This window comes from Triticum aestivum, chromosome 4A (assembly GCF_018294505.1).
Source record: "Triticum aestivum cultivar Chinese Spring chromosome 4A, IWGSC CS RefSeq v2.1, whole genome shotgun sequence".
Taxonomy (NCBI): domain Eukaryota; kingdom Viridiplantae; phylum Streptophyta; class Magnoliopsida; order Poales; family Poaceae; genus Triticum; species Triticum aestivum.
The window spans coordinates 602,533,672-602,677,850 of record NC_057803.1 but is presented as its reverse complement, the minus strand read 5'-3'; the positions used below and the strand labels follow the sequence as shown (position 1 = coordinate 602,677,850).

General features: G+C 45.0%; 8 protein-coding genes and 3 pseudogenes across 11 annotated transcripts; 6 read left to right on the top strand and 5 right to left on the bottom strand.

Annotated features, from left to right (window-relative positions):
- Positions 1-17,349: 17,349 nt before the first annotated feature.
- Positions 17,350-20,391, top strand: LOC123082531 (importin subunit beta-1-like). The gene is made up of 3 exons (XM_044504851.1): positions 17,350-17,497; positions 17,576-20,040; positions 20,122-20,391. Exons 2-3 carry the CDS (start codon positions 17,588-17,590, stop codon positions 20,243-20,245), a joined length of 2,577 nt encoding a protein of 858 aa, XP_044360786.1. The 5' UTR covers positions 17,350-17,497; positions 17,576-17,587; the 3' UTR covers positions 20,246-20,391.
- A 6,221-nt stretch (positions 20,392-26,612) lies between these two features.
- On the top strand, positions 26,613-26,751 carry LOC123088925 (uncharacterized; annotated as a pseudogene).
- Positions 26,752-38,545: 11,794 nt separating this feature from the next.
- LOC123087439 (receptor-like protein EIX2) lies at positions 38,546-41,556 on the top strand. The gene has a single exon (XM_044509446.1). It carries the CDS (start codon positions 38,562-38,564, stop codon positions 41,454-41,456), a length of 2,895 nt encoding a protein of 964 aa, XP_044365381.1. The 5' UTR covers positions 38,546-38,561; the 3' UTR covers positions 41,457-41,556.
- A 16,934-nt stretch (positions 41,557-58,490) lies between these two features.
- Positions 58,491-70,203, bottom strand: LOC123084021 (putative disease resistance protein RGA1; annotated as a pseudogene).
- On the top strand, positions 60,544-62,932 carry LOC123087438 (uncharacterized). 2 transcript variants are annotated; one of them, XM_044509444.1, is made up of 2 exons: positions 60,544-62,393; positions 62,591-62,932. In XM_044509444.1, exons 1-2 carry the CDS (start codon positions 61,196-61,198, stop codon positions 62,632-62,634), a joined length of 1,242 nt encoding a protein of 413 aa, XP_044365379.1. In that variant the 5' UTR covers positions 60,544-61,195; the 3' UTR covers positions 62,635-62,932. The 2 variants fall into 2 exon arrangements, with proteins under 2 accessions (XP_044365379.1, XP_044365380.1); XM_044509445.1 differs by having other exon boundaries at positions 60,551-62,285.
- A 14,108-nt stretch (positions 70,204-84,311) lies between the features above and the next one.
- Positions 84,312-92,892, bottom strand: LOC123087436 (putative disease resistance protein RGA1). 2 transcript variants are annotated; one of them, XM_044509443.1, is made up of 6 exons: positions 92,459-92,892; positions 90,633-91,808; positions 85,340-88,114; positions 85,126-85,194; positions 84,810-85,051; positions 84,312-84,684 (listed from the first exon to the last, which is right to left on the bottom strand). In XM_044509443.1, the coding sequence occupies exons 1-3, from the start codon at positions 92,777-92,779 to the stop codon at positions 85,574-85,576; spliced, it is 4,038 nt and encodes a 1,345-aa protein (XP_044365378.1). In that variant the 5' UTR covers positions 92,780-92,892; the 3' UTR covers positions 84,312-84,684; positions 84,810-85,051; positions 85,126-85,194; positions 85,340-85,573. The 2 variants fall into 2 exon arrangements, with proteins under 2 accessions (XP_044365378.1, XP_044365377.1); XM_044509442.1 differs by lacking the exon at positions 85,126-85,194 and having other exon boundaries at positions 92,459-92,891.
- Positions 92,893-100,019: 7,127 nt separating this feature from the next.
- Positions 100,020-101,231, bottom strand: LOC123082530 (aquaporin PIP2-5-like). The gene has a single exon (XM_044504850.1). The coding sequence runs from the start codon at positions 101,166-101,168 to the stop codon at positions 100,293-100,295; it is 876 nt and encodes a 291-aa protein (XP_044360785.1). The 5' UTR covers positions 101,169-101,231; the 3' UTR covers positions 100,020-100,292.
- Positions 101,232-110,577: 9,346 nt separating this feature from the next.
- On the bottom strand, positions 110,578-114,135 carry LOC123084020 (uncharacterized; annotated as a pseudogene).
- On the top strand, positions 114,134-118,517 carry LOC123084019 (acyl transferase 5-like). The gene is made up of 2 exons (XM_044505834.1): positions 114,134-114,151; positions 117,675-118,517. Exons 1-2 carry the CDS (start codon positions 114,134-114,136, stop codon positions 118,515-118,517), a joined length of 861 nt encoding a protein of 286 aa, XP_044361769.1.
- A 9,889-nt stretch (positions 118,518-128,406) lies between these two features.
- LOC123087435 (peptidyl-prolyl cis-trans isomerase) lies at positions 128,407-129,594 on the bottom strand. 2 transcript variants are annotated; one of them, XM_044509440.1, is made up of 2 exons: positions 129,446-129,594; positions 128,407-129,104 (listed from the first exon to the last, which is right to left on the bottom strand). In XM_044509440.1, the coding sequence occupies exon 2, from the start codon at positions 129,091-129,093 to the stop codon at positions 128,560-128,562; it is 534 nt and encodes a 177-aa protein (XP_044365375.1). In that variant the 5' UTR covers positions 129,094-129,104; positions 129,446-129,594; the 3' UTR covers positions 128,407-128,559. The 2 variants fall into 2 exon arrangements, with proteins under 2 accessions (XP_044365375.1, XP_044365376.1); XM_044509441.1 differs by having other exon boundaries at positions 128,407-129,107; positions 129,446-129,592.
- Positions 129,595-131,100: 1,506 nt separating this feature from the next.
- Positions 131,101-131,880, top strand: LOC123084018 (LOB domain-containing protein 16). The gene is made up of 2 exons (XM_044505833.1): positions 131,101-131,379; positions 131,500-131,880. The coding sequence occupies exons 1-2, from the start codon at positions 131,101-131,103 to the stop codon at positions 131,878-131,880; spliced, it is 660 nt and encodes a 219-aa protein (XP_044361768.1).
- Positions 131,881-144,179: the final 12,299 nt, after the last annotated feature.

Genomic DNA, 144,179 nt, shown 5'->3' with positions numbered 1-144,179 from the left:
TGTCTGGGTATAATAATCACTTGATTCAATTGGGAGTTAATCTTCCAGATGATTGCGTCATTGACAGAATTCTCCAATCACTGCCACCAAGCTACAAGAGCTTCGTGATGAACTATAATATGCAAGGGATGAACAAGACTATTCCCGAGCTCTTCGCAATGCTAAAAGCTGCGGAGGTAGAAATCAAGAAGGAGCATCAAGTGTTGATGGTTAACAAGACCACTAGTTTCAAGAAAAAGGGCAAAGGGAAGAAAAAGGGGAACTTCAAAAAGAACGGCAAGCAAGTTGCTGCTCAAGAGAAGAAACCCAAGTCTAGACCTAAGCCTGAAACTGAGTGCTTCTACTGCAAGCAGACTGGTCACTGGAAGCGGAACTGCCCCAAGTATTTGGCGGATAAGAAGGATGGCAAGGTGAACAAAGGTATATGTGATATACATGTTATTGATGTGTACCTTACCAATGCTCGCAGTAGCACCTGGGTATTTGATACTGGTTCTGTTGCTAATATTTGCAACTCGAAACAGGGACTACAGAATAAGCGGGCACTGGCAAAGGACGAGGTGACGATGCGCGTGGGAAACAGTTCCAAAGTCGATGTGATCGCAGTCGGCACGCTACCTCTACATCTACCTTCGGGATTAATATTAGACCTAAATAATTGTTATTTGGTGCCAGCGTTGAGCATGAACATTATATCTGGATCTTGTTTAATGCGAGACGGTTATTCATTTAAATCAGAGAATAATGGTTGTTCTATTTATATGAGTAATATCTTTTATGGTCATGCACCCTTGAAGAGTGGTCTATTCTTACTAAATCTCGATAGTAGTAATACACATATTCATAATGTTGAAACCAAAAGATACAGAGTTGATAATGAAAGTGCAACTTATTTGTGGCACTGTCGTTTAGGTCATATCGGTGTAAAACGCATGAAGAAACTCCATACTAATGGACTTTTGGAACCACTTGATTATGAATCACTTGGTACTTGCGAACCGTGCCTCATGGGCAAGATGACTAAAACACCGTTCTCCGGTACTATGGAGAGAGCAACAGATTTGTTGGAAATCATACATACCGATGTATGTGGTCCGATGAATATTGAGGCTCGTGGCGGATATCGTTATTTTCTCACCTTCACAGATGATTTGAGCAGATATGGATATATCTACTTAATGAAGCATAAGTCTGAAACATTTGAAAAGTTCAAAGAATTTCAGAGTGAAGTTGAAAATCATCGTAACAAGAAAATAAAGTTTCTACGATCTGATCGTGGAGGAGAATATTTGAGTTACGAGTTTGGTGTACATTTGAAAAACTGTTGAATAGTTTCGCAACTCACGCCCCCCGGAACACCACAGCGTAATGGTGTGTCCGAACGTCGTAATCGTACTTTACTAGATATGGTGCGATCTATGATGTCTCTTACAGATTTACCGCTATCATTTTGGGGATATGCTTTAGAGACGGCCGCATTCACGTTAAATAGGGCACCATCAAAATCCGTTGAGACGACGCCTTATGAACTATGGTTTGGCAAAAAACCAAAGTTGTCGTTTCTTAAAGTTTGGGGCTGCGATGCTTATGTGAAAAAGCTTCAACCTGATAAGCTCGAACCCAAATCGGAGAAATGTGTATTCATAGGATACCCAAAGGAAACTGTTGGGTACACCTTCTATCACAGATCCGAAGGCAAAACATTTGTTGCTAAGAATGGATCATTTCTAGAGAAGGAGTTTCTCTCGAAAGAAGTGAGTGGGAGGAAAGTAGAACTTGACGAGGTAACTGTACCTGCTCCCTTACTGGAAAGTAGTTCATCACAGAAAACTGTTTCAGTGACACCTACACCAGTTAGTGAGGAAGCCAATGATAATGATCATGAAACTTCAGATCAAGATACTACTGAACTTCGTAGATCAACCAGAGTAAGATCCGCACCAGAGTGGTACGGTAATCCTGTTCTGGAGGTCATGCTACTAGATCATGATGAACCTACGAACTATGAAGAAGCGATGGTGAGCCCAGATTCCGCAAAGTGGCTAGAAGCCATGAAATCTGAGATGGGATCCATGTATGAGAACAAAGTATGGACTTTGGTTGACTTGCCCGATGATCGGCAAGCAATTGAGAATAAATGGATTTTTAAGAAGAAGACTGACGCTGATGGTAATGTTACTGTCTACAAAGCTCGACTTGTCGCAAAAGGTTTTCGGCAAGTTCAAGGAATTGACTACGATGAGACCTTCTCACCCGTAGCGATGCTTAAGTCCGTCCGAATCATGTTAGCAATTGCCGCATTTTATGATTATGAAATTTGGCAAATGGATGTCAAAACTGCATTCCTGAATGGATTTCTGGAAGAAGAGTTGTATATGATGCAACCAGAAGGTTTTGTCGATCCAAAGGGAGCTAACAAAGTGTGCAAGCTCCAGCGATCCATCTGTGGACTGGTGCAAGCATCTCAGAGTTGGAATATACACTTTGATGAGTTGATCAAAGCATATAGTTTTATACAGACTTGCGGTGAAGCCTGTATTTACGAGAAAGTGAGTGGGAGCACTACAACATTTCTGACAAGTATATGTGAATGACATATTGTTGATCGGAAATAATGTAGAATTATTCTGTAAAGCATAAAGGAGTGTTTGAAAGGAGTTTTTCAAAGAAAGGCTTCAGTGAAGCTGCTTACATATTGAGCTTCAAGATCTATAGAGATAGATCAAGACGCTTGATAAGTTTTTTCAATGAGTACATACCTTGACAAGATTTTGAAGTAGTTCAAAATGGAGCAGTCAAAGAAAGAGTTCTTGCCTGTATTACAAGGTGTGAAGTTGAGTAAGACTCAAAGCCCGACCACGGCAGAAGATAGAAAGAGAATGAAAGTCATTCCCTATGCCTTGGCCATAGGTTCTATAAAGTATGTCATGCTGTGTACCAGATCTATTGTACACCCTGCACTGATTTGGCAAGGGAGTACAATAGTGATCTAGAAGTAGATCACTGGACAGCGGTCAGAATTATCCTTAGTGAAATAAGGATATGTTTCTCGATTATGGACGTGACAAAAGGTTCGTCGTAAAAGGATTACGTCGATGCAAGTTTTTGACACTGATCCAGATGATTCTAAGTCTCAATCTGGATACATATTGAAAGTGGGAGAAATTAGCTAGAGTAGCTCCGTACAGAGCATTGCAGACATAGAATTTTGCAAAATACATACGGATCTGAATTTGGCAGGCCCGTTGACTAAATTTTTCTCACAAGCAAAACATGATCACTCTTTGGGTGTCAATCACATAGTGATGTGAACTAGATTACTGAATCTAGTAAACCCTTTTGGGTGTTGGTCACATGATGATGTGAACTATCGATGTTAATCACATGGTGATGTGATCTAGATTATTGACTCTAGTGCAAGTGGGAGACTGAAGGAAATATGCCCTAGAGGCAATAATAAAGTTATTATTTATTTCCTTATTTTATGATAAATGTTTATTATTCATGCTAGAATTGTATTAACCGGAAACATAATACATGTGTGAATACATAGACAAACAAAGTGTCACTAGTATGCCTCTACTTGACTAGCTCGTTAATCAAAGATGGTTACGTTTCCTAACCATGAACAATGAGTTGTTATTTGATTAACGAGGTCACATCATTAGTAGAATGATCTGATTGACATGACCCATTCCATTAGCTTAGCACCTGATCGTTTAGTATGTTGCTATTGCTTTCTTCATGACTTATACATGTTCCTATGACTATGAGATTATGCAACTCCCGTTTACTGGAGGAACACTTTGGGTACTACCAAACGTCACAACGTAACTGGGTGATTATAAAGGAGTACTACAGGTGTCTCCAATGGTCGATGTTGGGTTGGCGTATTTCGAGATTAGGATTTGTCACTCCGATTGTCAGAGAGGTATCTCTGGGCCCTCTCGGTAATACACATCACATAAGCCTTGCAAGCATTACAACTAATATGTTAGTTGTGAGATGATGTATTACGGAACGAGTAAAGAGACTTGCCGGTAACGAGATTGAACTAGGTATTGGATACCGACGATCGAATCTCGGGCAAGTAACATACCGATGACAAAGGGAACAACGTATGTTGTTATGCGGTCTGACCGATAAAGATCTTCGTAGAATATGTAGGAGCCAATATGGGCATCCAGGTCCCGCTATTGGTTATTGACCAGAGACGTGTCTCGGTCATGTCTACATTGTTCTTGAACCCGTAGGGTCCGCACGCTTAAGGTTACGATGACAGTTATATTATGAGTTTATGCATTTTGATGTACCGAAGGTTGTTCGGAGTCCCGGATGTGATCACGGACATGACGAGGAGTCTCGAAATGGTCGAGACATAAAGATTGATATATTGGAAGTCTATGTTTGGACATCGGAAGTGTTCCGGGTGAAATCGGGATTTTACCGGGTTACCGGGAGGTTACCGGAACCCCCCGGGAGCCATATGGGCCATCATGGGCCTTAGTGGAAAGGAGAAAGGGGCAGCCCAAGGGGGCTGCGCGCCTCCCCCTTCCCCTAGTCCTATTAGGACTAGGAGAGGTGGCCGGCCACCCCTCTCCCTCTTTCCCCCTTGGGAATCCTAGTTGGAATAGGATTGGAGGGGAGTCCTACTCCCGGTAGGAGTAGGACTCCTCCTGCGCCACCTCCTCCTGGCCGGCGCCTCCTCCCCCCTTGGCTCCTTTATATACGGAGGCAGGGGCACCTCTAAACACACAAGTTGACACAAGTTGATCCACGTGATCGATTCCTTAGCCGTGTGCGGTGCCCCCTGCCACCATATTCCTCGATAATACTGTAGCGGAGTTTAGGCGAAGCCCTGCTGCTGTAGTTCATCAAGATCGTCACCACGCCGTCGTGCTGACGAAACTCTTCCCCGACACTTTGCTGGATCGGAGTCCGGGGATCGTCATCGAGCTGAATGTGTGCTCGAACTCGGAGGTGCCGTAGTTTCGGTGCTTGATCGGTTGGATCGTGAAGACGTACGACTACTTCCTCTACGTCGTGTCATTGCTTCCGCAGTCGGTCTGCGTTGGGTACGTAGACAACACTCTCCTCTCGTTGATATGCATCACATGATCCTGTGTGCGCGTAGGAAAATTTTTGAAATTACTACGAAACCCAACAAGTGGAACATAGCTTCACGGTCGAGTGGATGATGATTTTGCTTCGGCCGCTTCTGGTTCCTTTTGAGATGTCCTTGGGGCTTGGACAGATCCATGACCCTACCGTAGGTACATAGCTTCATCAGAGGTGTCGTGCATTTGGTACTGAGGATCGGTCGATCGTGAAGACGTACGACTACATCAACCGCGTTGTCATAACGCTTCCGCTTAACGGTCTACGAGGGTACGTGGACGACACTCTCCCCTCTCGTTGTTGTGCATCACCATGATCCTGCGTGTGCATAGGAATTTTTTTGAAATGACTATGTTCCCCAACACTTTCCGCTCCCGGGCCACGGCCTGGCCCTTTGAACCAGACAGCTTGGAGATTTTTGAACACTAACTCCGATGGGGGGTGAATCCCATTGCCGCACTCTTTGTACAAGTGCCCTAGCATGCCACAAACGGCGCATCAGTCGGGTAGCCTCTCATATTTCACCCTAAAGATCTCCCTCTTCCTTTTTACTACCAAAGAAACAACATTCTTTAGGGGTTTAGTAACATCCACTTTGATTCTGACCCTGAAGAAATTTCCTTCAAAATCCTGAGACTTGGGTTCAGCAAAGATGAACTCTTCTACGGTAGCAGCCAGGGACTTGATCAGGCCAAAGAAGAGCTCTGGAAGATCGTGGATTTGGATCCACATCTCAATTTTGTTTAGTTCTATCGACGATGGCCTGGTGATTCCATCATACGGCTCTATGACGACTGCGTTGCCCTTGAAAGTCCAAGGTCCATCCTCCATAACTCTTTCCTAGTCACCGAGGCAGGAGAATTGCAGGGTGTATAAGTTTTCTTCGAGCGGCCGAAATTTTACCTCTTTCGCTAGATCCCAGGCGACACGCATGTTGCATAGAACCGGTATTGGCTATACTGTTTGTCCGTGTCCACTCGAGCTATTGTCATGCAGCGGGCAACTTCCTTTGGGATGTCACCATCTTCTACCACAACGTCAACCAGATCATCCTCCTTCAACCCCAGTTCCTTCATCATCGCTTCAATCTCGCTCATCGCCGCATCAGATGCAGACGTCGAGCCCATCATCGGATCTCTTGCCTGAGAGAACACAGATTCCACAGGCGGGGAGGTTCCCTAAGCCGAACCCTTCCGACCACGCTTGTCAGCCGTCCAAAGACGCCGGCAATCGGTGGAGGAGAGGCGGAGGGGATCGCGGTCTTGACATCGATGCCGAGGCGCCGCCGGGAGGAGAACAAAACCCTAACTCGAGGGGAAGACGATCTCCATAATGGTAGGTGACAAAGCAAGGAGTTGCGGTCTTCTCGCTGGACATGTTTGGCCCATGAAATCTAGATAGTGGTGGAGTTTGTAGGCATGGTGGCGAGCACCCAACTCATGCCTTTTTCTTTCACATCCGCCTCCATCTCAGGGTTGTGTATGCCTCCTCATCTGGTGGATGTGTGACGACCATCGGGTCACGGTTGCTTTGACCACTCTCCTACGATAGCATAACCGGATGGATTACTAATTACAGCGCATAAATCCTCTTGCATAAGCATAATCAGGCATGAGTGTCCCTTCATTATGACGTTCTATTCTCTTTGATTATTTTAGCGCTCATGTATCCACATTTTTTTCTAATTTGAGCCAAACAAAATATTCTCTTTTATTGGCACATGCCCACAATTTTTTTAATTTATATCCAACCAGGATAGAACAAACGCACGCTGCTAAGCCATGGCCAGCGCGTAAATTTAATAAAATATGATAGCATCAGATTTGATCTATTTATTTATTTATTGAACATTCTAAGAAATATGAACAGCACAATATTCTTGAAACGTCAAAAAAATTGAAAGCCCGGACAATTTTGTGACAGTTTTTTTTTTTGAAAATCCATATAATGTTGGAAAAACACAAACAAAATTAGAAATGGGAATAGTTATTGAAATTCAAAATTAATTTTTTGAAAACATGAACCTTTTATAAAAAATACAATTTTGAGAACAATTCTTTTAAATGTTTGCTTGGTCGCAAATATTATTTTGTTTTTGTTAACTTTTTACTAAAACAGGAATTTGTTTTTGAATATGGAACATTTTATAAAATATTAATTTACAAAACAATCACGAACAATTTTGAAATAGATTTTTAAAATGGCAATATTTTTTTCAATGTTTAGGAAATTCTGATGCCAGCTTTTTTTAAGGTTCTAATATTTTTAAAAACAGGAATAGAATTTGGTAATGCTGATTTTTGAATATTTAAACAATCTTTGAAATTCTGAATATATTTTGTATATTTTTACTTTATGGAAAATAAAAAAAGAAGGGGAAAACGAAAATGAAACAGATAAACCAAAATTTAGTACAACCTCGAATAGGATTTTTTTTTCTGCAGTGAACTGATGAAAAAAATAGAGAAACGCACCTTGGTTTATTAGTAGGAAAGGAATGGAAAAAGGAAAATAGATACAGAACACTGAAAAAACAAAAACGGGTCGGCCCAGTCTTAGGCGACCTGTGCATACTTTCAACAATTTGTTGCCTTGTGCGACAAATAAGGTATTCCCAACGCGTGGGCAGGATAATTACTGGGTTGGCTTTGTTGGGCTCGAGTGAGCCCAGCCCAATTGCGGAATTCTGTAGAATTTTTTTGTCTTTTCTAGTGGAGAGACGCACAAAAATTTAGTACCACCTCGAATAGAAAAAAATTATTTTCTGCGGTGAATGGATGAAAATATTGAAGAAACGCACCTTGCTTTATTAGTAGGTATAGATTTAGAAAACCATAAAAGCAAAAAATTGTAATTAAATAAAAAGTCAATAAATTCTGAAAATATTTTTGAAATAAACTTTTTTTTGCGGGTAAACTCATGTATTACACAGATCACACTGTCCGTACTATCAGATTTGGCTAGCTTTATCGGGCCAAAACCAATCCAAGTCATCGTCCTACCCTCTAGTCTAGCAAATTTATCTAAGCTATATCAACAACCTTATTTTGATTGTGATTACACGAGTAACATAGGAATCACGAAGAGACATAAGGTGCTTAATCTCTCTAACTATAAAAGAATAAATCGATCTATTAAGATCCGAAGCTTGACAGCGACGATGGAGTCCATTTCAACTATAATTGGCAAGTCACTCCTTTGAATGGCAAAAGACGGTCTTTCCATGCAAGCACAAAGTTCAGATTCATGTGTTTCTCGGCAAGAGAAGAGTTGTGTACATGCTGAGTAAATAATGCGATCTATATCATCTCGCAGCACCATAACAGCTCCAGTCGTGCCATCCTCTGCAAATGAACCATCGGTATTCAGTTTCACCCATCCTGACATTAGCGGACACCACACACGGAGGTGACATTGCATCCTTTATCACATGTGGATTTTTCAAGGTTTTATCATATATGTTACTAGCGACTTCCCTTTAAACGAATCAGAGGTGAGATCCATCTTCAGGCCTACCAAGGAGTCTAAGAAGCTTACCAAAAATATGGTTTTTGTTTTTATTTAGGGTGGGAAGTTTCTTCCCTATGTAGTGCGTCAAAAAGGGTTGTCCACAGAAGCATAACAGATTTTTGTTTTTTGTGATATCGCCGCATGTTGTCCTTGTTTTTTAAGATAAATCAAAGCCACTAGGCCTGGGTAATATTGAAAGCCACACAATATCTTGCACGGATTTTACAGACAGGAACCAATTAAGTTTGGGAGATTAATAACGACTCCAAAGAATTAAGGAAGTGTCATTGCTCATTACTGCGGATATTAAGTGACGACTTACCTTTGTGAAAATTAATCTTGAGAACCTGTCTTACTCAGGGCTGTCCTCAGGCCTAGAGAGTCCTGGTTGAAGATCGTATCTTTGATCGAGCCCTCTTGGTGGCACGGGGAGCTACTAAGTGAAAGCTCCACGCTTTGGCGCCGACGACGGTGACGCTCTCGGGCGCCACTCCCTTTCCGAAGACGTTGTCGAGGTGCTCCTATCCTTATCAGGATTTCGGGTGAAGACCTTTGTCCGCTCTGGACTCGGCAGTGGCAACGTTTTGCGCAGTTATCCCTCTTGAGGGCGTTGTCGCGGAGCTTAGGTGTGTTAGGGCATAGGGTGGCGTTGTACTTAGTTCTTCATATGTTCTTGTTTGGTAGCGTTGTGCGTGATCTAGTTATTCTAGGATCGACGTTGTATGGGGTCGCCTCACCATTTTGTATTGATCGGCCGCGTATTTTGTTTGGATGTTGATTTATATATAAATCGGGCGAAAGACTGTCTCGAGAAGAACCATTTGTTACAAAATTTAAGACTTTCTAGTAATCTCGTGGATGTTGCGGAGCATTAGAGCTGAAGATCTATTAGTGAGGAGAAATTGATTTATAATGAACCGAGCATCATCATCTTTCACCCGGTTCCCAGGCGAAGTTTGTTTTTGAGCTACCTGCATCGCGCCCCACCCATCTATCCAAAATACAAAAAAAAACGAATTTTGGACAAAAATTGGCCTACAGAAACTGATGCGTCCATTTTACTTACATTTTCTCTATGCAACGCAATGTGAGTAAAGAGAGCCACGCATGCTTGTACCCTCTTTTGTGGACAATGTATTTCTCACCACCATATGAAATATAGATTCATTCATACTTCCCGCACACAAATTCTCCCACTTTTATTATCAGATGCAGCTTCGTTGGAGAAATGTTTGTGAAAATAGCTGGAAGCGCTTGCACGATGCAGGGGCGCGTTGCGTGTTAATAAAGGCCAAAGGCCGGCAGCTTACAGGGAGTTAGGATTAGGTTAGGTGTGGATTGATCTCCAAGGTAACTATAGGATCATATCACAACAACCTAACATATCCTAACAGTTTACAACGCACACCACGCCCTAGCTACCATGGTTCATAAACGTGACCGTGACATACAATTACAATGTTTAACACTCCCCCTCAATCACAACTATCTAAGTTGAGATTGCGTCTAAAAACCTCCAGCTGCCGCAGTGATAGTGGTTTAGTAAAACCATCCGCCACTTGATCACCAGTAGGAACAAACCGAATGTTCAGAAGCTTGTTGGCAACCCTCTCACGGACAAAATGATAATCAATTTCAATATGCTTCGTCCTAGCATAAAAAACAAGATTGGCAGACAGATAGGTCGCACCAAGATTGTCACACCAAAGTGATGCTGCAGATAAGTGACGAATGCCCAACTCTGTTAACAGATTCTGTACCCAAATAATCTCAGCAGTGGCATTTGCTAAGGCCTTGTACTCAGCTTCAGTACTCGATCTGGACACAGTAGCTTGCTTACGTGCACTCCAAGAAATCAAGTTACCACCAAAAAACACTACAAAGCCTCCAGTGGATCTTCGGCCATCGGGACAGCCTGCCAGTCTGCATCTGAAAAAGCACTAACAAGCATAGAATCTGACTTGGCAAGTTTGAGACCATGACTCTTGGTCGCCTGAAGATACCTAAGAATTCTTTTTACAGTTGTCCAATGAGTACTAGTAGGAGCATGCAGGAACTAACAAACTTTGTTAACTGAGAAACAAATATCTGGCCTGGTTAAAGTCAAATACTGCAAGGCTCCTACAACACTCCTGTACCTGGTGGAGTCCTCGGCTCCAAGCTTCGCACCATCATAAAGAGACAATTTCTCCGAGGTAGATAAAGGAGTTGGAGAAGGTTTGCAGCCTTTCATGCCCACTCGCTCAAGGATATCATGTACATATTTCTCTTGAGACAGAACAATGCCACTAGTAACATGCTTTACCTCAATCCCAAGGAAAAAAAATGAAGACTGCCCAAATCCTTGAGCACAAAATCCATGCGCAGATCTTTGAGAAGAGCATCAACTGCTTTAGTGGAGGAGCTGGTGACAATAATATCATCAACGTAAATAAGCATAAAAATGGTGATTCCATGTCGATGGTAAAAGAACAATGAAGTGTCTCCCTTGGAAGCAGAAAACCCAAGAGACTGCAACTTGGAGTACATGCAATAGTACTAAGCTCGAGGTGCTTGTTTCAAGCCATAAATTGCTTTATCAAGCTTGCAGACATGGCGTGGCAAAGCTGAACTTTCATACCCAGGAGGCAGCCTCATAAAAACTTCTTCTTCCAGAACACCATGCAAAAACGCGTTCTTAACATCTAGTTGTCGCATGCACCAATTTCGAGATATTGCAACTGAAAGAATTAACCTGATAGTAGCAGCTTTGACCACGGGGTTAAAGGTATCCTCATAATCAATTTCGTACCTTTGCTTGAAACCTTTGGCCACAAGACGTGCCTTGTACCTGTCAATGGTGCCATCAGATTTTCGCTTGACCTTGTACACCCATTTGCAGTCAATGACATTCCTCCCTCTAACTGGGGGCACCAGGCACCACGTGTTGTTCTCAATAAGAGCAGAAAATTCTTCATCCATTGCTTGTTTCCACTTGGGATCTCCCAGGGCATCTTGCAACGTCTTCGGTTCACATGTGGCATAGAAAGAGCCCCAATGGACACACCCATCGTTATAAACCTTGGGTTTAACAATACCACTTTGTGACCGAGTACGGGAATGGGCAGGAGGAGGCGGAGTTGGCCGGGCTTGCTGGATCTGAAGACGGTTGTGCGTAGACGATACGTCGGAGTCGGATGAGGCAGGCACAGGCGCAGAAAATCCTGAATCCGCTGCCTGCAGAGAAGCAGACGGATTTGGTGTGGCAGCCGATGACAAACTGCCACTTGGCAGTTCCGGAGTGGGCGCGGGGTGGGAGGCAATCCACTCCGCACCGATTTCCGGGCTCCCGGCCCCGCTGACGCCATGTGGGCCTCGCCCAGCCGGCCCGCCAGAAGAGCGCGCATCGTCCCACTTGAGGGACAGCACGGGGGTCGGTCCGCCAGGGGACAACGCCTCGGTGCGCCCGCCTGGCCCGCCTGACCGTGCGGATCCCGACGCGGATTCGCCTGCCGCGTCAGAGGACACGGATCCCGCGGGGGATTCGCCTGGGATCGCTGCAGCAACTGATCCCGAGAGATCCTGCGGATCTTCTGTGGAGCTCCCTGTTGGCTGCATAAAATCATACGAGTTTTCACCAAAAATTTCAATATTTTCCATCTCTGTTTCCTGCACACTTTTAGCTGGGTTATTGGCATTAGACATAGGCATATGATCAGCAGCAAAATCAGCTCCCTCTTGACCAAAGCTAGGAGATGGTAAGAGATGAGAGGGCAAAAGTAGTAACTCCTTACGAAGTTGGGCGCCGGCATTGGAGTGGAGTTTGGCGAAGGGGAAAACTTGCTCATCAAAGACAACGTGACGAGAAACATAGACACGGCCAGAAGCAATATCGAGACACTTATTGCCTTTGTGGAGGGTACTGTATCCTAAGAAGGCACATTGCTTGGACCGAAATTCAAGTTTGTGTTTGTTGAAAGGACACAAGTTGGGCCAAACAGCACAGCCGAAAATGCGGAGAAAAGAATAGTTGGGTTTAGTGCCAAATAGCTTTTCTAGTGGGGTTTGGTTCTTGATAACTCTACTAGGAATGCGATTAATGAGATAGACTGCCATGAGGAACGCTTCGTCCCAAAACTTGAGCGGCATGAAGGCATGAGCAAGTAGAGAGAGACCAACTTCCACTATGTGTCTATGTTTCCGCTCTGCGGAGCCGTTCTGTTGATGAGAATGAGGGCAAGAAACGTGGTGTGTGATGCCAATGCGTTCAAAAAAGGAGTTCAACCATTGGTATTCCCCATCCCAATCAATTTGCATGGCAATAATCTTGCGATCAAAGAGACGTTCAACATGAGCTTGGAAGAGACGAAATTTCTCGAAGACATCAGATTTATTTTTGAGCAAATATATCCAGCTAAACTTGCTAAAATCATCGATAAAACTGACATAGTATTTTTGTCTTCCTACAGAAACGGGTCCAGGACCCCAAACATCTGAAAAAACAAGCTCCAAAGGAGCTGTGGACTCACTAGTTGAACGAGAATAAGGTAACTGATGGCTCTTTGGCCATCTGCCATGCATCACACACTAGAACATGATCTTGTTTATTCGAGACAGGAAGGTTGAAGTCGCGAAGAATCTTTTGAACTACCGGAAGAGCCGGATGCCCTAGGCGCTTGTGCCACCGTGAGGTGGATGGCTTGATGGCAGCAAGGACTTGGCGTGGAGGAGCACTTTGCCGTCCGGTCACGGGGAATAAGCCCCATCTACTTTTGTTTTGCAGAATTGTTCTCTGGGGGTAGCGATCCTTAACAAGAAAGAATTCAGGGTGAAGTTCAATAAATATGTCATTATCACGCATAAGATTATAGGCATAAAGGAGGCTTTGGTCGGCACTAGGAGCATGGAGGATATTGTTCAAGTGCAAGGAACCAGAAGGAGTAGATAATACGGAATAACCAATATGCTCTATATCCATACCTTGACCACTAGCCGTGTGGATTTGATCGGTGCCGGTGTAGCGATCACGGACAGCTAGTTTCTCCAGCTCGCCTGTAACGTGGTCCGTGGCGCCGGTATCAAGGTACCAGTTAGTATCCACGCAGTAGGAGTTAGCAGCGCGAGAGTTGCCACCCCCGCCGCCGCCACCACGCCCACCATTGCCGCGTCCACCGCCACCGCCACCTCCAGCGGGATTGCGCACGTTGTTGTTGTAGCTTTTGTCGAACCGTTTCTTGCAGCGCCACGCACCGTGGCCTTCTTCCTTGCAGATTTGGCAGCGTTCGCGGTCACTGCGGTCACCACCCTGTTGGCGCGGCGCACCACCTCCGCCACTGTTGTGTGGGTTGTCGGAGTAGTTGCTGCCGCCATAGCCACCACGTCCGCCACCCTGACCGCCGCGTCCGCCGCCGTAACCGCCCCGACCACCCTTTGCAGTTAGGTTGGCGGAGTGGTGAGCGGTGTAGGCAGCGTGCTAGGCAGCGATCCGGGCCTCCGCAGATAGCAGTAGCGAAAAAAATTCGCTGAGACCAATCGGCCGATCGGTGGCAGCGCGCGTGGCGATGGAGGTGACGAACCCATTGTAATCGGGCTCGTGCATGAGTCCCTCAAGGATGTGCGAGACGATATCATCCTCTTCCAGGGGCTTTCCTGCAGCAGCAAGTTCATCCGCTAGCCCCTTCATCTTTGTGAAGTAAGCGGAAGCAGAGAGATCGCCCTTGTGGGCATTACCGATGGCCGAGCGAAGCTGAATCTGGCGCTCCCTGGACTGCGCGGAAAAGCTTTCTACCAGGGCTTGTCAGACACCCGCGGCCGTGGTGTGATTGGACACCTGCATTAGCACTTCGCGAGACAGAGATGCAAGAAAAAAAGTAAGCACCTGTTGATCTTGGGTAACCCAGATCGCATGCTCTGGATTAGGTATCTCGATGGTCTCCTTCTTCCCGTTGTTGTCCTTCTCGGTGACGATGACAACAGCGGGTTCCCTGATCGAGCCATCAAGGTAGCACATCATCGCCGCGTCCCTGATGCGCGGGAGGACTTGGACCTTCCACACCAGGAAGTTGTCGCGGGTGAGTTTCTCCGTGATGGTGTGGCCGAGGGAGGCAAGCGAGGGCATGGCCATGGTGTGGGAGGAGAAGGAAGATGACATAACCTACATGAGATGGAAGAACTAGGCTCTGTATACCATGTAACAATAGCTGGAAGCGCTTGCACGATGCAGGGGCGCGTTGCGTGTTAATAAAGGCCAGAGGCCGGCGGCTTACAGGGAGTTAGGATTAGGTTAGGTGTGGATTGATCTCCAAGCTAACTATAGGATCATATCACAACAATCTAACCTATCCTAACAGTTTACAACGCACACCACGCCCTAGCTACCACGGTTCATAAACATGACCGTGACATACAATTACATTGTTTAACAATGTTTAGTATAAATCCAGTACTTTGCAAACTACGGTTAGTAGATTAGGGCATCTCCAACAAGGACCCTCAAATGGACATTGTATATGTCCGCGGAAGGTGATAGGGGAGCCGACCATTCAGCCGTGCCCACATGCATTCCAAAGGGATTTGAACAAACCGGATGGATTTTCATGCAAGCTAGACGATTTTTATTTAAACCGGATCAAATTCATTACTTTTTTTTTACATATTTCCACTAAACAAAAGCGGACGGCACTTTATTAACCTGGTCTAAAATCTAAAATCTTGGCCGGCTGTGGAGGTGTCTTTGTTCCATGCCCTGTCTTCCCCTTGTTCTGGAAGCTCAATGGCCGTGAGCCATGAGAAGTAAAGCCGCGGGAGGGGAAGAATATGACACGAGACACGAGACACGAGACAGCGCTGCGTCCATGTCGCAACTCCTCTTCGTCGCTGGAGTCCATCATGTGGACATTGCCGGTCGTGGATGGGATGGCCTTATGGTCGTTGCAGCCGGGTGTGATCCACGTGGGCATGCGTCTCCTCTTCGCGCAACTCCTCAGCGATCTATGCGAACAGTGAATGGCGCTCCTCCGCCATGATGAGTAGCCGCCATCGCCCATGGCAGATGACGCGGGCGTTGCGGATGGATAATAGTAGCGTCCGCTACTCATTCAGGAAGCCCGGATCTTCCGCCATCATGGCCGCGACGACATTGTTGTGCGCGTGCTCGCCATCGGCTGACCCTGCGCGAGCGGTAGGGTCATCGGACTGGTCGTCTTCGCTGACCTTCTCGCCGAAAAAGGGTTTCCCCCCGCTTTATAAATAAAGCACCAACACTTACATCCAAATAACCGATACAAACGCACGCCACACAACCCAAGGCAAGAAACAAGAATGCCGGGCACCGACACACAACTTCAACGACTACCACAAGATGAGAGATCGTCCGGGAAGAAGTGCAACGGACCACGCCGGACCGAGGGTTCCGAGACGATGCCTTCAAGAAGGGCACGACCACGGACCGTCGCCATCGTCCGATCCAAAGATCAGGTTTTCACCCGGAACACGACGGGAGGAGTGAGAGCACCACGACGGAGCCTACAGGGAGGAACACGACATCCGCGGACGCCGCCACCGTCGACCCGTGTACGGACAGGTAAGTGATGAACCCCGGTGCTCCACCCTACCGCTGCATCCCCGGTCGGCCAACCACCTGCAACCATGCCACCCAAGCGGCCGTGGTTGCACGCCCGCATCTGAGTCGCGCAGTCCGCCTACGACCGACGCGACTCCCACCGCCAGGGCCGCCGCCCCGCCACCGGACCACCCCGAGAAGCCCCAAAGGTCACGTCTTGGACAAGATCCATGAGCCCAACCACCTCAGAACCGCCAGCGACCACAGCCTCAAGGGGAACCGAGCCCAGATGGCCGGGGGAAGGGGGAGGAGGAGGAGGAGCCCCCAAGGCCGAATGCCCAGATCCGCAACCGCCCGCTGCCGAGGAGGAGGGCGCACGGAACCGCCGAGCTGCATCCATGAGAGGCCACCGGGGAGGCCTTCCCGCGCCGAGCGCCGCCGTCCAGCCGCAGGGGCCCGGCTGGACAAGGGCCGCCCACCTCCACCGCTGCCGCGCCGCCCCGCCACCTGACATCCACGGCGAGACGGGCCGCCCGCGACCCGCAGCGCCAGACGAGGCGCCGAGGCGCTGCTGCGAAGCAGCCGCCGCCACCACCACCCGCCGGCCTGCACCACCACCATGCCGCCTGTCGCCCGACGCCACGCCGCCGTCGCTGGCCTACTCCAGAGCGCTGCCGCACCGCTACGCCCGGCACGAGCGCAGCATCCCCACCGGCGAGATCCGGCCCGCGCCGCACCCCCCCGCGCAAGGAGACGAGATGGCCCCGCCGCCGCCGGCGACGACCGGGCTTCGCCCGCTCGTGCCCCTTGGCGGCGGCGAGGGAGGAGAGAGAGAAGGGGAGGGTGGCGGCGGCGGCGCTAGGGTTGCCCCCCGGACGCCCGCGGGAGCGTCGCGGGAGGGAGGGGGGGGGGGATTAAACTGTTTTTAGCCAGTCCAATCTCGCTGACCTTCTATGAGTTCACCGGCAAGCTAGCCTCTATCCGACTCGCATGACGGGCCTGCCAGTCGTCCGCAGAGCCGGTCAGGCGAGAGCTTGCTCCATCTCGCGTAAAGTGCGATATAAACGGGCGCTGATTGTTTTTTTAAGATACGCCTGGGCTTTGTTCGTGCGTGCGGCAGGGCCCACTGCGTTATTTTTTAGGCCGGCTCAACCTGACCTGAGCGACACGGAAGGTCTCAACCGACCTCATATTCTCTTCTCACGGCGGTGATCTAATCGCCTCGACCCGGGAACAAGCAGTCGACCTCATATTCTCTCCGGACGCCCGTCGTCGCCGTTCTCAATTCAGTTCACCGTCATTGCTCGTCCCTCATTAGCATCCAAAAAAGTAGGTCGACTTTCTTACTGCTTTTGCTTTTGCTAACCGACGATCGACTTGTGCTTATTTGATCCGTGTTTGCTGCAGATACATACATCCATGGATATCACCAAGGTTCTACTGGACGCTCAGCACCGCGACAACGGCGTACGGTCAGCGGCAGAGGCCGATCTCAAGCGCCTCCAGGAGCTCGACCTCCCCAGCTTCCTCGTGGGCCTGTCGTCGGAGCTCTCCAGCGACGACAGCCCAGCCGAGTCCAGGAGGCTCGCCGGCACAATCCTCAACGACTCGTTGTGCTCCTCTGACATCCATCCGATCGATGATCCACTCGTCCAGCGGTGGTTCAGCGTTGATCCATCCATCGGATCCAAGATCAAGGAGTCGTCGCTCACAACGGTGCTAGCATCTCCGGTTGCCGACGCCAGGCGCGCCTCCTCGCAGATCATCGCAAAGCTCGCGCGTATCGAGGAGTGGCCGGACCTCCTTCACCGGTTGCTGGGCAACGCGGCACAAAGGCAGGGCGTGTCGCCGATAAAGCAGCAGGCGGCCCTTGAGGCGCTGGAGCATGTCTTCAAGAATAACTACACGTACCTCAAGCAGGATCAGGTGGACGACGTCCTCAATGCCCTCATCGTGGAGGCGAGCCGCGTGGAGGACGACCTAACCCGCGATGTCCGCCTCGCAGCAGTTAGAGCTCTACGTAACGTTCTACGGTACGAAGTTTGTAGAATTTTTAAAGACGATGATGAGAGAACCCGTATAATGGCCGCGGTCCTCAATACCGCTAAATCCGAAGAAGCGGAGTTCAGACAGGTGATCTTTGAGTGCCTTGCTGCGATTGCATCCAGACATCACGCCAAGTTAGAGCCCTACATGGAAACCATACTCGGGCTTACAACCCAAGCTTTGAAAGGAGGCGTGAAATCTGTCACGCTCAAATCTATTGAGTTCTGGACCACTGTTTGTCAAGAAGAGATCAGGCGACAAGACGACCTTCGTGATGATGATGATGATGATGATGATGATGATGATGATGATGATGGTGATGATGATGATGATGATGATGATGATGATGATGATGATGTCCTTGCTCCTGATTGTGGCTTTCTTGGCAAGCCCCTCTCTTCACTTGCTCCACTTCTTCTAGAAACTCTTTTAAAGCAAGACAGAGATGATAGCTTCAAAGACCTATCCACAAGTGCTATGGAATGCCTAAGCCTTGCCGCTATAAGTATTGGGGATGCTATTGTCCCTCCCGTGATGCGGTTTTTTGAGGTTAACATCATAGCGCTTGATTGGCAAAGTCGCAAGGCAGCTACGTTTGCATTAGGTTATATCCTAGAAGGTCCCTGTCTTAAGAAACTTGCTCCCGTGATCAACCCGTTGCTTGACATGATGAAAGACCCAAACATGCACGTAAGAGGCACTACCGCGTGGACCCTACAACGGTTGTTTGAGCTTCGGCATTCTCAAGCTAGTCCAAATAGAATCATTACAAATGCAAACCTTCCTCGGATCGTGGCTGTGTTGATAGAGAGTAGCAAAGATGTCCCGGAAGTGTCCGAGAAAGTATCTGGAGCTATATATTTTCTTGCTCGAGGTTATGGAGAAGATACAAAATCAAAGTCAAAGCCAAACTCGCCCGAGCTTTCACCTTATGTTAGGCCTGTTATTGACGCTCTCCTTTCTGCTACGGAACCTACCCCTTTCGGGCTTCTAGCATGTGCATCTGCTTATGAAGCATTGACTGAGATTGTAAGAGTCAGCAACACAAGAGAATTTGAAGCTTCCCTAGCTATTAGAACGTTAATGCCTAGTATCATGAGAAGATTGAATATGGTGCTCAATCATGATGGTGTAGTAATTTCATCAGGTGACAAGATGAATCGTGGCCTTCTTGAGGTTTTGTTGTGTGGTCTAGTTCAACTCATAATCGAGAAGATGGGCAGCTGGGATATAATCGAACGATCTGCACTTAGGGACTCTGCTCAATGTGTATTGCTGCTATTGTGTCGCGCCTTAACAAGCGATAGTTCTAGTGCACGTGATAAAGCAGCCCTTGCCATTGGTGCTCTTGCTCATTCCATCGGTCCAGATTTTGGGGAACACATGCCTATGCTCTTGCAGTATTTTACTGTGAAGCGGCTCTCTCCAACTTATTTAGAGGTGATGTGTGATATTTGCCATGTCTTGGGAGATAAAGTGGCGGTGACATGTTGTGATCAAATTATGGACGTTCTTTACAAAGGCATGTCAGATGTCGCTCTTATACATTCAATTATGGCATGCTTTGGAGAGATTGCCCTTGCTATCGGTCGGAATTTCGAGAGGTACTTAGAGACTGTTATGAAAATGCTTAAAGAAGCTGCCAACGGAAAATATCGTGCTGATGTTTCAGAAGAGGGTAAGGTTGAGTATGACGACCAGCTTAGAGAGGGAATGTTTAAGGCCTACTCTAGCATATTGCGGGGCATAAAGGACCCAAAATCTGGGTTTAAGGTAATGGCGACTCTAATGGAGTTCAGTGAAGCTGTGTGCAAGGAGCAGAGGAGGTGCACATCATTTTCTCAATGCCTTGCTTCGTTTTGGTTGGCTGTTCCTTGTCATTGATCATGTGCGTATTTTTGTTTCAGGAATACAAGTGTGGTGCACGCTGGGGTTGGTGCCTTTTCTGATCTTCAGTCGATTGTTGGGTCATGGATCGAGGACATGATCCAGGTTCAGTCAGCAGTCATGGAGGTTGAGGCCACAAATTAAGGCATGCATTTTATTTGCTCAGCATGCATGTAATCATCCATCCATCCATCAGCTTATGGGTGTATCATGCTGATAATCATTCAGTATGTATAAGCATGGGATCGATTTTCTGCACCTCTTCTTGCAATGATAATCTTGCATGCTTCCATCTTGATCTGCAGGCTTAGTTAGGTGTGTGTCGCTTCCTCGAATCAGTAATCGTTCATTCATTTCCTCCCAACCTTTTTGGGGAAATATAAGCATCTTTTTGTTATATATTGTTAGACTGTACTGCTCTTGTATATCGCATGTGTATACGTATAGCCGCTGGCATACGGTGTAGAGCGTGCGTGTGATCGTGGCGCCCTCCTGCAGTGTTAGTGGCGCACGATCTTTAGTAGTGAAGCACCCATGATCTCCCTGGGCTGCCGTCCTGTAAGTGTATATATGGCACTGCCTAGAGCATAATCGAGTGTGGTGATCAGTTCTCCCTAATCTTCTCAGTTTACATGGTATCAGACTCCCCCGACCAGCTCAATCCTTTTGCGCCGGTCGCAGGTCTTGCTTCCGTCACCATGGACGACAACCCTGTCGTCTCTCCTCGCTCCTCTCAGCACGGCGTCGCCGGCGTCCTTCACGCCGCTCCCCTAGCCGATGCACCACCACCACCTCCCGCCAACGCTACTGCCGTTGCTGCGGTTCCTGCCGCCCCGGTGCTTCCCGCTCCGGTGCGCCCTGCGCCTGCGCCCTCCGTCCCGCCCTCCGTCCCGTCCTCCATCTTGCAGACGGTTGGCATTCGTCCTCATGTTCCCGTCACTCTCGACCTCCTCGCCGGCAACTACACACAGTGGCGCCGCCACTTCGACACCATCGTCGGCATGTTCGGCCTCCGCGACCACGTCGATTCCACGGCTGTCCACCGTCACGGCGATCCAGAGTGGGACATGGCGGACCACGCCGTGGTGCACTGGCTCTACACCACCATTTCGCCAGAGCTCCTCGACGCCGTCATGCAGCCGGACGACACCGCGCTCACCGTCTGGGCGGCCGTCGACGGTATCCTCCGTGACAACCAGCTTGCTCGCGCCGTCTACCTCGACGCCGAGTACCACGCCGTTGTTCAGGGCGACATGACGGTCATGGCGTACTGCACCAAACTCAAGCAGTTCACCGACCAGCTTCGGGACCTCGGCCAGCCGGTGACCGAGCCGCAGCAGGTCTTCTGCCTCCTCCGTGGCCTGAACCGGCAGTACCACTCCGCCATCCCGCACATCACCTCGCAGGTCCCGCTCCCTTCTTTCCCGCAGGTGCGCTCCTTCCTCCTGCTTGAAGAGCACCGCGCCGAGCAGTCCGCTCGCCAGCAGTCCGTGCACGCTCTCGTAGCGGGCCGCGGCAGTTCCTCGACGCCACTTGCGCCCCCGCCCAGCAACACCAACCAGGGGCGCAGACGCCAGCGTCGCCGTGGACGTGGCAACAGCGGCGGCGGGGCTCCTCCACCATCTCCTTCGGCTCCCCGTCCTCCGACGTACCCTGCGCCGGCGCCCGGTGCCAACTCGTGGACTGGCCTAGTTCAGGCCTGGCCGATGGCCTGGCGCGCGCCCGGCGCTGGCGTGCTCGGCCCACGCCCTGGCACACCGCACCAGCAGGCCATGTCCGCGGCTCCGTCGCCATCGCCCCCGTCGTACGGCTACGGGGCCCCTCCTCCTGGGTACGCTGCCGCCCCTCCTGGCTTCGGCAGCCCCGGAGCGAGCTCGTCCACGCCTCCTCAACAGGCCTGGGACATGGCGTCGCTGCAGGCCGCCCTTCACAGCGCCTCGGCCGCCCTTCGTCCTCTGGGAGTGCACCAGAGTGGTACCTCAACTCCGGCGCTGCGTCCCACATGACATCCTCGCCCGGTAATCTTCTCTCTGCTCGCCCGTCCTCTACTGATGCATGCATCATCGTCGGCAGTGGCGAGCGCCTGCCCATCATCCATGTTGGCACTAGCTCGCTGATCACCGGCACATCCCCTATTCCTCTTCGCAATATCCTCGTTTCTCCTTCTCTTGTCAAGAATCTACTTTCAGTTCGCCAGCTTTGCCGTGATTTTCCCCTCTCTGTTGAATTTGACGCGCGTGGCTTTTCTGTAAAGGACCTTCGAACCAGGGTGGTGATTCTCCGATGTGATTCCGACGGCGACCTCTACCCTGTTGTGCGGCCCAAACTCCCCTCCTTGTGCATCTTTGCCGGCGTCGCTGCGACCGACCTGTGGCACCAACGCCTTGGGCATCCCGGTGCTACCTCGCTTCGCGCCCTCGCTGATGATCTGCACCTGGAGTTCAGCCGCGAGCCACCCTTCTGTCATGCATGTCGCTTGGGCAAGCACACTAGACTTCCGTTTCAGTCGTCTAGCACCACTAGCTTTTTTCCTTTCCAGCTTTTACATCTTGATGTATGGACATCTCCCGTTGTAAGCATCTCAGGCTATCAATTTTACTTAGTTGTGATCGATGATTTCAGTCACTACGTCTGGACGTTCCCTATGAAACATAAGTCTGAAACTCTCTCTGTCCTTACTGATTTCTTCGCTTATGTTCAGACCCAGTTCCAGCTTCCTGTTCTTGCGCTTCAGACAGACAACGGGCGTGAGTTCGACAGCGCCGCCGTGCGCACCTTGCTTGCACGCCATGGCACTCATTTCCGCCTCACCTGTCCGTACACGAGCCAGCAGAACGGCAAGGCTGAACGTATCCTTCGCACGCTCAACGACGCGGTGCGCTCGCTCCTCTGTCATGCGTCGATGCCGCCGCGATTCTGGGCCGAGGCCCTGAACACCTCCACATACCTCATCAACCGCCGGTCGTGCCGCGCCTCAGCACCTTGCACTCCGCACGAGCTTCTGCTCGGTGTCGCCCTGGACTACTCCCAGCTTCGCGTCTTTGGATGCTTGTGCTATCCGAACATCACTGCTACTACTCGCCACAAGCTTGAGCCTCGGTCTATCGCCTGCGTCTTTCTTGGATATCCTTCTGATCACCGAGGTTTTCGCTGCTTTGATCCGGTCTCGCGCAGCGTCCTGACTTCACGCCATGTCCTCTTTCATGAAACAGTCTTTCCCTTCTCCACACCACCGCCTGCTCCTTCGCCCATGCAGCCTGCATCGCCCGCTTCGTCCCCTGTCCTGCAGGTCCCGCTCGTGATCAGGAACCGTGGTGTGCCCGCCCTTTTGCATGGTTCAAACTCAGGTGTTGGATCCTCATCGGATGCCTCGGCGTCGCCTGCGCCAAGTGCGCCCTCGACACATTCAAGCTCAACCATCGGATCTCCCACGACCGGCTCGTCTTCACTGACTACTGCCCCGCGCAGCCCCAGCCTCGCCGCGGGCTCTTCGACGGGCGGCTCGGCCACGTCTTCGTGAAGCCCTTCTGCGTCCACTGGGTGCACGGGCGTCTCCATCCCCAGCGCCGTGCCACCAGCGCCGCGCGCACCGCCCGTCGCGCCACCGGCGCCCATGGTCACGCGGGCTCAACGCAGCATCTTCCGCCCCAACCCACGCTACTATGACGCGGCCGCTGCCTCGACATCTACTTCCTCGACGTCCTCGTCGGTCTCAGCGGTTCCCAGCTCCGTCCGCGCTGCCTCCGCGGCCCGCACTGGCTCGCCGCCATGCAAGATGAGTACGACGCTCTCGTCCACAACCGTACGTGGGAGCTGGTGCCGCCCCCCCCCCCCCCCGGTGCTAACTTGATCACTGGGAAATGGATCTTCAAGCACAAAACCGACGCCAGCGGTGCGCTTGCCCGCTACAAAGCACGCTGGGTCATGCGTGGGTTCCGCCAGCGCGCCGGCATCGACTACGGCGAAACATTCTCCCCCATCGTCAAGCCGGCAACGATCCGCACGGTGCTCACCCTGGCTGCGTCGCGTGGCTGGCCCGTGCACCAACTCGACGTGTCCAGCGCGTTTCTTCATGGCACCTTGGAGGAGGAAGTTTGCTGCCTGCCGCCTGCCGGCTTCGTCGACCCGGCCAAGCCAGAACACGTCTGCCGCCTCTCCAAGTCCTTGTACGGGCTGAAGCAGACGCCCCGTGCCTGGTTCCTCCGCTTCGCCGGCTTCGTTCGCTCGATTGGCTTCACAGCCACGCACTCAGACTCTTCCCTCTTCACTTTTCGGCACGGCGACGACACAGCGTTCCTCCTCCTCTACGTTGACGACATCGTGCTCACCGTGTCCTCGCACGTCGTGCTCCACCGTGTCATCACGCGCCTCATTGGCGAGTTTGCGATGAAGGACCTGGGCTCCCTCCACTTCTTCCTCGGGATCCGTATCACGCGCACCTTGGCTGGGTTCTTCCTGTCCCAGCACCAGTACGCTGACGAACTCCTGGATCGTGCCGGCATGGACACCTGCCGTCCCTCGCCGACGCCCATTGACACGAAGAGCAAGCTTCCCTCGGCTGACGGGCCGTGCGTTGCCGACCCGTCCGCGTATCGGAGCATTGCCGGCGCTCTCCAGTACCTCACCATCACGCGGCCCGAGATCTCCTACGCCGTGCAGCAGATATGCCTCCACATGCATGACCCGCGAGAGTGCCATCTCGCGCTTGTCAAGCGCCTGTTGCGGTACGTGCGCAGCTCGTGTGCACTCGGCCTTCATCTCCGCGCCTCGAGCACTCTGGATCTCCGCGCGTTCACCGACACGGACTGGGCCGGCTGCCCCAACACGCGCCGCTCCACGTCCGGCTTCTGTGTTTACCTCGGCGACGCACTCATCTCCTGATCTTCCAAGTGCCAAGCAACCGTCTCGCGATCCAGCGCCGAGGCCGAATACCGCGGCGTCGCCAACGCCGTTGCTGAGTGCATTTGGCTCCGTTAGCTCCTCGGCGAGCTCTTCGCTCCGGTGACCAAGGCGACGCTGGTGTACTGCGACATCGTGTCTGCTGTCTACTTATCGGCCAACCCCGTGCATCATCGACGGACCAAGCACGTGGAGCTCGACATCCTCTTCGTCCGCGAGCGCGTCGCCCTCGGCCAGTTTCGTGTTCTTCACATCCCCACGCGTCAACAACTCGCCGACATCATGACCAAAGGCCTGCCGTCGGACATTTTCTCGGAGTTTGGATCCAGTCTTTGCGTCGCCGGCGACGACGTCACGACTACAGGGGGTGTTAGACTATACTGCTCTTGTATATCGCATATGTATACGTATAGCCGCTGGCATACGGTGTAGAGCGTGCGTGTGATCGTGGCGCCCTCCTGCAGTGTTAGTGGCGCACGATCTCTACTAGTGGAGCACCCATGATCTCCCTGGGCCGCCGTCCTGTAAGTGTATATATGGCACTGCCTAGAGCATAATCGAGTATGGTGATCAGTTCTCCCTAATCTTCTCAGTTTACATATATGATCGGATCCGATTGTTAAAGCAGATTGATTCGTTCAGTTCCTTGCGGCTGCACCATATGTACATATTATATACCCAAGCATCTATTTCCGGGGATGTTTTTGCTTTGAGGTTTCACCACTTGGCTGAAAATGACTGCTTGGTAAACATGTTCAGGGCACGTGTATTTGTTTGGGAGATGACCGTGTACGAATATGTGGTGTCTTTAGGTTTTCGTTTGAATTTTTTTGAACGTGTGTACGTGCTTCGTTGGTTTGCCTGTTAAATGATATGGGTGTAGTTGTAACGTGACATATGTCACGGGGTGTAACTTGTGTGCGTGTGTTGTAACTTGGGCAGGTTGTTGGAGGTTAGAGATCCTTATCTTGTATAGTCTTGGATGAGGGGTCAAGCTAACACAACAACCTGCCAACCGATGTAATCTTGTCTTGCTATTTAACACGCACGCGTCCCTGCCAGGAGGTATACGCTTCACCTTTTTTCTTTCATGGTATCAGAGCCTACCTCAGGTTCATCCATGGCGAGCTCTTCCTCCGCAAGTTCCTTCCCCTCGTCTCCGTTTGCACACAACGCAACCGAGAAGCTGACGAGAGGGAACGAGGCCTTATGGCACGCCACGGTGCTCTCAGCCATCAGGGGAGCGCAGATGGCAAGCTTCCTCGACACCGAGCAGTCGCCTCCGCCCACGACCATTGAGGTCACCGGCGATGACGGCAAAACCAAGACAAAGGCGCCGAACCCAGAGTTCGGTGTGTGGTACGCGCGGGATCAGCAGGTTTTCTCATACCTGCTGACTACGCTACCGCGTGAGATAGCCGTCCAAGTGGCAACCTGCCACACTGCGACCGAGCTATGGAACACGGTGCAAGGGATGCTTGTGTCGCACACTAGGGCGCAGACCGTCAACGTCAGAATTGCCCTAGCCAATCTTCAGAAGGGTAACTCCACGATCACAGAGTATGTTGGTAAGGTCCGAACCCTGTGTGATGAACTAACTGCTTCAGGGAAGGCCTTGGACGAGGAAGAGGTGATCTCCCACATCCTTGCTGGACTGGATGAGGAGTACGACCCAGTGGTGTCGGCCATGTGTTCCAGGGTCGAACCTATCAAGATCCCGGAGCTGTTCTCACAGCTTCTGAGTTTTGAGACTCGCCTGAATCTCCGCGGCGGGTCCTCTCAATCGTCCGCAAATGCGGCGGCGCATGGGCGCGGCTTCAACAAGAACAACAACTCCATCAGCAACGGTGATCGCGGCAGTGGTCGCGGCTTCAACAACAAACCAGGCGGCGATGGTGACCGTGGCCGTGGTGGTGACCACGGCCGTGGTCGAGGCAACTCGGGAGGCAGGGGGGACTACAACAACAACTCCTCTGCCAAGCCGGTGTGCCAGATCTGTGGAAAAGTTGGCCACCCTGCTTGGAAGTGCTGGAAGCGCTACGACTCTTCATATCAGGGAGGAGAGGAGCGCTCTCGGCCAACATGGCTGCTCATCAGTATGGGGTTGACACCAACTGGTACATGGACAGTGGTGCAACCGACCATATTACAAGCGATCTGGAGAAGCTGACCATTCGGGAGAGGTACACGGGCGGTGATCAGATTCATACTGCAAACAGATCAGGTATGTCCATTGATCATATTGGTTATGTAGCTATTTCTACCCCAGATCGCAATCTTCATCTAAAAGATGTTCTTCATGTTCCGGAGGCAACAAAAGATTTGACTTGCTCTTGACAATAATACTATTGTTGAAATTCACCCTCATTTTTTTCTCATCAAGGATCTGGAAACGAGGAAGGTTCTACTTCGAGGCAGGGGTAGAAGAGGGCTCTATCCTGTCAAACACACCGGGGGAAACGTCCAGAAGCATGTGCTCAATGTCACCAAACCACCTCTGGATTGGTGGCATAGACGTTTAGGTCACCCTTATTCCATTGTTGTTAGGAAGATTCTTAGTGAGAATAAGCTCCCGTGTGTCAATAACGATAGCAATAAGCATGTATGTGACGCCTGCCAAAAGGGCAAAAGTCACCAGTTACCTTATCCTCAATCCTTGAGTGAATCTAAATTTCCTTTGGAACTTGTCTTTTCTGGTGTGTGGGGTCTTGCTGTTGAAATAGTAGGCAGAAAAAATACTATGTGAGTTTTATCGATGATTTTAGTAAATTCACATGGATCTATCTCATCAAGCACAAATCTGAAGTTTTTCAGAAATTCCATGACTTCCAAAACCTTGTTGAACGACGTTTTGATCGCAAGATTCTTGCTCTCCAAACAGATTGGGGAGGGGAGTACGAAAAGTTGAACTCTTTCTTCACCAAAATTGGCATTTCACACCATGTATCATGTCCTCATGCTCATCAGCAGAATGGGTCAGCTGAGCGCAAACACCGTCACATTGTTGAGGTCGGCCTCTCCTTGCTCGCTCAAGCCTCTATGCCCTTGAAGTTTTGGGATGAGGCCTTCCTTGCCGCAACCTATCTGATCAATAGGGTTCCAAGCAAAGTCATAAATCATGAAACACCTCTTACTAGGTAATTCGGTGAAACTCCCAACTATTCCTCTCTTAGAATTTTTGGGTGTGCTTGTTGGCCCAATTTACGTCCATATAACACACATAAACTCCAATTTCGATCAAAGCAATGTGCTTTCCTTGGTTATAGTAACATGCACAAAAGCTACAAGTGCCTTGATATCTCCACAAGGTGTGTATACATTTCTAGGGATGTGGTGTTTGATGAAAACATTTTTCCTTTTGCGGCCCTTCATCCTAATACCGGTGCTCGTCTAAGGGCTGAGATTCTTTTACTTCCTCCTGACCTACTTAATCCTACTGATCAAGGGGGAGAAATAGTTGGTGATCAAATGATTAATAGGACTACTAATGGTTCTGATGATGTAGGAAGTCGGAGGGAAAAAATCCAGCAGAAAACATTGGTTTTGGTCATGATTTTATGCTGCAGATACAGCCAAACCGGCCCGGCTCGGAACACGGAGCAGATCCTCCTGCGCACACGGATCCCGAGAGATCTGGTGGTAGGACAGATTCGCCTGCGCGCGTGGATCCCGAGAGATCTGGCGGCGCTGCTGCATCTGCCGCGCGCACAGACTCAGAGGCGGAAACGCGCACTCCGGCTGGCGCGGCCACCCCACCTGATGCGGGCAGCCCATCCACGGGTGACACGCGGCCAGGTTCGCGGTCAGGTGCGCGGGCTGGCGCAGGTGCGTCCAATGCGTCGCCATCACCGATTGATGAGGAGGCGCGGACTCTCGGGCGTGTGTCGCCTGGACGCGTCTCCGCCTCGCCTCCCGACAAGACCAATTCCCAGGTCCGACCGCGTCCAGAACCGGCTGCAGGATCTTCTGCAACATCAGGATCTTATGTGGCCGTTGAACCGGAGCGACCCAATACACGGTCACAAAGAGGCATTTTTAAACCACTTGTTCCTAAAGATGGAACGGTCAGGTATGGTAAAAATTTCATGGTTGTAAACTTTGCTGCTACTGGTGAGCCTCGTGATCTAGCTGAAGCACTAGATGATAAAAACTGGAAACGAGCTATGGAGGTAGAGTATGATGCACTTATGAAAAATCAAACTTGGCATCTAGTCTCACCTAAACAAGGTAGAAACATTATAGATTGCAAATGGGTATACAAAATTAAGAGGAATTCTAATGGTACAATAGATAGATACAAAGCTAGACTAGTAGCAAAGGGGTTTAAACAACGTTATGGAATTGACTATGAAGACACTTTTAGTCCAGTAGTTAAGGCAGCTACTATTAGACTTGTTCTGTCTATTGTTGTTTCCAGGGGATGGACTCTTCGCCAATTAGATGTGCAGAATGCGTTCTTACATGGCATTCTCGAGGAAGAGGTATACATGAAGCAACCACCTGGGTTTGTGGATGGCACCAAACCACAGCATGTGTGTAAATTGGACAAAGCACTGTATGGTCTGAAACAGGCGCCCAGAGCTTGGTACTCAAGACTAAGAACAAAGCTCCAACAACTTGGTTTCCGACCCTCAAGGGGAGATACTTCTCTGTTTTTCTTCAAAAATGAGGAGGTGATCATTTATATGCTTATATATGTAGATGATATAATTGTTGCTAACTCCTCTCCACAAGCCACCTCAGCTTTACTTAAGAACTTGAAGAATGATTCTGCTCTCAAAGACTTGGGAGAATTACATTATTTCCTTGGCATAGAAGTAAAACAGGTACATGATGGTATATTGCTGACTCAGGAAAAATATGCCAAGGATATACTCAAGCGTGTAGGTATGAGAGACTGTAAACCCTCCAGTACACCTTTATCTACAACAGAAAAATTATCATTGCATGAAGGAGAGTTGTTGAGTCCAGCGGAAGGGACTAAATATAGAAGTGTGGTGGGTGCACTACAATATTTAACTTTGACAAGACCTGATATATCCTTCTCTGTTAACAAGGTCTGTCAATTTCTGTACTCCCCTACTTCACTTCATTGGAAAACAATAAAAAGGATATTGAGATATATTCAAGGAAGTGCTGGTATAGGACTGAAAATATGTAAATCACCCTCAACAACTGTTAGTGCCTTTTCTGATGCAGATTGGGCAGGGTGTCCTGATGACAGAAGGTCTACAGGTGGATTTGCTGTTTTCTTTGGTTCTAACCTCATATCCTGAAATGCAAAGAAACAAGCAACAGTCTCTCGCTCTAGTACTGAAGCAGAATATAAATCTCTGGCAAATGCAACAGCTGAGGTAATGTGGATGGAAACTTTACTAGATGAGCTAGGAGTAAGAAGAACAAGCACTTCTTGCCTATGGTGTGATAATCTTGGAGCAACGTATCTCTCAGCTAATCCAGTGTTTCATGCAAAGACTAAACACATAGAGATTGATTTTCACTTTGTCAGAGAGAGGGTTGCTAGGAAACTATTGGAAATCAGGTTCATCCCAACAAGAGACCAAGTGGCGGATGGTTTTACAAAACCATTACAGATTCGACAACTACAAGCCTTCAAGAACAATCTCAACCTTGACACGTTTAGATTGAGGGAGGATGTTAAATGATATGGGTGTAGTTGTAACGTGACATATGTCACGGGGTGTAACTTGTATGCGTGTGTTGTAACTTGGGCAGGTTGTTGGAGGTTAGAGATCCTTATCTTGTATAGTCTTGGATGAGGGGTCAAGCTAACACAACAAGCTGCCAACCGATGTAATCTTGTCTTGCTATTTAACACGCACGCGTCCCTGCAAGGAGGCATACGTTTCACCTCTTTTCTTTCAGAGCCAAAACGACGACTCCCGACCGTGGGCGGACTAACTAACAACTTGGGACTATATGGACGTGTTTGATTGCCTGCACGAGTCCTAACCAGGCCCGCGCGGGAAGGAAACGGACTGTTTGATTGACTGTATAGGCTTGCATAGCATGGAACTTAAAGCACCTCTCGGCCTGGCTCGCTGGAAATGCACATATCGGCAGTTTCTTGCAAGCCATGCCGAGGCGAGCGCAAGCGAGCGGGCCCTTGCATGAGAGGAGACAAGAGGGATGCGAGGTGATTAGGTGAGGTCTTCTTCAACCTCCATTAAGCTTCTATCTAATCTCCTATCCCTTTGATCTACACAACGGTGCTTCGATTCGAGGTAAGCTCTACACGAAAAAGATGCACCTCGATGCTAAGGTTCCATTCAAGCAATCAGTTCGTAGTTTTGTCAGCCGTAAGTTCTTAATTTCGTGCTTCCATTTGGAGCTATTCTGGACGAATTTTGTCAGATTCGTCGCGCACAATCTATTGTTTGAAATTTCCTTTCACAAGATGCCTAATTTCGCAGTTCCGCACAACATTTGTGTTGTAAGTTTTTGGTTTCGACGATCGTAACTTCATCTCTCCATGTCGAGCTCCTTTATCCTCTGCTCAGAGCCCTCCTATTCGTCCTCCAACGCCCTTCCCCTTGATCTCCTTGCCCGCGTCCTACTACACTAGAGTCGTTTCCGGCGTCGCTCATCTCGGCCTACTCTCTGTCGTCCTCCTACTGCACTGACGCTGCAATGGCGCGCACACTGCAGTTTGCCGCGCCACCAACGGGGTTGATCATCTTGGCCTCCTCTCGGCCTCCTCTCTCTCGTCCCATTACACTGGAGTCGCTTCCGACGTCGATCATCTCGGCCTCCTCTCTCGTCCTACTGCACGAACGATCGATACCATGGCGCGAGCACTGCATTCTCCTCCTCTGTCCATTGTCTTTGCACGAGCACCGCAACTAGTTCGTCGATGGTGTCGCTCAGCCACGACTTCATGCTCGTCATGTTGGACACGTACCATTATCCACCGCAATCGTCATGGTCCAGAGCACACTGCATTTCTTCTCCCCCTTCTTCTGCTAGCTCTTAACCCTGTGTGCTAAGTGCAAGTGCTAACTCTTAATCATACCCCGTGCGGGCAACCAAACAGCGTGTAGTTGTATGCGCCGAGACAATGCAGGCAACCAAACAACGTGCCAAAGTTGACCCCCTAATGCAGGAAGTCCATATGCAGGCAACCAAACAATTTGTAGATGTCGCATATGAGGCTGTTTTTCTAGAGCCAGACTGAGTGGAGAAGGGTATGCAACACAGGTACTATAGCCGACGGTAACCAAACACGCCCTATATTGCCGTGCGGAGTGTGCACACTACTGTATGCCTACATTAGATTTTTTTTTTCTTGTGTATAACAATAGTTCATTTTTGCATATTGTCAGAATTTCCTAGTGTTTAGAGTGGGCGCACAAGACAGACTTGTAATGCTCTTGTTGTTCCACGACTGATTATCCTGTAGCATGGCTCGACATGTATTGTAGCCCATAAATTGTACTGCTTTATAAAATGTGCATGTGCATATACATTTCCACATACACATGACAACATGAGGCTATCGCGGCTCATATATAGACATACATGGGAATACTACTTAGTAATTAGCAGAGACATACGTATGGCATGATGCATATTGCATGTTTATATGGACGTACTTGAAGAGATGAAAGAAGAAAGAAGAGAGAAGAAGGCCAGCCTTGATGAAATCAATCAACCAATCATGTATTTGAACTGCAAAAACGTCTTATAATTTAGTAGAGAGGTAGTACGTAGCTACCTAGATCCCCGCTCGCTCGTTCCTCTCGTTTGTTTCCTCTGCGTATGCCCGTATTTCTTTCTGTATTTCTCCAGATTGAGTGAATCAACAGAATCCTCTCGGTTTTTTTTTGTCCACACCTCCACAAACACGATTCCATCTCAAAATTTTGCATGCGCGTAGAAAAAACATCAATGTTTCTCCCAAAAAAACCAGAACTTTTTAATTGTTTTTTTTCAGATTTTTACTCTTCATCCGAGATCGTTGAGCTCGAGCTCTCGACAACACTTTCACAGGAGGCAAAAAAGGAACAGAAAAGGTTTGCAATCAGCTAGCCTACGTTTCTTTTCAATTCCAAACTAATCGGAATTGGTTTGTATGCATGATTCTGTAAAATATTATGGGAAGCATAGAACCCTTTGCTCGGGCCGCATTGCATTATATAGAACATATGCCGTGGCTTACAAAATTGGATCGAGGCTAGATCGATCGGTTACAGAAGGATATTCGGGAGAGGTTGAAACAGAAGAAGAGATAGAATAGGTTTACAATTCAAAGAGAATTCTATCCCTATACAACAACTAATTCTAACACTCCCCCTCAATCTAAACCTCATGAAGCTTTGCCAAGGTTGAGATTGTACTTGAACTCATCTAGCCTTCTCATAGTAAGTGGTTTTGTGAAGCCATCAGCAAGTTGATCTCCTGTAGGTATGAACCGAATGTCAAGTAGCTTTCGAGCTACTCTTTCTCTGACAAAGTGAAAATCAACTTCAATATGTTTGGTACGTGCATGGAAAACAGGATTGGCTGAAAGGTAGGTGGCACCAATGTTATCACACCATAACCTAGCAGCTTGTGGAGCCTTAATACCAAGCTCATAAAGTAAAGTCTGTATCCACATTACTTCAGCTGTTGCATTTGCCAAAGCTTTATACTCAGCCTCAGTGCTTGACCTTGAAACTGTAGCCTGTTTTCTTGCACTCCATGATACAAGGATTTGTTCCCAGAAACACAGCAAAACCACCTGTGGACCTTCTGTCATCAGGACAACCTGCCCAGTCTGCATCAGAATATGCAGTAACAAGCATGGATGAAGACCTGGTAATATGAAGCCCAAGTCCCTTGAAAACTTAAGATACCTCAAAATTCTCTTGACTGCAGTCCAATGAGTAGTTCTAGGTGCATGTAAATATTGACATACTTTGTTCACAGAATAAGAAATGTCAGGACGTGTAAGAGTCAAATATTGTAAAGCACGTACAACACTCCTGTAATTTGTTGCATCCTCTGGTCCAAGTACTTCTCCACTTTCAACTGTAAGTTTTTCTGAGGTTGAGATTGATGTACTCACAGGTTTACAATGTTTCAATCCCACTCTCCTAAGAATATCAGTAGTATATTTGTCTTGTGTGAGAAGTATGCCATCCTTTACCTGTTTAACCTCTATACCAAGAAAGTAGTGAAGATTACCTAGATCCTTAAGAGCAAACTCCAGTTTCAGATCCTTAAGCAAACAAGTGGTGACATCTGAGCTTGAACTAGCAACAATTATATCATCAATATAAACAAGCACAAATATGGTGATATTGCCTTTATTATAAAAGAACAAAGAGGTATCTGCTTTTGATGGTGTAAACCCAAGTTGTTGTAACTGCATGCTCAATCTTGAGTACCAAGCTCTAGGGGCCTGTTTCAAACCATATAAAGCTTTATCCAACTTACAGACATAATGCGGTGTGCTTTGATTCTCATATCCCGGTGGTTGCCGCATGAACACTTCTTCCTCAAGAACACCATGAAGAAACGCGTTCTGAACGTCTAGCTATCGTAGACTCCAACCTCTGGAAATGGCAATAGACAACACAAGCCGAATAGTAGCTACCTTAACAATAGGACTAAAGGTATCTTCATAATCAATGCCAAACCTTTGTTTAAATCCTTTAGCAACTAATCTAGCCTTGTACCTGTCTATACTTCCATCAGATTTTCTCTTGATCTTGTACACCCATTTACAATCTATAACATTATTTCCCTTCCTTGGTGGTACTAAGTGCCAAGTTTTGTTTTTCATGAGTGCATTGTATTCACTATCCATAGCCTCCTTCTATTCTTTATGATTAAGTGCATCATGCAAGTGGGTTGGTTCACCAAAACTACTAAGAAAAGCTCTTTTGACCCTGTCATACCTTACGGTGCTATCAGTATATTCTTTTGCCTTGATAATACCTGACTGAGATCGAGTGTGGCGACGAGGAGCTGCTGCTGGTGAAGTTTGCACAGAAGATCCCGGCATGGCAGTCGCTGTTGGTTGCACCACAGAAGATCCCACGAGACCAGCTGCAGCCGAGACAGCCGCAAGTTCCCGATCCGGCTCCCGATCCGAGGCGGATCGCGACCCAGACGCGCCAGGCGTCCTGCTGTCGGCTCCTGGGTCGGCCCACGGGCTGGTGGCATGGGGTGATTCGCCCCCGTCCGCTCCTGACGAGGTGGGCTCAGCGTCGGGCCCCGCTGCGCGAGGGCTGTCGGCGACCAGCGCGGCTGAAACGGTGGGATCCACGCGGTCGGGCCTGTCAGCCGCCCAACGCGATTGGCTGCACGCGGACGACCGCAATCGTCCTCGGATCGCGCGGCGCTGGAGACAGCAGGACTGGCGCGGGGATCTGCCTCGGATGGAACGCCGCTGCCACCCGAATCTGCATGGGATCCGGCGCCTCCTTTGTCTGTTTCTGCATACATAAAAACATGACCTGAAAATGCACAAATATCACTAGAATCCGAATTTTCTATGGAATTCTCCACAGGATCAGATTTATATAATTCTCCCCCGTGATCTAGAAGAAGTGCTATTTCAGCACGTAGGAGAGCTCCATCATTTGGGTGAAGTTAGGCAAATGGAAAAAGAGTTTCATCAAAGACAACGTCTCTAGAGATATAGATACGGCCAGTTGCAATCTCTAAGCATTTGTACCCTTTGTGGAGATTACTATAGCCAAGAAAAACACATTGGGTGGATTGAAACTCGAGCTTGTGGCGATTATATGGATGTAAATTTGGATAGCAAGCACACCCAAAAATTTTAAGAGAATTATAATCAGGTGTTTGATGATATAATCGCTCTAATGGAGTAGTGTTGCCAATGACCTTACTAGGAAGGCGACTGATAAGATAGGTGGCTGCAATAAATGCTTCATCCCAATATTTGATAGGCATGGAGGCATGTGCAAGTAGGGAAAGGCCAACTTCAACAATGTGGCGATGTTTTCTCTCATCAGAGCCGTTTTGCCGATGAGCATGAGGGCAAGAGACATGATGTTCAATGCCTATGCTACGGAAGAAAGAGTTAAGTTTTTCATACTCCCCTCCCCGGTCACTTTGGACTGCCAAAATTTTCCAGTTAAAGTGCATTTCAACAAGCTTTTGGAATTCTTGAAACACAGAAAAAACTTCAGATTTGTGCTTTAACAAGTAAATCCAAGTAAACTTGCTAAAATCATCAATGAAACTGACATAATATTTTTTTCTTCCAAAAGAATCTCTAGCATGATCCCATACATCACTGAAAATAAGCTCTAAAGGAGCATGAGACACACTGTTTGACCTAGGATAAGGGAGTTGATGACTCTTGGCACACTGACAAGCTTCACAAATGGACTCACTGGATTGACTATATGACAAGGGCAAATTACCTTTATTAACTACTTGTTTGACTATGATTGATGAGGGTGTCCTAATCTTTGATGCCGCCGTGCCAAAGAGGGCTTGATGGCAGAATAAGCATGACGACGCTTGTGGTTGAATACTCTGGATGAGATGGGGTAGAGCCCTCCAATGCATCTACCGTGATGTAGAAGTTCCCTCGTTGCCCGATCCTTTATAAAAAAAGTAACGAGTGTGAGTTTCAAAGAAGACATTATTATCGGTGGCTAAACGAGACATAGAGGCAAGGTTTTTATCAGCTTGTGGAACATGAAGGACATCGTTTAGAACAAGATCATGTTTAAGAGTAGGAGAATTAATAAAAGCTTGACCGATGTGTTGAATATCCATACCTCCACCACTTGCAGTATGAATCTGATCGTTGCCAAGGTATTTCTCCCGGAGAGCGAGTTGCTCTAGTTCACCGGTAACGTGGTTGGTTGCACCAGAATCAACGTACCACACGCCATCGCCCCCTTGCTCATAGCTGCAGCAACAAGGCGTGCATCGGGGACAAAGTCTTCATCATACTGGTGCCAGCAATCCATAACTTCATGGCCTGCCTTTTTGAAGAGTTGGCACCGAGGACGCCCCCGGGAGGAAGAGGAGCGGCGGCCGGAGTTGTTGTTGAAGCCGCCGCCTGCTGGTTTGTTGGTGTAGTTGCTGGAGTTGTTGTAGCCGCCGCCGCCAGAGTTGATGTAGCCGCCATCTCCCTGAAGGTGGCCACGCTCGCGGCCACCGGTGCGGGACTGCCCCTGGTGACCGCGCTCACGGCCGCGACCACGAGAGACAGCGTTAGCAGAATATTGGCGAAGGTTGGTGCCGTGAAGGAGGCTGAGGCGGGCATCAAAGCTCAGGAGCTGGCTGTAGAGCTCCTGAACCGTGATCGGTTCCACCCGAGTAGCGAGCGCCGAGACGATAGGGTTGTATTCCATGTCCAGTCCGGCGATAATTTTGGAGACGATCTCCGGATCAGAGAGCGCGGCGGCAGTGCAGGCAACTTCATCTGTGAGACTTTTAATTTTGCCAAGATACTCGGCCATGGTCATATTACCTTTCTGAAGATTGGTCAGCTCGATGCGGGTATTAATGGCTTGAGCTTGACTCTGAGCGGCAAACATGGCATGAATTGCACGCCAAACTTCGGCCGGTGTCTGTAACGTGGCGACCTGTGCAAGAATATCGCGGGAAAGAGAGCCCATCAAATATCCTTGAAGTTGCTGCTGTTGTGCATACCAAAGGGTTCTTGCAAAGTTGGTGATCTGCTCTTCTTTGCCGTCCTTGGTGATGGTGAGGGTGGGCGGCGGTGCCGGGCTCTTCTCGTCGAGGTGATGCTCCATCTGTGCTCCTTTGATCTGCGGCAGCACGACGGCCTTCCAGAGAAGAAAGTTCCCCCTCGTCAGCTTCTCCTGTGGTGGTGGTCCGAGGGATGTAGTGGTGGTGGTGGATGATGAGGCGAAGGTGGAGGAGGAGGTGGTGGAAAGTGCACCCATGGTGCTGGGCGACATGGGGGCGGAGGTGGTAGATATGCTCTCGATGGAGGAAGGTAGCTAGATGCGTTCTTGTTGAGGAAGAGGCTCTGTTACCATGTAAAATATTATGGGAACCGTAGAACCCTTTGCTCGGGCCGCATTGCATTATATAGAACATATGCCGTGGCTTACAAGATTGGATCGAGGCTAGATTGATCGGTTACAGAAGGATATTTGGGAGAGGTTGAAATAGAAGAAGAGATAGAATAGATTTACAATTCAAAGAGAATTCTATCCCTATACAACAACTAATTCCAACAGATTCCTCCTCGATGCATGCGTTCCCTTTGAAGCATGCAGGCTCATCCATCCAGTCGACGCGTGCACATCCGGGCTATATGAAGAGTAGACTACTGTAGCATACTTGATCTGCTACAACGCCCTCATGCTCAGGGCACTGGCGCTGTCTACCTGGGCGTGGCATGTTGGCCACCACACACCGCTCTTGCCTCCTGCATTACTGTCGCCGTGTCTTGCCGTCGATCACTTCATCATCAGTGAGTGGCTGAGCCAAAACGATGACTCCGGGCCGTGGACCGACCGACTAATTATAATAAATAAACTGGAGCTATATGTGCCGTGCGGAGTGCGCACACTACTGTCTACCCACAATCACCATGCATCCTCCTGCAAAGCTGCTGCTCCTCCTCGCCTTCGTCGGCACCTTATTGCTCGCCGCCTCATCCCATGTGCCGGCCGCCTGCACACCGCAGGTGCGGGACGCGCTGCTGGCCTTCAAGCGAGGCATCACCGGCGAGATTGGCACCGCTGGCCTCCTCGCCTCATGGCGCAAAGACGACGTCGACTGCTGCCAGTGGAGAGGTGTCCGGTGCAGCAACCGGACTGGCCATACCCATGTCGTCGCGCTGAACCTTCGAGGCCAGGGACTGGCCGGTGAGATAAGTCCTTCTTTGCTTTCCCTGCCGCATCTGGAGCATCTTGATCTCAGCAACAACAGCATTACTGGCCGTATCCCCGGCTTTCTGGGTTCTTTGGCAAACTTGAGATATCTTAACCTATCCCATGTAGTATACGTTTCCTCGGTGGAAGTGCCTCCCCACCTTGGCAACCTCTCAAAGCTGCACTATCTTGACCTGTCAGCCTATGAGCCATATAAAGTTTCCTCCAAGGATCTCTCATGGTTAACACGTCTACGGTTTCTAAGGTATCTCAACCTAGATTCAGTAGACCTGAGCACGCTAGCTGACTGGCCTCATGTGGTGAACGCCCTTCCTTCTTTGAGGTCCCTTCATCTTTCTGGTTGTGGCCTAATTAGTGCGAACCAGTCGCTCCCACAATTAAACCTCACTACAACTCTTGAGGAGCTCGACCTTTCTTACAACAACTTTTACAACCCGGTTGCGTCTTGTTGGTTTTGGAACCTAACAAGACTCAAACATCTCTACCTCGAAAATAACAATGGACTATATGGTCAGCTTCCTGATGCATTGGGGGGTATGGTATCCTTGCAAGAATTATCCTTGACACAAGGTAACAACATGATGAGCATGGACTCGGCAGACTTGAAGAACCTATGCAACTTGAGGTTCCTATACCTTGACACTACTTTCTCATATGGAATCAAAGCGCAGAGGCTGCCACAATGTTCGTCAAACAGATTGCACGAGTTACACCTGATGGGAAACCAATTGACAGGAACTCTAGCAGATTGGATGGGACACCGCACCAGCTTAGTCATTCTTCATCTTAGTTTGAACAACATTACTGGGCCTATACCGGAATTTATAGGGCAGTTTACAAATTTGAAGTCTCTACATCTCTCTGGCAACCACCTGACTGGACATGTGCCATCTGAAATTGGCTTTCTCACAAATTTGACTCTGTTGGATCTAACTGACAATCACTTGGATGGTTTGATTACAGAAGAACACTTTCATGGTCTAAAAAGCTTAGAGATCATAATCGTGAATGATCCGATGATTGCAAAAGAACAGTTATCTAGTATTAATCAATTGGAGATTGTGGTAGGTTCAGAATGGGTTCCTCCATTTAGACTGCAAGAAGCGTGTCTTGCATCTTGCCAGATGGGGCCTCTGTTTCCTGCATGGCTTAAGTGGCAAGTGGATCTTACTTACCTTGATATATCAAGCACAGGAATAAACGATACGTTTCCAGATTGGTTCTCTAGTGCCTTTTCAAAGGCCACATTCTTGGATATCTCCAATAACCGAATAAGTGGTACCTTGCCAAAAAATATGGGTAACATGTCACTGGAACTTCTATACTTTGGTTCAAACAATATATCTGGTGGAATACCTCAATTGCCCAGAAACCTAAGCACATTGGACATACCAAGAAACTCTTTATCAGGACCGCTGCCATCAAATTTTGGGGTTCCAGGCCTGTCTAGGATACATCTATCTTCCAATTATTTCACAGGTCAAATTCCAGTGTCTGTATGTGGATTGAACTTATACTCCTTGGTTTTGGCCAACAATCTTCTTGAAGGAGAAATTCCACAATGTTTTGAAACAAGTGACATGTCAATTCTGTCATTAAGTAACAATAGCTTCTCTGGCAAGTTTCCACCATTTCTAGAAAGCTGCACAGAGCTATCTTACTTAGATCTGGCAAGCAACAGATTCTCCGGAACATTGCCAATGTGGATTGGGAACTTGTGGGAACTACAGGTTCTACGTCTGAGCAACAACATGTTCTATGGGCATATTCCAAATAATATCACAAGCCTCAAAAAACTTTATCATTTGAATCTGGCGGCTAATAGGATATCAGGTACCATACCTCATCATCTATCAAATCTAACAGCTATGACAACACCATTCGTACTGGATCCTGGCACAATCATTAAATTTTCCCCACTTTCATCAATTGATATGCCAGTAGTCATCAAGAGGCAAGAACTTAAATACAGAGGTTATGGTGTTTTGGAGATATCGAGCATTGACTTCTCATGCAACTATTTAAATGGTAAAATTCCAGAGGAAATAACGTCTCTTGAAGGATTGATAAATTTGAACTTGTCTTGGAATCAATTGAATGGAGGATTACCTAACAAGATTGGGGACATGCACACATTGGAGTCGCTTGACATCTCGAACAATAATATTTCAGGAGAAATCCCGTCAAGTGTATCAAATCTAACGTACTTGAGCATTCTAGACCTCTCCTATAATCATCTAGCAGGAAGAATACCATCAGGAAGTCAACTTGACACTCTTTACATGGAGAACCCAGCCATGTACAGTGGCAACATTGGCCTTTGTGGGCCTATCCTTCATAAAAATTGCTCAGTCAACAGTAATGCACCGGAGCATTACCATCAACAGAGAAGTGAAGAACTTTCAGAGTCGATGTTGTTCACTTACTTTGGACTTGGGTCAGGGTTTGTGGCTGGCCTTTGGGTTGTTTTCATTGCTCTGCTCTTCAAGAAAGCATGGAGGATTGCTTATTTCCGCTTCTTTGACAAGGTGCATGACAAAGCCTATGTGTTTATAGTTGTCACTTGGGGCAGGTTAGCTAGGACTAGGTAACTACAATTCTAGTGCTGCAATAAATCAGCGTATGACGAGTGTCAGTCTATCATATGAGTTGTATGAATAAATGAAAGTGAATAATTTGTATTTAGAGACTTGTGCTAGTGTATGCATTTTTGTTTTCAGTAAACTTGTAATAATGAATGTTGCATGATGCATGTAACCGTTATTGGTTTGTACTTGTGAGCCATGATGAACCCAGCGTGTTGATGAATCTAAATTCTGAGATCACCTGCACTGATGATATAGAGTGGGCAGACGAAAATATTGTTGTTGTTCACTCTCAATTCGTCCCGACCCTATATTTGGTCTTGGTTGTAGGCAACTGGTTTTTAATATTGTTGTTCACTGGGATTGTTTTTCAAAATCATGAACATCTGTTTTTAAAATTCATGATTTTTTTCAAATCTATTAATGCTTGGGCAGGCCCAACAGGCACCCGACAGGAGAGATGCCATTGTGTAGTTGGGCTAAAGCCTAAGATTTTTTTTTACTTTTATATTTTTAGTTTTTAGTTTTTTTCTTAATTTGTTTTTCTCCATTTTGAAACTTATATAAAAATTTGAAATATTTTTGTAGTGCCAAAAATGTTCATATTTTCAAACATTGTTCACAATTTTTAAAAATATTCTGAAATTAAAAAAATTCGTGTTTACATTTTTTGTTCAAAAATTTAAGAAATGTTTGCAATTTGTGGATAATATCAATTGTTGGGAATTTGTCCACAATTTTAGAAAAAGGGTTCAATTTTTTAAAAGTTTCATACACAATTTGAAATTCCATAATTGTTCACTAATTCAATAGATTGTTAGGATATAGGAGAATGTTCATGTTGATTGGTAATACCAAAAAATGGAAATAACAGAGGCATTCTTAATGAGAAACTACATGCTCACGGATGCACGCGTTTGGCCTAGTCTAGCACACTCTTCTCAATAGGTGTTTTTTTTCTATTGATGAATGACCCCAACTTCTTGCAACAGCCTGACATGGATATATGAAACATCCATGCCATATTTGAACAACTTCCGACACTATTTGCACGTTGTGACACGTCCGCCCATTTATCAGCCCTTCTCATCGAGAAAACTCTAAAAATGCAAAAGTTGTTAAAAATACAAACAATTTGTAACGATGCCTTGAATTTATCATATAAGCTGGTGGAAAAAAAATTGGAGCCATTCGCCAGATGTCGAAACCCAACGTGCTTTCAAAAGGATCCTTCTCACCCTACCCCGAACACCCTTCGTTGCACATGGTCTATTTTTGGACATCCTTAAAATTACCTCAACTTTGCAAACAGGTGGACATACCCACAATAGGCATCCATGCCTGGTTTGAACGACTTTCGACACCGTATGCAAGTTATGACACGTCCAGTTATTTGTCGACCTTTTTCTATCGAGAAAACTTCAAAAATGCAAAATTTGTGGAAACATGAAACAACTTGACATGGTGCCTTGAATTGTTCATATAAGGCCATGCAAAAAATTGGGGCCATTTCAAGCTTGTCAAGAAATAATGTGCTCTCAAACAGAGCCTTCTGGGCTACCCTAACACCCTTCGTTGAACATGATCTAGTTTTAGACATCCTTGAAATGACCCTAAATTTTGTCGGAAGGTGGGAGTCTTCTGGCATAACCCGAACACAATCCATTGAACATGGTCTAGTTTGGACATTCTTAAAACAATACCAAGTTTTCAAGCTGGTGGACATACGCATACCCATGGTAGTCATCAATACCAGGTTTGAACGATTTGCAACACCATTTGAAGAATGTCGGTAGACAATGTGCTCTGAGATGGAGTCTTGTCGCCATCCTGTTGACATGGTCTATGTTTGTACATCTTTCAGTAACCCCAACTTTTGCAATAAGGTGGGCATGCTCATGATAGGCATCCATGCCAGGTTTGAATAAAAATCTATTTAAATCTAGAATTTATACAAGTACTTAAAACGGTTTTTAAAAAAAATTCCCCTGTTTTCGTGCAAGAATGGACCGGCACAGCCGAGAGGCCTCTTGCAAAAAAGTATTTAATTCATGAGCTTTTTGTCAAATTCGTGATTTTTTTTTCAAATCGATGAACTTTTTTCCAATTTCACGATCTTTTTTCTCGAATTTGTGAGCTTTTCCCAATCGATGAACTTTTTTTAGTTTTATGAACTTTTGTTGTCCTTTAAGCTAGGTGTGGGCTTAAAAATCGATAAATCAAAGACCGAAACGATACCGAAAACGAAAAACCTAGATTTTTGGTTTTTTGTGTTGGTGTTGGAAAATTTCTGCCACAAAGTCCACAGGTTGAAAAACGGTTTATCAATTTCAGAAAAGTACACCATTTTCCTTCCAATGTACACTCAAACAAATGTACACCGACAAATCAACACCACCCAATCCCATCTATTTAATTAAATCCTTCACCTAAGATGGATCTAATCTAACGTGAATGTGTTATTAGCAAATAACCAGGAGGACGCCTCGCCCGCGGAACAAAGTTCCGCACGCCGCTCACAAGGACACTAATCACGGCCCCTGAAAATAAGAAACTAATCACGGTGCATCCTATCCTGGTCAACGAAAAATCAGTATCCCATCTCCCATGGCCACGCACGGCTCAAGGTATTCAAATTGTTTGGGTGAAATGTACGTGAAAGGAATATTGATTTATGAAGAATGATATTTCATATTATGTATGCTAAGAATTAGGTACTATACACTTTGTGTGAAATTTGAAATTTTCAATAGGGTTAACCTATTATTTTTAGGGAAGATTATCCTATATATGATTACATGTGTTAGCCGAGACGTGCAACACAAGCTTACTAGTGTGACAAAAGTTTGTGAAATTGAAAAAAAAGTTCATCTGTTTGAAAAAAGGTTAAGAATTTGACAAAAAGTCCACAAATTTGGAAAGAAAGTTTGCAAAATAAAAATTTCATAATTTTGACAAAACAAAGTTCACGAATTTGATAAAAGTTTGTGAAATTCAAAAAATTTCATCGACTTGAAAAAAGGTTAAAGAATTTTTAAAAAAGATAAAAATTTGAATTTTATTTCATGAAATTGATAAAAGTTTGCGATATTGAAAAATATTCATTCATATGAAAAAACATCACAGATTTAAAAGATAAGTTCACAGATTTAAAAAAATGTTCACGAATTTAAGAAAATTAAAAAAGAAAATAGAAAAATAAGAAGAAATAAATAAAAACAAACCGAAGAAAAAAGGCAAAAAGAAAAACAGACAGATAAGATGCACAACAAGATGTATAAAAGAAGAAGCCAGGCACAACAAGGGCGCTGTCCTAGTTGGTTAATGCAGGTGGAGATAAACCAAGAGGTTGGGTGTTCGATACTGCTCATCCACTTATTTTTTGAAGCTTAATAAACAATAAAATAATAAATGGGCCAGGCCCAGGATTGATGGGGGACGTGCGCTAGTTGTCTGATGGGCCGACGGATCTGCTATGTACGTATGCATATAGCTCGTATGCGTTACATACGGAGGTGTCTATACATTATGGTCAAATGACCATACTATCCTTATACGGTTTGTAGAGGGGGAGGGGGGTACCGAAGCATGGCTCTTCGTTGTATCAATTATCTTGGTTAACATAACTTGCAAAACAAAACTAGATTGGTAGGTCCTTAATGTTTAAGGTAATGCGTAGATTGCCATGTGTTATGCTAGCTGGTTTTTGAATACTATGAACTAAGCCTAGGGTGAACATGTTTTCACAAAAAAGAAAGGCCAGGGGTGAACATGAATTCCGACATGATGTTACGAGACTCCTTAATTAAGAGTTCATTCCACCTCCTACACTATGTTTGCAGTTTTTCTTATCTTAATTACTCAGTTTGCATTTTTATGACACAAAATTACCCCATCTAAGGGTTCTGGCCACTTTTGACCCCAAAATTTTTTTGCGGGAAAAACTTCCAATCTATTCATCTTCAATCATGGTAGTACAACGAACACAAGAAATAATAAAAATTACATCCAGATCCATAGACCACCTAGCGGCGACTACAAGCACTGAAGCGAGCCGAAGGCGCGCCGCTGTCATCGCCCCTCCCTCGCCAGAGCAGGGCAAACCTTGTTGTAGTAGACAGTCGGGGAGTAGTCGTGCTAAGGCCCCGTAGAACCAACGCACCAGAACAGCAACCGCCGCGGATGAAGAGTGTAGATCAAAAGGATCCAACCTGAAAACACACGAACGAAGACAAAGGACGAACAGATCCGAGCAAATCCACCAAAGACAGATCCACCGGAGACAAAACTTCACATGCCCACCGACGATGCAAGACGCATCACCAGAACGGGGAGACCTTCATTCCATCTTCAGGGAGCCGCCACCGTCTCGTCTTTCTGAGCAGGACACAAACCCTAACAAAGCTCGAAAAAAGATCTAAAAACGGAGCCCTCCCACCGGCAAGGGCCGAGATCCACTCCGCCTCCATGGCCATAGGGCCACCGGAGACGGGATGGACCGGCATCGGCGCCGGTGGGAGGCAGAAAGCTAGGGTTCTTGGAGGCGGCGGCTAGGTGTGCGTCCTTTTAGGGGAAATATTAATGAGGTTAGAAAGAACAGGGTGCCCACTTTTGACCCCAAAGTTGTTGTACAAAAGGGATCAGCTAATAGATCACGACTACAATAACTAGTCATCAACCCGTGCGTCTGCACGGTCTAGATATTATAGGGATGCATAATTAGGTGCATAATTATAGTAACATTCTATAAATCCTTGATATCATACTAATGGAGAAATGCCTTATTATTCAAATAATGATAACACAAAATATACACATGTATTTTTAGGCTTTAAGATTGTAAAGAGTGCATCCATTTCCCTTTATGTTGCGCACTGACGTTATTTGTGTAAATGAATCCTTCCTATCATTACGGAAAGTACATATCTTTGTGAATTTTATGCCACCTACTAAGTGATGGACGTATGGAGAAAGTATGTATTAGTTTGAACCTTATGGCAAGATACACATGTTCCTGGCCTAGAAAATACTCCTTCCATCTCAAAATAAGTGTCTTACTATAGTACAACTTTGTACTAAAATTAATACAAATTCGAGACACTTATTTTGTGACGGGGTAATAATTTTTATGAATTTGATCCACATTGTAGGTTGCATAAAATAGGTTAAGAAAATTTGGGGCAAACATGTGCGTACACACACTCACTGCTCAACTAAATTGATATAATTATCTGTAGTATCAAATTAGACAATAGAGTGTTTCATACTAATTGAAAAAGCATGTGTATAAATTTAAAATGTAGGCGATTATGAAATATCCCTATTTGGAATACTCAAAAGTCTAGCTTGCCAACCCCTAGCACAAAAACAATGGCAATACTTTAATTTATATTTATTAACATGTTTACAATCATATAAGATTTTTTAGTGTCTAACACATTTTACATAATTTCATAGTTGAGTTATAATAAGGTTATTTCACTTAAAAAATTAATGACCTTTGCAGCGGTGATATTTAGGAGCCGTTACAGAGAGATTTTGTATGTCTGTGTCTTATTTATTTTATCTTGTTTTTTGAAATTTTATTTATCTATTTATCTTGACATGTCTTTGTCTATGATGAGACTGATTTTTTTCAGGTATGTATATTTTATTAACCTGAAGCTTGATGATTCTTTATTTGTACGTTTCAGGGTTTTTTTTCAATACGAAACATGCGTGTTGTTTTTATTTATTTTTGGAACCTGCGACATGAACGTTTTTTAATGGGCCTCGAGCACTTCTTTTTACGTGGCATTTTTTCCTGTCATGAGAGGGGCACAGCCAACAAAAAAAAGAGAAGGCAGGGTGAATTTTGTGTGTGCGTGCTTTTGGGATGTGTATTTTTTATTGAGACATGCCTACGCGTACCTGGGACTTTTTTTTAGGATCGGGACTTCTTTTCTTGTATGTAGATGTGGGTTGTTTTTTTTCATGAAGGCTGTTTTTTCTAAGACGTGGGTGTTGAGGACTTCTTTTCCTTCTCTTTTAACGCGCGAGGACTTCCTTTCTTGTACGTGTGGATTTACGTGGTGTTTCTTTTTTAAAGAAAATAAGATAGCATCTGCTAATAGATCTTTTTTTTTGCGAGTGATCTGTTAATAGATCTTGACCATTAAATTTAAAATCTAATGGCTAAATTAATCTTGCTGATGTGGATTAATATGAAGGGTCGTATGGTGCCTTCAATTAGTAAATATAAGATATAAGATATAAGATACCAGATCTAGACCACAGATTAAACGGCCTGCTGCCCGCAAAAAAGAAAAAGAAAGATAAATGGCATGCTATGAGATTATTATTTTTTTTTATTGTCAAAATGCTACGAGATAAGGGAAAAAAAGAACCAATCATTATTCTTTTGGCTGGGTTTCCTAGCCATTAGAAGACCGATCTGATGCGTCTTTTCTGGTAATCTATTTGACACATAATGCGTCAAATTGTAAGACTTCAGAAAAACGATAGACCGAGCAAGCGACAGATGGGCCGGCCCATTCAGCAGTATCTGTATCAGATTTTAGAATTTTTCTGGTTTTTACTGGTTTAGGGAACCTTCTAGAAGGTTTTTACCCGTTTGGTTTTCTTTTCTTTTTTATAAAAAAATGTTAAGAAAATGAAAAAAGGTTTGAAATTTATGAAAAATGTTCAGGATTACTTAAAATATTTGGATTTTCAGAACATGGTTCTGGTTTAAAAATAGTTACCATTTTTAGGAAAAATTTGCGAATATCCAAAATTATCCGCAATTTTTCAAATATAATAATCAAGAATTTTAGAAAATATTTAGAATTTCAAAGAATATTCTCGTTTTAGTTTTTTCACAATTCAAAACGTTCCTGTTATTTGCAAAAAGAAATTAATGATGAAAAACGTTTGCTAGAATGCCTGACTACAGTGCTTCGATGAACCACAGCGCCAAAATGTTGCTACAGTGTCGTCAAGTTGCTACTGTACGCACAGGAAAAAAGAGAAGAACCGAAGCACGTGGATGTCGCTTAATGGCCCGTCCATTTGCTCGTGCGTTGTGCTGCGATTGTTGTCTATTTGATGCAAAATGCGTCACATAGGATTTCCTGTCTTTTCTTTGTGTCCGTGTCGACTAATGCCCAGCAATGAACAAAGACCTAGTCCCATCGTAAAAGAAAAAAACAAAGCCCAATTTGTGACACTGATAGTCAGATGCACAATGACCTATATAAGCTTAACCCCGCCGTAAATTAAGCTCAATGATTTTGATTAGTTTTTGTAGACAGGATCAATGAACCAGCTGGGCATGTGCGTATATAAAAGCGCTTGCATCTGTATTGTGTTCAATAAAAAAGCTTGCATCCTTTTCAATACAAAATAATGAATCAGCTGGGTATATGCATCAAACAATGCACAGGCCGGGAGTACATGCATCATTTATTTAAATATAAATGATGATTAATATTTTAAAGAGCTAGAAACATTTTAATTAAGTGAACATTATTTGATAATGCTGGAATATATTTTGAAATACATGATAAAGTGAACATTATTTGATAAGTTCTGAATACTTTTTAAATACATGAACATTTTTAACATGGCATTAACATTTAGAGAAAAATGTAATATTTTTCTAGATTTAATGAACATATTATAAAATACGAGAACACTTATTCAAAACTTACATTTTTTTTATTTTAACCAGGTTACGTAAGATTTTAGCATGTATTCCAAAATGCATATACACTTAGAACATTTTGAAATATATATAAAAGGAAAAAAAAGAAAGGGCCTGGCTCATTTATTTGCTACAGGCGAGGCATAGCACCACCCAACTATATGTACGGTTTGGACTGGATTTGGTTTGGATTACAAACCATTCCCCCAACTTCCGTTTCTGCCATCCATCATATCTCTCGGGTCTGCCCGCCGGCACCTAGTAGATAGAAAGCATCCAAAGAAAATACCCGCCGAACAAACAGCTCACAATAAAAAGTAGAAAGCATCCAGAGAAAATACATACTCGAGAAAACAAGGATGTAAAATCATGCATCATCTCACTACGGTAGTTTGCATATCGATAATAATCACTCCATGTATAGCTAACAGTTGGTCCACAGCACAGATGAAACATCTCATGACATAGCAGCGGCATGCACGAACATCCCATGACAGAGCTGCTGATGCACACCCAACAGTATTTTTGCAATTTGCACAGGCAGGCCTCTCCTATCTGGATCTGGAACTGGGAAGACAATATACATATAGCTGTCGCTGCATTTCTGTAGTTTTTCCTCTTTTGGATTTGGTTGGCAAATTAAAGCTTCACAACACCAAACAGGAACTGTAAATAACAATGAAAAACACCAAATTAAAGTTTGGAGAGTGAGCTGTCCAACTCAGTGTGGAATTATTCAACATGTCCGTCCAGAGAGTCACCTCAAGCATCACCAAGCAACTGACCAGAAGGACCGGTGACCCGGACGGTACCTAGTATTTTCCACACGTAGGCCCAAGATGTGTAAAATTTGTTGCTTCGTGATGGCCACATTAACAAGTATACAAAGAAAAGCAGTGATACAATAGACAAGTTACATTCATGAATGAATGAATGAAGCATTGCCAGGAAAAAAAATGGTTGAGTTGAAACTAATAATCTTACTTATGGTGTCAGAGCTGACAGCCGGGGAATATAAAGCAGGGGTTCCTCTCGTCAGGCAGAACAGAAGAGCCATGGCATTTAATTCCTTTCTGAATCACATTAGTTGACAAATACTTTCATGGTACAACGACATTAGTCAGTCTGCTTGAGAGCTCTTGTGCCATCAAAATATATATGCGCTGGAACCTCACTAGGTCCGGGGAATTCACTGTTAAATCAATGTACGTTGCTGTTATTAATTCCAGCTCCATCCCGACCTCCAAGCATGTGTGGGATGTTAAAGTTCCTTTGAAGATTAAGGTGTTTACGTGGTTTCTCCATAAACAAGTTATCTTAACAAAGGATAATTTAACAAAGCGTAATTGGACAGGTCCTACTAGGTGTAGTTTCTGTGATCAGGGTGAAACCATTAAGCATCTATTCTTTGATTGCCCACTAGCTAGAATTCTTTGGACAACTGTTCATGTGGCTTTCAATATTACTCCACCAAATTCGGTGAACATGATGTTTGGAGCTTGGCTTAACAGGGTAGAGCCCGGGTTAGCTAAGCATATTCGCGTGGGGGTGTGCGCCTTAGTGTGGGCGCTTTGGAATTGCAGAAATGATCTTATTTTTAACAGAACAACAAACACTCATGTTTTGCAGGTTATCTTCAGAGCCACGGCACTTATCCGTTCCTGGTCGCTACTCACTCCGACGGAGGCCAGGGAGCGTTTGGTTACTGGTGCTATCCGATGGGAGACGGTAGCACGGGATATCTTCAGCCGGTTTGGATGGCGGTCATGTAATAGGATAGGCAATTAGTTTACCTGTCTTTTGTTCAGCCAACCGGTTGTGGTTTATCCTTTGTTGGTCTAGCTTATGTATCTAGCCTTTGGGCTCTGTGTGAGCCTTGTCGTTTGTTTTTTAGTTTGCTACTACTGAGACTTCGAGACCTTGTGGATGTTTTATTTTCAATAAGATGGCCGTATGCATCGTGCTGATGCAGAGGCCGGGGATCCCCCTTTTCAAAAAAAAAAAAACAGAACGAATCCTAGCGAGATTGGTCTCTTCCTTGAGCTCTGCCTCCTTTTTTCGCATTGTGAAATTGGTTTTGCGTGAGATTCGGAAAGCCCAGAACAGCCTCGATGTAAGCCTACATGCATGATAGACACGATGTCATGTGGATTCCGGCTGCATGTTATATGGCACGATGAAAATTGCCTGTTTGAAGAGATATTTTTCAAGTTAAGCAGTGCAGTAGAAACAGAGGAGAACCAATAAGGAGTGGGAGGCAAAATTGGAAGACACAATCTAAAATCATGCTGCAATCAACTTACTAATTTGTAGTAACAAGTTGCAGTAATTAATGGATCTATACAACAACCAGTCAATGCATACCTGACAAACCATACATCGCAGCACAGCAGAAACATCAGATGTCGTAGCAGCGGCTCGGAGCTGATGGGGAATAGCAGGGGCTCCTCTGCCCGGGCAGAACAGTAATTATTTCACACGCACTAGTAGAGTCGAACAACATTAGTCAGTCGGTACTTCTAGCGCTGTTCCACCATCAAAACATATATGCTCATTGAGAATCCCAGCGATAGCTTGGTCCGAAAGAAACTGCTCCTTGCAGCTAGCCATTTCCTTGAGCTCTGCCTCATCTTTTCGCATCGAAACTGCTACGCAGACGACGGCTGCCGAATGAACTATGCACGATGGAGGATTTGACGATGATGTCCAGGTTTGCAGAACGAATGGACGGCTTGATGTTGTGCGTCGTCCGGGAATCGTTCAAAAATTATCGTGTGTATAGCATCGTTCTTTCGCATTGTGAAATTCATCTTGTGCCAGATTAGGCAAGCCAGGTGCAGTGATGTAAGCCTGCGCGCATGGTTTACTAGTTCATGAGATGGATGTTAAAAGCACCACTAAAATTGCAACTTGAAGTGATATTTTCTTTCAAGTTCAGCAAATAGTAGAAGCAGACAAGAGAGCCAAAAATAAGCTGTATTCAACGATCCAAGTGTTGTGCAGCCAATCATGAAAGGTAAGCCCCTTTAATTAGTTGTTCGATGCAAGTTGAGCTTCTAAAAGCTGAGAAGAAAAACTCTGAGCTACAAATAAGACTGCATCTTCATCTACAAAAAAGACTGCATTTTATAAGAAAAAAATGGCTATGTACGCTTCTTCCATTGAAAAACTGTATAGAAAGAAAATACAAGTGCTAATGCATGGTACAACCATTTGGGCACGGTATGCTTGCAAGTTGCAGCTACGCGCAGGCTCTCGCACGAGCGCGTGGGGCACCAGCATCATTACTAGTGGAAATAGTCATCTCATGAACCATGCAGAACATTATGAATGTCTTTACAAAACCAGATTAATAAGCTACTACTCCCTCTGTAAACTAATATAAGAGCGTTTAGATCACTATTTTAGTAATCTAAACACTCTTATATTAGTTTACGGAGGAAGTAGTATATATATCCTCGATGTACATGCTGCTCCCAGTGAGTTCAGCACGGCAAAATTAGACTGCAAGGGATGCGGGCCCATTGGAGACTCACCTGAAGCAACGTTTACACAGCAACCAATCAGGAAGCACACCGGATATTACTCCCTCCGTCCGGAAATACTCGTCATCAAAATGAATAAAAGGGGATGTATCTAGATGTATTTTAGTTCTAGATACATCTCTTTTTATCCATTTTGATGACGAGTATTTCCGCACGGAGGGAGTAGTATTTTGCAGTTTTCACAGGCAGGCCAAAGATGCGTGCTCCTCTCTGGAAGACGGTAGCCACATTAGCAGGTACAACAAGTAAAAGCAGTAACACAATAGATAAATTACATACATGAATGGATGAAGCATTGCCAAAACATGATTGAGTTGAAATAATAACCTTATGAGGTCGTGGCCGGGAAGCTGACAGGGAATAGCAGGCTCGCAGCTCTCCTCGGGCAGAAGAACCATGGCGTTTAATTCCTTTCTAAATCACACGAGTGATTATTGACAAGCACTAGAGTAGAACAACATTAGTCAGTTACTCGAGAGCTCTTCCACCATCAAAATATGTTCCTTGAGAATCCCAGCGAGCTTTGTCTGAAAGAAACTGCCCCTTATAATTTGCCCTCTTCCTTGAGCTCTGCCTAGTTTCCCGCATTGTGAAATTCATCTTCTGCGAAACTGTGACGTAAGCCTGCATGTATGATTTACGAAGCCATGTAGATGTCAGCTGGATGGTATGGCAAGATGAAATTTGTATGCTGGAAGAGACATTTTTTTCAGGTTAATTATAAGCAGTAGAAACAGAGAAGAGAATCAATAACAAGTTGTACTGATAGTCATTCCAAGTCTGTTGTGCAGCTAACCATGAAAGACAAGTCCCTTACCTCCTCTGCGACGCCCTTGGCGCTGGGATCACCGGCGGAAGATGCTATCGAGCACCTCACGACACCGACATCAGCTTCTTCCCGCTCTTCAGGTCGTCGGGGTGTCATCTTTTCTCCGGCGGTGCGTGCAGATCATGAGTCGGCGTTGGCGACGCTTCGGGCGATGTCTTCAGTACCGCCGTCGCAGATTGAGCAGGCTGCTCCTCCGATCGCTGCCCTGGAGAGCGAGCTGCAGCCTTCATGGTCCCCCTCTGCAGCGCCGGGGCCGGCGCTGTCTCAAGCGTCGCCACCGGGGGACGAGGAGGCTGCTCTTGCTGCCCCTGTTTTGGAGGGCGATCTGCTCTGTTCTTCGATTACCGCTGTGTTGCCGGACCCGTCTACTCCTCCCTTCCGGTCCTCTGGGATGCGGGCTGCTTCGGAGCTGTCTTCAACGCCTAGACGTACCGGCCGCCACGTCGTGGGGGCTGATGGGGCCTCTGCCACCGATGAGGATTCCATGCAGAGGGCCATGAGTAGAACGGCATCGCGGAATCTCGACTTTGATGGTACGTCTTCGTGCAAATCATTTCTATCTTTTGATAAAGCCAAAATGTCTTCAAATATTGCTAGTCTTGGTATATCCTTGGGTAAAAATGATGCTGTAGTTGATTTCTTAGTTAAAGCTCTTAAGCAAATGGAGGTCGACCGGTTTACGGTTGCTCCTAAAACGCTTCTCACGGCGGACCCATTAGTTTCAGATGAGGAGGATGAGGAGTCCGATGCCAACCCTGGAGGCAGACTCCTCTCTCATCTGGTTAATGATTCTACAGAGGTAGACTTTGAAGACACCATGCGTGATACGATGCTTTATGAGCTCGTTGCATCGGTTCGTAAGAACAAGTCTAACTCTGGCAGTAAAAAGGGTCGCCCTAAGAAGAAGACCAAAGTATCCAAACGTAACAAAGTTTCCCCATGAAAGGAATGTTTTGGAATAGCAGAGGTCTTGGGGACTTGGCTAAGTACAAACATATTTCCGATTGCGTTAGAGATCATGCCCTCGACTTCGTGGCAATCTCTGAGTGCAGTAAGCAAGACTTTCCATCGCGTGATTTGGACCATTTTTCATGTGGCAAAGATTACGAATGGCATATCCTGCCGCCTTCAGGGAGGTCCGGAGGTATCCTTTTAGGAATACACTCTACTTACTTGGAACTTCTGTCAACTTCAAAGGGGGAGTATCATATTAAATTCCACCTGAGAAATAAGTCTGATAATTTCATTTGGAGTCTGGTTGCCGTATATGGAGCCGCTCAAGATGAATTTAAAGCGGCTTCCTAAAAGAACTTGTCAACACCTGCAGAGAAAATCCTCACCCTATGTTACTTGGGGGGGACTTCAATATTCTGCGGTATAGGCAGGATAAAAACAATGATAGGTTCAACACTCGATGGCCCTTTCTTTTTAATGCGGTCATTGACAGTCTTGATCTGCGGGAACTCTCCCTCTCGGGGCGTCAATTTACCTGGGCCAACAATAGATCTACCCCGACTTTCGAAAAACTCGATCGGGTCCTAGTCACTACAGACTGGGAATTTAAATATCCATTAGCATCAGTAAGAGCTTTGGAGAGAATTGAGGCCTTATCGGACCATGCTCCTTTGCTCACTGATTTTGGCCAACCTGCTACCACGTCGAGCCGCCATCAGTTTAAATTTGAACTGGGGTGGCTCACTAGAGAGGGCTTCCCGGATTTGGTTAAAAAGGTGTGGTTACGCCCAACACGGGGCGATACACCGATTCAGTGTTGGAACAATCGCATTAGGGCGTTGCGCCAATTCCTCCGTGGCTGGGCTAAACATACCGCCGGGATTTATAAGAAAGAGAAGCTGCGACTATCCGTCTTGATAGACTCCTTAGATAAAACCGTGGAGGTGAGGCCTTTATCTGCGGACGAGATTGAACAAAAAAGTCATCTCAATGAGCAGCTAGCCCGCCTCTTACGCGAAGAGGAGATCAAATGGTACCAACGGTGCAAGACTGACTCGTTGGTACTTGGGGATGATAACACGAAGTACTTCCAAATGTTAGCCAATGGTAGACATAGAAAGAAACGAATTTTCACCCTGGATCAGGATGAGGGCCGCATTGAGGGGGACGGTCCGCTAAAGGACTTTATTACAAAATACTATAAGACTTGTTTGGTCCGTCCTCGGAAACTACGCTGGAGTTGGATGAGTCTCTTTGTCATGACATTCAGCAAGTTTCGGCTGCGGAAAATGAATTCCTAACCTCTGCATTCACTGAGGAGGAAATTCGGACTACGGTTTTCCAAATGGATCATAACAAATCTCCGGGACCGGATGGTTTTCCGGCGGAGTTTTATCAATTTTTTTGGGATATGTTAAAGTCTGATCTAGTTCAATTGTTTAATGAACTGCATGCTCATAGACTAGACATCTCCAGAATAAATTTTGGTGAAATTATTCTTTTACCAAAGACAAAGGATGCCAATCGGATTCAACAGTATAGACCGATTTGCTTATTAAACGTGAGCTTTAAGATTTTCACCAAGGTCGCGACCAACCGTTTGAATGGGGTCGCAGACCATGTAGTGAAACATTCTCAGACGGCTTTCATGCAAGGACGGAACATTTTAGACGGTGTTGCTGTTCTCCATGAAACAGTTCATGAGCTTCACCGTAAAAAGTTGAACGGTGTCATCTTTAAGATTGACTTCGAGAAAGCTTATGATAAGGTGAAGTGGCCTTTTTTGCTCCAAACTCTTCGCATGAAAGGGTTTTCTGACACTTGGTGCCGATGGGTTGAGAGTTTTGTGTCTGGAGGTAGTGTGGCTATCAAGGTCAACGATGACATAGGCAATTATTTCCAGACTAGGAAGGGGCTTCGTCAAGGCGACCCCGCATCTCCTATCCTTTTCAACATCGTGGCTGATATGCTAGTTACTCTCATCGAGAGGGCCAAACTAGCTGGACAAATCACCGGGGTCATTCCTCATCTAGTAGAAGGAGGCCTCTCAATTTTGCAGTACGCGGACGACACAATTCTGTTTTTGAATCACGACCTTGAAAAGGCCAGAAACCTCAGATTGGTATTATGTGCTTTTGAGGAGCTCTCGGGCCTGAAGATAAACTTTCATAAGAGTGAACTATTCTGTTTTGGCGAAGCCGCAGAAAATTCACAAGATTATGCGGAGATATTTGGATGCCATTTAGGCCAATTTCCGATTAGATATCTAGGTATTCCTATTCATTATCGGCGTTTGACAATCGCTGAATGGAAACATGTTGAAGAAAGACTGGAGAAACGGTTGGCGAGCTGGAAGGCCAAACTCCTATCCTATGGGGGCCGACTAGTTCTTATCAACTCGGTACTTACCAACATGGTTCTTTATATGCTATCTTTTTTTCATCTGCCAAAAGGTGTTCTCCAACGCCTTGATTATTTTAGATCAAGGCTTTTTTGGCAGAGTGAAAATGAAAAAAAGAAATATCGCTTGGCTAGGTGGAATATTATATGTCGGCCCAAAAGTCAAGGGGGACTCGGAATCCAGGATCTTGAGATCAAAAACATTTCATTGCTCAGCAAATGGGTATACAGATTACTCACTGAGGATGGTGTTTGGCAGGAGATCATTCGTAATAAATACGTTGGGTCCAAAGCAATCTCCCAGGTTTACTGGAAACCAGGTGACTCTCATTTTTGGAGTGGGGTTATGAAAGCTAAGGAATTCTTCTTCCAATTTGGCACCTTCTCTGTCAGGGATGGCTCCCAGATTCGATTCTGGGAAGACACCTGGCTAGGGACTACTCCTCTAAATGTGCAATACCCAAGCTTATATCGAATAGTTAGACATAAGTTTGTCACGATCAAGCAGGTATTGGGACAAGTAAACCCGGATATTTCTTTTCGCAGAACGATTTCTGGACCTCGTTTGAATGCATGGAACGATCTGCTGACTCGTTTGGAAGCTGTCCAACTGTCGGCTGAATCGGACATCTTTAAATGGAACCTGCATCTGAACGGAAGATTTTCGGTTAAATCCATGTACGATGCACTGGTTCATAACGAGGTTCCATCTGATAATAGAAAATTGTGGAAGCTTAAGATTCCTCTAAGAGTGAAGATTTTCCTTTGGTTTCTCAACAAAGGAGTTATCTTAACTAGGGATAATTTAGCTCGACGAAACTGGCAAGGCAGCAAAAAATGTGTTTTTTGCAATCATAATGAATCCATTAAACACCTATTTTTTGATTGCAAATTCGCTAGATCGGTATGGGCAATAGTCCAAATTGCTTCGAATCTATACCCTCCACGCAGCGTACGGAATATGTTCGGGAATTGGCTGAGGGGAATAGATAAACAATTTTCTAAGCTAATTCTTGCGGGGGCGGCTGCCTTATGTTGGGCGTTGTGGCTAACCAGGAATGATATTGTTTTTAATCATAAAAGTGTTTCATCTCCTATGCAGGTAATTCATATATGCTCGTGATGGCTCCGTATATGGTCTATCCTGCAGAGGCCGGAGGACAGAGACTTTTTTATGATGGCTTCTACCCGGTTGGAGTGCTCGGCCAGGGACATTTTCTACCCCCATGGATGGCGGTGTGACCTTCGGATAGGCCCGGCATCACCTTAGGCCTCTTTTATCTTTTTTCGCTACTGCTGGCGTTCCGCCTTTTTGTTTTGTTTTTTGGGATCTGGTACTTTGGCTGTGTGCATCTAGATATGCAGAGGCCGGGTTATCTTTGATGCGGTTGTATCAACTCGATAGTTCAATTCAATGAAAAGCCCTTTATCGAAAAAATTGTATAGAAAGAAGAAGAAAAAAGTGGTAATGCCGCTTACCTCCTCTGCAGCAGCTGGGACCAACAGGACAGCCTCCAACACAGGTAGGGAGTATGTAGGCACCGGTAGCAATGATATTCAGGTGGCTGGGTGACAATGTCCTCAGAGATTGAGCTCTGCATAAGAGACCACCGATATCGTACAACAGCTCAGCTGAATTCGACTCTAGAGTTGGTACAAATCTTGTGGGCATCCTCCCTTTGGGACCTCGCAGCCAGACTTGACATCCTCAAAGCAGAGAGATTCTGTATACTTTCAGGCAAAGATGTCATTTTGGGGCAATCCTTGATCTCAAGTTCTTCTAGAGAAGTCAGCTGTCCCAACCATTCAGGTAATGTCTCCAGCCCTTTGCACTCTACCAATATCAATATTTTAAGAGCGGTGAGGTTCATCATGCTTTCAGGTAAGGATGTCACGCTGGGGCAATCGCGAACTGAAATTATTTCTAGAGAACCGAGGTGGCCCAACCATACTGGCAGTGTCTCCAGGTCCTTCAACTTAGATAAATGTAGTACAGTGAGAGAACTGAAGCATCGCATGACCTCTGGCAAAGAACTCAAGCCACTGATGGATGTTAACTGAAATAACTCAAGGGTGGGGAAGTGTTGAAGTCTATCCCACTTGTCTTCAGAGAAACTACAACTCTCTAGAACCATCGTACAAGGAAGTATGGAAGACGAGAGCTTTCCAAATCCCCCTTCAGGCAAAACTGTCTCGTTGTTTCTCAGAAACCAATGCATACTTCTTGGGGGATATGGAAGGAACTTCAGCTTTTGGCAGTTCACTACCTGCAAACAGTGCAAATTAGGGATTAGAAACTCTTCATTTTCTTCACTTGACTCTGTTGTCCACCATTCCACCAAATTCTCCATCAATTACAATAGCAGTACTCTTAGTTTTATACATGGTCTGCCCTCTCCATAGAATTCCTTGCCAATTTTGCTAATGTTGGGAATGTTCTTTAGAGAGATTCTTCTCAAATTTGGCAGTGCCCCGAATGGAGGAAGACTATCACATTCTTCCAAACCATAAAGAGTCAGTTCACTGAGAAAAGGCAGGTAGGACGAGATCTCAAACATCCAATCAGGGAATTTATTACTCCTATACCCATATAGCGAATAGTTTTCAAGAGTCCGAGGAGGAAGGAGCAAGTTTGAGACTTCCTTCGCCTCCAGCACAGATTCGCCTCCTTTATTTTCCCAGCAAAGTTTTAGTACTCGAATATCTGATTTATCACGCGGTTTGAGACTATCTGCATCTTTTGGACGCTTGACATTCTGAAGGCCTTGAAGTATCAGCTCTGAACAAGTCGATCCCACAAGATCCACCATTCTGCTGCATTCTCCACTCTTTATCTCATGCACTACTTTTCCCACAAGCTTTAGACGCCTTCGAATTTCTTTAACCTTTTCAAGAAAACCAGGGATTGCATTATAAGTCACAAACTGGGTGAGACTAGTCATGTCACTAATGCTATCAGGGCAGTCATCCATCTCTCTAAGGCAATTCATGTGCAGTATGTGAAGCTTAAGGTCACCAAATGAGGAGGGGAGCTCCCTGAGCTTCAGACAGTATGACAGACAGAGACGCCTCAGCTTAGACAACTTGCATATTGACTCAGGCAATAGTCGAAGCTTAGCACAACTTGTTAGGTTCAAATACTGAAGCTCGCCGAGGTCTCCAAAACAGTCAGGGAGTTTTTTGAGATTATGACAATCCGAAAGATCGAGGTGTTTCAACTGATTAAGTTGGCAAAATGATACAGGTAGCAGTGGAACCTTGTAGCAACCAGAGAGGTCCAGGAACTCAAGCTTCTGAAGGTGGCCGAAATCAATTGGCAGGTTTTCTAGCTCATGACAACTAGATAGGTTCAGATGCTCTAAACACGGAAAGCTTACATTGTCAGGTAGTTTGGTGAGCTTCGAACATCCTGACAAGTTTAAGAATGAGAGTTCAAGAAGGCCACCAAATTTATCAGGCAGCTTTTGAAGCTCATAGATTAATTCAGGTATCTCTTGGAGTATAGAACACCCGGATAGATTAAGGAAAAAGAGTTGAGAGAGCTTCCCTAGTGATGCAGGTAGCTTACTGAGGTTGCTACTGCCAGATAGGTCCAAATAGCAGAGTTTGGTGAGGCGACAAATACTGTCTGTTGATGTGAGTTGTCATTATGTAAGGACAGGAGGACTACATTGTAAAAGAACAAAAATATAAATAAAGAGATGTGAGAAGGGGATCGGTAGAAGACCCCAGAATTTTCCCCAATGTCTCCTCTCCTTCATGAACCCTAGTTCACAAATCCATGAGTAACAAGATGGTGTCAGAGCGGGACGAATCCTGTGTGGTTCTCCTGTGATTCCGATTGAGTTTGGTCGTCGGTGGGGTGCTGTGTCGCTCCTATTGTTGGAGGTGCTTCTGCTGCTGGCTTTGCTGTAAGTGTTGGGAAGCGACCTCGATTCTGTCCGAATCAAGTACAATCGGGGAGGCTCCTGCAGCTACCAGTTGAGTTGAATAGAGCTTGGGCGTCTGGACTCCCTCGCCCGCTACAAGCTAATTTTTCTCTCCTGCCATCCGGCGCCGTGAGCAGGTCTAGTTCGTCCCCAACTTGACTCTCGGACTCCTTGAGCATCTGTGTTTTTTATTGCTTTAGAAGAAGAATCAGTGTTGCCTGGAGCTGCTTTGGTGGTCAGCTGGCCGGATTAAACAATACTATTTGCTAGTGTTGCAATCTGAAGTAATTGCCGTACTCTTTGACACATTGTTGAGCTGTACTAGTTGGTTCCTCTTTGTGCTGCACGTGTTTGAGAAGAAGAACCAAGTACTAGTGTTGGAATATATTCTTGCTCACTGAACCATGGGAGATCCAAGTAAAGAAAAAACAGGGGATTCTAGTGTTGATAAGATGTATGAAATATTTAGCAAACTGCTTGAGCACCAGCACCAATCAAAGGCTGCTGCTGAGCCAGTTAAGCATACACTTGAGCCAAATCCAGTCAGACTATCAGGACCTGGTGACTACATCAGTTGGGCACGCCATGCCAAATTGATTCTGAGCGCCAATGACTATGATTATTTACTTGTTGGCAATGAAGAAAGTTTGGAGAAAGGCGGTGCAGGCAGGAAACAAATCAATGATAAAGTACTAGTATGGCTGTTGGGAAGTATGGAACCAAAAATTAGAGAACAAGTGGAAGGCATGGACACTGTTTGTGAGGTCTGGTCATCTTTGAAGAAACAATTTGCAGGGAAAACAAATAAAATGCAAGCCACCCGTATCATGCATGAGTTAACTAATTTGAAGCAGCGCTCAAGATCTGTAACAGAGTATGCAGGTGAAGTAAAGAAATTATACAGAGACTTACATTATCATCACCCTTTTGAACCTGTTCACAAGGATGACTTGGCAATTCATCATGTGTGGTTTGAGTCGTTTGTGAGCAAGCTCTTTCTTGATGGCCTAGACCAGGAACTAAACCTCCGTCGTCAATTGATATTTGCAATGCCTGAGTGGCCTAGTCTTGATGATATTATTTCTAGCATGATTGAGGAGGAGACTCGTTTGGCACAACCGAAGGAGGATGGTCAGGAGCGTGCAGATGCTCGTGCTGCATTATCCGTACAACCTCGTCGTGCTACAAATTCCTTTGGTAAGGTGGATAAAAGCAAATTGCTTTGTGACCATTGCAAGAGAAAAGGACACACCAAGGGTGAGTGTTTTGAGTTGCATGGTTATCCACCTTGGTGGGATAAAGGGAGATCTCGGCTAGGGGGAGCTCGGGGTTCAAACAAAAGACAAGCTAATTACAATGCATCTGCAAGGGAACTACCTGTGGTAGATATGCAAGCTCTTGAGGATTTCAAATCCAAGCTCAAACTCTCTGAAGGCTCATCTTCGTCCCAAGGTTCCTCCAAACTTGATTCTAGCTTTAATGCCATCACCCAAGGTATGGAATCCCACCAAGCCCAGTCAAGGTCATGGATAATTGATACTGGAGCTACTAACCACATGACAGGAGCCTCAAACTTGTTTACTTCCTACACACCTACCTCTGGTAAGGACAAAGTTCGTGTTGCTGATGGTTCCATGGCACCTATTACAGGGCGTGGAACCGTCCAGTGTACCAAGACATTGTCCTTATCACCAGTTCTGCATGTTCCTAAATTTCCTATCAGCCTATTATCAGTTAGCTCCATCACTAGAGCTCTCAATTGTAGATGTTGGTTTGATCCCACCTGTTGTGTTTTTCAGGAGCTTGGGACAGGGAGAGTTCTCGGGACTGGGACCATGCATGAGGGACTCTACTATCTTGATGAAGGGGGAGATGAAATTGCTCTTGCAACCTGCATGTCTCCTACTCAAGAATTGTTACTTCACCACCGAAGATTGGGACACCTCTCTTTTGCTGCTATGTCACGTATTTATCCCTCTCTCTTTAAATTGTGTTCTAGAGAATCCCTTGTATGCGATGCATGTGAATTAGCAAAACATACAAGGGGTACCTATCCTAGCAAGGGTTTGCGAAGTCATAAACCATTTGAAGTAATACATTCTGATGTTTGGGGGCCCTGTGAGGTTTATTCTATTTCTGGACATAGGTGGTTTGTGACTTTCATTGATGGATTTAGTCGTTACACTTGGCTTTACCTTTTGAAGCGTAAAAGTGATGTGTTCCCTGTTTTCAAAGATTTGTGTGCTCTCATTCAAAACCAATTTGGAACAACTATAAAGACCTTACGTTCTGACAACGGTACTGAATATGTTAACATGGAGTTTGGACAGTTCCTTGCATCACATGGCATTGAACATCAAACTACATGCGTAAATACACCAGAACAGAATGGTGTTGCAGAACGTAAGAATAGGCATTTACTTGAAGTTGCTCGTTCACTCATGTTCACCATGAATGTCCCTAAGTTTCTTTGGGGGGAGGCAATAAAAACAGCAACATATTTAATAAATCGTATGCCTCTACGCACTCTTGAGTTTAAGACTCCAGCTGAGTGTCTTTTGAACACAAATGATTTTGTGGTCCCTCCAAAGGTATTTGGTTGTGTTTCTTTTGTGCATGATTATCGAAATTCTGTTGGGAAATTAGATCCCCGTGCCATCAAATGTGTCTTTATGGGCTATTCTCCTTCTCAAAAGGGCTATAGGTGTTGGTGTCCCTCTGAACGTCGGTTCTTTGTGAGTATGGATGTGACCTTTCGTGAACATGAACCTTATTATCTTGGATCAGCCAATGACACTGGCATTGCTCTATCCCCACCTGAAGTAGGACAAGAGGGGGAGAGCAGTGGTGGAGGCACCCTTATTGGATCAATACTTGTCCCTACTCCAGATGCTTCTGCTCTTGATAATAATATTCCTAGACATGGGGAAGAGATAAATCATGAGGAGAGTAACAATTCTGGTCATGGAGACATGCAAGATGCAACAGGAGATTCATTATCACCTTCACAGAATGTTGATCACTCTGCACATGATGACCCAGGTACTGATGATCACTCTCCTAGTCCTATTGCTCCTACTAGCACCATGGGTGAGAGTGATAACCAATTGTCGACATCTGTTCCGCGAGGTAATTTACCCATTGCCTTGAGAAAACCAACTAGAACCTTAAATCTTCCCCCACACCTAAAAGACTACGACGTTGGTTATAAACACAACATAGCCAATTTCATCTCCTACAAACATTGTAGCCCATCCTTTCAGAGCTTCATTACATCTCTAGATTCCACATCCATACCTAATAATTGGGACACAGCCAAGGAGGATCCAAAGTGGAGGGAAGCAATGCTTGAAGAGATGCGAGCTTTGGAAAAGAACAAAACCTGGGAGCTTGTGGATCTACCACCAGGTAAACAACCTGTAGGTTGCAAGTGGGTTTTCAACATTAAGCATACCCCAGAGGGTAAAGTGGATAGATATAAAGCTCGCCTTGTGGCAAAGGGATATACCCAAACATATGGAATTGATTATGAGGAAACATTTGCACCTGTAGCAAAAATGAATTCTGTTAGAACACTCATATCATGTGCAGCAAACTTGAATTGGAACATTCACCAGATGGATGTAAAAAATGCCTTTCTTCATGGCGACCTTCAAGAAGAAGTGTATATGGAGATCCCACCAGGGTTTGAGTCTGGCTATGTTACTAGAAAGGTACTTCGCTTACGTCGCTCCTTGTACGGGCTCAAACAATCGCCAAGGGCCTGGTTTGATAGGTTTCGGCGTGCTATGTTGAGAATTGGGTACACTCAGAGCAATGCAGACCACACCATGTTTTACAAACGCAGAATGAGCAAGGTTGTCGTCCTCATTGTATATGTGGATGACATTGTTATCACAGGTGATGACCAAGAGGAAATTATTCACTTAAAACATCATCTTGCGCAAGAATTTGAAGTCAAGGATTTGGGACACTTGAGATATTTTCTTGGGATAGAAGTATCTAGAGGACCAAAAGGTATTTTCCTTTCCCAAAGAAAATATGTCCTAGACCTACTACAAGAGGCAGGTATGCTTGGGTGTCGTCCAGCTGCAACCCCAATTGAGCAAAACCATCGCCTGTTGAGTGATTCAGGAAAACCCGTGGACCGTGAATGCTATCAAAGATTAGTCGGTAAGCTCATTTACCTGTCTCATACTCGACCAGATATTGCGTTTGCTGTTAGTGTAGTGAGCCAATTCATGCATGACCCAAGATCATCTCATATGGATGCCGTGACTCGAATCCTACGCTATTTGAAGGGGTGTCCAGGAAAGGGTTTACTGTACAGTCATCAGGGAAACCTCCAGGTTGAGTGTTATACTGATGCAGATTGGGCAGGCTCACTGGATGATCGACGATCAACATCTGGGTACTGTACCTTCGTTGGTGGGAATTTAGTTTCATGGCGCAGCAAGAAGCAAACTGTTGTGGCTAGATCCACGGCAGAAGCTGAGTTTCGATCCATGGCACATGGTGTATGTGAAGTATTATGGTTAAAGATTTTACTGACAGAACTAGGGTTGTTCAAGGAATCACCACTAATGCTATACTGTGATAACAAGGCCGCCATAGATATTGCAAATAACCCAATGCAACATGATAGAACCAAACATGTGGAAATTGATCGTCACTTCATCAAAGAGAAATTGGATAGAGGGATAATATGTATGCCTTATGTAAGTTCATCTAGTCAAGTAGCGGATATACTTACAAAAGGTCTACCTGAGAAATCATTCTCTATTTTCTGTAGCAAGATGGGTATGTATGATATATTCACCCCATCTTGAGGGGGAGTGTTGATGTGAGTTGTCATTATGTAAGGACAGGAGGACTACATTGTAAAAGAACAAAAATATAAATAAAGAGATGTGAGAAGGGGATCGGTAGAAGACCCCAGAATTTTCCCCAATGTCTCCTCTCCTTCATGAACCCTAGTTCACAAATCCATGAGTAACAAGACTGTCAGGCAAGGTTTCAAGCAAGGAATTGGAGAGAATAAGAGTTTCCATGTTTTGAAGTGCATGAAAATTCTTCGGAAGTGATGTTATTGGTAAGCCTGTGGCATCAAGATACCTGATTAGCTTCAATTGATTCATGGAAGATGGCAGCACCACAGTACTAGGAGCAGATTGGCCTTTAGCTGAATGTCCACTTAGGTCCAAGACACGTATGTACTTGGATCGAGAAAATGCCTTTTTCGGGAGTTGCAGTCCCCCCAAATCCCTAAAATGGAGTGATCTAAGCTTGCCTGGAATATATTTGAAAATCTTAGGATCAATGTTGAAGTTGGTTAACTGTGCATGTCGGCAGTAACGAGCTCTGTTCCAGCTAGTGCTTTTGGTAGCATCCAGATCAATGGATTCATCAGCAGCAATTATTGATACAAGATCATGTACCAAATCATGCATGACAAGTTCTTGAGGAGCTTTGAAATGCAATGGATTTGGACTAACCTGCAAAGTGAAATGTAAAGCCCCTTGAGAATACGAAATGTTAAAGTGCTGAATTAGTTAGTTGATGCACTGTTTCTTCAAGAAGTGTGGAGTCCTTACACATATTTCACACATTTTTTACTAGGAACCATGGTTTTTTATTAAAAAAATTACGGCACTCAAATCAGGATAACTAATGGAGCATGTAAAGCTAATAAACATATGGATTTTCATACATATTTGTCTAGAAATGTTTTCGGAATTATATAATTTCTCTGGATATCAAGTTTGACTTCTCCTAACTAATTCAATAAGTTCCAACCAATTTAAAACTATATGCAGCTTGCTTACTAACTACAGATTATGAAGATGATTGATTATTCAAGGGACGGCACTGGGCCACCTAACTCTAGCCTCCAGAAATGGAAGCCAAATCTGGTTGGCCACTAGAGCCTTAGACCAGGTTCAAACTGATACTACCAGATGATGAAATTTTAAGTTCTTCCAGAGATCCAAGTTCTGAAGAAATTCAAGTAGGGATCCCTTCCCCACCCCACACCTGGTTGATTGTTCAAAAAAAAAGTTGCCTGTACTGGCGGACGACCTAGAAGAATCTGGACTAGAGGGCCATGGGAGGAGTGTAAGGACTAGTGCTTAACTGCTTATGATCACCCTCACCCGCCACCGAATGTGCTTTAACTGCAATTTTCTTTACTATGATAATCAGTGCATCAACTTCTAAGTCGATGCAGGTTTGTTCCCTTGAAACCGTTCTGTTGTTATGTTAACCCAATAGCTCTAGCAAATAATATCTTGTGGTTTAATTCTCACTAAGTTAACTATATTTAGAAAGCCTAGTTTCTAGAATTATAACATTAATATACATGTAAGGGGTTGCACCGGGAGAAATGTATCTTCCATTTCCAAAAACAAAGGATGGCACAAACTGCCCCTTAAAAAATTAGCACCTAATTAGGAAGCACATAACTTGGTGTACTCTAACTAGGATTGAATCATATTATTGGAGATATTTATAGCAAATAATCTAAATATATATAACACATTTGATTCAAAATCAATAAAATTTATTTAGATTAATAAATTGATGAAAAAATAGATTTTAGTTCTGTGGCACACAATCTAGACATTAGATCGAAGAATCGAAGGACAAGAAATAATCTGAAACTAGAAGAATTGTAAACCCAACATAATCAAAACAAGTAAAATACAAAATTGAGCTTAGTACTAAGAATAATTTAGATTTAGAAATGGATATATTAAATCATTAACATAAATTAAAATCAAAGTGTAGGGCCTATCTAGAACCACAACAGAGTAAAATCCTTGTCTATAAAGTAAGAAACATAATAGTGAAAATGAACAGCCATACAAGAGAATGATGACTATAGGAACTAACCGAAGTGTATCCTGGAATGCGAAGAAAAGACATCCCCAAAAGGTAGTTAATGCACCTTTGACCATCGTGCCTTGAATTGATGTATCCAAGTGCATTCCATTGCTGGATTATATGATTGTTGTCCATGACAAAGCCCTTGGGGAAGGCTGCCAAGTACGTGAAACACATTTTGAATTCTATCTTCATGTAGTAATAGCTCAGCATTAGCCTCTCTAATGTTTCTTTCTGATATCCTTCTTTCAAACCCAAATCAACCTTGGAGTCTCTTATATCTTCCCATGCCTGAACGGTCCTCAGCTCTGACATTACATGCCCAAGAGCATTTGCCACGAGCGGTAAACCCCCACACTTGGCTGCAATTTGCTTTCCAATTTCTTCCAAGCCACTGTGGTCATCATCAGGCCCAAATGCCCTTTGCTTCATTAATTCCCAACAGTCCTCAGGTTTTAAAACACCCAGATTGATTATTTCAGTCACAGTGACTGGGCAAAATTTCCTTCCATTTGCAAGAGAACCAGTGGTCAGTTTTTGCACCACGCTCAGATTTCGAGTAGTTACTATAATCCTGCTACCCTCGCGCCCATGCTGTAACATCTCCTTCAGCTTTTTAAGATTATTTCCATCTTCTTCCCAGAGATCATCCAGAACAATCAAGTATCTTCTTTTAGCAAGTTCTTCTTTTAAATTCCAGCTGTCAAGCTTGATATTGCTTCTCATCATGCTTTCCAGGATGTCCGTCTCAATTTTGTGCAAATCAAACTGCTTGGACACATGGACCCAGACTAAGACGTCAAAGACGCTGACCCTCTTGTCAGCAAGAACTGATTCAACCAATGTTGTCTTGCCTATGCCACCAAGGCCAACAACTGGAATGATGGAGATATCCTGGATGTCATCACCATTATCTTGTCCTTCACTTGTGAGTAGCAGGCTAATTATATTGTCCTTCTCGACACCCCTCCCCGCAATTCCAGATTTGATGTCATCATCATTCGAGTTGTCTGCAAAAGTATCGTTATTTCTGCTCCCTTGTGCCTTTGCTGCTTGAGGCACATGATTGATTGTCTTCTCGCTCTCGGTATCTCTCCCCACTATTCCAGTTTTTATGTCATCACCATCCGAGTTGGCTGCAGAAGTATCATTATTGTTTCTGCTCCATTCTGCATTTGCTTCTTGAGGCACAGGATTGGTTATCTTCCCCTCCTCGACACCCCTTTCCGCCATTCCATTCCGGTTGGCTGCAAAAGTAACATTGTTCCTGTTCCCTTGTGCCGTTGCTGCTCGAGGCACATCATTGAGCCTCATTTTGCCTTCCTTTTCAATCTCGTCTACTTTTTTCATCACGGTCTGCATCTTGTGGGGCATGGTTATTCGCTGCAGGAATTGATTGTGTCTGGAAAACCATATGCTGACCTGCAAAAATCACATCATTTCAGATAAGTTTCAGATCGACTCTTATCCAAGAAGAAGGCTGCATGTTAGTTAGATACTCCCTCTGTAAGTAACATAAGATGTTTTCTGACACTTTCATAGACTCTAAAAACATGATATAAAAAGTTAGAGAGGTAGTACTAAACAAGGAAGTGATAAACAAAGATGGGCTATGGCATAATAATCAGATATACAAAAGCATTTGCTCCAAACACGAGACGATAATCAAAGAACTGGTCCCTGACTTCTTATTTTATTCGATAGGCCTAAATTCGATTCAGATGTCACCCAGGTAGAACCTAGTGCATGAGAGAGGACAGATATCCCTGAAGTACGGTACATACATAGCAGAAAAATACTACTACTCTACAGATTAGTCTCTGTAGGCCGCTGCCGAGGAGATGTGCGAGATGGCTTCTTCTCCTCAAACCGAGACTCCGGTACCCACATCCGCCCTACTCCGTGCTCCTTCTTGAGAATCGCCTGATCTGGCATCCTAAAGATCAGCAGGTCAAAACTGAAGATCCGCCATGGAACTCCTCTACAACTTCCCGGCCACCAGGTCAAAACTGAAGATCCGCCACGGTTGTCGCCGCCACCACCTGACCGACAGCCCCTAGACCCGCCGCCCACAAGGAACCACATATACCTTGGATTGGGTCTTGCTCATGAGTTCATTGGCGTCCAGCTCATCAAGCACGTCCTCCACGTTGAACTTTGTAAGCCACCGCTCGTACACTCTCCCGTGTACTCCTCCCCGGCGCGACTTGTCGTCGGCGTCGAGCAGCACGGCCTCCAGATCTTTCATCTTGTCCTCCATGTCCAGAATGTCCTCTCTGTACCCCCACTGCAGAGTGATCTCCGACGCCGCCTACTCGCCCAGCTTGCCCACGATGTGTTTCGCCACGCCACCCGCAGTCACACCCCCGAGCCCAACCATGGCTGATGGCTACCCAGCCAAGCCAAAGCTACTGCGCGCTCTCTGTATCTCTTTCTGTGTGTGTGCGTGTGTGTGTGACGAGAATGAACGTATGGAGTAGTGCTCTCTGAATCGTAACAGGGAGTTCAGCCAAGTAGAGCAGTAGTAGGAAACTACACAGACCGATTAAAATATGGTTGGGCAAAGCAGCAACGAAAGATGAATTGAATATGCTGTGTCCCTGACTATCTGTCGCGTGCAACCGCGTCCCCAAAGGCGAAATACTCACCAGCAACGCTCACTTTTTCAGCAAGCATAATGGTCTCCACTAGCTAGCTGCAACAACACCCTGTTCACTAGATGCAATTGTCACAAACTCATGTCCCTCTCCACTCACCTGCCTTATTTACAATTTTATTCTAGTATAGTAGCATCAGTAGTTATGTACTACTCACTTCGTCTCAAAATAAGTGTATTTGATTTACTGCAACTTGTATTATGGTATTTTATTTATACTAGCTATATTGCTCGACTACATGTCTACTAGTCACAACACTCTATCGGTTTTATGAATATGTGATACAAATAGCATACTTTTACACTACTCACCCGTCAAGTTCAGCATTGTTGTTTCCCATAAATATATTATATGTGCCTTAAAATTCTTGAAACATCAATCAATCAAAACTAATAATAAAGGTATGGTCACACGTAGGATGGATACGGTTACGAGAGACACCCAATATAAAGGAATGCACTCTTACTACCAACACTCCTGAAAAGACACAAATACACAAATGGACTCTTGCTCTCATATGAGACCTTCATTTTTGTAATCGTCACAAATAGACAAATGAGGGATGACACTCCAACTCAAAAGCTTGCTATATGTTTCAGCTTCATGCATCCAACCGACTCTCATCGCTTGAATTACAACATACATGATCGAGCAGGTCAAACTACGAAAGACATCACCCTCATACCATATTTATTCTATGACCGCCGCCTTCGTTCCATATCTCCTCACTATTACCAGACGTCCCATTTTCAAAATGCAACTGGCCTCTAGCTTCAAATCTTGCACTCGTCATTTTAGTTGCTCGAGCATCCCTTCTTTCCGAAACCAGACAATGATTGTAGGACACCAACGTTCTTCTGACAATCTCTCATGTTGAGGGCCTAAGTCATTGTGCTCTTTGGTGTTTTTTCCATAGCAAAGCATATGCTCTTGTGCTATTCTTTTTAATCAACGCTAGTAGCAGCTTTACAATATGTTGTGAACTTAGCTGATCAAGGTACTTGGACACTTTGCGGAAAATAACCATGCTCCATCTTGTTGTCTTGCAAACACTAGATTGTCGTAATTCATTAAATATGCTAGATTTTCATGACCCCCCCCCCCCCCCCCCAAATGCATCTTGTGCATGGAAGCTTAATTTACAATTATTTTTACATTGCCTCCGCGTTCTTCGAAAAGGAGGGTCGACCACTGACCTCCGCTTCAGTTCGTGCACATATCCTTATATATTATTGATTACTCAACAATGCCAATCAAATTATATCATCAATACAAAAAATGGCTCAAGGAGAAACTACAAACTGATGCCATCAAAAAGGGATCTGACTGGCGACAATATCCCTACAATTCTACCCTAAACCCATAACACCGAAAAATGAACAAGCACACAACTCCTAGAGAACGCCTTCAGGAAGCATTTTCCGCACATGCACTGATGTTGACAGGTCCAGCCAAAGGTCGAACACGGGATTTTCATCCTCGAAGTCAAGCTTCGAGCCGGCACTTTCAACATGGACAGGACGCAAGCATGTCAACATTCCCTGATGATCTTTGGCAGCTATGAGGGAAGAAGAGAGGGAAGTGGAGGGGTGGTGGCGACTAGGGTTTTGGAGAGGGGACGGGCACCTCTTTGTCTGTCCACTAAGTCCCAGTGGGTCCTTCACCTTGTGTCCTCGTATGGGACAATTTGATACTTGTGATGTCCCACACATGTGAACCCACAATGTTCTATGGTTAATCAAATGCGACTCATAGTTGATGGCATCTTGTAAAGTAAAGTAATCCCGCTATTTGGAATCTTTCCGGGAAAGGACCATGATGGATCCTGATGTTCTGAAGATATTAGGTTATCCTAATCGAAATTAAAATTTAGGTACAGAAACAACATATATATCAAAATTAGAGATGTGAATACTTGACTATTCTTTGGCCGCGCGTCATAAAAAGTAGAGATTTCATTATTTTTTTCGGAAACACTAACGCCCACACGTGTGGCACTTCTCCAACTCGCTCACACGCATGGATCGTCGTCTAGTGCAATTTGCACGCGAAAAGGTGGATTTGGTGTGCCACGTAGGACGGGTCTGGTGTGTGGGCGTTGAAGAGTTTGCCCACACGCCCCGCACCTTGCTGTTTGCCTGCCTGTGTGGACGAACTAGTTTCTGCCCACACAGCCACCATCTAGTCCATGCGCGTGTGGGCAAACTGCTTTTCGCCCACACGACGACTCCTACGTTGTGGATGGCAACTGCAGTTACGCGAACGTGGCAACCAGGCAAACACACATGGCAACTATAATTCATTGCTAGACGGCAACTGCAGTCGCGCGTACGTGGCAACCAGATAAACACACATGACAACTGTGATTAACCATACATGGCAACTATGGTTGGACCACACGTGACAACTAGATAAACACACATGGCAACTACTGGTTGACCATATGTGGCAAGTAGTTAATCACATACGGCAACTACGGTTTGATTACATGCGGCAACTACCATAAATTAGACATGGCAACTATAGTTAACCAAAACAGATAGAGTTGCCATGTTTTTACAACTACACTTGCCATCCCGGATAACTACATCTGTCATCCCGGATGGCAACTAAATCGTTATCCCGAGGGTACCTAACGTAGCTGCGCTAGGACGTGTGGGCATTCTTGCTTCGTGCCACACGCGCGAGGTGAGGTGAGTAGTATTTGTTGGGCGTGTGGCACGAAGTAGCTGCGCCCACACGTGTGGGCAATTCTAATGTCCGCCCACACACAGCCCGTGTGGACTGCCTCATACTCACGCCACACACGGTGTGTGGGCGGATGCCTAAGATACCACACGTGTGGCAGTTATCGACGTCCTATTTTTTTGTTGATGTACTAGTACATCTAGCCAATTAACATAGTACTGGTCAATATCATTTAGTATAACTTGTTGATTTTCGTGTTGAACTGACAGCTTACACATGCTTTCGTGGTTCGTGCATGAACGTGATTAGGGCATAGTTAAAACCTTGAGGCATGACCACTTTAACCCATTCACCTAATCGATGAATTTCTTAACAAATATACGAGTAGGACTGATCACTTTAACCAAGTTGCACGTGATGGCATCTAGAGATTTAAAGAGATCTATCCAACAACTTGGAAATTTTGGAGGAAATAACCATGCTCCATCTTGTTGTCCTGCAAACACTAGCAAATGCTGAATCAGACGAACCAAAGTAATGTATATGATTCTAGGAATATTAATTTGTAATTTATTTCGATTTCATCTCTTGTCTTCGTGAGGTATAACATTAATGCATGTGCTCCACGGAGTGTTCATTAGGTCTGCAGCATCAAAAGTAGAGACTCGTTGATTTTATGTCATTGCAGTCAATAAAGCAAATCAAAAATTTGATCAATGGTGCACAACCTTATTGAATAAAAAAGGGTCCGTGAAGCTTCACATGCTTTTCTGGTTTATGCAAGCTAACTTAGATGTATGAAAACTAAACTCCAGAGTCCTTGTATTTTCTTGTCGATGCCACACAACATTTCCAGGACACCTAAGCTTTCCGTCAATCCCATAGGCATGGCAGTGGCCTCTCTCATTGGCTTTTTAGATGGTTTTGCGTAGAAAAGCATGAGCTCTGTCTCTGCTAGTATTTGTGTAAACTAGGTATCATCTCGGTCACTTGGAATGTTTGGGGACGATAACCAAGTTCAATAGCGATGTCGTTTGAACCCTAGGTTGTCTCTTAAGCCCGCGTCGTGACCAAGCGTTGATCCATGTGCAATTCACGTGGATTCGCAAGTGTTCTTTAGGCATGCAGCGTAAAAAGGAGAGACTTGACTAAATGTATAGGTCACTTCGGCCAACCGATATTTTGACCAATATTGTAGTACAGTAAAGTTTGTTGAACTGACAGTGTTCACATGCTTTTCTGGTCTGCAGAGATATTGAGCTCGATCCAGCCTTGGAGTTGCGCTTCCCGTTCAAACCAAAGAAGAACGTATCATGCTGCCTGCAGCTAATCAACATGGTGGACAGCTATATTGGCTTAAACACAGGGATCAACAAAAGGAAAGCAAAGGAATCATACCACCATTTTGCAGGCCTAACATAATTGTGGTGAAACAAAAAGGATTTAGTAGTTGGAAAGTTAAACTGCTATCTCTGGGTGGAAGGACATGGTACTATATATGACTTCCTTCATCTAGTTACCGAAAGGAGTATTACATACTGATAAAAAGTAAAGCTGCTATCTCTGGGTGGAAGAACATGATTAGAAGGATTACTTCCGATCAAGATTTTTTTTTGGCAAGGAGATAGCGAGAGAAAGAAATATCGGTTGGCTACATGCAGTGTGTTTTGCCATCCCGAGGACCAAGACAGGTTAGGCATTCATGACCTTGAGGTTAAGAATAGGGCCCTCCTCGGTACATGGTTGTTCAAGTTATTGAAAATGGTGTATGGCAAATCCTCCTAAGGAGAAAATATGTGGGTTCAAAGGCGGTATCCAAAGTATACTGGAAGCCCGGGGACTCTCACTTTTGGGCGATACTAATGGCAACGAAGATATATTTCTTCCACTATGGTTCCTTCTTGATTAAGGATGGCTCAAAAATTAGATTCTGGAAGAATAAGTGTCTAGGTAATGCTACACTCCTGGAACATTATCCAGCTTTATACAATATTGTGCGTCACAAGGGTGATACTATCGTCAAGGTTTTGAAATTATTTCCGCCAAATATAACGTTCAGAAGTGATTTAATTGGACCTAGATCCAATCGTGGAACATACTACTCCAGCGGTTAACCACAGTACAGTTGTCACAAGAGTCCGATGTATTTCATTGGAACCTACATGGGAATGGGCAATTCTTAGTGAAGTCTATGTATAGAGCTTTGATCCAGTCTGACGTGCCAGTTGACACTAGTAGAAAAAGGGCCATTTGTCCCGGTTCATAAGGCCCATCTGTCCTGGTTGGGAAACCGGGAGTAAAGGATCGTTACTAATGCCTAGGCCTTTAGTCCCGGTTCTTATACTAACCGGGACAGATGGGCCTCCACGTGGCCGGTGCTGCGAGCCCAGGCAGGAGGCCCTTTAGTCCCGGTTGGTGGCACCAACCGGGACCAATAGGCATCCACGCGTCAGCTGTTCAAGGGCTAGGGTTTTTGTTTTTTTTTTCTAAAAGGGGGGTGGATTTGGGGGTTTTGTATGGTTAATTAAGGTGTTTCATATATTGTGTTAGGTAGCTAATTAATTAATAGAGAGAAGTGTCCTCTCTTATCTCCGTGCTTGGTCGACGCTATGTACTATACATAGAGAGGCCCTCGACACGCTAGCTAGTAAGAAAATGAAGGAAACCATTAAGTACAGAAGTTCGTCCTGCATACCGAGAGAAGTGATCGACCTCTCCTTCTCCGAGAGATTGGTCGAACAACAAGTTTTCGTATTATCTATCTGATGCTACTGGCTACATACATATACAATATGTAAGATCTCTTACAATCCCCTAGCATTTGAACTCAACTTCCACATGGTATTCTCCGGCTTTATTGATGACGTGGTCAAGAAAGTATCCCACCAATTCCTCTTGAATTGCTTTCATGCGATCTTGTGGTAGGAGTTCATTCTGCATCTGCCACGTCTAATTTGAAGAAGTGGGTTAATACATATATATGAATGAAACTCAACAGAAATGATGGTGTAATAAAATGAAATTGTGAATATTATTGCTTAGGCACTTCATATTGTCTTTTAGAGTAGCCTCGCTTATTTTTCGAAGTCGCGTTGTAGATGAACTCGCACACGTAGTATCCACAGTAATCATTCCCTTGTTCCTGCCACAAGCACTTTACGAGAAATAGAGGTCAATCAAACTGATAATGAAGCATTATAAATGGCATTGATGAAAGTAGCTAGAATCAACGGGAGATGCGCGCAACTAGCTAGCTAGTAGTACTTACTTTCGGATATTTATATTGTAGCTCCTTCGGCAGTCTCGGAGCTTCTGCGGTGAACTGTTTCCAAACCCTGCAAGACAAAGAAAATAATTATTACTTGAGATATCAGGAAATGAACAAAAAGTTGTTGATATGGTGCGATAATGATCGATTGAACTTACTTGTTGAGCATTTTAGTCATGTCCGCATAGGTCTCGGGATCTTTTCGTCTCGAGTCTAAGACGGTTACTAGTCCCCACTCAAGCTTAATCTCCAGGAGAATATAGTGGAAGCTACGCACGCATGCATAACTCATCAATTACATTACTATAACCTCGCTCGAGTAATAAGGGAAACCGAATGCACACGACAGTAACACTCACTTGAAGTTGTAAGGAAAGAGTATTAAATCTTTGTTTTGATTTATTAACAATGATTTGAGCAAGTTGGCCTCGGCCTCTTCGACGTTCTTTGTAACCTGAAATTCATCTATGAGATTTGTGTTAATGAACCCAATATCATACATTTCTGCTTTTGCACTCGACGATCTTCAATATGCATAATACAGTGAGGATAATTATAAATGCATGCAATGAGAGAGCTGAGCTATATATAGAGACTTAATGACAAAAGTAGTACTTACAGACAGTAGCAAGTGACCGTTAATTTATCGAGGGCCTTTTGATTGAAGAACTGGAAGAACTCTTCAAATGGAACATGCAATAGATCAGTTCCAACGAGGTCGTGCTCCTCTTTAATTCTCAGATACAAAGTATTCGTCCCCCCAGACTCTCTGCAGGTTTTCATGTACCAATTATGGAATATTCGCATCATCGTTGTTAGAGATTTTTCATCTTTGACGAGAGGCTTCCCGTACTCGTATCTGTGTTCATCCACCTCCAAGAAATCATAATGTACATCATCGAGCAGGTAATCTCCAAGATTGCTATAACCGGCACCATCCCTAGAGCATTAGCGACGATGTCGCTAGACACATTGAGCGGGGGGCACGATTGGTTTGCTTGTTCGCCGAGCTGGGCTATTTTTTTCCCAGCTACTCGTTCTTTTAACCTTTGATCACTGACAGTATTTTCCGACCGCTCCGCTTTGAGATATGCCTTTTCAATAATGCGCTCGTAGTTGGTTTTTGGCGGAGACTTTGGTGGTTTCCTCAGGGCATCGATAGTGCGCTTTGCTTTCACCGGATCTACCTTCTCCTCCGGAGGTGGATGTCTCTTTGCTTTCAACCCTTCAAATAAGTCCTTCACTTCGGTCCGCACGATCTTCGCGTTTTCCTCTGCGGTCCTCTCGTATGGTAACTTCTCTAGAGGCTTGAGAGGTGGACCGTATCTGTATTGCCTCCTGCCTCTGGCTGTACTGCTAGACGCCGGAGCAGACGGAGCGGCTGCGGCTGTCTTCTTTCGTGCTTGCTTATGAGGCGGAGGAGAAGGACTATGACGCGCCGGAGCAGCCGGGGCGGCGGTGGGTCTCTTCCGCCCTTGCTGGCGATGCGGAGAAGGAGGAGGCTAGTGGCTGCTCGGGCATGCCGGCGCAGGCGAAGAAGGAGGCGGAGTGCCGCCATGCGCCGGAGAAGGAGGCTGGGTGCCCTGATCATCACTCGCCGGAGGAGGAGGCGGTGGAGGAGGCGGAGTGCCCTGACTCGCCGGATGAGGAGGAGGAGGCGGAGGCATCCAGTTTGGAAGGTTGATGAGCTCCTTCCGCCATAGGCATGGAGTCTTCAGACAAGAACCCAGCCGAGTCTCCCCTTCACCCATAGGGTGGCTGGAGGTCCTCAAATCCTTCTGTGATTTCATCCACCATCACCCTAGCATATCCTTCTGGAATCGGCCGGCAGTGAAAAGTTGCGCCAGGTTCAGGAGGTGCAACAGAGCCAACAGCCGCCTTGACTTTCAATTCCATCCACTGCATCATAAGGTGGCAATGCTGAGACTCCGTGATAGCATCTACGGGGTAGCTAGCAGGAGCCATGAAGACAGGCTCCTGAAGCAGCTTCGTGGAAGCCACACTGCTTCTCCGCCGAGATGGCGGGGTAGCTTCGGGTGTAGCTTCGGCAGGTCGCGTGCTGCGAACTGCCTCTCATTCCTCTAGCGCTTGTACCCTTGCGTGCAGCGCCTGTAGTTGGGTCAACTCCTTTTTCTTCTTCCTCTCCCGGCGTTTGTAACCGCCTGCGTCAGGAAATCCAGCCTTCCATGAAAGGGAGCCTGGCGTGCCTCGTGTCCGTCCGGGGTGCTCAGGATTCCCGAGGGCCTCTGTGAGCTCATCGTTCTCTCTGTCTGGAACGAACGTCCCTTGCTGCGACTTTTCGATATACTCCTGAAGCTTCTCGATGGGTGTGTTCAGCTGCTCGTTGGTCCAAACGCACTTCCCTGTTATAGGGTCCAATTTTCCCCCAACCCCGAAGAACCAAGTCTTGCAACGGTCTGGCCAACGTCAAGTCTCTAGTTCGATCCCTTTATCAATGACGTCATTCTCAGTCTTGTCCCACAACGGCCGGGCTTTCAGGTAGCCACCTGACCCCGTGCGATGGTGATGCTTCTTCTTTGCAGCATTTTTCTTGTTTGTTGCTCACATCTTCGCTGCTCTCTGAGATTTCTTTTTGGTGACAAATTCGGGCCACTGATCTTTGATCTTCTCAAATCGGCCGATGAATTCAGGAGTCTTGTCTTGGTCGACTAACGATGATTTCAGCTCATTCTTCCACCTCCGGAATAGCTCAGCCATCTTCTTAAGAGCATAAGCCTTGATCATTGGCTTTTTAACTGGATTCTCCGGATCCTCCTCTGGCGAGAAGGTGAAATTTTCCTGCAGGCAGTCCAAAGATCAGCTTTCTGCCTATCGCTGACATAAGACACCTGAGAGTCTTTGTCCTTAGGCTTCAACCATTGCTCGATGCTGATTGGGATCATGTCCCTCACTAGAACCCCGCACTGAGCATTAAATTTTTGCTTGGTCCGGAGGGGTTCAATCGGTTGGCCAGCGCGATCAATTTCGATGATCGTGTACCTTTCATCCGCGCGCAACTTTCTCTTCGGGCCTCGTCTCGTTACCGAAGTGTTACTTGATCCGGAGGGCTAGAAAAGAAGAAAAAGAAGAGAGTTAATATGTGTACATACCAAAAATAATTGATGCATCAATTAGCTATAGTCAGCACATGCTTAATTAATTAATATATATACCTGGCCGGACTCCGTTCGGTCACCGGAGCCTTCTTCTTCATCCTGTCCTTCCCCCTCAATTCGGTCACCGGAGCCGCCATCACGGTGTCCTTCGTCCTCCATTGTTTGATCATCGTCATAGCCTGCTTCTTCATCCTGTCTTTCAAGACCATCGGTGGATGTGTCGTTGAGAAACGACAAGACGGCATCACTTCCGTGTGCGATTATCTCCCCCAACACCGCTTCTTTTGCTTCGTCTCGGGGGTGCGGATCCATAATTTCTGCAAATATTTACAACATGGCAATTATTATTCAAACATGACAGATGGATATATTAGTGGCAAATGTTGAACTAGCTAGCTAAACACGATAAGGAATCATATTAGTGGCATGGCCTCGACGCTTCTCTAGGGTTTGGGGTGGCCTCGACAATGCTTCAAGGGTTTGGGGTGGCCTCAACAATGCTTCAAGGGTTTGGCGGCGTCGATGTCGTCGGGGCGGCAACTGCGAGATGAGAAGTGAAATTTCCACAAGTCCTGCTTATATACCAAGAGCATTGGTCCCGGTTCGTGGCACCAACCGGTACCAATGCCCCCCTTTAGTCCCGGTCGGTGCCACCAACCGTGACCAAAGGTCAGTTTTCGGCAGGCCAAAGGGCGGGAAGCGGCAGCCTTTGGTCCCGGTTGGTGGCACCAACCAGGACTAAAGGGGGGCATTGGTATCGGTTGGTGCCACGAACCGGTACCAATGCACCCCTTTAGTCCCGGTTGGTGCTACCAGCCGGGACCAGAGGTCCTGTGCTGCTGCGCCCGCGTCGAAAGTTTAGTCCCACCTCGCTAGTTGAGAGGGGCGCGCAGTGGTTTATAAGCCCCACTGCCGCACCCCTCTCGAGCTCCTCTCCATTGCAGGCTTACGGGCCTAAATGTCACTTCTATGCCTGATGGGCCTACTGGGCCTTCTGCGGGCATGAATCCTAGCCCATCAATGGGTTTCTAGTCGTATTCAGGCCGTGGCGGCCTAGTAGGTGGCATATTTTTTATTTTTTGACTGTTTTTTTGTTTTCTTTTTTGCTTTATTTATTTTGTTTTGTTTCTACTTATAACAAAAAACTTATTTATTTTATTTTATTTTATTTTATTTTGTTTCTAATTGCTTATTTATTTTATTTTATGATAATTCTTTTTGCTATTAAAGTTTCTAAAAAAAATTCCTTACGAAAATTCTTTTTGCTTTTCATGATTTTGAACAGAAAATACTTTGATAATTTTAGTTTCATCAATTTTATATAATTTTAGTTTCAATAATACTAGAGGTTGCTTATAATGTTTTGAATAGAAAATAATTTGTTAATTTTAATTTCATAAATGTTATTAAAGTTTATTTATTTTGTTTCTACTTATATATTTTATTAAAGTTTATATTAATTTATTTCTAATTACTTATTTATTTTAATTGTTATTTTTCATGCACCATTTTTCATGCATTTACTGATTATTTGAGCTATAAGACCCTCAAATTGAAAAGCACTACAAATAAATTCTGAAAAGGTTGAAAGTTGGCATGGTATCATCATTTCACCCACATAGCATGTGCAAGAAAGTAGAGAGGCTTACGGCAAAAACTGGATGCACTTCGTGTACAAAACGGACAATCTCTTTGGAAGTATCAGGGTTTCATACGGAAACTCGTCTATTACAATGGGATTTCATTTTTCTGAACTTATTTGAACTTCATAGTTTTTTTGTGCTTAAAATGCACAATTCAAAGCCACATCATCAATTTTCAACCCTTTCTGACTTCATTTGTTATTTTTCATGCATTTACTGATTATTTTCAGCTGGATAGTGATAAGTGACCAAATTAATAGTAGTTCATCATCACATTAAAACCAAAGTACATACATAGTTCAAATTGAACAACATATAGCTCTCCAGAGCATCTAGTTAAACCATATATTGAAACTATGTAAAACCTTTCAATGCAACAACAAATGCGATCATAATCACAACTAAGGTAACAATTGATCCAACGTCATAATGATACCAAGCCTCGGTATGAATGGCATATTTTCTAATCTTTCTAATCTTCAATCGCATTGCATCCATCTTGATCTTGTGATCATCGACGACATCCGCAACATGCAACTCCAATATCATCTGCTCCTCCTCAATTTTTTTAATTTTTTCCTTCAAGTAATTGTTTTCTTCTTCGACTAAATTTAACCTCTCAGCAATAGGGTCGGGTGGAATTTCCGGTTCAACCACCTCCTACATAAAAAAAATCTATGTCACGTTGGTCGGCATAATTGTCATAAACAATAAATGAACCAAATAGTTATAAAAAGATAATATATACCACATCCGAATCATAGACAGGACGAGGGCCGACAGGGGCGGATGCCAGAACCATCGCACTATATAATAACAAGGAATAATAAAAGTAAGAAAATTAGACAAGTATCCATCTCAAGTAAGAATTTTTTTTCTTTCAGAAAGAAGATAAGAACAAGAGGCTCACCACGGTGGTGCCGGCGATGAGATCGGCGCGGGCGATCGACGGCGGTGAAGATGGGGAAGGGGCGTGACGGACCGCTAAACCTAGAAAAATCTCGAGGAAAATGGAGCTCCGAGGTCGAGTTTCAAGAGAAGAAATATTAACTAGTGTGGCTCGGACATTTCATCGAACACCTCATGTGCATAGGAGGTGAGCTAGAGCACCCAAATGCCCTCCCCTCGCCGGCCAGCAAAAAACAGAGCACGGTGGAGTGCTCTGCTCGCTGGCGATGGGCTATATATAGGCAAATCATTTGTCCCGGTTCGTGGCTGGAACCGGGACCAATGGTTATGGGCCAGGAGTGAGGCCCATTGGTCCCGGTTCGTTCTTAGAACCGGGACAAATGGGTCCAGACGAACCGGGACCAAAGCCCGCGAGGCCCCGGGCGGCCTCCTGGGCTCACGAACCGAGACGAATGCACCCATTGGTCCCGGTTCGTATAAGAACCGGGACTAATGGGCTGGCCAGGCCCGAATGAAAGCCCATTTTTCTACTAGTGTGATAATAACAAGAAAATCTGGAAGATGAAGATACCTCTTAAGAATAAAATATTTGCATGGTATCTTCGTCGCGGAATTAATGTGTCCCGCGTAGTAAGATGAATTGGCATGGGAGTATTAATGTGTCCCGCGTGATGAGACAATAAAACATTTGTCCAATGTAAATTGGCTCGTTCTATATGGTCAGTCATCCAGGTAGCTAGTCGCTTATATCCTCCTTGTAGTGTCGCTAATATACTGAGCAACTAGTTACATGTGATTTATCATAGGTTTAGAACTCTTCTCAGGGTGGGAGCGCATGCCGTTATTTGGTCGCTTTGGCTATGTAAAAATGAATAAGGTTTTAACGATAAAACTACTTCTCTTATGTAGGTCCTCTATACAACGCTTGGATAATCTAGACCTGTTTACAGAGGTGTTTACACGATTGAAGGCTACGGCGAGGGATACTTTTACCCAACATGGGCGGGGACTGTACATGTTTGTTTGTATTTTGCCGTTTTACTTTTCTTTTGTGTCGGAGGACATTGTTTGGCTCTCTGCATCTTAGTTATGCTGAGACCAGATGTAATGCTTTAACCTGTTAAGTAATAAAGCGCCTCTTTTCAAAAAAGAACTCTATATTAATCAATATAGTGGAGAGTATTTAGCCTCAAAAACTAACATATTATTTAACAATAAAAAGTGCATATGCATTGAAAACTAAAATATTCATGTACTTATAAAAAGTGTTCTCACATTTTGGAAATGTTCATGTATTTTTTAAAGTATTTGCATGTATAAAAAATATTCATCGTGTATTAAAATAAATTCAATATGATTTTAAAAAATGTTCACCACGTCATCATGTACTGAAAAAAAATCAACATTATTTGGAAAAAGTTCATGGTGTATCTAAAAATGAAGAACATGTATTTGTAAAATGTTCAACATGTATTTGGAAAATGTTTGATGTGTGTTTGGGAAAAGTACATATTTATGAAGAAAAATCACTACATTTAAATTTATTTTACATTTCATTTAAAAAATAATGCAAAGTAAAACAAAAAAATAAAACAAAAAAGGGAAAGAATAAAAGATACAAATAAATGAAATCATAAGGAGTAAAAGAAAATAATAATAGGGAAAAAAGAGATAAACAAGAAAAAGAATCAAGAAAAAACTAGAAAAACAGGAAACAAGGATAAAGATAAAGATAAAAAATAAAAGGAAAATTATACAAAAACCAGGTTCCAAATAATACAGTGGAAAACCTAGAAACAAAGATAAAGATAAAAAATAGAAAGAAAAAAGAAAATCAGACAAAAACCAGGTTGCAAATAATACAGTGGAAAACCAATCATTCTGAAGAAATCACAGGAAACCAGCTGTAACGTAAGGAATGTATCAACCAGGTTGCAATATTTTTTGTCAAAAACAAGTAATCATACAAGAATACACAGGGATTTATCTCGGACCAAAAAAGAAACTAACACCTAATGGAATACGACATAAGGCTCAAGCAGTTCCAATATTATTCCATAAAAAGCACTACCATCTGAGAGAATAAGCATACAAGATGGTAAAAACAGAAGTGCACCGTATGTTGGGGAAATACAATTCCATTGTTTTGTTGGCTCAAATACAGGAAGAAAAGCAGGTAAACTAACCTAGTTGGCCCAAATACATCAATAAATAAATAACAAAAGGAGGATTTAACCAAAAACAATGACTTCTACGTTTGTACCTAGGAACGCATTACTGCCGCCACCATTTATAAGCATCAAAAGAAAATACTCCAGGAAACAAGGGAAGGGCTCTCTCAAGAAAATCGGAAGACAGAATCTAAATCATCATCTTCATTTGTATATATGGAAGTTGCAGCCAGTAATGGATCGATAACAACAGAAACATGCCATGCCATGGCAGCAGCATGATCAGCACGCATGCACTGGGATTGATTCTAAATGAGCCATTGAGAACCTTATAAACGACTATACAAAACCTTATAAACGACTATATACACAACCTTATAATTAAATGGCCATCTGCTCACAATCCAGCATGGCAAAAATAGACAACAAGGGACGGCCGTTGGAGAGTAACTTGTGTTGTCTTTCCATTCACTGGGCACATTGATCATGTCCTGAAGCAACTGACCAGGCACACTCGGTACCTAGTGATTTGCGCAGGCAGGCCCAAGATGTATGCTATCTGGAGAGAGTAACCACATTAGCAAGTATAGAAGTAAAAGTAGTAACACGATAGATAAATTGCATACATGAATGAATGAAGCATTGCCACAAAAAAAGTCGCTCTGTTGAAATTAGTAATCTTACATGGTTCCTCTCCTCGAGGCCCTGGAGTCACGTTCAATTCCTTTCTAACTCACAACGGTAACAGTAGAAGTAGTACAACATTAGTCAGTCAGCTACTGGAGAGCTCCTCCGTCATCAAAATACGCTCCTTGAGAATCCCAGCGAGAACTTGGTCTCAAAGAAACTGCTCCTTGGAATTGCCCACTTCCTTAAGCTCTGCCTCATTTTTGCAAGGTTCAGCAACCCGGAACAGCGATGTAAGCCTGCGCGCATGATTGACAAATAATAGTCATGTGGATGTCAGCTGGATGTTATAGCACGATGAAAATTGACTTACCTAAAGAGAAGAAAACCAATAAGAAGTTGCATTCCAGTGACGCATAGTTGTTTGATGCAAGTTCAATTTCTAAAAGTTGACAAGATTAGCTACAACTAATACTGCATCTTATAAAGATAACAACTGCAGTATATATGCTTCTGCCCTTGAACTGTACCGAAAGAAACAAATGTTCTAATGTAACACTTGAAAAAGAAGGCCCCAGGCTGCATACCTTCTCTGCAGCAGGGATAGAACACCGGGAGCAAAAATGGAGAGGTGGGCGGTAACAATGGCCTCAGAGAAGATGCTGAGGAAGCCGGGGTCGTCGGTGCCCACCTCCACCTCCAAAGGGCAGAGGGCGTCCGGCGTCGAGATGGAATTACCCAGCTGTAATATCCCAGTTCCTCTCACTTGGCCAAGGGTTCCCCAGTTCTGCATAAGAGACCAACAATTTTGTACAAACAGCTCAGTTGAATTCGACTTTGGGGATGTGACAAATCTTGTGGGCATCCTCCCCTTGGCACCTCGCAATTAGACTCGGACATCGAACAATTCTCAGTAGCTTCAAAGCAGAGAGATTCTGTATGCTTTCAGGCAAACATGTCAGGCTGGGACAATCTCTGATGAAAAGTTCTTCTAGAGAAGTCAACTGTCCCAACCATTCCGGTAATATCTCCCGGCCTTTGCACTGTAGCAACCTCAGTTTTCTAAGAGCGGTGAGATTCTTCATGCTTTCGGGCAGAGATGTCAGCTTAGGGCAATTGTGGATGTGAAAGAGTTCTAGAGAACTGAGCTGACCCAACCATACCGGGAGTGTCTCCAGGTCATTCAACGACACCAACCATAGTCCAGTGAGAGAAGTGAAGCACCGCATGACCTCTGGCAAAGTCCTCAAGCCACTGATGGAGTATACATAAAAATTCTCCAGGGTGGTAAAGTGTTGAAAACTATCCCACCTGTCTTGAGAGAAACTACAGCTCTTCAGAACGATCTCAGAAGGATGAATATAAGAGGAGAGGTTTCCAAATCCTCGTTCTGGCAAAACTGCGTCGCTGTTGCTCAAACCCCAATTCATACTTCTTGGGGGATATGGTAGGAACTTCAACTTTGGACAGTCCACTACAAACAAAAAATGCAAATTGGGGATTAAGAACTCTTTGTTTTCTTCACCTGTCTCTGTTGTCCACCATTCCACCAAATTCTTCATCAACTTCAGCGTCAGTACTCTTAGTTTCATACAAGGTCTGCCCTCTCCATAGAATTCCTTACCGATTTTCTTAATATTGGGAATGTTTTTCAGACACAACATTCTTAAATTTGGCAGTGCCCCGAATGGAGGAAGAGAATCACATGCTTCCAAACCATTAAGAGTTAGTTCGCTGAGAAAGGGGAGATAGGACGAGATGTGAAACATCCAGTTAGGGAAATCCTTGCTGCTATACCCGAGTAGCTGAAAGTGTTCAAGAGTCCGAGGAGGTACTAGCCTGTCCAGCACTGATTTACCTTCTTGGTTTTCCCAGAGAAGTTTAAGCAATCGAATATCTGATTTATCACGCAGTCTGACTCTGTCTGCATCTTCTGGATGCCTGACATTTTGAAGCCCTGCAAGTATCAGCTCTGAACAAGTCAATCCCACAAGGTCCACTATACTGCTGCATCCTCTGCTCTCTATCTCATGTATGTCATGCCTTACTGTGCCCACGAGATTTAGACGCTTTTGAATGGCTGGAATCTTCTCAAGCAGCTTAGAAGTTGCAGTATCAATCACAAACTGAGTGAGACTGGTCATGTCACCAATGCTATCAGGGCAGTCATACATATATAGAAGGCCATTCATGTGCAGTATTTGAAGCTTAAGGTCACCAAATGAGGAGGGGAGCTCACTGAGCCTCAGACAGTACGACAAATAGAGACACCTCAGCTTAAACAATTTGCATACTGACTCAGGCAATCCTCGGAGTTTAGGACAACTTGTTAGGTTCAAATACTGAAGCTCGACGAGGTCACCAAAACAGTCAGGGAGTTTTTCAAGGTTATGACAATCTGAAAGATCTAGGTACTTCAAATGATTAAGTTGGCAAAATGACCCTGGCAGCATTAAAACCTTGTAGCAACCAGAGAGGTTCAAGAACTCAAGTTTCTGAAGGTGGCCAAAATCAATTGGCAGGTTTTCTAGCTCATGGCAACTCAATAGGTTCAGATGCTCTAAACACGGAAGGCTTATATTGTCAGGTAGTTTGGTGAGCTTTGAACAACTTGACAAGTTTAAGAAGGAGAGTTTAGGAAGGCTACCAAATTTATCAGGGAGCTTTTGAAGAGCACAACAATCTGACATGTTTAGGTGTTGTAAGCATGTAAGCTCACAGATTGATTCAGGCAACTCTTGGAGTATAAAACACCCGGATAGATTGAGAAAAAAGAGTTGAGAGAGCTCCCCTAGTGATGCTGGCAGCTTACTGAGCCTGTTATTGCCAGATAGGTCCAAATAGCAAAGTTTGCCGAGGCGACAAATAATGTCAGGTAAGGTTTCAAGCAAGGAATTTGATAGAATAAGAGTTTCCATGTTTTGTAGTGTATGAAAATTCTTAGGAAGTGATGCTATTGGCAAGCCTGTGGCATCAAGATACCGAATTAGCTTCAATTGACTAATGGAAGATGGCAGCACCACGCTACTTGGAGCTGATTGGCCTTTAGCTGAATGTCCACTTAGGTCCAAGACACGTATGTACTTGCACAGAGAAAATGCCTTTTTCGGGAGTTGCATTCCCCCAAAATCCCTAAAATGGAGGGATCTAAGTTTGCCTGGAATATATTTGAAAACCTTAGGATCATTCTTCAAGTTGGTTAACTGTGCATGCCGGTAGTAATGAGGTGTGTTCCAGCTTGTGCTTTTGGTAGCATCGAGATTAATGAAGTCATCAACAACAATTCTTGACACAAGATCATGCACCAAATCATGCATGACGAGTTCTGGAGGAGTTTTGAAATGCAATGCACTTGGACTAACCTGCAGAGGTAACTACTATCAATATATTATCGTAAGGAGAAACATAAAACAGCGACAATATAGCAAAGTAAGAACATAAAATTGAAACTTCCTGAAACTCTGTGGAGCCTTTTACCAAGAACTTTCCTACACAAAATTTTAACTACAAACTATGGATTTTCATATAAAAATATGAAGTTTGGCTAACTAACAGAGCAAGTAGAGCATATGTTGCATACAAGGAAGGCTAACTAACAGAGCAAGTAGAGCATATGTTGCATACAAGGAATGGTAGTACATACATATCTTTGTAGATATGTTTTTGTAAATTGTTTGAATTTCTTTGGATGTCAAGATTGACTTGTTTACTAACAAGTTCAATAAGTTTCAACTAATTTGAAACTATACATAGCTTGCTTACTAACTAGAAATTATGAATATGAGTGATTATTAAAGGAATCGCTCCTATGCCGCTCCCTGGGTGGCACTGGAGTGCTGAACTCTAGCCGCTGCCAGTTCCTCCACATCGGTGGTGGCCCCTGTCCCAAAGTTGGTCGGGGGGGGGGGGGGAGCGCTCACATTCACACTGCTCAGGAGGAAACGGAAGGCAAACATTAATCTTAGCTAGGGCTACTGTGGTATGTTCTTCAGGAGATGACACTCATGGCTTGGGGTCTGACAGAGTGGAATGCTCCCTTCGTCCCAATTTACATGGCGACCTTGCATTTCATGATTGAAAATTGACCATCAATTTGAAAAATAATATGTGAGTCACATGTCATAAAAATTGTACCACTGGAAACATTTGGAGTATGAATTGAATGATAATTTTTGTGACATATAACTCATGTTTTTATCGACCAAATTGAAGGTCAAAGTTAAACCTTGAAATATGTGGACACCGTGTAAATAGGGAAGGAAGAAATACAATAATTTTGAATAGTGCTACCATATGCACTTGGCCCATGGTTATGTCTTATCTGAGCCAGATTCACGTGAACCACATAAAGGAATATGAATCATCTCTCGTCATTTATTCCTGTCAACTGTCTCTCTCAATACCATCGCCGGGAGGGGCCTGGCATGTGTGACCACCTTTGCAGCCCTAAGGGACTAAACCTAAATCCCTCTCCCGAAGCCTAGCCTCCCTTAGTCCATCATCCCCGCATAGCTGCCCGGTGCCACCCTCTCTCTTCCCCATATTGACCACATGACCCGTCGCCGCCGCCAATTGCCACTTCACCAGCAGCCGTTTGCTAGCCCGATCCTACTGGCCCGCCCTATATCTCTCCTATTCGGCTATTCCCCATGGTCGCTCGCTGCCCCGCTCCTCCGGGCCGTGCACACTAGAACGCTGGCACTGTCCCGACCTCGCCTCTGGTTGGTACTAGTAGTCATTGGTCACAACACCTCCCTAAGCTACCTATCCCTGTGTCGTGGCGCCTTCCCAATCTCTCCTGTCATCCAGTGACCACGCAACCACCGTCGTACAATGTTGTTGCATCAACAACTCAGAAAGGGCAGGAATCCTCTGCGGGTATCGCGGACGAGGAAAAGCTTGCCCTGTGAGTGGGGATAGGGACGAGTAGTGGGCGGGGGCGGGGAATACACGACAATACCTGGTCGGGTTTCTCACTGTTAGTTTGAAGTCAATTAAATTTTATGAGTTTGTCGCCATTCCCAAGATCACTGTAGTCATGGTCCATGGAATCACAATAATGATGTGGGCTGCCTAGAGGACAACCCAGAAGATTCTAGACTACCGGAGGGCCATGGGCAGAGTGTAAGGATTAGTGCTCATGGTCACGCTCACACACACCACCTAGTGCGCTTGCACTGTAATTTCTTTGTTTCTATAACCAGCTTGTGAACTTTTATATCGATCCAGGTTTGTTCCCGCAAAACTATTGTGTTGTAATGTTAACCTGGTAGCTCTAGCAAATGACATCTTGTAGTTTGATACTCCACTAAGTTAAGATATCGTTCGAAAGCCTTATTGCTAAACTTATTAAATTAATATACATGTAGGGGGGATGTATCTTCCATTGCAAAAAAAGTGGCGGGTTGCCAAAGTAATGCCACAAATTCTCACTAGAAAAGAATAGTACCATCCACATAATTTGGTGGACTCTAACTAGGATTGAATCACCATCATATATATGTTCTAATTTTGTGGCACACAATCGAGACATTAAATCCAGGAATCGAAGGATAAGAAAGAATGTAAAACTAAAAAAATATAAAAGGACAAGGAAGAATCTAAAATTAAAAATATATAAACCCAACGTAGTCAAAATAAATGACCTAGTAAAGTATAAAAATGAAGTTATCAATGCTAATAATAAATGAAAAATTTGGAGATGGATATATGAAATCATTAACATAAATGAAAAGTCAAAGTGTAGGGACTAATCTAAACCATACCAGAGTACAATTTATGAAAGCGTGTTCTTGTCTATAAATAGAGTAAAAAAACATAATGGTAAAAATGAACCAGCTATACAACGGTACAAGAGAAATGGTGTCTATAGGTACTAACCAAAGCGGATCCTGGAATCCGAAGAAAGGACATCCCCAAAAGGTAGTTGATGCACCTTTGACCATCGTGCCTTGAATTAATGTATCCAAGTGCATTCCATTGCCGGATTAGACGATTGCTGTCCATGACAAAGCCCTTGGAGAAGGCTGCCAAGTACGTGAAACACATTCTGAATTCTTTCTTCATGCAGTAATAGCTCAGCATTAGACTCTCTAATGTTTCCTGCTGATGTTCTTCTTGAAAATCCAAAACAACCTTGGTGTCCCTTATATGTTCCCATGCCCCCACGGTCCTTAGCTCTGACATTACTTGCCCAAGAGCATTTGCCACGAGCGGTAATCCTCCACACTTGGCTGCAATCTGCTTTCCAATTTCTTCCAAGCCAGTATGGTCATCATCAGGCCCAAATGCCCTTTGCTTCATTAATTCCCAACAGTCACCAGGTTCTAAAACATCCAACTCTATTATTTCAGACTCTGGAACTGGGCAAATTTTCCTCTCATTTGCAAGAAAACCAGTGCGTAATTGTTGCACTACGCGTAGGTTTCGGGTGGTTACTATAACACGGCTGCCCTTTCGGCCATGCTGTAACATCTCCTTGAGCCTTTCAAGATTATTTCCATCTTCTTCCCAGAGATTATCCAGAACAATCAAGTATCTTCTAGTAGCAAGTTCTTTTTTCAGACGATGAAACTGCAAATCACAGTTGTCAAGGTTGATAGTGTCATCCATCATTCTTTTCAGGATGACACTCCCAATTTTGTGCAAATCAAACTGCATGGACACATTAACCCATATTGAGATGTCAAAGACACTGACCCTCTTGTCTGCAAGAACTGATTCAGCCAATGTTGTCTTGCCTATGCCACCAAGGCCGACAACTGGAATGATGGAGATATCCTGGTTAGCTTCTTCACTTGTGAGTAGCAGGCTGATTATCTTCTCCTTGTCGATACCCCTGCCCACCATTCCAGTTTTCATGCCAGCAACATTCCAGTTGGCTGCAAGTGTTTCATTGTTTCTGCTCCCTTCTCCCCTTGCTTCCTGCGGCACAAGACTGAGCCTCGTTCTGCCCTCCTTTTCAATTGCGTCTATTTTTTCCATCACCTTCTTCATCTTGTGGGGCATGGTCATTCGCTGCAGGAGTTGATTGTTTCTGGAAAACCATAAGCTGACCTGCAAAGATAAAAGAGTTTAAGTTAATAACTTCAGTCTCTAAGCACATCTTTTTTCGGATTCTCATCTGCCTGGCTGATTGAGAAGGACGCATGTTGGTTACAAAAGAAGGGATATGTAAAGATGGGCTATGGCATAATCAGATCAAAAAAGCTACACTTACGGGCAGCACACAGGCAAATTAACTTACGGACTCGCTCCTAACCAATCCCTTCGCCCCCTGATTTACACAAAGACATTTGCTCCAACCACAATAAACGCAGAATGGATTTATTCACACAAAAAAAAGGAACGCAGAATGGATCCCTATCTTTTTAGATTAGATGAAGAAGAATAAACATCTCAGATATCCCATTAAATTAGCAGGAAAATACTGAGTAGTCTCTGGAGGCCTCTGCACAGACCGCAGCTCACCGCCGAGACGAATGCCGAAAGATGGCTTCTTCTCCTGAAACCGATACTGTGTTGCCCCGTGCTTGCTGGCCACCGCTGTGGAGGGATTGACATCTCAGCCGTTCGTTGAGACGACTCGCTCGCTGTTGGTCGTTGGATAATTCCATGGTGCAGCCCTAACAGCGAGACAAACCTACAATACGGAAGCCGCAAGAGGGGCGTACGGCCAGCGACGAGGAGAGGGAAAGTAGAGTTACCTTGGGTTGGCTCTTCTTGATGAGCTCGTTGGCTTCCAACTCATCCAGCACGTCCTCCACATCATAGGCCACACGCTTAAACTTGGTAAGCCACCGCTCGTACACTCTTCCGTCTTCTCGTCCTCCTCGACGCGACCTCTCGTCGGCATCACCCAGCACGGCCTCCACATCTTTCATCTTCTCCCCCAACTTCAACACGTCGTCTTTGTACCTCCACTGCAGAGTGACCTCTGACACGACGTAGCTGCCCAGCTCGCCGCCAAGCTTGCCGCCCAGCTTGTCGAGGACCTGCTTCCCCACAGCAGCCGCAATCACGCTCATGGCGATGGCGATGGGAATATTGCTCCTGTGCTGTGCTTGTGAATTCTCTGTGGGGTTAGAATCAGATTAGGCAGGCCTTTGATTGCTGTGTGAGCATTGGGCTCAAAACAAGAGACAAGGAGGCCTTTCTGCTTTGCTTTGCCTGGGCATCGAAATTAGGATGCTGATGATGGAACCAAAGTTGCAACAAGCCACGCTTTTCAAAAAGCATAATGGATGGAGTGGGCATCTTTCTTTTCTTCAGTCCAGAGACATTCTAGAATGTGTGTGCACTGGCCGGTGCGCATCTGAACATGTAAACTAACTGCCACTTGCCATGCTTGACGAATATACTAATAAATCGTTGTGAGGTGCTTATTGCTTAAAGTAGTGAGGTGCCGAACCACTTTATTTCATTTGTTGGTGATGCAGAACATGAAGCGGTTTGCAGAAATTTTAGAGAGCCCTTTGCAAACACTAACAGCAGAACGAAATAGTTGGGTTTCTGAATTGCTGAAACTGTAATAGCCCAATCTGTCTATGAACGAACATTAACTGCTTGAAGGATGTGACTGAAGTTTCAAGGGGACATATTCAGAACAGATGTGTACCTGTGACACTGAGAAAAGAGAGCAGATGTTGATCCCCACTAAATATGCTCGTTCCCAGACCCTTTAAAAAGTCACCTCCTGCTGCAGATGATGAATTTCGTAGCACGCAATTCCAACTGAATTAACAGCAGAGGCAAGAGTTTATGAAAGAAACGAGCACATGATAATTGATCCTTTTCTTGGGGCAAGCTGCATTGTGTGAGCATTGATTGGGTTGAAGAGAGAGACAATGAATCCCTTTTGATTTTGTTTGCTTGGGCCAGGGCATTCAAATTAAAATATTGATGATAGATTGGAGTGGGCATCTTTCTTTTCTTCGGTCCAACTCCTAAGACATTCTATCTATGCGTGTCTGCCCATGAGATGAGATACATAAAGTGCCACTGGATATGTTAACTAAATGGTTAAAGGAAAGCAGTGCCCCCTTCACAATCATGCTAATTTCTTAAAGCAGTTGTCGAACCATGCATTAACATTTTATTAATTAAATATTTGGTCAAAAATTGGCGCAAATTACAAAAGAGACCAATAAACGAGGACAAAGATAGTATCTCTTAGTTTGGGTAATGCTTCCATTATCTTCTATATCTGCATTACTCATCTAACTTGGAAAGGATGCTGGTCTACCATGCTAGGCCGAACGATGTGGTAAATGTCATACGTTTTGATTGGATGGCGTTAGCTCGTCCGTCCAATTGTGTTGCACATCTATGATTTCAACCAGAGTCGATGATAGATGGGTCTCGTTAACTGTTAGGTCGTGTGGGGTCGAGTAAACGAGATGGGTTTTTCCCTGGTTTGGGTGCAATTGGATTATGTGGATGAGTAAAAACCCTAGCCTCCACACGTACACAGTAAAAAAATCCCCACTCTCCTCCGCCCCGCCGCCTCCCGTCTGTTCCTGGGAGCTCGCCCGCTCACCTTCCACCATCCTTGCAGCGGCAGGGGAAGATGGAGAGGATTGAAGGATCTTGCGCACCCCTCGCATGTTGTCATTCTTCGAGCATTGTCATCGCAGTTCGTAGCTTCGAAAAGGTGAGCTCTTCTCCTCTCCTTTTCTCCTCCCCCAACTTTCTTCTCTTCCTCCCTGCTCCTCCTCCAATCTCTCTCACCAAGGATTCAAGCATGAGACTTGCACACGTAAGATTCACAAGGCATGCGACCAACTATGATTTGGTGGTGCACGTGGTGTGCCCTAGCCTGAAAAATATATGTTCGATCTGCACAGTGATAGCATGCGCCTGCTGCAGCCATGTGGTTCTTGAGTGTATGTTGCTTGCTAAAAAAATTATAGTGGTTTGACTTGGTTTTCATGGTGGTACTTTCCCCTGTTGTATCCTTTTTTATTTGCTAGCTTTGATGCTTTGATTTGTTGTCTTGGCTAACAGGAGGAGGAGGGAGAGAGGGAGGGCAAAGAAGTAGGAGGAAGATAGATTCTTAGCGCACGGATGTTCCATGTAAATTGGTATATTTATCTCCCTGTTTCCAGAAACCCCTCCATACGAAAATTTGCAATGCCGCTTGATTATTTGGTATGTTGTTAATATAGTGGTATGGTTAGGTTGAAATAGTGGTGGCAGGGTGTGTGTGCAAGTTTACCGGTTAGTGAGGGATAATATCCATATGCATGTTGTTTGTTTGGTGTAGGAAGTGTTCAGCAATGGACATCTCTTACTTTGAATTGAAGTGTTGGTCTTGCTACCGAGTTAAATATGGAATCATGTAGGTATTCTTATGCCCCAATCCTTCATTAAGCGCAAGTAAATTTGCATGATGTGTCTTTTACTTGCAGATGTATCCCACTAAGGTGCACCATGCACAACCACTCTGAGAAGGTGATGGCCTTGCCGTCGTGGGCTTTGCTTCTTTTCTTTCCATGTTCAAGTGCTAATTATTAATTGCCTATTGGAGTTGATCGTTGATTGGGCCACAGGCAGAGGAGCGGAATTGGAGAACATGGTGACGACCTTGGTTGCCGCTGTGAGCTTTTCTTTTCTCTTCTTGCCCTTTTCAATAGCTAATTATTAATTTCTTGTTGGGTTTGATCATTGATTGGGCCACAGCGGCAGAGGAGCAGGATCGGCAAGAAGATTTCCAGAGCCTGATACCCAATTCCAACAAGGTCATGACCTTTTTCTTTCTTTCGTTGTCCCTGAATTCGGGGTCGCCGAGTTCGTGTTTGTGATGAATTAATGGGCTATGTTTGTGTTGGATTGCGGGATTACATGCTAACAAGTAATTGATGAACCAATATATGATCTAATGTGGACTGGATCGGCAAGGGAATTGTGAAGCTGCATATTCAGTTCTTTGTGAGGTGCTTACTTGCTTCAACTTATACGAGTATGAAGGTTCCATTGTCTGTATTTCGTAGATTGTATATATGTAGAAGCTCCTCCGCGAGCGGCAGGCAATCATTGGACAAGGTTGTCGTGCCCCTCCGGTACCGTTCCACCGCTGGAGGGACCACGACGATGACAACCATGATGACGGCAATGACGGCGACGGCGGCGCGGCAGGGCAGGGCGGCCACACATACGAGGTGGTCGTTCGGTATAGGTTTTAGATTTTTTTTCATAGTTTTTTTGTTATACGGTTGAAATATCGACCTTTTTATGTAAATTATAACCGGACTTGAATGAAATCCGCCATGTTTGAATAAATTTCGTCCGGTTAGTTTGAATTGTTGGCCAAATGTATACGGGCAGCATTGGATGGCTCTCCCCCATATTCATGTATGTGGATTGGCCCCCTCTTGTCCACGGACGAATGCGGGAGAAAATTTGCGCGTCGCCTAGTCCCCAAACATGGCTCTCCAAACTCATATGCTACTTGACGATGTATGAGCAATGCTTGCTATACTCTTGTCCTAGTTCCCATCGGTATTGATCGATCCACGCCGTTTGAATCTCCGTGAATGGACATATATGTATGCTATAATATTGGCCTAATTTCATCAGTGTAGATAACAAGAGCTCTTGGTTACTTAGGACACTTCATTTATTATTCGCACGGTTGAGAGCTAGCTTGAGTGTGTACTTATATTTATTTTGATTTTTGATTTTTAGTGTACTTATTTAACTACTCCTACATCATAAATATTCAAAATAGCTATATGACATTTATTTATGAAACATATCTGTATTTATTTTATTTTATAGTGTTTCGACCGTTGAATATAAAAGGAAATGCCTTCTTTTTAACTTGTGCCTGACTAGCCATATTCTTCTCTCCCTCCTTTCACCCCCTCCCTCATTTTCCCTCTGAACCGACCATCAAGTGCTCCTATTTGATGCCTGAGACCGTCTAATAGGTGACCCAACGCCTGAAGCCAGGTGCAAATGGGCCCGCCCACGCTGCATGCTCATTTGAGCTGGTTTAGTTTTTTTTTCTCTGCAGTTTTAAAGGCGTTTTTTTAATAAACAATTTTAGGATTTTCGAAAGACCTAAAATATTTTAAAATCAATATATACATATATATTAGAAAAAAATGTATTTAATTTAAAAGTGCAGTCTATATTTAAAAAGTTCACTGTACATTATAAAAAAGTTCATGGTACGTTAAAAAAGTTAACTGTATTTATAAAAGGTTCACTATACTTAATAAAATCTTGAGTTTGTATATAGAAATTTTTCACTGTATATTGGAAAAAATTCAGCATATAATAAAAAATATTCACCTTACATTGAAACAATATAAATTGAAAACCAGAAAAACCCAGCGGAAACAAACTCAAAATAAAGAAACTGAGAGATGAGATATAAAAATGAAAATAAAAAATAAAAAGGGAATGAAAATTAAATCAAAAAATAGAAAACCAAAAAAATAAAAGAAAAACAGAAGAAAAAAACAGCACTAGACTGGCCGATTGCGTCTCAGCCGGTAGGTTGTGTGGTTGGAGGCTCCACCCAGGTTTGTGGGCCAAATAGGGATTGTGGATCTATTGGACATCCGTTGGTGATTTTTGATGAACGAAATGTGCATTTCTATGTCTGTTTATGTTCGTTTGATGATCTACATAGTTTTATTCATTTTGCATGCTTTAGTATGGATATAAAGTATCGGATATGAGATACATATATGTGAATGCCACGATTTAAGGAGTGCCCGGTCAGTGCCCACAGATGCATCCGCGGGTGTTTGAGGAGCGGGATTTGGTGGCCGCGCATGTAGATGCTCTTAAGCCTACACTGTTTTTTTTTTTTGCGGGGATACCTACACTGTTTCTAATATGAAAGGCACGAGTTTTGTGTTATATACTCTCTTGATATATACCTACACTGATCTATCAAAATCTTTTGAGCAACATTCCACGGTGTAGTATGTACAAAAACCGGGTGGCCGGGCATGCATGCATGCATGCAGGCAGGCGTTGGTGTGGGAAGGAGGGACCAGCAAGCAAGCTGCTCGTTCGTACGTACACCGGCACTGCCGACTAAAATTAAACATTTTACAGTAGATTATGTTTTGTTCTTGTTCCCCGGGAAACCCATGCATGTGACCAACTATGTACGTAAGCATAGGCATGCAACAAAATATTTAGGAGATCCAGAAAGCAATGTCTTCCTGCGTAGTACGTGTACACTGACTTTGCATATGCATGTGTATGGTCCCGGCCGGTCGACCACACCACACGGCCGGTATTATTTGTAAAAATCAGGGGAGAGAGATACTACTATACGGCCGGTATGAATCATGTGACACCATTCATTCCGATTCAAATTCAATTAGACGGCAGCAAGATTTGTCCATATATTTTCACACCGGCCGCCGGTCTCGATCACACTACTGCTGCTGCACAACTACGGCCCTTCACTGTGCTTGTTCCCCGGGAAACCCATGCACGTGAGCAGCATCCAGTGAATTTCAGCCATTGGGTAAGACTACAGAAATTCTACTCCCACCTACTTCCTCCGTCCGGAAATACTTGTCCTAAAAATGGTTGTATCTAGACTTATTTTAGTTATAGATACATTCATTTTCAACCATTTCTAAGACAAGTATTTTCGGACGGAGGGAGTACTAGTTATACAGAAACTTGACGTACTGTGTGAGGAAGAATAACCACACAAATTAACCATCGACATATCGATCTAATAATGTGTAAGATTTTGTTAAATTGTTACTCCCCATTCCATACCTGTGACATAATCAATCCCCTACTAATCACATAAATTGTTTCTTCATTTCCTAGTTCTTTGGGTGTACTTGTGACACCTGGGTGTGGGGGCGCAATCACACTTTTCTGAGGGCATCCTGGGCCGCACGATTGCGTCACGATTCGGAAACCTGTTTGGCCTTTGCATATGTTTTAGTCCTTAATTAATTTAGATGGGTTCCATGCATGCCACATTTGGCATATGCCACGCATCTCACCTCCCATGTTTTTCTTTTAACTTTTGAATTTGAATCTATTATATCTTTTGAAACAAAAGTGCAATTTCTGCTTGTTTTGCATATCCATGTTCCTTGCGACGAGAGCTTTGAAACAAGAACAACCTTGAATAAGCTTTGACAAAATTTCAGAATTTCAGCAAGTCACAACTATTAAAACTTGATAACCATAAACCCTAAGCAGGAAATGAAACATGGTAAAACTTGGTAGGAGTATGTACTCCCAACATCTACAATTCTACGTGTCACGGATGGGTTAAGAAGAGATAACTAAGACTAGTGAGATTGCGTGAAAAAAGGAATAATGGTAGGAGAATAAGGAATGGTACTGTCGACGATGATGCATGCATGATTGTTTTTGCATGTAGCTGCATGCATGGCCTTGTCTGGGCCTCTCTTCGAGTCTGTCTGTCTCTCCGAGGAAGAAGCTAATCTAGGGACTGTGGAGCGCAGCGCACATACGTTGACACCTCGACTGGTCCAGCTAGACACGTACGCCCATGCAACGCCGCGGAACAAAGCAGTTGTAGTAAAGTGTCAAATACTAGGAGAATTACTATGCATTGCACGCAAGGTAATTCAGTTAATTTGGCGCCATGTATATATATGACCTGACACATTAATTCACGCATCAAATTCAGATCCAATTGAAAATTTGTCCACATTCACAACCCTGCGGGCAGTAGTACCACCTGCATGTACGTGGTACGGTGGTCACTGCACCCTGCCTGTATGCTGTATGGCATGCATGCATGTACATGCAGATGCGGATCCGGTGCATGATGCTGATGAATGAACTAATTTACATAGGAACACTACTATATGACATATATAGGGTTTGAGAGAAACCACATGATGTATTAGCTTCAAGTTAATTTTTTGGGTTTTAAATTATAACTACACAGGAAAATTTGAAAGATTCCCGTAAAGCGCAAGTAATTTAGTGACCGGCCAATCTGGTTAAATTTCATACGAAATAGACATAGGGTTAACGTCTTGGTTTTAACTTCAAATCCTGTGTCCCAACTCAAACCGCATTGACAAAATTGAATTTTATCGCAGTAGACTAGCAATCATTCAGTGTAAAATGTCAACTAACATCAAATTACAAGGAGAGTGAAGAGAGATGACGTGACATAGAAAAAGAAAACATGAATGTGACGTGAGTGACACTGCTGATTAGGGAAAAAAAAGTGAGAGCCAAAACTGGTAAAATGAAAAATAAAAATAGTTGCAAAGTGAAAGTTGGAAAGTGAAGACAAGTACAAAAATCATGGGAAGTAGTATTTTGGTTTCTCTCACTAGATAGTCATGACATGCATGGGGTGTGTTATCTCTTGCAGTAACTAGCTAACACTTAAGCCCAACACTAACATACAATACAATGCATACATACGTTCAGTAACACAACAACATACTAATTGACCAGCGATTTTAACAGCCACACGGTGGATCCATCCATAATGTGGATCTCAACTCATCTACTAGTAGATACGGAACGCATCAATGGATGGATGGATGGAAGTAGCTAGACTGCGCCATCGTAGTTGGACCGGAAGATGGAGCTGTTCCTGAGGATGTACTGGTGGTACACCATGGCCACGGCGGCGCCGATGAACGGGCCAACCCAGAACATCCACTGGTCGTCCCAAGCTTTCTTGTCGTTGTACACCACGGCGGCGCCAAAGCTCCTCGCCGGGTTGATACCGGTGCCGGTGACGGGGATGGTGGCGAGGTGCGCCATGAGCACGGCGAACCCGATGAGCAGCGGCGCCAGCACCGGGACGTGCGGGTCCCGGGCGATGCGCTTCGGGTCGGTCGCCGAGAACACGGTGTACACGAGCACGAAGGTGCCGGCAATCTCCGCGATGAGCCCCGCCGTCCTGGAGTATCCCGGCGCCAGCTCGTTGGCGCCGCCCCCGTAGAGCGCGTAGTGGTGGCCGCCGTGCACGGCCCTCACCAACGCCGCGCCGCAGATGGCGCCCACGCACTGCGCCACCATGTACAGGAAGGCTCGGGGAAGGGAGACCTTGCGCGCCAGAAGCAGCCCGAACGTCACCGCGGGGTTGATGTGGCCGCCGGAGATGCCGGCGGTGCAGTAGACAAGGACGGCGATCGTGCCGCCGAAGGCCCACGCGATGCCCAACACGCCGGCGCCGCTGCACGCCTGGGCGTCGGTCTGGCGCTTGTGGCCGACTACGGTGGCCAAGGCGACGTAAACGAAGAGCAGTGTAGCTGTGAACTCGGCGATGACGGCACGGTACAAAGACCACTTGCCCAGCTCGCCTGCGTCGACCAGCGGCGCCGGAGGAGGGTCCAGGTAGTCCTTGGCGCTGCCGTTGCTGATGACTTCGTTGTCCATGGCCTCCGGACTCAGCTTGCCTTGTGCTGCTGCCATAGTCATGAAGCTAGCTATCTCCTCGAGCGATCTCAGCTGATTAATCAAGGCACGGTGGGTAATGGTGGAGATTGGGTGTCCATAACCTGGCAAGGATGCATGTATATATAGAGCATGGCCAGCATCAGTGAGCATGTATGGGTGCCCCACCATAGTGCCACGCACCATTTGCATCTTTTTATTACTGCGACAAGTGCCATTTACTACTGGTTTACAAGCCATACCTCTCTTTTTTGTATACTTTGGGAATCAACAAAAGGCGGAGCCAGCAGAGGGATCGGGTGGTGATGGAGATAGGGATAGTGAAAGGATCAAACTGGACCTAGAGGGGGTGAATAGGGACAACTACTAATTTACTTTGATTATTAGCAAGTTTAGGCTACGTGGACAAGTGTGGGCCAAAACAATGCTACGGTGAGATATACAAGTACATGATGCATGCAAGGTCAAGTGAGCAAAGTTAACCACAAGTAAATGAGTTACGGTTAGGAACAACCAAACACCACACAGACGAAGATGTATTCCGATGTTCACTTCCTTGAAAGAAAACTTGTCACCGTCAGAGGGGTAGGTGTTACCATGAAGGTTACCCTCTTATTCTTGTGATATCACCATGAAGGCAATTCTTAACCACTAGTGGTAGACCTTGAGGGGGAGTCCAAACTTTTACAAACAACGGGGTAAGTCACAAGTTGATTCCTCTCCTGGATGCGTGTTATGGAGAGAGGCGGGCAATATATTTCAACAAAGGACAATTTCTGATACAAGACTAGAAATCTATGCCGTTAGTCTCAGCTAGTACAGAGGTTTAGCCCCCTAAGAATAACAATTACTCAATAAACTCAAAGGCGAACCCAAATTCCTTCATTGGAAATATAGACCGGTGGCTCGTCTCTCTTTTCCTTCAAAGGAGTGGAATGATTTGACCAAGGGATGTAGAGGTTATGAAGCTTTTGCGATTTGGAAAATGGGGTATGGGAGCGTAAATAACTGTTTAAATTATAGGTAGTAAAAAGTAAAATAAATAAATAATTACAACAGGTGGAGAATATGAGAATATATCAAAATAACTGTTTAAATTATGTTAGTCGAAATACTTTCATTATCGCACATTGGTGAGATAGTTTTGAGCTGAGCCTTCAAAAGCATTTCATCAACGAGCACAAGCCGTGACATAATTAACCTCCCTGTATTTGTCCTACGCATTGTCTTTTGATTCCCTGCTCATGGATCTCATTCATCAGATGGGTTGTGTTGAGGCTATTTACTTTTAGTGGTCTGCATGTGATGATCCAACTATTCCTCTCTTTATTTACTACTCTCTCCATTCCCAATTACTTGTCTATTTGTCTAGATACAACATGTTTTTAGTGTTAAATATATTCGTATCTAAAAAGTCTAAAGCAATTAATTTGGGACGGAGGTAATATCTGCTAACCGGTTGGTGAAAGTGAATCCTTCTCCCCGGCAATCGAGCAAGGACATTGCATGGCATCCATCGACATTGCAGGAATTGTAGAGGGGAAGGACCAGACACGCACGCTGCCGACTAAAACCACACCAATTTGACGAAAATGCCCTCGGTCAGATCATTAAGCATACAAACGATAGGACAAAGGTACCCGCCACAAAATATGAAGCACACAAGGATTAATGGAGGAGGGCGTAAGCTTAATTAGCGAGCTGTGGCATATTCCTGGATGTGTACGTCGTAGATCGGTATATGCATGCGACGCAGCATGGATGGACGGATGCAACTGGAGAACCCCCTCCGTTCCACAATACATGCCTTTTATTTGTCAAAATATAGATGTATCTAGACATGTTTTAGTGTATAGGTGCATTCATTTTTGGACAAATGGAAATCAAGTATTTTAAAACGGAGGGAGTACATGCGTGCAGCTGCCGGCACTATGCTATGCATGGCTCCCCCATTCATGGGTGTTTTGCCAAATAAATATCCAGCGGTTGTTTTCTTTTTTCTTCCACCAACGGTCGACTTTTTTGTCTGGCGTCCAGCTGTGAGTTGCTAGCCTTTTTTTTCCACTGCTTCGTTTTCGTAATCGCCGTACAAGTGCTTCGAAGGATGGCACCCTCAAATGTGACTTTGCCGACATGCTTAGCCGGTCATCGACAAGGAACCAGAGGATTACAACAAGTTGAAGCAACCATCACTCGAAGCCTCAAATTTGCTGCTCTTGGTGACATCACATGATCTGACCTCCTAAGTCCCCATCCATCATTTCGTTTCGAGAGGCATCGCTTTTGGAGAAACAATTTCGCAGTTGGGGTGCTGCCACCAGGGTGGTTGATGTTGCTACATGACCATTAGGATCATGCCAATTGTTTTCATTTTTGTAAATAATTTGATGTGTGCATGATTCATGTCTTGACTAGCTCTGGAACATATGTTGTTGCAGAGGTGGGATGTACTCTTGATATTCATATGTTATCGTTATAAAGAGAATAAGGAGCAACGGTAACCACCGGACACAGGGCGAAGAACATGGTGATCAAGGTAGGATTTTTTAGCACGCCAATGAAAATAGTGGTGATGATGATTTTTGGCATGCCAAGTGTTCTATTATGTAATGACTATTCTTTAAATCATTAACTCCTTTGTACGAGCCACATTCAGTGGTATTGGACATTGGTACCCGTGTCCCTGGATCGGATCATGAGCTTTAGCTATGTTTTCCTTTTTTGGCCGGTCCAAGCCCTACCGCCGTAGTGTTTTCCATTTGCAGTGTTTCGCATGTGTAATCTCCTGATTTGGTTCTCTGTGACCATCTTTGGCTATAAATAGGCTGGTATAACTATTTCAACAAAATCATGTTTATGTAATCATTAACTTGGTCTTTTAATACTAGCTAGGTTCAAGCTGTAGAGTGAACAACCGACCTCGAATATATGAACCCAAAAGCTTGATGGAGCATCTCCTTAATATAGGTCTCCCTACTTGTGGGTGTTATACAACGGTGTGGCCAGTGTGCCAAGTAAGTGACTAAGTTGACCCCTCACAAAAAAAATGTACCGACAGAGTTGATGAAGTTAATGCATATGCAACAACAACAAACAAACAACAACAACAACAACTCTGTCGGTACATATGCGCCATGATTAATCCAGGCTTAAGGATTTAGATTAGATGACGTAGAATTTCAATATGCAAGGACAAAACAAATCTTTTTTTCATCATATAGACCAATTAAATCATTTGACATAAGAGCAAGTAATTGCAGGCGCATAGCCCGCTTACATGGCACTTTTGCCTCTGCGGCATAGAGAGACATGAACAAATTTGGAGAATGGGCTCCTTATGCAAGAGTCTGCCTCTACACATGCACCTAGGCAAATACAATAAATTTGAAGAAAGAGAAAAGAGAAGGTGGAAAAAAGTACTAGTCTTATAATCTACTTTATTATAGCCAACTTAACTGTATGATTGATTATAAATGTCGATTTTACATGACATATCAACATGCTGTAATGTTGGGGTATCTATATGTTGTATATGTTGAGGTAGCTATGCTAATTTTATATTTGTAAAATTAATTATCATGTGTGTTAAATGTACCTCATGTGTTGCGTTGTGCTTGTGCAACATGGATGGATGATTAATGGGCTCCCTCAGACTGGTCATAGTGGGAGTAACTTAGATAGTAACATAACACACACAAAAAGAAGTTTGTGTATGTGATATAAGTAGTTAGTGAGGAGATATGTGTTTGTGGTAAATATTTAATGTAACATAACGCAACCCAAAACAAAATAAATCTACGTCTAATAAATGAAGGATTAAGTGATACCGCACTTATGTTGCTACCTACTTCCACTATGACTAGCCTCATTGAATGAACTATTAGCATAAGGTGAAGCTAGTGTAGCTAGGTAGGAGCATGTAGTTCTCTCCGCATCTACAGGACACGGAAGGGATGAGAAGAGACAATTTAGAGACTGGTGATTGATTGTTTGGAACATTGTCATTGGTGCGTGTGAATGAAGAAATGATGGATGGAGGATCGATGATCCATCATGCATGAATGATTGTTTTTGTACTCCCTCCATTTTTATTTACTATGCATATTAGTTTTTGATCAAAGTCAAACTTTGTAAACTTTGACAAAGTTTAAAGACAAAAATATTAATATATACAATAACAAATCAATATCATTAGATTCAATATTGAATATACTTTCACATCATATAATTTTTTTATTGTAAATGTTCATGTTTTTTCTGTAAACTTGATCAAACTTTGTGAAGTTTAACTTTAGTCAAATCTAATATACAAAGTAAATAAAAATGAAGGAAGTATATAGTTACATGCATACATGGCCTGCTCTGGTCACACACACACACACACGAAGAGAGCGAGAGAGAGAGACAGGCACGCACTGCACTGTCACTGTAGGTACGTTGACAGATGAAGGAGACATGTACACATGCAACAGCACACACAATAATAGAAACTCATACAGACACGCATACGGACTGTACACTGAAATGTACGTATATGTCGCATGCTAGCTAGGTAGCTGCAGCGTGAATCGATCTGGTCGGCATCGATCCGGTCCCCCCGGAACCATGCATGTGACGTGAGTTCGTACCATTTTTGTTGTTTTTGCATGGTCACCACCACCTACTACCTACGTACTACCAACGGGTATACATATCTGTATACGTAGATCTTATATTTGAGATTAGAGATAGAGCGTGGAGTGCCACCCGTGCATCCAGGAGGCAAACTTAATTTGTACCAGGATCCATAGGCAGGAGTCTCCATCCATAGTCCTTACTGTGTAGAAACGAATGATGTATCTATCAATCTATTATAAATATACACATATCCGATCAATATGATATATCAAGAAGAGTTTACTCACTGTATGTACGTTGTCGTAGAGCAGCTAGCATACATGCATGAATAATACAACCAGCGGCAGTACCTAGCTAGACGCTAGTCTGCCGACATCGACATGCATACTTACGTGGCGTACCTACGTGGAGCTGGCCATGCATGTACGTGGCCCCATCACAAAACCCTTACGTGCAATGCAAACATCCAGAAAAGAGAAGGCGCAGACAGATCTGCTCAAACTTCCCGCGGCAAAGAGCCTCGTCACTGTCATGTCGCTGCCACTGCATCTCCACTAATAATTCTTCGTCCGTCACTCCAATCGTTCTTTCATTCTAAGCTTCAACCATGATCCCTGCATCATTGCAAATTAAGGACCTCTGTCCAAACAGTTAGCAATATTTCTTCTGATGCCACACTTTCCTTCCTTATGGGAAGAAATACTATACTGTTGGCTTGCCGGCCGTTTGCTGGGCTATCTGATTGGCTAGAAATCGAGCCATCTTTGAGAAGAAACAGATTAAAACACCGTTTGAGATTGTGTTTTCCGTGTGCTCCTTTTTGCTATATTGGGCAGGTCTTCAGCAAGGTGATGGAGTCAAGGAGCTGCGCAGTGGGGCGGCGATGGTCAGGTCAAGCACTATGTGCATGATGAAGATGTGCGAGGCGGCGAGGAGACCGATCAAGGGAGAATGATCTCGCAATCTCGCCTGCTTTCAGAGTTGCCGCTATCGCTTCTAGCTGCTGTCCGATTTCTATTTGGCTCTTATGATGAGCTTTTGGCTGTAATAGACTGTAGTATTTCAGGTTATCGTTGAACTATGGTGTTGTCAGGTTTTCGCCCCATGGCGTTCGTTTCGATGTCGGGCGAACGCAGTGGGTTTCCTGGCAGTGCCCGAACTCGCTGCACCTCTTTCCCTTTTCTCCTGTTTGTTTCTCGGAACAATGTATTTCCGTTCATTTGCAATGGAAAGGGGTCATGCCCGGTTCGAAAAAAAAATCATTGCAAATTAAGAACATCTCCGACCAGAGATAGCGAATGTGCCTACAAAATTCCATCTGGGTCGTGGTATTTTGGGAAATGCCTCCAAGAATAACTTGCGGTCCACAGCTATCTAAAAAAGCATGTTAGGTCAACTCTAGCTGATCCCCTAAAAATAGAGGAGCAAAATGGCGGAGTAAACTTAATGAAGGATTTTTACTCCACTAAATGTTGGTCTCAGACCTAACTGAACTCCTAAATTTAGCGGAGTAAAACATTAATTTTCATAAGTTCAACATAAATTAGCTTTAAACAACCGAAATTCGACACATAATGTACATAATCATCCACCGAAACATAATCTAGTTTTTAAACCTAAACATGAACTTGAACTTAAAATGAAACATGAACTTAAACTAAAACTAAACATCGTCACCCTTATAGATGGTGAGTCAATCTGCCTGCGAAATCCCATCACCCATGGGGTCCGCCCTGTGCCATCGCTGCAGTCAGGGAAGAACGTCCGCCATTCTTCAAGGTTGAAGACCTCCTCGTTGTCGCCGCAATCGTTGCTGCGGTGCTCCTCATTGTCTGAGAGGACGATGGCCTCCCCGTCAACCGCGCGCTCCTTGAAGATATTCCTCTCCGCCTCCACTACCTCGGCTTACTGGCGGCAGAGGTCCGCCATGTACTCATGGGCGGTGGCCTCCACCGTGGTGCGCTCCCTCGCCTCTCGGTCCTCGTTTGCCACCGCCGCAGTCACAACCCCCGGTGGCGGCAGTTCGAGCTCGATGGGTGCCTCGCCCCATAGGAAGTTGAAGCGGGCAGCCACGCCGCGTAGTCGGACCTGCCACTGTTCGTACTCGAGGGCGGCGAGCTCGGCCGTGTAGAAGGAGTCGAGCCAGTGCCGCTTGTAGGTGTCACGGTTGGTGATCTCTGCCACCCACGTCCCCAACTCCTGCTGCTGGACGCAGAGGTAATTCCTCAATGGTTACCGCGGGGAGTTCAGGGAAGCCAATGAGCCAATCCGATGAGGCCGCAACGTCGTGGCGGAGGCTGCAGCTTGAGGACGCACTTTGCTTGTGTCAGCGTGGATCCGCGCTGCAAATGGGCAGCGGGGACTGCCAGCGACGGGATCCGGCCATTGGGAGGAGGGGGCGGCGGGGAATGTCGGGGGGTGGGGGTGGGAAGGGAGGGGGGTCATCGGCTGTCGGGATGGGGAGCAGGAGAAGCAGAGCGATGGAGAGAAGGGTGCAGATTTTCTACTCCAACACCGAGTGGTGGAGTAAATATAGGCGCTGCATAAGTGGTGAAGGAAACATTATCCTCCTCTATGGGTTTTAGGGGTTGGGCTAGAGGAGTAAAACCGGATTTTTACTCCTCTACCGATCTCCTTAAAAAGAGGTGCGAATCGGCGGAGTAAACTTACTGCAAGATTATTACTCCACTAAGTTTTGATCGGACCTGGCCGAACTCCTAAATTGAACATAGTAAAAAGCAATTTTTCATAACTTCAATATAGATTCTATTTATACAACTGAAATTTGACACAAAATATATTTCTCAACAGAAAAGAGAAGGAAAAAAAAAGGATTTATAGGGACAGTGTTACCCCCTATATCCCCTATCAGCAGTTGCTGCTCCTTAGTGTCAACTAGTAAGCTTGCACGTGCAACACACGTCTGGACTGAAAGCATGTTATACAATGAAACATAATTTTTTTTATCATAATTTCATTTCAAAAATACATATTTCTAATTCCCAAGTCATAAAGATAGGATCTATTTTATTGACAGAATTTATCACTACTTTAGCTACTTTAGCAGCTTGGCCAATTACACGGAATTCGTGATTATTCTATTTCTTGATGCTCGCTATGTATAGTGGTCAAATAGGATTATTTTGTTTGCGAGACCTTTTACTATATTTTATCATGTGGGAGTTAGAATTAATTCTTGTTTACTTACTTTTATCCGAGTGAAGCGGCCCCAGGTGTAAGAATGCCCAGATATCATGTGGGAATTGACAGGATTTATCGCTTCACTCGCAGCAAACCATCAGGTTGCATCGATATCATATCTTTATCACCAAAATAAAACATGAATCATGCTACTCATTACCTACAGGTCCTGACCAATGTAGTTCAATGGCCAGCCCTTCCCCCTGCGGTTGTACCAAGCGACGGCCCATACATACCCGTCGACGGAGCCGCTTCGCCCAACTCACAACAGCTGTCGTCGGCTCGCTCGTCTCCCTCACAGAACCGCATCGCTTCGCTCGCAGCAAACCATCAGGCTGCATTGATATCATATCTTTATCACCAAAATAAGACATGAATCATGCTACTCATTACCTACAGGTCCTGACCAATGTAGTTCAATGGCCATCCCTTCCCCCTGCGACTGTACCAAGTGACGGCCCATACATACCCGTCGACGGAGCCGCTTCGCCCGACTCACAACAGTTGTCGTCGGCCCGCTCGCCTCCCTCATAGAACGGCATCGCTTCGCTCGTAGCAAACCATCAGGCTGCATCGATATCATATCTTTATCACCAAAATAAGACATGAATCATGCTACTCATTACCTACAGGTCTGACCAATGTAGTTCAATGGCCAGCCATTCCCCCTGCGGCCGTACCAAGCGACGGCCCATACATACCCGTCGACGGACAATGCGGATGCCCGAGCCAGTGCAGCAAGAATAACACTTATTACGTGGAGATCCGGACCAATGTAGTTCATTTGACAACATTTAGTGTTCATTCTTCCATGGTCAGGTCCTGACCAACGGAGGTACAATTCTTTTTGCAATCTATCCATTTTAAATAGCATGCCTCTCCTGCAACTTTCAGAAAACGTACTGGCATGTCCTATGCCCAAATAATGGCCATTCCAGGTCCACAAACAAATTAAAAAATACAGGTAGCCGTTCGAGATTGCAAGTCTAATAGTAGCTCTTAGATGACAAATAATAAAATCTAATAGTGACCAGGATGGGCATCCCATCGTGTCTCTAATTTGGGGTTGTACTTGGCACCTTTTTTTGTATGAATTTAGTCGGTTCACTCAAATTTTCATCTAAGCTCAATAAAACTGAGCCATGCATAGCTAGTCTTTCCACGGCCAATAGCAGCTTTACACAAAAATAGCTCATCATGAACCGGCAAAAGCATCAGCTACGCGATGCATGTGAAATCGCATCCCAAGTCCTAAAGGTATATGGCTATTGAATATCAAGAAACAAGCTAGAAAGCAGCAAGGCAATGAAAATGGATGGATTCCATGGCAGCATGATCTCGGTGCCCTCCTATCATTGTGAATCTTGATTAGGGCAGGGAGAAACTGCCGAGTTGCCTTCTTTGGTTCCCGTGTATAGACACCTGCAGCATATAACTTTTTGTAGCAAAATGTAAAATATTAACACTGTTCCAAATGGATTTGCATAGGCCCTACGAAAAAAGTATAGTCGTGAACCATGGTGCATATATATAACAATGTCTGAATTAAGAGGATGATCATTACAACAGGGGGAGGTAATTGACCTTAAATCACTTACATATGAATATGTATACTCTAAATGTAGGCCTTGGGTGAGAAGCAAGACAGATCTGGACATTCAGTAAGTAAAGCCACAAACTTATCCACCTCTTCATCCCTGAATAACATATTTCTATAAGATAGTATATCTGTATATGCACTGAACAAAGCCCGCATGTTGGAATAGAATAGTACTCATGAATGTAATCAAATGAACTAAGAATTTGCTAATATGTCTAGCAGGACACATCTCTCATCCTCGTTCCTCCTCGGCACAATTGCATTCCATAGTATGGTTATACATATCCTCAAACATGTAGGAACTAATATTTGTCTTTCTCACGTGCATGAAGAAATAGTTACATTTACGTGCTAGAAAACTAATTGGATGAGAAGTACATATGTCGCTCATTGTTGTTCTTGTATAAAAATAGTACGAAAGTGGGATCATAAACTCACCAATCCTTGTTGTCTCTCTTTATTTACAGAGCATTTAACCTCTGCCTCAGACAACGTATATATGTCTCAGCATTCGGCATGTACCTTTTGTCAATGTCAATATACTCAAATACGACATCTTCACCAAGTTCCAATGTAACAGGCTGTCAAGAAAAAAGATGCAATACCAAAGGTGAGAATGGCAGTCTATTGGCCAATATATTCTACTGTAATAATTAGTCTAAAGGAGAAAAGATGCATGATATGTGATAAATTAGTACAAATATAAATAAAATTATAGAAATGTGGAACAAACCTTGACCCTAGGAGTTGCAGCAACTATAATCCTTTTACCAGTTTCATAGCTCCAAATTAATGCAACCTAATAGTTTATCCATCCCTTCACCTGATGACCTCTTGGACTTAAATAGAGATGATTTCTGAAACAAAATGTGAGATGTTTAATCTGGGCCACACCCAAACACACTTATCTCCTTTGTTTTGGAAAATATGTATTCAAATAGCTTGCATAGAAAATGGTGTCAAGAAAGAGCCAACTTAATCAAATGGCCTTGCTACATATAATCGATAACCTTCAAGCTATTTCGAAGTCCATATTTCTTTTATCAAAAACCATAATGAAGTTCTTGTGTCATAACAAATAACCTGCTGGGCAGGATGCAGAACCTGAATATTTTTTCCATCTGCATAACACACTGTAGTTTATGAGAAACCGCAAAAAATCATATCACCCAAGAGAGGCAACCTACAAACACACATCAATTACATTGTCCGAAATAAATATTTCTAGCATCAATTGAAACCATGTTTGAACTATAAATGAGTAATGTATGTAGTTAGTGACATACAACGATCCAGCCACTGAAGTTTGTGCTCTTGAGCACCTGCATAGGCACGAAATAAGTAATCATAGGAGAGGGAAATCACTAATGATCATTGCAAGTTTGCAACTAATTTGTAGAGTGTGGTTAATCACAGTCGACCGGACAGAGAAGAAAGCACTCATGATCCTACGTACTGCTGAACACCCTCCCGATTATGCACTCCAATGGACTATTGTTCGCGTCATCAATCTGCACAAATTTGCAAGATGAACTTGGATAATGCATTTCAAGTATGAACTGCTAGCTAGGAGAAAACTGAATGTGGAGCACCTGACGAGGGTGACGATGTGCTTAGAGGCGGGAGCGATGCACTGGCCATGGTCGTCAAGGACGAAGCCAGCGGGTGGCTTGGGCATGGCGTCGCCCGACCATGTCCCCCCAGCGAACCTCCCCCTCCCCCTCAGCCTCCTCGTTGTCATAGTCCCTATACCCTGCCTCATCGTCGAAATTCTCATCCAGCCGCAGAGCGTCGGGCGAGCGGGCCATGCCTGCCGGCGGCGCGCGTCTGGATTGCTCCCTGGACGGCGGCCGCTCGGCTAAGCCTCTCGGCGGCCCGCGCCCTGGTGGTGGCGACTGGGTGCGCCAGCAGGGCCTCGCCTCCCTGGCGTACCTTGTTCTTCGCCGTCGTCGTCGTGGAGCCTGGGCGGCAGCCCATGCTGGCGGGTCTGCGGAGGAGGGCCGCGGTTCCTGGGTGGCGGCCTGGACGACCGCTGCTGCCTCGGCGGTGCAGTCACTCGGACGGAGACACACCTCCCGCAACCCACTCTTAAGCAGATTAAGCCTCGTCCCAGCGGAGAATCGGCTGGCGGCGAGACCGTGGCCCACGCTTAAGCAGATGCGAGCGCTCATAGGGGTGTGGCGACGGCATGGGGTGGTGGCGGGGCGGCGGAGTGGAGGAGCGGTGATCGGTGACCCTCCAAGCGGTTGGCGGCAGCAATAGAGGAGGGATGGCATGTGGATCGTGGCATCGTGCTCATGTATTCTAGGACGACGAAGGGGTACAGATGGATTAGCATGGGATCGGTGGGTTAGTGGAAACATGGAGTGGCATTGGTGGGTAATTAAAGTGTAAAACACGTTTGATAGATTGGAGCCATTTGGACCATCAGATTGCAAGTTTCAACGGATAGGATGATTTGGTTCTCCGTCCTCTCGTGCTTTTATAGGGGTAGTAGATTATAGGGACAGAAAAGAGAAGGAATTTATAGGGACAGTGTTACCCCCTATATCCCCTATCAGCAACGCACACATGCAAAAGACGTTGCAGAAGACAATAAATCTACTACTCAGCAGGCCAGAAGTTGTCCCTAGAGCTTCAGCATAAGGACTTGGCTTTTCACGGAGAAAACAGGGCAGCTCTTTTTCTTCTTCTAATTATACTCTTTGTGGCGTGTTTGCTCTAAATCAAGAAGCGGGTATTTTTGTAGCAGTTTGGCTAACAATTAATAAGATACAGTGAAGGCAATATGTGAGGATCAAGCTCCTTGAGTATTTGTTTTAATGATTTTTTGCTATTATGCAATCTTTCTCCAAATTCGTAAATGAAGTGAAGTACAATTAAGGATTTTTTAATGTTTGTTCTATTCGTTCTTTCCTCATGAACGTGCTAAAAAGAAAATGTAATACGACTAATATTTTTTAAAAAGTGGATCGGCTGTATATAAATTAAAGAAATATGGCCAATCATCGACATCATGCCTCTATAACTCGAGTGATTCAAACGATAGAAATTATAAATTGTCTATACATTAAGGTATTTGCTGGATCAGTTCCTTCATAATGGATGGGCGCGGTAACGCGTGCCTTCATGTTCTAGTTAAGAAGACAAGAAGACAAGAGCCAAACCGTTCGCTTGTTGATTGATTGGCTGTCTGTCCGTAACTGGATCTGGTACACGTACTTACGTAACGAACAATGGACGGATGCATGTGATGTGATGAAGAAAGGAGAATGACATCATTACTAAGGAGTAAATATATGTACTGTACGTAATACAGTAATACTCCGTATTTCTAAATCGATGGTGTATGCATGTAGGCACGTCCTGGTCTTGGTCTGGCCTCCATCTGAGATCATGTTTTTTCGGGCAATCTGAGATCAAGTATACTAGAGGCTAATGTACCGTGTAGTTAGCAGCTTTGCCAGAGTCGTTCTCCAGTTATTGAATTTATTTATTTATTTCTCCCAAGATTATTATGGCAACTATATTCCGCGCATAATGTGGAGGTCACCGAGGTAGCGCCGACCCCATGGGTGCTATTGGGCGGGTAATGTAGATCTGTCCTTCTGGTTTTGGCAAGATTTCGTTCAGGTTTTGTTTTTCATTTTCATTTTTTTTCCGGACAGTTTTTATATTTTATTAACATTTCAATTCTTGAATAGTTTTAAGTTTTTGAATAATTATTGAAATTTAGTAACATTTTCAAATGCATGAATATTGAATCTTATTCGTGGGCCATTTTTGGATTCACGGACAATTTTCAATCATGGATTATTTTTAAAATTTACGAAAATTTCTAAAAATTCATAATTTATTTGAAAACTTGTGACCCTTTTAAAATTCATGAATATTATTAGTGTTGTGAATATTATTTTCATATTTTTTTATAATTTTGTAATATATGAAAAAATTAAATCATGAATATTCTAAATTTACAAAACTCAAAATTCATGAATATGTACATAAAAATTTAACAGTTTTTAATAGAAAAACAACTGAAATGAAAATATGGCTGAAAACCGAACAGAAAAAATTGCCAACATAGTACGCACATAACGATACGTGGGATGTGGTCCTGTGCATTAGCTCACAATCCTAATTATTTAGGAAAAAGTTGGAAAGTATTTTAATAATGGAACGACCAAAAGAAAAAAAAATCAGTTGATAAACCGGCGAGGAAAAGAGTCGCCAACACAATACGCGCATAGCGCTACATGGCGCTACAGGCGGGGTCAACTTCAAGGAAAAAATGTTGGAGCTCTTCTAGACCTCTATTTCTAGAGAGCTCGGTAATTGTTAGGATGTGTATATAGATCTGGGCTGAGTGAATTATATATTTGAGGGATTAAGAGATGGATCTAGCTAGCTATCTAGAAAAAAAATGCTATCTATCTAGAAATGTGTTAAAGTGTGGTCAGAGGGTCAACATTACCCAGGTCTTGTACAATACAAGATGCTTACAAAAATGAAATGATTTACTTTAAAGCACCGGTGCTTATTTGTAGTGGATACACTTAAGAAAAAACTCATTTCATATTCTTAAGCATCTCTCTAAGCATTTTGCATTGTACAAAGTCTTATCGACGTGCACTCCGCAACCACAAGTATATTACGTTGAGATAGGAGACATATACGTAAGCATAAGCATGCAACAAAAATATTTAGGAGCTCGAGATCGAGATCCAGAAAGCCATGCGTATATTTGTCCATATGACTTTCGCTTTGTATATGCATGTGCATGGTCCCGGCCGGGCACGCGATGTTATTTGTGATCAGGAGAGAGAGAAAGAGAGAGCATGCGCATCATACCAGTACACTGCAGCGTTTTGTCGCCATCGATTAAGCCAACACCTACATTTGTACACATACATTCACACCGGCCGGTTTCGGTCACACTACTGCTGCTGCCCGACTACGGCCCTTCATTGTTCTTGTTCCCGGGGAAAACCATGCACGTGACTAGTTGCGTACGGTCTGTGCCATGCATCATATCCAGTGAATTTCATACATGGGTAAGACTACAGAAATCCTACTCCTACTTCTACTACTTTAGCAGTAGCGCGTTCCGCGAAACCGCGCTGCTGCTATATTTGTACTGGAAGCAGATGGCTAGCCCCACTTAGCAGTAGCGCATACCACTGACCAGCGCTACTGCTACGGCCCGTAGCAGTAGCGCGTTTCTCTGAAACGCGCTACTCCTTACTTACCTTATTCTGAAGCGGTTCATCCTGCACACTCACTCCCTCTCACTCACTCTCGCCCGCACCGAACCCGTACGTCGTCCGCCGCCACCGCGCTGCTCCTCGCCGAGGTACTCCCTCCTCCCTCCTCCTTTCCTCCTCCTCCGGCCGCCCTCCTCCCACCGCCCCTCTCCCTCCTCCTCCTCCGGCCGCCCCCTCCCTTCTCCTCCTCCGGCCGCCCCCTCCCCCTCCACCCCCGGCCCTCCCTCTTCCTCCTCCGGCCGCCCCGTCCCCCTCCTCCCCCGCCCCCTCCATCCTCCGATCCCACCGGCCTCCTCCCCCTCCTCCTGTCTCCTTCCTCCTCCCTTCCCCTCCTCCATCCATCTCTTTTTTCTGTTTTTCACTTTAGTTTTTTACTATTGTATAATGTAGTTTTTTTACTGGTTTTTAGTAAGTGTTTAAAATAATTAGTAAGTAAATTAATAAACTAATTGAACTAGTTTAGTTTTAGTAAGAACTAGTTGAATTAATATAACTAATGTATTTTTAGTAAGAAAATTAATATAACTAGTTGAACTAGTTTATTTTTAGAAAGAACTAGTTTATTTCTATTTATAGTAAGTTTATATTTAGTAAGAACTAGTTGAATTAATAGAACTAGTTGAACATGTCACATTTGTTGTTATTTTTTTAGTTTAAGCAATTATTCCCGCATCGATGTCGACGATGCCTATCCCGCATCCTCGTCGTCGATAACCGTCGTTCGTTAGGGTTTTAGTTGTATTAGTGATGTTATATGTATGATACTATTCGGGATGTATTAGAGATAACTTATAGGATTTTTATTTTTTCAGAAATCAAGGAGCCCCTCCATCATCCCGTCGTCGTCCCCGTCACCGACCCCTTCCGACCTCGAGGTGAGACCAGCCAAATCTCCATGTCAATATGAGTCATATAAGATATGATGTAGATACAAACATGTATATCTTGTGTTGCTCAAATAGAATATGTGATTGCCCCAGTGGCCGGTCATGTTCATGTTACACCTCCAAGTGGCCTATATTTTGCCGGAGTGTTGATTAATTTTCGTTCTGGCAAATTTCAGGCGCTCGATATGTCCTGTTTTAGCAAAGGTCATGCCGGAATTTTCCGTGAATTTTGGAATGATTTGTGCTAGAATATGTAGGAAATATCGAGTGGCCTGGATTTTCTAGAAAGATAATTAAACAATATTTTGAGTTGACTTTAAGTCTATCAAGGCCGAAAAATCCCGACTGTTGTCGTGGGGTGTAATGCACTCGGGAACAAGAAAAGACTCGACAGATCGATAGTCAACCCTTGATGAATAATAATGATCTAATTTAGGTTTTTTAGTACATATATTTAATTGTACAAGTTTAATATTTGAATTATGAACATAGGAAATGTCGTACTCGGACGACGAAAGTCTCCCAGCGGAGTGCGACTGGTGCCACAACGACCGGGTTTCTACGACAGGCCTCACCTGAACGAAGCTCGGCGCTTCAGCATTAAGCTCGAGGAGGCCTTCGATTGTGATACGGTAAGCTACGACGCAAAGTGTTTTTTCTTAATTAAGCTCGACTTCTACTACTTCAACGTGTAATTTTTGTTTTTTACAATTCGACTAGCTTATCCCGTGCCGTGCAAGACGCTATGTCTTGGATAGGATGGGTTTCAAAGATCATGAGAGGAATGAAACAAAGAAAATTAACCTAAGGACCCATCATTGTATGGATTTTGAGGTAAATCTATAAGCTCGACGACCAGATCCTCCTCGCGCAGGTCAATTGCTTGCTCATATCATCTCGTCTTGTCCGGATCCCGATCCAGCAGGAACTCAAAATTTACACCTTTCTCCGTGCGCTGCAGATCACCAAGTTCAGCTGCGGCGGGTACGCCGTCGGCATTTGCTTCAGCCACCTGGTGTTCGACGGCCAGGGCGCGGCGCAGTTCCTCACGGCCGTCGGCGAGATGGCGCGGGGCCTCCCGGAGCCGTCGACCAAGCCGATCTGGTCCCGCGACGCCATCCCCAACCCGCCCAAGCCGCCGCTCGGCCCGCCGCCGTCCTTCACCGCCTTCAACTTCGTCAAGTCCACCGTCGAGATCTCGCTGGACAGCATCAAGCGCGTCAAGGACCAGGTCGCCGCCGAGACGGCCCAGAGGTGCTCCACCTTCGACGTGGTCACCGCCATGATCTTCAAGTGCCGGGCTGCGGCCATCAGGTCCGCGCCCGACGCCGAGGTGCGCCTGGGCTTCGCCGCCGGCACCCGCCACCTGCTTACCAACGCGCTGCCGTCGCCCGACGACTACTACGGCAACTGCGTGTACCCTGGCGGCCTCGCCAGGACAAGCCAAGAGGTGACCGAGGCGTCGCTGGTGGAGATCGTGACGGCGATCCGGGAGGCCAAGGATGCGCTGTCGGCGCGGTTCTTGGACTGGCTGGGCGGCGGCGCCAAGGACAGCCACTACAACGTGTCGCTGGACTACGGCACGCTGGTGGTGACCGACTGGAGCCACGTCGGGTTCAACGACGTCGACTACGGCTTCGGCGAGCCCACCTACGTCTTCACATTGAACGACGATGTCAACATTGTGCCGTCCGTGGTGTACCTCAAGCCGCCCAAGCCGAAGCAGGGCATCCGGCTGGTGCTCCAGTGCGTCGAGGAGCCGCACGCAGCCGTCTTCACCGATGAGCTTGAGAAGCTCGCCTAAGAGAGCATTCTTTACCTTACAGAAGAATTACAGGTGGGATTTGGAGTTGCAGTTGTTGTTGTTGTTGTTGTTGTTGTATTCTCCATCTTGTTGTGTGTTGTAGTATTATTCATTCCACACCAGACTTAAATTTGCTTCCAACAAACAAATAAATAAATCAATGAGGGGTTCTTTCTTTCTTTCTTTGTGTCTCACTGTATACTTACATTGTACATGTATTTGACATTGTGAATCAGCAGAATCATGTCATGTGTTCCAAGTGGATCATTCATTGTAGACTGTCAACCACAAGCTTGTTTGATGTTATTGCATTTGCATTCTTGGTTCAAATGCTTTGTTGGGTGTTATATGCAAGTCAGTAGGTGTGGGAACGAGATCCTCTAACATCACAAAGAGATGTTAGGGAAGCTACAGTACCCTGACATCCTTTCTTCACATCTATATGATTAAGCCTAAAATGATTTGAATTACTTTGTAAATTACAAATCTACTTTATACAAAATTATGGTGTAATAAAATTAATTTCGGATTTTATTTTTTATGAACAGTAATTGTGCATATTGTCTTTGCTATCCCTGCTTCGTTTTGCACTGGAATTACACTGTAGCTTCGTGACATCTCTTCATGATGTTAGAGGATCTCTGTTTTTTCTCTTCTTTTTGGATTGATGATGATTGAGAACCGTGCCATACATTGGTTTGTCAAGGGGACAGATGGACTAAACAGGGAGATGGACCGAGTCCGGCAAGGAAACATCTCCACGCTCCCCTACAAATAATCAAGCCATGGATTGTTATTACAGGCAGGTGATGTTGGCAATCTTCACTTCAGTTTCCTGCTCCTCCATGGGCATGGGCACCAACAACAAGAAGAAGACGGCCACAGCTGTCAATGGCGAGGGCAGAAAGAGAAACAAGGCTATTATCTTTCCCCCCGAGTTGTTGCTGGAGGAGATGGTGTGGGAGATCTTGATCCGTCTACCCGTGAAATCACTCACGAGGTTCAAGCTGGTGAGCAAGGCCTGTCACGCCATCATCTCCGCCCCTCTCTTGGTCCGCGCCCACCTCCACTGCTCCAAACACACACAATGTCGCGTCCCTTCTTCCTTCCTCATTGCCCCACGTGTTTTTCTCCAATCGGACGTACCTTACACTCCCATCTCCACCGACATCCGCTTCTACCACTGGTCTTTACCATTACAACAACAACTGCAAAGGCCCTCATGTAGGAGGAGGACGAGGAGTACTGCTAGTAGAGAAAGTGCAACGCTCCTTTACCAAAGGCACTTCCCGCCCGGCGAGTTCACACTCGGGGCCCCAATGGCGCACTGCGACAGCTTGGTGTTGCTCCCCAGCGACACCAATGTCTACGTCTTCAACCCCGCCATAAAAGACCGACGCAACGTGATCCAATATCCCACCTGCCTTCCCGTTGGCCTTGGTCTTGATCCTTCTACCGGCAAATACAAGGTTGCACGCTCTTTCTACCGTCATTGCGATGATTACGGCCATGTCACCATGGGGATGGAGGTCTTCACAATTAGTAGCGGCCGAGACCAAGATGATGGGTGGAAGGAGACCTCGGAGGATCCCCCTGCCCTCATCGCATATCAGCAGACCACCGTACAGTGCAAGGGGTATCTATTCTACTTCATCGATAAGGTCAACCATCCATGCCTTCCGCAGGCGTTACTCCATTTCAGCCTTCAGCATGAAACATTTGGTTTCACTCCATTGCTTGACACGGTGTACCCTCAAGTCAAAGACAAAGATATTATCCTCCATGAGCTTGACGGAGAACTATGCGCCACTTTCTTCTCCGAGTGCTTGCAACGTGTATTGGTATGGATGACAAGAGATTTCATGGATCCTAGAAGGAGCTTGTACTACACAATCAATTTCTCGAGCCTTTGTTATCCAATGGCGTAAGTGGTCGGACCCTTCCCCGGAGCCTGCGGAAGCGGGAGCTACATGCACCGGGCTGCCCTTTTTTTTGTTATCCAATGGCGTCACTTGGCAGTGGTACCGGGGTTCTTTTAGTTCATAATGGTTGTATTTACCGTTACCACTTGCAATCTAACAACACCTTCAAAGAAGACGACATATTTGATATTAATGGCCTAAGGTTCCTTGGGCCCAATGAAGAAGACATCTTGGGGCATGCATGGAAAAATCTATACTGCTTCGACCGTGTTTCTTACACAGAGAGCCTTGTTCCAATTAGCCCTCCTAAGATGAGCTTTAATGTCTAAGGAGAAGCATGTCCACCTTCTTCAATGGATCATCTAACATTTCTCTTGGGTGAAAGATGAAGCACCATGAAGATTTAGACAAAGTTGACCTAATGTTGCTTTTATTTCCTTAGAAACTCGCATTAAGCCTTCATACATTTACATTACAAGTGCGATTAGGACTTGTTGTATTCTTTTTTCTATGTTATATTGTCCATTCCACACTTTGTGTCCAATAAATCCATGATTATATGTGTTTATACTTTTCGTACTATTTTTTTTAATAATATATAAATGCCATCCTCCAAGATTTTCATATGCTTCAAAGCACCAGTGTTAAGGCATATCTCTCTCGATGTAGTTTTGGTGATTGATGACAACATGTTTGCGGACTAACCGTGTGCTTTGAGCATTTCAGAGATTCATCCTTTGGCTCGAGACGATTTCTTTCCCCTCGGAGTGTTTTTCAAGGCGGTGTAGCTCTTTCGTTTCTTGTTGGTGGACTAGTTTCGTAGGAGTCACCGTACTATCAAGAGGGGGTCCGCTTTGATAAGGCTAGGGTGGAATCATCACGTACACTTCCGTTTCACACCCTCTGGGCCTTCCCGCGTCGTTGGAGGTTTGTTTCCTTGTTGTTTGGGCAGTCTTTGGCCTCAGCGGTAGTACCGCGGTGCCCAACGGTAGTACCGCTTGAGGGTCCTCAGCGGCAGTACCGGTGCGGTACCGGACCACTACCGCCTCGACTCGAGGGGGGCGCATCTCGTGTCGGGTTGAGCGGCACTTGCAGCGGTAGTAGGTGCGGTAGTACCGCTCGAGAGCGGTAGTACCGCCCTACCACCGCGGCAGTACCGCACTGGGCCGGCGCCGGAGCACAAGGGTTGTGCAATTTGGAATTGATTGATTGATTGATGTGTACCCACCGTCATCGCCACTCCCACGCTAGCAGAGCCGGCGGAGGTAAAATGAAATGACGACCTACCGGTGGAGGAGAGACCGCAATGCAGCACAGGCGGAGATCGCCTCTCTAGGGTTTAGAGCGGAACAATAAAAATTGTTTTGTGTCGTAACTTGGTAGAAAGGAAAATCATATCATATCTACCAGTTTCAAAATACTCCGTATTGCGGAAAATAAAATCCACGCACACGTAGGAGATATGTTGGCACGTTGTACACATGTGAAATTCGGTAAAAATATATCGTATCTATAAGTGCCCTGTACACTTTGGGTTTCCTTGGATTTTACAACGAAAGTAGGAGGCCGTACGTGTTATGGAAGAAAAGATCCCAACCCAAACAAACTACTACTAGTACTAGTTATTGTTATAGCTAACTAACACGGATCGTATACCTAAAAAAAAAAAACTAACACGGATCGTAGGTGCTCATTGCAATTCTTCCATCGCGTGTGCATTGCATAGACTACACATTAATCCATATTGCTCATCGATGGGCAACTGCGGGAGCAGAAAGAGAAAGAGGGACAGTCTGCCGCCGCCGCCGCCGCCGACTATCGTCGTCTTCCCCCCTGAGTTGTTGCTTGAGGAGGTGGTGTGGGAGATCTTGATCCGTCTACCCGTCAAATCCCTCACGAGGTTCAAACTCGTGAGCAAGGCCTGGCACGCCATCATCTCCGACCCTCTTTTCGTCCGCGCCCACCTCCGCTGCTCCGCTCCCAACACCGACAGCGCCGCGAACCTTCTTCCTTCCTCATCGCCCCGCATATTTATGTCGGACCGGAGGATCCTTACCAAGACCTCTCCACCAACATCTGCCTGTATAGCTGGTCTTTACCATTGCTGCAGCAGCAGCAATAGGAACAACGAAGATCCTTACTTGGTAGGAGGATCAGGAGTGATAGTAGTACTGGCAGTGCAAGTTCAACTGCAACACTCCTTTACGAAAGTCACATCCCGGCAGGCGAGTTTGAGGTCGTTTCCCGAATGGCCCACTGCGACGGCTTGGTGTTGCTCCCCACCAACACCATTGTGTATGTCTTCAACCCGGCCACAAGAGATGCCATTGTGCTGCCCGAGAGCCACCGCAACATGATGGAGTACATAAATTGCCTTCCGGTTGGTTTCAGCCTTGATCCTTCCATCGAAAGATACAAGGTTGCACGCTCTTTCTAACGCGGTTGTGACGACAACGGCCACGTTACCATGGGGATGGAGGTCTTCACAATTAACGGTGCCGGCCAGGACGAGTGGAGGGAGACCTTGGTGGATCTCCCCGCCCTCATCTCGTGTCCACAGACCGCCACATGTTGCAAGGGGTACCTATTCTACTTCATCGACAATGTCAGCCATCCATGCCCCCCCCCCCCCCCCCCGCGAGCACTACTCCACTTCGACCTTCAACATGAAATATTTGGTTTCACTCCGTTGCTTGACACCTTGTATCCTCAAGTAAAAGACGAAGATATAATCCTCCATGAGCTTGACGGAGGACTATGCGCCACTTTCTTCGCCAAGTGCTTGCAACACGTAGCGATCTGCATGACAAGAGATGTCCTGGATCCGTATGGAGCTTGTACTACAAAATCAATGTCTCAAGCCATTGTTTGCCAATGGCCTACACTACAAGGGTTCTTTTAGCATATGATCATCTATCGTGCCGTTACTACTTGAAAGCTCATGGCGCCTTCAAAGAAGATGTCATTTTTGATATGGATGACCTAAAGTTTCTTGGGCCCAATGGAGAAGACACCTTGGGCCATGCATGGCAAAAAAAGAAATGGTGGTTCGACCTAGTTTCCTACACGGAAAGGCTTGTTCCTGTTACTCCTCCTAAGCAGAGAGAGAATCTCTGAAACTCAAACACATGGTAACGTGTACCTGGAATTGGATCTGTAGAATTATTGGTTCAGTCATTACATGTACACGCGCACCTAAACAAAGAAGCTAGTAATAAAAAGAAATAAAGAAAATTTGAATCAGCACTGGACCTGGCCGCAGTCCTCGACGGCGCTGCGGCAGCATCCAACGGCCTCCATCTTCTGCACGACGCCGTATCCGTCGACGACCTGGCTGAAGACGACATGCTTGCCGTGAGACAAGCAACTTTTGGTTGAACGAGAAACTCTTACAGGTAGTGTGTGTGAGAGAGAAAGAGAGACAAGCATTTTGGTTGCTGTATTGATACTGTCATAGACAACTTGATTATTTTGGGTTGCTGTATGTTGTATTGAAACTTGAAAAGCGGATGGCCGCAAAAAACTATTGTGCGCCCCGGTCACCCCGCCGGAAGGCCTGGAGCGACGAACAACGAAAACCTACCTAAGAGCCCCAAGCGGGCAAAGCTACATCACCATCCGTTAGATCAGAGCTTCCCGACACTACCACACCAGCAGAGCCGACGGGGGAGAAAGGGACGACGACCTACCAGCAGAGGAGAGATGGCGGCGCGGGGAGCCCGGAGGTCTCCTCCCCAGGGTTTATTAGAGAGGAACAGCTTGTAAACATTCTAGAATTTGTTTGTTATCGTAACTTATTAAAAAAAATCAGACCACATCTGCCAGTTTCAATTATTATTTTTACGAATACCAGTTTGACAATTTTGCAAGAAAAAAAAAGATGCATGTAAGAGATATGTAGGCACGCTGTATACTCTTGAAATTCGGTAAGAAGATATCGTGTCTACAACTCCCTGTATATACTTTGGTTTTCCTTGGATTTTACAACGGAAGATGGGGTCGTGTCCGATCCATATACGTGCCAGATCGTACGTGTACATGTCCGGGAAGAAAACATCCCAACCCAAACAAACTTGTACTGGTAGTAGCAGGGAGGGGAGGGAGGCCCCATGGGAAATTGCTCGTCAATGACAATGGGAATTGTGAGAACAGCAGCAAGAGAAAGAGGGACAGCCTGCCGCCGCCGCAGATTACCATCATCCCGCCTGAGTTGTTGCTGGAGGAGGTGGTGTGGGAGATCCTGATCCGGCTGCCGGTGAAATCCCTCGCGAGGTTCAAGCTCGTGAGCAAGGCCTGGCACGCCATCATCTCCGACCCTCTCTTTGTCCACGCCCACCTCCACTGCTCCCAACAACACCGACAGCGCCGCGGCCCTTCTTCCTTCCTCATCGCCCCGCATATTTATCACCAAACCCCCAACGTCTCTATCAACGTCCGCTTCTACCACTGGTTTTTGCCGTTACGACAAGAACAACATGAACAACAACCCTTCTACCACTGGTCTTTGCCGTTACAAGAACAACAGGAACAACAACAAAGATCATCGTTCGGTAGGAGGATGCGGAGTTATACTGCGAGTGCCGGTTCAACTGCGATGCTCCTTTACGAAAGGCACTTCCCGATTAACGAATTCAAGGTCGCTCTCCGAATGGCCCATTGTGACGGCTTGGTGTTGCTCCCCACCAACACTAGTCTCTACGTCTTAAACCCGGCCACAAGAGATGCCATTGTGCTGCCCAAGAGCCACCGCAACAACAAGGAGTACCTTAATGGCCTTCCAATTGGTTTCGGCCTCGATCCTTCCACCTACAGATACAAGGTTGCACGCTCTTTCTACCGTGGTTGTTGTGACAAGGACCACGTCGTCATGGGGATGGAGGTCTTCACAATTAACAGTGGCCGAGACGAGTGGAGGGAGACCTTGGTGGACCCTCCTGCCCTCATCTCGTGTCCACAAACCGCCACACACTGCAAGGATTACCTATTCTACTTCATCGATAAGGCCAACCATCCATGCCCCCCACGGGCACTACTCCGTTTCAGCCTTCAACACGAAACATTTGGTTTCACTCCGTTGCTTGACACCTTGTACCCTCAAGTACAAGACAAAGATATTATCCTCCATGAGCTTGACGGGGAACTATGCGCCACTTTCTTGGTTGAGTGCCTGCAGCGTGTAGTGGTCTGTATGACAAGAGATGTCCTGGATCCGAGATGGAGCTTATACTACACGATCAATGTCTCGAGCCTTTGTCATCCAGTGGCCTATGCTACCGGGGTTCTTTTAGCGTTTAATCGTCAAGAATACCGTTTCTACTTGCAAGCTCACGGCGCCTTCGAAGACATATTTGATATAGACGACCTAAAGTTTCTCGGGCCCAACAGAGAAGTCACCTTGGGCCATGCATGGAGAAAGAAATGCTGGTTCGACCTAGTTTCGTACACGGAAAGCCTTGTCCGTGTTACTCCTCTTAAGCCAAGCTTACATGCCTTGGGAGGATCGTGCCCACCTTCTTGAATGGATCACCCAACGTTTCTCTCAAGCAAAAGGTGATGACGAGGAATAAAGATTTTGACAAAGTTGATCTAATGTCGTTTCTATTTGCTTAGAATGTTCGTCGTAGCCTTGGTCTGTTGAATCATAAAAGGTTAATCTCCTCGTTATGTATCGTGCAATAGAGCGTGATTATATTCACTATTTTGTGTGATTCTGCAAATACTTTTTTGTTACCTAAAAGAGAAACCATGGCGTTGTTTGTTGCAAGAACAAATTTGCATGATTCTACTATTCAACCCAAAAAAAAAAAACATAAACTAGAACTAAAAGGAGGTGACAGATTAATATTTACTCAATTGATGTTTGAACGACTCGCCATTTTCATCAAAATCTGTGTTGATGCTGGTTTCTTTTTCAATCAAAAAGAAAAAAAGACTGGACGATCTCCAAGCAGCTAGAGCATGGATAAATCTTGCAGGTTAGCCATGACAGGCTAGAATCTCTGTAACTGGTGAGATTGGAATTGGATGTCTAGATTTATTTCTTGAGTTATTACACGGCCGGGCACACAGCTAAACAGACTGGGAAGTCTAGATCAATTCAATCCACATGTTCTTGACAGTCTTGCTTACAGGGCATGTGCATTCAGTTTGATAACCTGAAACCTATTCCTTCCAAACAATAATAATCAAGAGAAATTGAGAGCAACAGCTACCTAAATGAAACTTCATTCATTTGACTATATAATTTGCACAAAAACAACATGACAACCCACAAGTGAAGTACGTACATGATCAGGTCAGGGACACCTTCACTTCATATCATCATATTCGATACCAAATGGAATCCTAAACCAACATAAACAGCAGCAGCTTCACTAGTATGTGCAAAACTGAAACGAACACACAAACAGAGACAAAACACAGAGCAACTAGCCAGCTGATGTTACTGCTTGTCAACTTGGTGTCCCAATTACTGCTTGTCCCCCTACACTATCGCCGCTGTTGCGGAGGCCGGGCTCTACCTCCGTCCCCGCGCCTCTGTCGTCGCCGAGAGCAAACTCACTCACGTCCAAACGGTGATGGACCAGCTTGCTCTTTGTGCGACCTCCTGCCCGCCGACAATATTAGAATCTTCGCATATCTGGCGGACATCAGCTAATCTGTTGTTAAAAAAAAATTGTGCATTTGGAGCACACTGGGCATCATCACTTGTTCTACTGTGATGCTGCTGCTGCTGTTTCCTCCGTCTAGCACCTGTCCAGATTTGGATGTAAACTCTAAACTGTAACCAACCGTCAAGATTATGAAACTGAGGCTGCTTAAATGTAAAATAAGAACTTTGCTGTGCTTATAATTAATTAACAGCTGAATGTTTTTTGTTTAGTCTAGCTGAACAATAATAATGCAGCTTCAGAATTCAGAACTGTTGGTTCATTATCCAAGAAATGCCGAACATGGGACCATGGATTGTTCAATACATTTTCTGGATTCTAACTGCATACTATGTAAGAGCATCACTTGGTCGCTAAGGTCTCTCATGGACAATTCAGGTTCATAATGCCCTATTCCTATCCTTTTTGGTCCTTATGACCAACTAAAATCACAAATCTTGTGAAAGAAAATACTCCAAAAAACACAATTCACCATGGACATGATAACAACAACGTTATGGACTTCTGATACCAAAAGAAGTTCAGAAGAATAGATAAAAGAGAATAAGCAGCAACAGAGGGACATACATATCCTTGCATCTGGCCTCCACTACAACACCTCTTCATAGTCGCCCGCTTCATCTTCATCCTCCGACTGAACCTGCCAGGCGAAATTAAACAGCAACAGCAGAAAGAAATATATTCAGATTTAGCTAGCTCGAGCATATGAATGAAACAATCATAGTAGCTCTAGCGTATGATTGAAACTATCATAGAATCGATGATAAAAGAACTTATGCTACTGCATAATCAATGTGTCAAGCCTTTTGTCATCCAATGGCATCACTTGGCAATTCAATCTACATCCTTGGGGCGGGGCGTGCATAGAAACAGGGATGCTGGTTCCACAGAGTTTCTCTCAGGCAAACGATGAACAAGCCTGAACAAGATTCAGACATTTATAATTTTTAATTCTATTTCCTAGTAGAATCTTCATACCATGGTCTTCTAGTCTTAGTAGTCTGTTGAATCAGAACCAGTTAATCTTATGTTGGATCATGTCAATGTGAACTGAATTCATGCCTGAACCACTCAACATGTCAACATAATTTGTAATCCTGCTGCTGATTCCTATATTTTTCAACATGTTGAACCACTCAACATGTCAACATGTCAACATATTTTTCAACCAGAGAAAAGATGGGACCATCTCTAGTCTATTCTTCTCATCTTCAAGCAGCTAGACTAAGCATGGATAGTGAAATCTTGCAGGTTAGGCATAACAAGAGAAAGAATCTCTCACTAAAACTTTAGAGATTGATGAAACTGAATCTGTAAATTTATTCATTCATTCAGTCATTACACACGCCTAAACAAACTAGTAGTCCATCGGATCCATATCAACTGTCTCAGCTTCAGTAGTAAGTAAAAAAACAAGCTGAATGAATCATCAGATCAGCCAGGCACTGGTTACTCGCCGTCGGGGAGCTGGCCGCAGTCCTCGATGACGACGGGCTCGGCGGTGGCGCCACCGGACGAGCCGACGGCCTCCATCTTCTCCACGACGCGGTATCCATCGACAACCTGCCCGAACACGACGTGCTTGCCGTCGAGCCACGGCGTCTTGGCGGTGCAGATGAAGAACTGGGAGCCGTTGGTGCCGGGCCCGGCGTTGGCCATGGAGAGGACCCCGGGGCCCGTGTGGCGGAGCAGGAAGTTCTCGTCGGCGAACTTTTGGCCGTAGACCGACTCGCCGCCGGTGCCGTTGCCGCGGGTGAAGTCGCCGCCCTGGCACATGGAGCCCGGGATGATGCGGTGGAAGGCCGACCCCTTGTAGTGGAGCGGCTTGCCGCTCTTGCCCAGGCCCTTCTCGCCCGTGCAGAGCTGCCGGAAGTTGGCCGCCGTCTTGGGCACCTTGTCGGCGTAGAGCTCCATGATGACCCGGCCCGCCTTGGCCTGGCCGATGAGGATGTCGAAGAAGACCTTGGGGTTCTTGGCCGCCATGGCTACTCTTTCTGCTGGGGAATCAAATTGGGGAATCTAAGATTTGCCTCCAAGGTATTGGAGTTAAAACGAATCAACAATTCAAGAAAACAAATTGGGGAATGTGGTCATGGTCCTTGCGTGGCCTCCAGGGTAGCACTGCTGGAGGTCACAGGGCGAGGATCATGAAGATTGTAAGATTTGATTTGGCACAAACATTGAGCTCAGGAGGCCTATGGATAATGACGCCTAGAAAGCCTTCGATATGTGCAGAGACAAGGAAACCAAAACCAAAACCAAATCGAGTCACAAGAAACAAACACAGCTGTGAGGATAGAGAGAAATCTAGTCGAGATAAGAAGAAAAATCCTACCTTTCTTGATTTCCAGCAGTGGTGATGCTAGTTGAGTTGTCAGGAGGAGGAGGAGGAAGAAAATCCCCAGCAGTGGTGATGCTAGTTGAGTTGTGAGGAGGAGGAGGAGGAAGAAGATGGGGAAAACGGCGGCTGGATGGGGGAGATAAAAAGGGGAGGGTTTAGGGTTTTCAGGCTCTAATGGGCCTGGGCTCTAATTGGTAGGTGGCTCGAGCACGCACCTACCAATAAATAGCGGCCCATCTCATCTCAGCCGCACCTGACTCAACTAACAGCCCTGTTCTGTGTCAATTATGGCGGCCCATTCCACTGGGAGCCCAAAATTATAAATTAATTAATAATCTTTTCGTCTCAAAAGAAATTAAATTAACAACAAATATTTTCCATTAACAAGAAATTAGCTCTAGCTACTTTGTAGGATGTCAGACTGGGCTTTAACTTTCTATATATATACTCTGGAAAGCAACACCTTTAATTTGTGCTTATATGCTAATTTTACTTTTTAAGTACAATACTAATAATTTTTGAAATAAACTGAACACAGCTGCATATGTCTTCTATGTGTCGAGCAAAGCACCACTAATAATGGTGGTTACGCGACAAACAAGTATGCATAACAGCCTGGGAACATAGATGACTAAGTGCACAAGCAAAGATACATACATAATGTTCTCTTCTCCTGGGAAGATGACTAAGTGCAGAATATTAACTCTCCATTAACTAATTCTTTTTAGAAGCAAAGATGCACTCGGGGTGATCAACTGTGGTTAGCCAAAAATAATGAAACTTGCATAATGCAAAAAACGAAATAGTACAAGGTCAATAATGACTAAGAAGGAAAGGCACACGCTTGATATACACAAAAATGATGAAATCAACTAATCAAGACTCAGACAACCCCCTAGCTAAATGGCCTCCATTACAATTACTAAATTATCAAGCAGAAAAACAGAGGAAAAGCATAGCTAGAAGGGCATACGGCTAATAGTGGTATATATAGGTGCTAGGCAGTAGGTTCTTAAACAGAGTAGTATGCGCATCATCAGAGATTTGACACATAGGATTAAGTGAAGTTAATCACAACATTACATGGTGAGCTACTTGACATGGGCTTGAGAATGAGTACATATATTGTTGAACAACAGTTACCCTATTTTTCTTTGGTTCATTCTACCAGCTTTCCCGAAGCTCAACCTTTTGCTCACTGCCTTTTTAATTCATTGATTGATTCCTGAAGTTATGACATTTTGTTCCCTGTAAGGGTGGTACTAAGTTTGTCGGACATGTTGAAAAGAAAGGAAAAAATTGAACAACTCATCATAAACTCATCCAACAACCAGTAGTAAAATAAGATCCCTCAAGCAAACAAATGGGTTGGGGCTATTGTTACCTCCTTTGTCACTTTAGTCCCTTTCTAAAAGGAATGTCAAATTGGTATAGAACTGGGAACCAGGCTTTTGGATAATGGATAATCAAATTGGCAGGCCATTAGGGAGACCGTGCCTGATTAATTATTCATCAAACCAAGCTAACCCTAGCATGTACCCCACTGCTAGTGCTAGAGTAGCCTTTATAAATGGGAAGGATTGATGATTCACTCCACAGGCTGCAAGGAACAAGAGTACACTACCAGCATCGATCAGGTAGCAGGAGCAATGACAGGGTTTTCCTCTCCATGCGGCGCATGCAAGTTCCTTGGGAGGAGGTGCGTCAATGGGTGTGTCTTGGCTCCACACTTGTGCCACGAGCAAGGGGCTGCACATTTTGCCGCCATCCATAAGGTCTTTGGTGCAAGCAACGCCTCGAAGCTCCTCACGAGCCTCCCGGCGACCGACCGCCGTGAGGCTGCGGTCACCATCTCCTACGAGGCACAGGCCAGGCAACATGATCCGGTATATGGTTGCGTCGCGCACATATTTGCTCTGCAGCAGCAGGTTAGTGAGTTATGCATTAGTCACACCGACTTGAACAACAATTCTATTGAGTTCTGAATTTTCATTTGGTAAACTGCTAATTGCATGGACAGTGATAATATATTAGCAATCTTCTCTTAGGTTGTAAATCTGCAAGCACAGTTGGAGTCGCTCAAAGCTCAGGAACCAGTACAAGGGTACACAAATACTTGTTCCGTATCAAGCCCTGAAGAAGACAGTATGAAGGCAAAGGTTATGGCTTATGAGAAAGGGGAAGCTAGGATGCCACACCCAGGACATTCAGTAAAGATTGAAAGAGAGAGCTACTTCGGAAATGACGCCATGACCTCCTGCACTTCCATGCAATATTCTCAGGATTACAACAGTTCACATGTATACACACCGGACTATACAGCCTCGTTTAAATTTAATGATGAGAGTATACATGGTAGCACCATGTTTCCCGTTGATATGCAAGACTATCTGCAAGAGAATGGGTATTATGACACCGAGGGCCTCTAGTCGGCATATCTCAACTAGGTGTCACAGCATGTGCTTGGTAACTGCAAAGCTACCAGCAGTCCTCTTTTGGTAGTTCAAATTCTAAGCCATGGATAACCATTGTAAAATGTTCAAATTCTAAGCCTGTACTAAAATGCTGAATCAAACAGGGTGTAGAAGACATATGTTTTTTTTTTACTAACCATCAGTGATGAAGCATGCTGAAATGCTTCATCGCGCTTTTTTCGCTCTAGTGAATCATGAGAGATACTGATATGCCAAGATATGTTTTTCTCTCCCCTTTGATCATTACCTGCAAGCCAGAGCCAGGCATTTAGTTTCGTGCAAGCGAGAAAGGGAGTTCCGTGCTTAATTAGGGAACCACAACTAAGAGCATCTCCAGCCGCATCCCAACAGGCCCTCCCCAGGTGTTTTTGCCGCGTCGGGGCCCAAAAATCGGCCCAGTGACGTCCCCAGAAGCCCGTTTTTCGTCGGTTTAGGCCGAAACTGGCGCCGGCGTACCCAGGCCGAACCCGGCGCGTTGGGGGCGCCGGGGCGAGCGGCTTTGGCGCGAAAGAGGCGCGGGCCAGCCGTGTCAGCGAGACGACGCCTCGTCTTCCCCCAGAGTACCTCGGCTTCCCGCGGGGAATCAATGGCAAGGCTGGGCGGCGCGGCGACGCCTCCCCTCCCGCCACGCGTACACACGGCGGGATATAAAACCCGCCGCTGGCCACACCAGTCCGAGCCCAAAGCAGTCGCCGCCGAGTCTCTGCTCTCTCCCGTCCGCGCCGCCGAGCTCTGCTATCTCACCCGTCCTCCCCTTCCCTTCCCTCTCCAGCGATGGCCGAACGCTTCTCCGGCGACGCCGTGACGGCCAACGGCTTCGGTCGCCGCTCGCTCTAGGAGTGGGAGGTGTGGCTCCTGTTCGAGGCCAACATCCCAGCGCCGCCGGACATGCGCGCCGGGCTGACGGGGGTGGAGGCTCAGCAATGGTGGTGCCCCCCCCCTCCGGTGCCCGACGTCGACGTGTGCCCTGGAGTCTTCGCCGCCGAGGTCGACCGCGTGCGGTCATCCCTAGTGGAGGAGTAGCGCGCCCTCCCCAGTACGCCGCCGACAACCACGCGGCGTGGGCGGACTACTTCCAGCGGCGGCAGGCACAACCGCTGGCGTCCATGAACGGGGCGGCGTCAAGAACAGCGACGGGCGCCACGTCTGGTGGGGCGTCCCCGGCCGCACACTGCACGAGGTGCTGGAGTACCTCGAGGGCGGCAATAACCCGCCGCTGGCATACCCCCCCCCCCCCCCGCACCGGAGCGCCGGGCCGTGGGTGCCCTTTTTAAGTCTAGTGTGCCCTTTTTGTAGTTGTTGATGATGATTGGGAGGCCCAACTTTTTCAGAGATACAATCCCAAGTTATCTCCCATTCGCTCGACAACGAAAAAAATACCGAGAGGTAGTATATAGTAGCATGACATGCACCTCTTGTTGTTGTTGTTGTTGTTGTTGTTGTTGTTGTTGTTGTTGTTGTTGTTGTTGTTAATCCGTAAATATCTCTTCTAAATTAGGATGAAATCATCATGGTGAATGCAGCCAGGTGTGTTTGCACTTTGCACGCACAAGTTCCAACCAACCTGGACGAATGAGACCTATACCAGGGGATAACATGTACCCAACCAAAACATCTCCACCTACTTTTTCTGGGCACAAACAGAGAGTCCATGCTGCTCTTGATCCAAAGGATGAACATGATAGAGAAGAAAAGCGCCAGCAGATTCAAAGCAACCGCTTTCCCAGAAATTATACAAATAGGTATGTGTCAGATTTTCAGAAAATCAGGGCAACAACCTTTATGCGAAATTAAACATGCCATCCTTTGTTAATCTTCTTAATTAGCACACCACATGAATGCCCAACCTGTTTTAGGATCTCCGTGTTACTAATTTACAATGTTTTCTGTCAATCCGTATTGCACTTTAGTTGATCCAGATTTCAAGCATATGCTATTTTGCTCTCTGCAAGGCCATGATAGTGTGACATTCTTTTAGGAAGACACTGCCTTCTCTTTGCATTAATAGTTTGGCCGTGCTAATTAATTCTAGCACTGGGTCTGTCCTTTAAGTTAGGCCATCATGAAATAAAACCATGATATTTCTTTGATGGCTCTGATTATGACGGTTTCATGAAGGAAGGAGAATCAAAGACACCTACAGCTGATGGCTCTGACTCGATGAAGACGGCGTGATGAAGGAAGGAGAATCTTTAGAAATGGGTGCAGATGATGTTAAGCCAGAGGCAGCAGCATCTTGGAGCACCCACAAAAGTGATGTCAGGAGCAGAGTATGTGTTCTTTCTGAAGAGGCTACATTGTTCTGATAGCTCAGAAAGTGAAGGAGTTACTATCTGACCGATGCTCCAAGATGACAGTTAAGTAGAAGAGGTGACAGATGCTCGAAAGCGAAGATCAAGAAGAATGAAGATGATGACAGACAGAGCCGGTGCCAACCAATCCGCGATTTTGCGGTGCATGTTACCATATGCGAACCGTATGATATATAGTAGGTGATCAAAGGCATAATATTTTTTTTTGCCTGACAATGCAATGCATGATGGATCAATCTTCCCCTACCTCTTGGTCTCATAATATAGTGCTGAAATGTTTCATCGTCTCTTCACCTTAGTACAGGCTGATCAAAGGCATCATGTGTTTTTTTTACTAACAATCAGTGAAGTATACTGAAATGCTTCATCGTGCTTTTTTCACTCTAGTGACTTGGCATGGATCAGAGATACTGACATACCAGGCTATATATGTTTTTATTTATCCTTTGTTCATTAAGCCAGACGTTTGGTTTAGTGCTTACTGCTTAGAGAAGCAAGCACAATTAACATTCCAAATCAATAGGTGGAATGGAAGTTAAGATCTGATTCAGTAGAATTCAACTAAATAACTACTCCCTCCGTTTTAAAATAAATGATCCAACTTTGTACTAACTTTAGCGCCAAACTGCCCACGGACTGGGGAAAGTCTGGTGTCATAATACTGGACTTAATTAATTATTAGGAGATGTGCCCTACTTGGCGAAATGGCGGAGGCATTCCGTTCCGTCCAACAGGTTGAGTTCATGGTGGGTGATACTTGGAGTCAGAGACCTGACCTGACCTGCACGGTGGCCGGGTTGCATTTTCTTTTCTTTTTTTTGAAGGGGGGTTGCATTTTCATAGTGCTGCCAGGCGAGGGAGGCATTTCGTTTCCAATCATTCAACCGAGCACCAGTGTGGTGGTTATGGGCCTATCTTATGGGCTTCCAAGCTTGAAGTATATCCCTCGTACCTTTCCAAGGCCTACTTTGTCTCCAACCACATCTCAACTGTCATACTACCTTTTATTTATGTTTTCCTCAAAAAAAAAACTGTCATACCTTTTGAATTTAAGCAGTTACATAAATATTCTACTGTAGTAAAATTACTCAAGATCACAGGAATGTCAAATGCACAACAACTGTAATACTCTAGAAATTTTGGATCTTGGCGGCAAAATTCAAGAAAACCATGGAACACAATAATAAAACGTACGTATTCAAGAAAATTAACCATGGATACTCGTGATTTCACCTAGTTATTAGTTATTTTTCTATCCTCCTCTCACCCCCTCTATTTTCCTCATTTTCTTTTCTCGGTTTCTTTGCGTTCCGTAAACTTCTACGTTGGCGGTTTTCCCATGTTTTTTTTAAGCTTTGCCAAAAAAACTGGTTTCCGCCTGTTTTCTTTTAGCTAGTTTATTTTTTTCCAGTGTTAGTTTTTTATTTACCTCACTTGTCTCGTGATCCTTTTTGCAAGTAAGAAGACTAAATCTTGAGGGTTTTAAGAACTCTTTTTTTCCGGGTAGATAGCCTACCTCACTTAGTGGGGGAAGAGGGTGTATAATTCCACTGTCTAGGTTCAAATCCTCCTAATGAATCTGAATTCACAATTATGTTTTTGGGTCCCCTTTATAAAAAAAATCCGAAAATGATGTATATGGTTTTGGTACTATTGAGGGACCAAAAGTTTTCTTTCACTTCCCTCTCGTGACCTAGGCGGCCACGGGTGGCGGCGATCTACCCTCCACCCTTGCAAGAGACTGGAGGCCCCCTCTTCTTTCATTTGTCCCTCCAACGATGGGGGTGGGCAAGGACCCCAAGGCTTTAGAGCCAGTTTGGTTCCCGCCCTGGCCCTCGTGCCCACCCCCATCTAGGAAGCCGGATGGTGCCTGGTGTGGATGCGAGATGGTGGGATTTCTCTGCCTGGCCAGGCTAGTGAATCGATGTAGCGTTTGGTTCACTAGTGCAAAACCGGGCAATAGCACCGGTTCATAAGGCCCTTTAGTGCCGATTCGGCAACCGGCACTAAAGTGTGGGCACTAAAGGCCCCCCTTTTAGTACCGGTTCAGCACGAACCGGTGCTAAAGGGCAACCACGTGGCACAAGCCAGCTCCGGGGGCGCGTAGGACATTAGTACCGGTTGGTAACACCAACCGGTATAACACCAACCAGTACTAAATGTTTAGTTGTGTTTTGGTTTTATTTTTTATTTTTTACTTTAATTTTGTGTTTTCAATTTAATTTAGTGATTGTTTTACATTATAATGAGTTGTTAAATCATTAGGTGAAAGTACCGCAAATTAGTTTGACTAGGATGCATGTGGATCCTAGCAAAGTCATCAAGTATATGCCATATCCATATTATATATACTTGATCACCTAATTAAGTGATCGAGGTAATATGGATATGGTATATACTTGATCACTTAGCTAGAATCCATCCAGTTGAAACTAATCTACGGTTTCTTTCATAAATGATACAATAACTCATCATCATCATCATCATCATCATATTAATATAAAAACTCTTGCATCATATATATCATCACCAACAACAGTTTTCATAGCTAGCTAAAAATCTTCATATAATAGTCGTCTCATTACCACTACTTAATCATCATATAGTCATTACCGCTATCTAATCACCACCAACACTAGCTTAAAGAAGAAACATTCATTTGTACCAGAAGCCAAGATATCATTGAGTTCAACATGGTAATGATATTATAAGCGTTCATAACACCACAAAAGCAAATCACTCTTTGAGATTAAGTTCAGGACGAAGAACACGGACATGAGAGGACAAGTACTAAGAGCATGAACTAGCTAATCACTCCTGCTGCTCTCTCTCAGGTAAAATAGCATAGAACATGTATAGATTTCCTGATTCATCATATTGGAGCATGTAGATGAACCTGTCTCCTAATCGTGGGTTGCGCTTCTGATTGCTGCCCCCTAGTACTTCTCTGCGATCGTTAACAATTTTGCTCCGATATTTTACTATTAAGCATTGCTCGCTATTAGAAATCCTGAATGCACTAAAGTGCATTGTAGGATATCTTGGGCGTAAGCTAACAATATTCATGGTACCTTGAGTCTCGATCCAATCAGGCACAACATTCATCGGGAGTCCCTGTTGAAGAACATCGTATAGTAACATACATAGCAATGAAGTTTAGCTTAAAAAAATAATGTATGCAAAGATTCACTGAGGAGAAATAGTAGAAATCTTACCATCTTTCCTAAATATATGTGACCGTAGTTCAGTACGAACACTATTGGTCGCACGTTTTGAGTACTAACATTTCTAAGTGCAGGAGTTTTTTTTGTCTTGACAGCATCAAGATCCTCAAGCCATGAAACATAATGACTTGTCTCCTCGCAGTTTAGTTCAGCCCCGGGACAGTGGACGGTCCTGTCTATCAAGCGCCGGACATGTTTGCTTGATTGGAAATAAGCTGTCAATATAAATTACTTGTCAACTCTTTTTGAATAAACAATATCGAAGACATAATATGGTTGAGAAACTCACATAATGGTAGAACTGGAGGCGTCTGCACATCGACCCAGATGTCTCTATTACCTTCAATATCATCTTCCGGACGAATATCAAAGGTGATAACCATATCAGGCTCAAATGCATAAGCCTTGCATAGTGCTTGCCAAGTTTTGCATTCAAAATAGGTGTATGTATCTGCATTGTATAATTTGACGTTGAAGGTATTGATACATCTCCAACGTATCTATAATTTTTGATTGCTCCATGCTATATTATCTACTGTTTTGGATGTTTATGGGCTTTATTATAAACTTTTATATCATTTTTGGGACTAACCTATTAACCCAGAGCCCAGTGCCAGTTTCTGTTTTTACCCTGTTTTAGGGTTTCGAAGAAAAGGAAAACCAAACGGAGTCCAATTGACCTGAAACTTCACGGAACTCATTTTTGGAAGGAAAGAAGCCCAGAAGACTTGGAGTGCACGTCGGGGGATCTGCGAGGAGGTCACGAGGCAGGGGGCGCGCCCACCCCTCCACCCTCGTGAGCCCCTCGTGCCCCTCCTGACGTACTTCTTCCGCCTATATATCTCCATATACCCTAAAAACATCCGTGAGCACAATAGATCGGGAGTTTCACCGCCAGAAGCCTCCGTAGCCACCGAAAGCCAATCTAGACCCGTTTCGGCACCCTGCCGGAGGGGGCAATCCTTATCCGGTGGCCATCTTCATCATCCGGGTGCTCTCCATGACGAGGAGGGAGTAGTTCTCCCTCGGGGCTGAGGGTATGTACCAGTAGCTATGTGTTTGATCTCTCTCTCTCTCTCTTTCTCTCTCTCGTGTTCTTGATTTGGCACGATCTTGATGTATCGCGAGCTTTGCTATTATAGTTGGATCTTATGTTTCTCCTCCCCCTCTTCTCTCTTGTAATGAATTGAGTTTCCCCTTTGAAGTAATCTTATCGGATTGAGTCTTTAAAGATTTGAGAACACTTGATGTATGTCTTGCCGTGCGTATCTGTGGTGACAATGGGATATCACATGATTCACTTGATGTATGTTTTGGTGATCAACTTGCGGGTTCCGCCCATGAACCTATGCATAGGGGTTGGCACACGTTTTCGTCGTGATTCTCCGGTAGAACTTTGGGGCACTCTCTGAGGTCCTTTGTGTTGGTTGAATAGATGAATCTGAGATTGTGTGATGCATATCGTATAATCATACCCACGGATACTTGAGGTGACATTGGAGTATCTAGGTGACATTAGGGTTTTTATTGATTTGTGTCTTAAGGTGTTATTCTAGTACGAACTCTAGGGCTGTTTGTGACACTTATAGGAATAGCCCAACGGATTGATTGGAAAGAATAACTTTGAGGTGGTTTCATACCCTACCATAATCTCTTCGTTCGTTCTCCGCTATTAGCGACTTTGGAGTGACTCTTTTTTGCATGTTGAGGGATAGTTATGTGATCCAATTATGTTAGTATTGTTGAGAGGACTTACACTAGTGAAAGTATGAACCCTAGGCCTTATTTCCACACATTGCAATACCGTTTACGCTCACTTTTATCATTAGTTACCTTGCTGTTTTTATAATTTCAGATTATAAATACCTTTATCTACTATCCATATATGATGACCCACAAGTATAGGGGATCTATCATAGTCCTTTCGGTAAGTAAGAGTGTCGAACCCAACGAGGAGCAGAAGGAAATGATAAGCGGTTTCCAGCAAGGTATTCTCTGCAAGTACTGAAATAAGTGGTAACAGATAGTTTTGTGACAGGATAAATTGTAACGAGCAACAAGTAACAAAAGTAAATAAAGTGCAGCAAGATGGCCCAATCCTTTTCATAGCAAAGGACAAGCCGGAACAACCTCTTATAATAGGAAAAGCGCTCCCGAGGACACATGGGAATATCGTCCAGCTAGTTTTCATCACGTTCATATGATTCGCGTTCGATACTTTGATAATTTGATATGTGGGTGGACCGGTGCTTGGGTGTTGTTCTTACTTGAACAAGTATCCCACTTATGATTAACCTCTATTGCAAGCATCCGCAACTACAACAAAAGTATTAAGGTAAACCTAACCATAGCATGAAACATGTGGATCCAAATCAGCCCCTTACGAAGCAACGCATAAACTAGGGTTTAAGCTTCTGTCACTCTAGCAACCCATCATCTACTTATTACTTCCCAATGCCTTCCTCTAGGCCCAAATAATGGTGAAGTGTTATGTAGTCGACGTTCACATAACACCACTAGAGGCTAGACAACATACATCTTATCAAAATATCAAACGAATACCAAATTCACATGACTACTCATAGCAAGACTTCTCCCTTGTCCTCAGGAACGAACGTAATTACTCACAAAGCATATTCATGTTCATAATCAGAGGGGTAATAATGTGCATATAGGATTTGAACATATGATCTTCCACCAATTAAACCAACTAGCATCAACTACACGGAGTAACCAACACTACTAGCAACCTACTAGAACCAATCTCGGACTTTGAGACAAAAATTGGACGCAAGAGATGAACTAGGGTTTGGAGATGAGATGGTGCTGGTGAAGATGTTGATGGAGATTGCCCTCTCCCGATGAGAGGAGCGTTGGTGATGACGATGGTGATGATTTTTGTTGGGTTTCGTAGTAATTTCAAAAAAATTCCTACGCACACGCAAGATCATGTGATGCATAGCAACGAGAGGGGAGAGTGTTGTCTACGTACCCAACACAGACCGACTGCAGAAGCGCTGACACAACATAGAGGAAGTAGTCGTACGTCTTCACGATCCAACCGATCAAGCACCGAAACTACGGCACCTCCGAGTTCGAGCACACGTTCAGCTCGATGACGAACCCCGGATTCCGATCCAGAAAAGTGCCAGGGAAGAGTTCCGTCAGCACGACAGCGTGGTGACGATCTTGATGCACTACAGCAGCAGGGTTTCGCCTAAACTCCGCTACAGTATTATCGAGGACTATGGTGGCTGGGGGCACCGCACACGGCTAAGGAATAGATCACGTGGATCAACTTGTGTGTTCTAGGGTGCCTCTGCCTCAGTATATAAAGGACTAGAGGGGGGGAGGCTGGCCGGCCAAGGTGTGGCGCGCCAGGAGAGTCCTACTCCCTCTGGGAGTAGGATTCCCCCCCCCCCAATCCTAGTTGGAATAGGATTCGCGGAGGGGGAAAAGAGAGAGAGGGGGCCGGCCACCTCTCCTAGTCCTAATAGGACTAGGGGAAGGGGGAGGCGCGCAGCCCATGTAGGGCTGCCTCTTCTCTTTTCCACTAAGGCCCATCATGGCCCATTTAGCTCCCGGGGGGGGTTCCGGTAACCTCCCGGTACTCCGGTAAAATCCCGATTTCACCCGGAACACTTCCGATATCCAAACATAGGCTTCCAATATATCAATCTTTATGTCTCGACCATTTCGAGACTCCTCGTCATGTCCGTGATCACATCCGGGACTCCGAACAACCTTCGGTACATCAAAATGCATAAACTCATAATATAACTGTCATCGTAACCTTAAGCGTGCGGACCCTACGGGTTCGAGAACAATGTAGACATGACCGAGACACGTCTCCGGTCAATAACCAATAGCGGGACCTGGATGCCCATATTGGCTCCTACATATTCTACGAAGATCTTTATCGGTCAGACCGCATAACAACATACGTTGTTCCCTTTGTCATCGGTATGTTACTTGCCCGAGATTCGATCGTCGGTATTCCAATACCTAGTTCAATCTCGTTACCGGCAAGTCTCTTTACTCGTTCTGTAATACATCATCCCGCAACTAACTCATTTAGTTGCAATGCTTGCAAGGCTTAAGTGATGTGCATTACCGAGAGGGCCCAGAGATACCTCTCCGACAATCGGAGTGACAAAACCTAATCTCGAAATACGCCAACCCAACATGTACCTTTGGAGACACCTGTAGTACTCCTTTATAATCACCCAGTTACGTTGTGACGTTTGGTAGCACCCAAAGTGTTCCTCCGGTAAACGGGAGTTGCATAATCTCATAGTTATAGGAACATGTATAAGTCATGAAGAAAGCAATAGCAACATACTAAACGATCGGGTGCTAAGCTAATGGAATGGGTCATGTCAATCAGATCATTCAACTAATGATGTGACCTCGTTAATCAAATAACAACTCATTGTTCATGGTTAGGAAACATAACCATCTTTGATTAACGAGCTAGTCAAGTAGAGGCATACTAGTGACACTTTGTTTGTCTATGTATTCACACATGTATTATGTTTCCGGTTAATACAATTCTAGCATGAATAATAAACATTTATCATGATTATAAGGAAATAAATAATAACTTTATTATTGCCTCTAGGGCATATTTCCTTCAGTCTCCCACTTGCACTAGAGTCAATAATCTAGATTACACCGTAATGATTCTAACACCCATGGAGCCTTGGTGCTGATCATGTTTTGCTCGTGGAAGAGGCTTAGTCAATGGGTCTGCAACATTCAGATCCGTATGTATCTTGCAAATCTCTATGTCTCCCACCTGGACTAGATCCCGGATGGAATTGAAGCGTCTCTTGATGTGCTTGGTTCTCTTGTGAAATCTGGATTCCTTTGCCAAGGCAATTGCACCAGTATTGTCACAAAAGATTTTCATTGGACCCGATGCACTAGGTATGACACCTAGATCGGATATGAACTCCTTCATCCAGACTCCTTCATTTGCTGCTTCCGAAGCAGCTATGTACTCCGCTTCACATGTAGATCCCGCTACGACGCTTTGTTTAGAACTGCACCAACTGACAGCTCCACCGTTTAATGTAAACACGTATCCGGTTTGCGATTTAGAATCGTCCGGATCAGTGTCAAAGCTTGCATCAACGTAACCATTTACGACGAGCTCTTTGTCACCTCCATATACGAGAAGCATATCCTTAGTCCTTTTCAGGTATTTCAGGATGTTCTTGACCGCTGTCCAGTGATCCACTCCTGGATTACTTTGGTACCTCCCTGCTAGACTTATAGCAAGGCACACATCAGGTCTGGTACACAGCATTGCATACATGATAGATCCTATTGCTGATGCATAGGGAACATCTTTCATATTCTCTCTATCTTCTGCAGTGGTCGGGCATTGAGTCTTACTCAATTTCACACCTTGTAACACAGGCAAGAATCCTTTCTTTGCTTGATCCATTTTGAACTTCTTCAAAATTTTGTCAAGGTATGTTGTTTGTGAAAGTCCAATTAAGCGTCTTGATCTATCTCTATAGATCTTAATGCCTAATATGTAAGCAGCTTCACCGAGGTCTTTCATTGAAAAACTCTTATTCAAGTATCCCTTTATGCCATCCAGAAATTCTATATCATTTCCAATTAACAATATGTCATCCACATATAATATCAGAAATGCTACAGAGCTCCCACTCACTTTCTTGTAAATACAGGCTTCTCCAAAAGTCTGTATAAAACCAAATGCTTTGATCACACTATCAAAAAGTTTATTCCAACTCCGAGAGGCTTGCACCAGTCCATAAATGGATCGCTGGAGCTTGCACACTTTGTTAGCTCCCTTTGGGTCGACAAAACCTTCTGGTTGCATCATATACAACTCTTCTTCCAGAAATCCATTTAGGAATGCAGTTTTGACATCCATCTGCCAAATTTCATAATCATAAAATGCGGCAATTGCTAACATGATTCGGACAGACTTAAGCATCGCTACGGGTGAGAAGGTCTCGTCGTAGTCAATCCCTTGAACTTGCCGAAAACCTTTCGCGACAAGTCGAGCTTTGTAGACAGTAACATTACCGTCAGCGTCAATCTTCTTCTTGAAGATCCATTTATTCTCAATTGCTTGCCGATCATCGGGCAAGTCAACCAAAGTCCACACTTTGTTCTCATACATGGATCCCATCTCAGATTTCATGGCTTCAAGCCATTTTGCGGAATCTGGGCTCACCATCGCTTCTTCATAGTTCGTAGGTTCATCATGATCTAGTAGCATGACTTCCAGAACGGGATTACCGTACCACTCTGGTGCGGATCTTGCTCTGGTTGATCTACGAGGTTCAGTAGTATTTTGTTCTGAAGTTTCATGATCATTATCATTAGCTTCCTCACTAACTGGTGTAGGTGTCATAGAAATAGTTTTCTGTGATGTACTACTTTCCAATAAGGGAGTAAGTACAGTTACCTCGTCAAGTTCTACTTTCCTCCCACTCACTTCTTTCGAGAGAAACTCCTTCTCCAGAAAGTTTCCGAATTTAGCAACAAAAGTCTTGCCTTCGGATCTGTGATAGAAGGTGTATCCAATAGTTTCCTTTGGATATCCTATGAAGACACATTTCTCCGATTTGGGTTCGAGCTTATCAGGCTGAAGCTTTTTCACATAAGCATCGCAGCCCCAAACTTTCAGAAACGACAACTTTGGTTTCTTGCCAAACCACAGTTCATACGGCGT

Excerpts from the sequence above, each read along its gene's own strand:
- LOC123087438 (XM_044509444.1), top strand. The coding sequence starts at position 61,196 with ATGGGAGATCCAAGTAAAGAAAAAACAGGGGATTCTAGTGTTGATAAG. Across the intron at positions 62,394-62,590 it reads TTCCTACACACCTACCTCTG|GAGCTTGGGACAGGGAGAGT; the intron begins GTAAGGACAAAG and ends TGTGTTTTTCAG.
- LOC123087435 (XM_044509440.1), bottom strand. The coding sequence starts at position 129,093 with ATGGCGGCCAAGAACCCCAAGGTCTTCTTCGACATCCTCATCGGCCAG.
- LOC123082531 (XM_044504851.1), top strand. The coding sequence starts at position 17,588 with ATGGATATCACCAAGGTTCTACTGGACGCTCAGCACCGCGACAACGGC. Across the intron at positions 20,041-20,121 it reads GTGTGCAAGGAGCAGAGGAG|GAATACAAGTGTGGTGCACG; the intron begins GTGCACATCATT and ends TTTTTGTTTCAG.
- LOC123084018 (XM_044505833.1), top strand. The coding sequence starts at position 131,101 with ATGACAGGGTTTTCCTCTCCATGCGGCGCATGCAAGTTCCTTGGGAGG. Across the intron at positions 131,380-131,499 it reads TATTTGCTCTGCAGCAGCAG|GTTGTAAATCTGCAAGCACA; the intron begins GTTAGTGAGTTA and ends ATCTTCTCTTAG.
- LOC123082530 (XM_044504850.1), bottom strand. The coding sequence starts at position 101,168 with ATGACTATGGCAGCAGCACAAGGCAAGCTGAGTCCGGAGGCCATGGAC.
- LOC123087436 (XM_044509443.1), bottom strand. The coding sequence starts at position 92,779 with ATGAGCGTGATTGCGGCTGCTGTGGGGAAGCAGGTCCTCGACAAGCTG. Across the intron at positions 91,809-92,458 it reads TCAAGAAGAGCCAACCCAAG|GTCAGCTTATGGTTTTCCAG; the intron begins GTAACTCTACTT and ends TTATCTTTGCAG. Across the intron at positions 88,115-90,632 it reads GGATTCCAGGATCCGCTTTG|GTTAGTCCAAGTGCATTGCA; the intron begins GTTAGTACCTAT and ends TTACCTCTGCAG.
- LOC123087439 (XM_044509446.1), top strand. The coding sequence starts at position 38,562 with ATGCATCCTCCTGCAAAGCTGCTGCTCCTCCTCGCCTTCGTCGGCACC.